General features: G+C 38.2%; 1 protein-coding gene across 8 annotated transcripts; it reads right to left on the reverse strand.

The window, feature by feature from the left end:
* Window positions 1–234: 234 nt before the first annotated feature.
* Window positions 235–117,126, reverse strand: ERBIN (erbb2 interacting protein). Of its 8 annotated transcripts, none has more exons than XM_057405486.1 (29): window positions 117,017–117,126; window positions 116,480–116,571; window positions 95,961–96,074; window positions 76,520–76,576; window positions 68,118–68,315; window positions 63,758–63,875; window positions 45,631–45,709; window positions 44,854–44,943; window positions 38,112–38,168; window positions 33,379–33,442; window positions 31,946–32,020; window positions 30,555–30,699; window positions 29,972–30,044; window positions 29,278–29,407; window positions 28,811–28,926; window positions 27,137–27,206; window positions 26,075–26,174; window positions 24,166–24,287; window positions 23,462–23,626; window positions 22,506–22,688; window positions 20,134–20,251; window positions 18,712–18,895; window positions 15,753–17,274; window positions 8,901–9,044; window positions 7,931–8,062; window positions 6,098–6,307; window positions 4,856–4,948; window positions 4,178–4,252; window positions 235–2,854 (listed from the first exon to the last, which is right to left on the reverse strand). In XM_057405486.1, the coding sequence occupies exons 5-29, from the start codon at window positions 68,304–68,306 to the stop codon at window positions 2,747–2,749; spliced, it is 4,362 nt and encodes a 1,453-aa protein (XP_057261469.1). In that variant the 5' UTR covers window positions 68,307–68,315; window positions 76,520–76,576; window positions 95,961–96,074; window positions 116,480–116,571; window positions 117,017–117,126; the 3' UTR covers window positions 235–2,746. The 8 variants fall into 8 exon arrangements, with proteins under 8 accessions (XP_057261469.1, XP_057261468.1, XP_057261464.1 ...); XM_057405485.1 differs by having other exon boundaries at window positions 20,134–20,248; window positions 23,456–23,626; XM_057405481.1 differs by having other exon boundaries at window positions 23,456–23,626.
* Window positions 117,127–144,179: the final 27,053 nt, after the last annotated feature.

Here is a 144,179-nt window from a genome sequence, read left to right on the forward strand (position 1 = left end):
ATGCTGAGTAACTTAGGCTGCTGATGGACTTTATTCTATTCAAAATGTAGTTTAAGATGTATTCAAAGTGAAAAGTGATGATATTGTCTCTCCTCCTGCTGAATCCTGGCTGGACTAGTTCAGGAGACACCTTTCTCCCACTCTCTGCAAAATCACCTAGTTTGACGTGTTCACACACAGACACTCAAGGAACAAACACATTTCAATCCACTGAAAACTCCAACATTTACTGAGTAAAATCATCATAATCCATGTTTTATTAGATGCTTAATTTGCTAATTTACTGAAGACAAGCTTTGGCCAAGTATTTCCACAAGAAGTACTAAACTTCCTGCTATAAATCTCTAACTTCTATAGTTCTACCACAGCCAAATAGTTTTTGGTGGAATTTTTCTGTGATACATAAATCTGAAAATTAAGTGACACAACAACATTTAAAACTTCTGTTACCATTAAAGCAAAATACAATACAGTATAATTCCTCAGTGATATATTTAAATGTACTGCAAAATGTATACAAAGTCAGTCCAAGATCAGTAAAGAATCAGTTCTGCTTTTTGGACTTTTCCCTTCTCAAAGATACAGGTTATGAAGAAGACCAAGGTAATTTAGGACTTGTCTGTATGCATTCCCTTTAAAAGGTAGTGTGTGATAAAAATAACATGATTAAAAGTAATGAAGATGTGATGGGAATATTTTGCATTTTCAATAAAAAAATAGAAACTAAACAACAAAACACATCTTAGAAGGGGAACACTGAGGCCTGCCATTATATAGCTATGTTTCTCATTCTTTTCTTTGAAGGTTAACAGCACACAGAAAATAAGTGAATTTTATCAAAATACAGCACATTTCTGCTAATATATCAAAAAAATCATTTTTCTATGTAAATATTACTGAAAATTAACTAAAAAGAATTAAAATATACAAAGAGTTGTTAAAGGGTTTCAATTAAAATTATTAGAACTATACACAGTATAATAAGCAATAGTTAACATCTTTGAAAGAAGTGCAATAATATTGAGTTCACTTATTTAAAAAGTACTGCCTGTTTATTACCACTAGCTATGTAAAATCCCCCTCTCTTCCAGCTCATTGTAGAGGCTGGTGTTTTTGCTAGCTGTATTAAAAGCATTTACTTTTGTACACATGGGCTGAAAAAAAATCAATTTATACTTGTCTCAAACTACCAACTTATCGGTAATTAAAAATCAACTGCAATCACTGAATATTGCTCCAATGGCAGGCTAATCATTAGCCCTGATTAAAAACAGTTATTGGTCTTCTATGGCACTTTTCCCTGGTCCATAACAACCGTGTATTAATTATCACTGCACATTATGCAGTCTTTATTCAATTAAAAAGGAGAAAGAGAAAAAGTTAATGTTTCTGGTAAACAAAATTAAGAAAAGCATAATTGAATATTTTATACAATAATAAGGAACAAAGGCAGCCTGTGGTAAATCACTATTACATTAATATAGTTAGAAACCCTTTAATGACTCTGAAGTGTCTAGTTCACATTTAATGTTACCTGTATGAACAGCCCTTTAAGAAACATCATTACAAACTGGTTGGTTGTAAGTACACCCTCCCCCTCTGCTCTCCATCTCACCACAGCAACTCTCCATCACTGTTCAAAGTTTCACAAACTTGCTTTGGTTACCTAGCTCCATGCGTATGGTTTCTTTTTTGATTAACAAGGCAATGCAAAGGCCAAACAAAACTGAGATGTCTTTCGTAACCTTTCCTGCACCATTTATTTTGTGTGTTTTTAAATTTATACTACAGGCAACAACCTTAAAAACTGGCCATTTCAGTTTCATTTTTAAAATTGGTAAATTTAAAATGGAGGACTTTTTACCAAGATAAAAATGTCGCCATTTGCACAAAATTGGGATTTCCACAGCAGAGAAAAACCGCTGGTCTCATTTCCACAGTACAGTTGAAAAAATTATATATGCAAGAAAACCCAACTAAACATGAATCACGTGGCAAATGAATATTCAGTGACTACATTAAGAACAAATCCTGTAAAATATCACAAGTTTGTAGTTACAGTCTTCCTAGAAAACACCTTAAGCTTTTATTGCATTTTCTATTGGTAGACGTACACTCCAGAGCTAAACACTTTGTCTTCTTTCCTGATGCCAGATTTAGATAGCAGATAGATAGTTGTTTCACCTGACCTTTATTCTGTCCAACCAGCACCACCTTCCATCTACCCATTCATCCATACAATGTGCACATAGCAAAGCCAACATTTTATATCCCCATTTCATATCTAAATAAGTGGTTTCAGCATAACACATTAATATCTAGTAAATAAAAATAAAGGCAATAAACAGCTACAGGACAGACAGCCCTGCCATCTGCCCATTGGCTACAACTGAGGCTTTGCAAAGCCTTGCACAAAGTTTAGTAATGTGTATGAATTATCCAAAAATAAACCTACCATCTGTACAAAAAAACAACACAGGTTTGTTCTTGGAGGTGTGATCCTTAGATTGCTGTAATGCTTAAAAACAAGTTTAATCACCATATGCATTTCCAAAATGATTTCCTGTATGTTCCATACAGTGGTATGCCCTCCCTTAACCACAAGTTCATATCTCCTGTACAAATTTTGATCATAAGTATTGTAATTCTTTTTGAGCTCCTTTCATGTATAAAAATAGGCAAAATACTCAGTTTCTCATAAGTCCTTCAAGGTATCCTGCTGGCTTTTCCCCCACATCCACAGTACTTATACAGAAACTTCTCGCACAATGATGAGTTCCACCGCATTCTGAAAAGTCTTTAGCAAAGATACTGCTTGTCCATGATCAATATTGATGAAGCTGTATCCATTAGCCTAAAAAGAAATATTTAAAGTTAAAAGTGACAGTCTCTTATGCCATGTTAGTGAAACATGTCGTATTTCATGTTTTTATTTAAGGTTTTAAATAACCCAATTGTACAGTAATGCAGACAACAAAACACTGCATCTTTGCAGATTATGTTGTCAACGTGAGTTGAACATGTACCTGTATGGTACAAGAAATTAAACTACCATGTTAGCTTTTGAAGAATTTTGCCTAAAAGGTATTTCAAATAACCAAAACAGAAAACAGACATCTAATTCATCAGTCTTAATACAGCCACACACACAAAAAAAAAAGGCAAATGCTGTACAAATTACACATCCTAGTTTAAATATCAGAATATTAGAAATGGCATTAGTGATAACTTAAAACTGTTGAAGCCTTTAACAAAAACCAGTAATTGCATTGGGAGCCATTTTAGGGTGTAAGACCTCCTGAGGTCACCCCCAGCTTGAATATTCCTATGACTCTAAACAACATTGTCATTCCTGGGACAGGTTTGTCTTGGCAAGCAAAGGCACACCTAGGTGGCCTACAAAAGAGAGGGAAAACATGGCTATGGTTCAACTTCTCAAGTTGTACTACTGCAAACTCATGTTCATTCTGGGTGGTAAAATCTTGCAGAATGACAGATTTGCACAGTTTAAACTTACTGCTTCCAGCTATGCATCCAACCTTTCTCCCTGAGCTACTGCCCCTCATGTAGTGACAGAGGGAACTGGTCGCATGCTCTGCACCTTAACTGGTACAGCTCCAGCTCCTTATCCTATCACTGAACAGTTGCTGTTGTTCAGCTACCAGCTGAATCGTTTGTTATAAAAAACACTGCATTTACATCTGTCTAGGGTTGCTGACAAAGATTTTTTCATACAGACTGTTCAGACAGCAAAAGTGGCAATAACCCTTCCAAATCATCATTGGTACAGAATGTCCTAACATGCTGGTGTTCAGACAACACATTATTCAAAGCACTGCATGTGAATGACCATGAGTTAAATAACTGAATGATAGTAAAGCCTAATGAAATGCCCACATTCCATCTTGAAAAGCAACATTAGGCCTGTTTTCTGTCTTTAAAAGGGTGAGAAATGTTCAGAGTTTGAAAAAAATGATCCAATTGATTAATGTTTCAGCCTGTATCACATTTCCTAATGTTAGGTGGAATAAAATTAAGAGCATCATCCCAGAATGTAAGAATGCTTCTGGAAAAGATACTGGTAATCTGAAAATTGAACATTCTCCTCTTAGAAAAGGTGTAAACAAAAAATCAATTGGCATATTACATAGGCTAGTTGATTAAATGACTACAGTACCTGAATTATTTTATCTCCAGGCTGCAACAACTTAGATGCTGGTCCTTCTGGTTGTACTCTGGTTACAAATATACCCTTGAAAAACAAACGTAGAAAACTTTTTTGACAACTTATTTCATTAATAGTAGGATAGCCTGAAACAGATGTAATTAGAAACATTTTTTTTCCATTTTCCATTCTAAGAGAATAAAATGCTATTCTACAGGTCGACTGGATTTTGACAGCCTTCCTTTTCTGATGTTAAATCCAGGAAAATTGCCTGTAAAGGAGTACAGAAGAGCAAATTCTGATCTGCCTTTGTTTAATTTAGCAGATGTATATGTCAAGATTATCAATCACGAGATATATGGCTGTAGGCTAAATCATGTTCTATTTTAAGACGCTTCCTAATTGTAAACTCCATAATTCAGTATGTCAAGTCTGTTGACTGATACCTGGAACTGTGTAAGAGCCACTCAGCTAAAATAAACCTCTGTATTGATATGTGACCATTTTAGTCACCTACCACCTTGATTTTCCGTATCATTTGTCCCCAGTTTTCTACCTTCCAGTCCTGGATTTTAGTGGTTTGGGGAATATATACCTTTACACACACACACACACACCCTTATTGCTAAACACTAGAAATATTATTATTAATCAGAATGATTTTGAGATGCATTAGTATAAAATACTCACATCATCTTCAGGTCTGAATGGATTCCCTCTTCCACCAACTCCTCCTGATATGCTAAATCCAAGTTCTGGATCCTTGTCAATTCTCACTCGAATCTAAGTAGTTACAACCAAAGTTAGATGCTAACTGGCTGAAAATCTGCATTCAAAGCTACTGTAACAAAATTATTACTAAGGAATTCAGGAGAACAAAAGTTTTTAAATGAAAAAAAATAGAAAAAAGCCTTTATCACAGCTCAAGAAAATATTGTATCTCATAATATTAATTCAGAGCAAGACTCCAATGCAACTGCATCATGTATTATTCTACATAAGCTTTACTCCAGTACCTCTATTATTATAATCATAGTTCATGTAGGCTTTAAATTCAGAGATATTTTTGATATTATTTAAATAATTTAATGCCCCCAGCAAATATACATTCTTATGAAAGAACCTGTTCCTTTTATTTCATTGCTGCCTCTAGCTGAACTTTAAAAATCAAGCCTTGCTCCTTCTTTCACTCTAAGTTCTATGTAGCCAATATTGTCTCTCCTTTCTGTTGCCAGAATGGTTGATGAGAAAACATTCTGCACAAGTAGTGCACATTCTCATTCTAGAACAGAACGAAAACATAGTTTTCAGTATTTTCCTCAAAAACCCAAACCAATACAATGTTCTTCTGTCCAAGAACAGAAAGTAGGTTGACCACAATGAAAGAGATGCTAAATTGTATAAGAATTTATTACCCATGTCTGCTTATGATAAATAAAACTGATAATTATCATGCATGCATCAGATGCTCACAGTTTTCTTATCCTGGCTTTTGCTTATAGAGGAGCATTTCTACATATGCAGGTTTTTGAACCTTTCTGGAGAGCAATGAACAGATGCAAAGTACTCTAAATTGTACTGCTATTTTGAATTTTCCCAGTTCCTGGATAAACAATGAGTTGGTGATCAATAAATGTAGTTGAGAAATTAATTTCTAGCACAGTAAAAAGATTCAAGTTTAAGTTTCTGGTACATTCTGTTAAAAAATCTATTACATTTCCCTCAAAACATTTACAGAAAAAGTAAAAAGAGCTCGAAACTAGAAGGAATGTATGATTTCAGTAGTAGAATTGCACTGACATAAAATGCTGTCTTCTGCTGAAGATAATTCCTGTATATCTGTCACCATCTACAGAGAAAACAAAACCAATCTAACAATTCACTGCCACTGACACAGAGATGCTATATCATCAAGTTAGATTTTATTCTTACCTCTTGCTTTGCCAACTCATGGCTTTGTCTGGGAGAACATTGGGACTGAGAATAGGGAGGTTGGTGGGCAACTTTCAACATCAGATAATCAATTAACTGCTCTCTAGATGGATGTCTTGCTACTGATGATTGAGGAGGGAGATGATGGACTTGGCTGTAGTTTGCCTGAGATCTCTGAGGTTGGCACATTTGTCCATTTGTCAAAGGTACCTGAATAAAACATGAATACTCAATGTCACATATTTTATAAGTAGAAATCCTCATTTCCTCCTTTATTACTTCAATACTTCTCATACTTGACCGCTTTTAATTTAAGGAACATGACTAAAACTACTGTTCTGGATCATGTACTATTATACTAAATTTTCTTTATAGTCATCGGCTCTGGCCTCCTGATAACAAACCTGAAAATCAAAAGCTTAGAGTGCTAATCTAAGTAGAACAGACTTGAGAGCCTTTGCCTTTTAGCACTTGTTTCACTGAGCTTACCCAGCCACTATTTTCTAGCAGTACAACTGATAGTATTGACACTTGGTTGATATCATTATAGTTTGCAGTTTTACTGCATTAAACTCAGATTTTGTAACAATTCCCTGCAGATCATACAGAAAATAAAAATCCCACACAGAAATTATATGCTTTCCAAACTTGTTTTGGTGACCACTTCACAAGAAACCCTTCTGAGCAAATTCACATACAAGTTCAAGATCGTAGTATCAAAAATGTAATGATATTTGTAATAAACATTATTCTTTTGTTAATACATCTGTCACTGATTTGATAGGTATAATGATGATGAACAGCAGTAAGGTACACAACTGCTGAGACATACAGTGCACTCAAAACATGTCACTAGGAATGATGCCGGAGATAACATTTCTTATCGAAGCCTCAGTTACTGTTCAGCTCTGCAGCTCTGTGCTGAGATGGACAGCCTTTTCCCTCCTTGCCCATATGCCTTGTGCTGTTACCTAGCCTAAGCAGTCACTCGTGTCTGTATGACTCCCACATTCCAAAAATGCTACAGGCTTGAGTTACAGGTATTTTGTGACTGCCACCATTATCCTATTCATTATAAGATACAAGGATATTAAAATATTATCCTTCCTCTCAATACATATTATAAAAACTGAAGTGTGCAAATGTCAACCCTTAACCATGTTATGTGAATGGACACATGTCAGAATCTTTACATGATTTTCTACTGCCTTTCCTGAAAAGGTAAAACATGACAGGAAAACTATTTTGTTGCACTGTATGCAGAGATTACATAGGCAACACCTATGCAAATTCCACGTATCCAGTGTCTGCAGAAATACAACTGAAATTACTGAAGTTATAAAAGGGGAATCAATTGCTGCATTGTAACAATTTACAAGCATTCATTTAGTTTCATGGTAATAAGTTCTGCCTCCATAGATGGTCCTCAGAGATCAGTATAGAATGTCTCCTAAAAAACTCTAGTTTATCATCATCATTTTATCACAACAGATTTCAGGTTTGTTCTTTAAAAGGTTTAATTGGCTTCAGATTGCTATCCTGAAATGATCTGCCATATTCCAACTTTTACTTGCAATTATGTCTTTTGCTGCAAATTTATTCTTTCAAAGCCCCTGCTGAAGGAAAATGAGAACTATCTCCCTTTGTATAGTTAACTATTTTGTCTTCCTAAAAGAGGATGCTATTTCATTTATGCTACCTTTTACATGGTATCACATTTTAAAGAAGCTCCGTTCTAACTGCTATCCCAGCATGTTTCTACTACCAACAAAAAAAAAATCCTTACAAATAATAATAAATATATCCCGTCCATGGTGTCACGTAGATTGTTACCTGCACAGCTATTTTCTTCATGCTGTCCGGAGGAACATCTTTGAGACTAAGTGTAGCAGATGAGTAATTCTGCTGTCCTGAAATGAACACTTCATCCTGGCATTGGTCTCCTGGAGTAGAAGCCTGGGGATGCTTTAAACAGAATGAAATAGTAAAGATGGTTGTCTTTATATGATTAAAACAAATAAACAAAGAATCTTGTAAGAAGCCCAGAATAAAATGCTTTTAGGCCTTTATTGTTATTTTTCTTAATTAGTACACTGCTTATGTAGAAAATCTTACTAGCCAAGACACCACACACACAAAATATTGATGGATATTTACAAAAACTAGCAACTGTAGAGGTGCCTTTGATCACCAATAAACTGATAAGAAAAATCAACAAATGCTAAGAAGTGCCTATTCAGGATTCATATCCTTAAAAGAAGCCTTCTGTTGACTTTATTCTGTTCACTACAGATACTGTAACATCACTAAGGATGCTTGGTGTTAGAGTAATTCCCTCTTATTTTCTTACAAACTAAAACATTAATTTTCTTGAATGCCTACACTATCTTACAGTACAGTTTACATCATCAGAATTTGAGGGAGTTTGAGGGAGGAAAAAGCGTAACAGGATTTTGTTCAAGCCTTTATCAATCTAGGTTAAATTCAGAATTATTATCTCTTGTTCACATATGTACAATGAAACCAGACAGTTTCATGTATGTTTATCCATCTATGAAAGCCAATTAGAAAACTCAACTTCATGGCATTGAATTGAAAAGCCTTGCAATAAGTTTAACGAATATGAAGTAAAGGCAAAGTATCTGATTTAATGCCTATAAAAAAAATCCAGCACATAACTTATATTCCCTTTACTGAAAGCACTGTCCATATGTAAAATGATAACTTTATAAATTTAAGGACACCTCTCATAGTTTATTTTTTCCCCATTTATATATTGCAATAGCCTCCTGAAGGTACTCACTCGAACAATGTGCACACCAGAACCTCTTCCGTCTGCAACACTCAAGGCAACACTACCCTGGCTGCCATGCAGATCCCTAGAGCTGCCATAGTGAAAGCTGCTAACTGCAGCATAATTGGAATTAAAGGACCTAGACAGCATGCTCTGAATAAAGAGGGGACAGATTTAACACAGTGATTAGTGCAGCATGCATAAACCACAAGACACGTTATACATAGACTAATACAAACATATTCCATTGTCATGCAAGATAAAAACCATGCAAGAACAGTACCACTGTGATGTATAAAAGATAACTCAGTGACCCCTATTTACCTTTATTTACTGTAAGTCAGCATGCAACCATCAGTTAACATGCAGAATTACATGTAAATAAAGTCATTCAAATGTTCATGTGTCTGGAAAAACAACAGATATGCACAGCTTATCAAAATTTCTAGGTTGCGGTTAAATTTGCAACATGTTGTAGGAAGAGAAGCTGGCAGTCAAGATAAACAACTGTGGAAAACCATTTAATTACCAGTTATTACCGTGTCTCATTTTTTTCTGGTACAGTACAAATGAGAATTTACACAGAGACAGAGATTTGACTGACTGGGTTTTCTTGTTATTGCAATGCTGTCAATGTCTGCAATGCATCCAGTAATACTTCATTCAAGAACGTGAATGAGCCTCATTTAAAGAAAAAGAGGCTTGAAGGAAACCTTGGAGTCCACCCCTGTGCCACTGTAGGCAATCAAACAGGTAACAAGAACTCAAGAACAGAAGTGACAGTGGTTTCTTCATTACCTTGCAAACCTGACCTCTGCAATATTGGCAAGGGTAATAGAAAGAAAGCAGTAGACATTACCATCTTTCTACCATGGACTTTTGTAGTTGTAAGAATAAAACAAAATAAAGAGACAGCACAAAAGAAGAAAAGGAAAATCCTGCATGTGCCACCTGACAAATGAAGCAAAGAATCAAAACACACCAAATTCAAAGGGATTTTTTTCCTAAGTTTCTGATTTTTCTTAGTTAAAAAAAGAAGTTCAAAATACATGTCATTTGACAGATACTGCAACAACTCTTATATTTTGGTGTTTGTCTGTTGACTACATATATCAATCTAATTTTGAGAATAATTACTAGTCCTCGGGCAGACATTTGCTCTTTCACACTAGATTTATCTTGTGAAACTAAAACCAGTTTAGTAACCAAAGTCATATGCCTCTGCATATTCATATTCCCCAGATGCTCTCATAGCAAAGTCATTGGAAACTCCCTTGGAAAAGAACAGTATTTACTGACAATAATAACCTTTTCTTTTCCAAGGCTCTTGGATAACCTCTCAAGGGCATAGTGAGCTTACTGGCATAGTTGAGCTTTCTTCATACTCCAGTCTTACACCTACCTACCCTGTTCCCTCATCAATGGATTTTTTTCAAGCTTCCAGACAAGTTTCCAGAGGCTTTCCCCTTCTTAGGAAAGCACTTAGCATTCAAGTGTCACTTTACTAATCATTCAGTCTAAGCTTAACTGCTCTGAGTTTCAGGCCAAACACTCAGATGAAACTACCCAAGCCTTAGCTCCTTAGCCCCTCAAAGCATTATCTAACAATTCTTATCAAACAGCCTCTAAAATTAGCCAGGTGGTCTTCTTCCCCCACTTGTATAGTCAACTCGCTGATACTTCCTTGCAGGAAGGCTCCTCCTCTCAAAGGCTCCTATATCTCTCCATCTTCTCTAAGTGGCATAAAGAGAGATAAAAATAGAAGGAATATATGATGAGACTAGAAAGTTATCTTCTCAAAGTGTCTGTAGCAGAAAATCTTGCTATAAAGATCCCCAGATCCACCAGGTTCATTGTTCTCTTAGAAGGACCCAAACGGATGGTCAATAAATGGCAACAACCTAAATCCAGACTGGTATTTACAATCCAAGATAGATAGATACGCAATAGGAGGTAGAACTTTCTTAAAAATTCTAGAGGCATGAACTTGTCCATCAGGAATTAAGATTTCAGTTACCTCAGTTTAGTGAGCTTCAAGGTGATTACATAGCCTGAGAGTAGTTTTATTCAAGGCATAATGAAGGCATAATGGCATAAAAAATTATAATTCAAATATCTGAGGCTGAAGAAAACTCATTTCAATTACTCTAAACTGATCCACACTGACTGATACACATGCCATGTTCCACTACATTTTTGTGAAAGCTAAGTTTTCTAGAAATCAGTTTTTCAAACATGAAAAATGCAATAAAAGCTACAATACATCAAGAAAAAATGTCTATGTACAAAGCCACATTAGCATGGAAATCAGGATTTGTAGTCAAAATCAGCCTCTAATGGAATCAGCTTAGATGCAGGAAGCTGGTAGCAGTTTTGGGGCTTGCTCACATTCTTTCTGAATGCTAAGGGTCAGAACATATTTTCCATTTTGCATCTTATATGAGAATTAACAATTTCAGATTTCAAAAGGGTGTTTTTTGTGAAGTGCCTTAATGCATTTATTTAGGTGCAAGAAAAATATCAATTGCCATCTAAAGGTGGATGTTAGTTGTCTTTTAAGACTATTTTAGATCTTTATAAATTCCTACACTTTCCATTTTCACTTTTTTTTTTTTACTTTTTTACTTCCATCTGACTTTTTATAAGATTCTTCAGAAAAAAACTGTTCAAACTATTCTGGAACACTTGAAATGCCTAAAATTAATGCTTTAAGCCTTTTAGAACAAAAGCTAAAAAAAAAAAAAAAACAACAACAAAAAACAACACCCCCCCCCAAAACCACCAAAACCCCACCAAATTTTGTTTGAAATAGGATAGAATTCTAGCAAGATACCAGTTTATCCTGAAGAACTTAAATGAAACTATTCTTCAGTCACAAGAGGAGAAAAAAGGGCATGAATTTAGGTCTCTGACCCTGCAAAAAATGCATCTTCAGTAAGTGACAGCATTCCTATTGAAGAGTTACAGATGGTAAATCACATATAATTTAAATTCTACTATCATAAAACATTTGCAGAGTTAAAACATTTATCGTTTGCATTTCAAATGCACAAGAATTTTATTCTTTCTAAATTGTGATGTATTGACTTCCAAACTCCACAAGACACCATTATAACACATTGATGGTTCAGTACTTATTTCAAAATGGAGCAAAAGAATAAAACAAAAATCAAAATTTTAAACTAACAGCTACAGAATGAATATCAGTGTAAAAATATTCTTCAGAATATGAACTTATTATCACTTAAGCACTTAATTTTATGTGTGCACAGACTCACTGAAGTTACTTTCTTTGACATGTAGAAGCAAGCTTAGCTTGGAGAAAATCTGAGGACATATCAATTAAAATATCTTTTCACGTTAGGTATGTACTGTAAAAAATGAATTAATTAAAAACTTTCAAACTTTGATTAAAACGGCAATTCTATATAAATACTGAAACACTTGGGACGTTTTTCTTTTAATAAGGCACTGTACACTAACATCTTTGAGAATAAAACCACCTACTCTGATTTCTGAATTGGAAAGGAGGAATCAAGCTTTATGACTTCTCCTGTGAAAGCTCTGTCATTTCAGATAAACAGTAGATAAAGCAAATAAACAGAAGATGGAATTCCAGATGAAATTAGAATTGAAAGCAAACACGCACCTGATGAACTCCCAAGAGATCCACAACAAAAAAAGAAAATATACATATGTAAGGAAAGGACAAAGTCAGACCCAGTAACTGTTTCTGCCTACTCAGCACACAGAAATAAAACAGATATTTGCAGATAACTGTTGCAGATGGTTATTTTTGCAATTTATTAATGAGCAATTCCTCTACCACACTTAAATGTGTGTGACATTAGTGTTCCTACATAGGCAGTATTTTAGTTTAAATTCCTAAATGAAAACTTTCAACAAAACCACTTTAAAAGATTATTGCAACATGTCTGGCAGTAAATTGGCAAGTCAAACTCAAAAAGAAAAAAATATACTGGAAATATTACTATTCTTAAAAACTCACTAGCACTAAATTTATGAGGTTGGGGGTGGGGCAGAATTAGCTGCATCCTCTCCAACAGCTCACAAGTATAACCACTAGAGAGCAGCTTGACATCAAATAAGCTCTTTTCTCTGTCCCACAATAAAATGTTTTGCATTAGGTAATCAAATTGCTTCCCCTGAATATATGCAAAATTCCTATTTACAAATGGTGTCATCAACTGTCTTCACCTTCCCTCAACCAAGTGGACAATTTTAGCTGGTTGGTGTGTGCCCTGTTATAGCTTGTCAAAGGGATTACAAATGCTGGCAATCCATTGTTAATAATTTTTGCTGGATTTAAAACTATCCTGTATCTCTCTTAATGTAAATTAAACTCTTGAAAGCTTTTTTTCCCAATACTTATATCAAATAAAAATGCCAAGAACTAGCTTCTCCAACAAGCTAGCACTTTATTTAAAGTAGGTTGATACCCCCCTCCGATTATGAAATTTTATAAAAACAAAACAAATGAGTACTTCAGGAACTTAGCAAAAAGAAAACAAACAAACCCAAAAATAAACCCACAACAAAACCCCACAAAACCTTCTTTCCTAATACGCACAAGATAGAAATAACAAACACGATTAAGTTCAGTAAGAGGGTCAGAAAAGTCCAGCAAAGGTAATAGTATTAACTCATATTGTTGTGTATGACCATAGGCAAGAAGATATGTATTAAATATTCATCAAAAGGCTTAATTTTGTATACCTTTTTTTTGTCAGTGTTGTGTCTTGTGCTTTAAAATAAGAAATACCATTTTAAATCCATGAAAGCTTTGTCAAAGCAATTTCCAGTAAATGTTCCTTAAATGAGGTCTGTAATTGAACTTAAATGCTTGTTCCTTAAATGAGTTCTGTAATTACTGAAATGTTTTTCAGACATGAAAACATTTCAGAAGCCTGTTTTATAGATTAAGGCCCCCTGCACAGCTAATTTTTAATTACAAACAGAAACAGTGAAACCATTATTTTACAAGAACAAAGAAATATCCAGTAAATTCCTAGATTTTCCATATTATCATATTTGCCAGCTGCCATATAGAATGATATCTACATTTTTCACAGTTTGGATTTTTCTTTTTAAGTCAGTCATATCCCAGATATTATATACACATTCACTTTTAAACCCATAAATGAGTCTCAGATTACTAAGTAAAAGCTACTTTAAAATGCTTCAAAGACAGAACAAAAGAAACACACCCCTACAAAAGAGACTAAGATCTGTTAAATCTTAGATGCACAGCTAAGATCTCAATAGCAGCTATTCCGTATCACTCTAGCAAGAAAAAAATATAAAGCATGATAGAAAGTATGGATAAATATAATGGAATCAAGTCAGGCAATCAATGTCATTTCAGTAAAGGCGAGTACGCTTCTATAGTAGCTGAATGGTCATCTTTAATGTATTGTTCCTACACATATCAAATGTAGATGACATAAGAACAAGATACAGACAAACTGCATTTGCAGTGCACTGAAGTTTCATGCTCCTCTGTATTCAGGGATGGATGGGATTTTTGCCTCTCTGTCATTTTATGTAAAGCTTGATATATGCATACAGGAGAATGGAAGGTCAGAGAATCCACCTTTTGTGAGGGTTGGAACATGATGAACTTTGTGACACCCTTGTGGGACAAAATGTCCACACACAACAGCACAATGCTGTGAAAGCCTTAAAATTTGTTGTACTGACTCAAACTGGATCAGGAGAACAGGTGCAGCTCCTTTAAAAAACAAACAAAACCCATACCTTTCTTTCACCAGAAGTTATGCAGCTTAATACAAAAGCAAACCTACCCCTCCAAATACTTGGATTTCTAAAGAAAAATTATAGTTGAAAGTAATTTTTCCAACCATCTCCAATTAAATTTCTTTAGTTAATCATGGAGAGTGAAGTATTTAGCATAATAATCACAAACCAAACTGTGTTATTTCAAAAGCGATTAAAAAAGAAAATCCATCTAGCTGGCATAATCAAAATGTATTTTGGTTGCTTTACTCACTTCCCCTCCAAGGAAACGGGATCAGGCTAATGACATGCTACCCTTTATTTAGTGATGGTATTTTAAAACACTTTAGAGCTGGACAGCATAGATTTCACTCTTCCAGACTCTACTCAAATTCTTTGATATATGATTGTTCAGCTTTATATATCAGCTCAAATTCTTGATAGCATTTACAGTACATAAATAATCCTGTTCATCATCAGTAGTTATATCAAAACCTCCTGTGATATCCTGCAACAAGCAAGATTTTTAAGTGTTCTCATCTCACAGTAATAAATATTCATTCAACAATCTGTCAGATACCCAGCTTCAAAAGACAACTGGCTTGGAGGCAAATACATGTTAATTATGGCTTTTGAATTCTTCAGCAATTGAAGCTGTAAACCTGTACTTCCAAATAAATTTTACTGATTTTTTTTCCCCGTTCTTAAAGAGAAGAAATAGGGGAGGAAAGGCAGAACAGAAAGATCAAGAAGTGTAAGGGAATAATCTAGTATAATATGAATATAATGCTACAATAAAAATTACCTGACCTAGAAGACCTGGCCTTGCAATCCAGGTGGTCAATGTGACATTATTTAATGTATACTAATGTAATTGGGCTAAGCTGGCAAGTATGAAGTAAAAGCAGAAGGGATTTTTTTTTCCTTTGGGGGAAAAGTTCATTTACAGCCTACCATTTGTTTAGTTTCATCACAAACACCTTTACCCATTTCAAGGCAGTAGCAGATGTATCTTTGCACTGGTAATTAAAAGCAGTTCAAAACACAAATTATTTTACTTATTCCACACGCAGAAAGGTAGAAAAATTTTAAAACTATTCTTACCTTTTCTAGCTTTTTAGCCTCAATATGTCGCAGCACCTGTTCCCTCCAGTCATGAGGGACTTTGCTTTTTCCTGGAGGGTCTAATAAAGAGTGCTCTGAGTTAACCCTTGGGTTTGATCTCTTTGATGGGCTAGTCCGTGAATAATTGAAGTCACTAACTGACATAGTTCTTTCTGGTATTTCATTCACTGATGGCCTAGCACTCTGTGGTCGGGGTACATTTGGACCATCAATGCTGTATGTCCTAGCAGAAAGAGGTCTCTGTTGCCCCGACATTAATGGTGGAGCTCTTCCCATTGAATGCAAATCTCTGTATGTTAAATAGTCCCCTTCAGGAACCTGTGGCCGCCTTGAAGGTACAATATCCCCAACATTTATAGAAGCTGTGGAAGACACACTGCTTTGCCTTTGAAGAGTGTGTCTGGTTGCTCCTGGGAGCAGTCTATCATTTAGTGGAATAGCCCACATATCTATGTGTCTCCCAGCCATCCGTTGATGAGTATTATACACAGTGCTGGCTCGGACATTGTTATGATTTGAGAAATTCATATTGGCAGAATGCTTAACATAGCTAGGGGTTTCTGCACTGTCAGACCTAAGGAGACATGAGGGAGGTAAGCTGCCTTGTTCTACTTGGGTGTTTTGTTTCTGGGGCCACAAGGTGTCTTTTGCTGTTGCACTGCTACTGTATTGAATATTATACTGGGGAGCACAGAACATCTGTGCACCACTTGCTGATGATCCTCTCACTACATTAGCACCTTCAGGATTGTGATTTGAGTCAAACTTGAACACAGTTTTTGTAGAAGATACTAAATCAGATGATGACGATGACCCAGGAAAAACCTGCAAAGGCTGATCATACAGAAGAGTAGCAGATTTACTTCTGACTATGTTTTTTCCATCTGCACTATCAGGTGCTGATTTTACCACCGAGTTTGGCTGTTGAGATCCATCCTCATTGACAATATTGTATATTTTCATACCACCAGTGTCCATACTGGTGATGCTATGAGATTTCATCACAGGACCACTTCTCTGTGGGGACAAATCTTCAGTGCTCCTCGAAACAGACAGCTCAGCAGAATCGCCATCAACTGTAGTGCTTCTTGTAAGTTTGTCTTTACTGGGAGACTGTACTGCTTCCTCAGGATGTCCATTTACTTTATTTATAGGATATTTATTTTCATTTTCCAAGTGCTCACTTTCTTCTTTTGTGTTGTTATTCAAAAAGCCCTTTACTGAAACAACTCCCTGTGTTTGCAACTTTTCTACAGGAACTGGCACTGCCTCTTCACTAACCAGTTTATTGATATTCATGTTTATTTGGTCTAATTTGTGAGACTCCTCTGTAGGAGTGCTCAAATCAACACCTTTTCCTATCAGACCTAATCTTTCTTCAATGCTTAATTCATATTCAGACAGATTTGTAACCTTCTCTTGCACATTTATTTTTTCTTCTACCGTAATCCTCAATTCACCTCCATTTTGTAAAAGATTATTCAAATTTTCATCTTCTCGCCTGGAAAAAAAGATGACTTTTAAAAGAAACTCCAAAAAGAACCAACATATTTCTTCAAGAACTGTTTTTGAAAAAATAACCAATAGCATGCAACACAGCCTTACTGTGCACACAAAAGAGCACGAGACCAATATACAACCAGATTTAAGATTTGCTATCTTACCACTACAGAAATACATTATACAGAGGGCTCACTTTGGAAATGCTTTTGTCATCTAATTTCAGAAGTTTATTTAAAAGTAACAGGAATTATTAAAGACAGTTTGAAATTGTCCAAAAGTACAAAGTAAAAACAATTTTTTTTAATCAAATACTTACGAGTTCCAAGACAATTTTAGAGAAATAGCTTATTTTTATTGGAATTTTTTTTTAAAGGGCACCTTCCATATAAAACTTCAAGAAGAGTACCAATCTGTAAGTCCATTCTTTATAGTTTTGAAAAGCATTTTACAGTTATGTTAGTAATTAAAGTGATCTTCGAATTTAAGCAAATAAAAACATACAGCTTTTAAAGTGGTGTAAAAAGCATTTTTCAGGGATAATAAATTACAAGTATGAAATGATTATACCTTATTAGTAAAATAGATAGGAACCATGCCTTGTATATTAAATTAGCCTCTGATTTTTACTGCTCTTTGTCCTTTTTTTCTTAAAAACAAACCAAAAACAAAACCACAAAAAAACCCAAATCAAAAATAAAAACCTCCAGAAAAAAACAAAAAAACCCACATCAAAAGAAAAAAAAAATCAATCCCAAGAACTATTCTTTAATTTAACCTTATTTTAAAACATTAAAATTTTGATTACTTAATGAATGATAAATAAATGAATTTAAAAAATGAACAAATGCCATTCAGAGGGACCTTGACACGCTTGTAAGGTAGGCTGATGCCAACCTTATGAAGTTTAACCATGCCAAGTGCAAGGTCCTACACCTGGGTCAGAGCATGATCAGGGGACTGGAGCACCTCCCGTGTGAAGACAGGCTGAGAAAGTTGGGGCTGTTCAGCCTGGAGAAGGCTGCGTGGAGACCTCATAGCAGCCTTCCAGTATCTGAAGGGGGCCTATAGGGATGCTGGGGAGGGACTCTTCATTGGGGACTGTAGTGATAGGACATGGGGTAATGGGTTAAAACTTAAACAGGGGAAGTTTAGATGGGCTATAAGGAGGAAGTTCTTTACTGGGAGGGTGGTGAGGCACTGGAATGGGTTGCCGAGGGAAGTAATGAATGCTCCATCCCTGGTGGTCTTCAAGGCCAGGTTGGACAAAGCCTTACGTGACATGGTTTAGTGTGAGGTGTCCCTGCCCATGGCTGGGGTGTTGGAACTAGATGATCCTTTCCAACCCTAACTACTTTATGATTCTACGAAATAGCATGGAAGATTAAGTAACATTTTTCTATTATATTTGCTCAGTGGTATACAATGTCTTACAAACCTGATCTTGGATAAAACAGCAGCATGTGTTTCTTTGTCTGGAGAACAGAGAGAAATATCTTGGCTACTATCAGTATTTAAGGAAACAGAATCGGACATTCGAGAAGGAGAAGAACAGTTGCTGTTATTCTGATTGCTATTGTGGGTCGCTTCATCTGATAAGGAATCAGCATCTTTTGCATCATCTGAAATGAAAATTTGCCAATTTAGGTACAGACACATACATCTTTTTAATAGCCATTTAATTTGTGCATATTACAGAATCTAGAAACTGTCTCTTCTTCTTCATTAATTCTTACTACTGGAAACTAAAATGTAAGCTAACTCCTTTGAAAACATCATTTAAACTTACAAAAGACTGTTGGTAATAGTTCCTGGTTTTTAAATATTTGGCTCAATGTAAACAGCCCTCATCTGTTAATTAAATTTAACTTGTTGCTTTATTCCAAGTTTCCTTGGCATAACCTAGTGCTACATTATGTAATATTTCCCCCAAATAATTTTAAAATCGTATTTCTGTTTTTGCAATGATTCTGAAGTTTTGAATTACGTGAGTCTATTAGCTTCTATGAAACTGACTGCTTAATTTGCAGGATTTTGAAAATATGCAGAGTTCCTAATTTTGACAAATCATTGTTAAACAGCAGTTTATTAGACCAAGAACTCTGAAAAGACCTAGATCACTGGATAAGCTCTGTATAACTTCATAAATTCAAAAAAACAGGAAAGAAAAACTTTGTTCTGCAGAACTGGAATTCAGTGCATCCTGAGCTTTGCAGATCACTTAGGATAACATTTTCAATTGTGTTTTATCTGACTCCTAGGTAATTCCTTACTCTTAAGGAAATGGTTACCTAGACTGGAATTATCTTTCAGAGGATATAGAACTTAAGTAATGAAAATAATGTTCTGAAGTTCCCTGTTAGATGAAAGAAGAGTGAAGTGACTCTGCAGTTGCCACAACAGAAGTTTCTTAAACCTTAGGAAGAGAGCACAGCTTCTCTGTGAAAGTTAAACAAGCGATATTGCTGCCTAAAGCAGCAATAATCCACAGTATCTGAGGGAGGGGGAAATATGGAATATTTCCAAGGTAAATACCACTTTCTGAAATCCTTAAGCATATAAAGACCATGTTCAAGTTAATAGTCCCCAAAACACACCATCTCCTTTTCCCCTCTGTTTTTAAACTGATGACGAGAAGCAAGAAAATTAGGATGTCAACACAGTGCCCCATGACATGTTCATGTATAAGATATTCCTGATTTTTTTCTGCTTTCATTACTTAACTAGAGAATTTACCATCTTTCTTTTAAAATATACAAATCAAATCTGATTTTACATAATTATTTAAAAAACTAGCCATTTTGAGTCAAGTAATTATCAGAATCACACACCACTTTTATTCCTTTTTATGGTATCTAACCTTTTTTGTTATTGCCAAGAGCTACTACTTTTGGTTGGTTTATGGAGGTTTCTATCAGTGGTGGTCGCATTTCTGCCATTTTCATCTCTTCATCAGAGGACAGTTCTTCTGACTCCTGCTAAAGGAAAAATAGCTTTATTCTGTGAATTTTAAAGAACTGCTTAAAGGTTAGGCAAATGCTATCTGAACTATCACTCACTGAACAATGAAGTGGAAAAAATAAACAAGCAACATAACACAGGCATAACATAACAACTGGGTAGTGTGTTTGTAGTGCCAGTCAACTGAATTTAGTCATATTTGCCACTGAATTATCTTTAAGAAGTAGCACATGCAGACTTGCATTGTTGCTGATGAAATCAGTGAGAATGATGCTCAAATTGGTAAATTCAGCTGCAAAAACCTATTTGGAGCCAGCAGATACAGCCTCTGTTCCACCACTGAAGAGAACCTCCAGTTGAGTTGAAGTCAGAAAGCTATCAAGGAACCAGCTGGGTATTGTTTTTTCAGAAAAGAGCTCAAACTGAAACAGCTATAGAGTAGCACGACCAAGACACTGTTAGGAATGGAAAGGTATGCTGTGAGAAAAGACTGAATAAGCTTGTCTTGCCAAGAGTAAGTGTAGCTTGGGTTTATATTTTGAAATTTACACTGGGGTGAATTCCAAAAGGAAGAGAAGTTATTAAACTTCAAGAACAAGGACAGAGGAGTAAAGCAATGCTGAATACACTTAAGCTAGAAATCACTAGTTCCTAACCATAAAATGGAGCTAAGGGCACTTAAGAAAGAGATTACCTAACAAAGCTACTACAAGAGCAGCCATATAACTAATTCAGTATCCTACTGCTGGTCCTGTATTCTTACCATCTTTTTATAAAAACAATTCTTTCCAGTAATATTTTGAAGGAAAAATACCCTTCCTTCTCTAAAGTGGAAATTTCTTTCTAGCAAACATGCTTCCCATTACAAATGTTTTACAACCCATATTGCAGATTGCAAAAACAGTCCATCAAGTTCTTAAAAGTTTCAGAACATTTAATGTGTGAAACCTATTGCAGCACCATCCTTCCCATGATATAAATATGTGGCCAGTTCTTTGAACTGCAGGAAGGAAAAACCTGACTAAGATGTAGCAAACAAGCTGTGATAGTCTTCATTAAAAATTAAATGAAAAAATCCACCCATTTTTCTCTGCAATTGGAACAGACAACCCCTTCACTGCCTCTACCACATCCTTTTTGATGTGACGTACAACAAGCGTAATCAGTGTTGAAATGAAAAACACGCATGCAAAATTTAAATATCCGGATTCAACAGCAACAGAGTTACCAGGTGGTTATTACACAGACATAAGGAATTCAGTATCCCTGATGGACTATACACACTGCTGCCTCATTTACTTACTGGCATACAGCCAGCTACAAAGAGTTGTTGTCACTAACGCTAGACAACTAATACGATTTTCTGAAATTATGCTTCAAAACTGAAGAAAAAAGTCCAAACCAGTATTTTCAGAATGTATGTAGAAGTAGAAACATGCTACTGATGAAATACTCAGCAACAACTGCTTGTCACGAAGTCTCTTCGGCACAAGTATGACATACGCATGTCCCACTGCTTACACAACACAGGCAAAAATAAATTGCTTGCGAAACTGAAAAAAGCCTTCTACAGGTTGTGACTGGCAACTGATTAAGTAACAAGTTCCAAGATCTGTCATAACCAAGACACTCTAAATAAATGAATACATGGTGTTTGTGAGAGAGATGCACAAATCCTCATTTTAAAGACTAAATAACTCTTCAGAGGTAAATAGGTTAATCTATCAATATTGATATATATTGACATGTATCAATATGTCATGAACATTTTCATAACAGTTGACTAATAAACACAGGAATATATATTTTTAAACTCACCTTTCACTTTTCATTTTAAATGAATATGCATATTCACTTGGTTTTGATTGCTCCCATTAATCAGATATTTTTTCATTTCAGTGACAATTAAAACAAATTATTTTAGAAGAACTGATAGTCAAGCAAACCCTGGAAAATCCTGTAAAATCTCAGCATGAGTCTTTTCACAGTTCGATACTTGGGTAAAATTTTAATAGAGTTTGCTTTATTCTTCTTTAAAGTCAGATGTCTTTCATTATGAACTTTTTATTAGCTCTTTCAACTTCTAATTAATACACTTAATAAAATATAATCTGAAGTGAGAAAAATATTGCACTGCAATCCACCTGTATCTACAGCACTTACAAGAGGGCAATTTTCTGCTATTGTCAACATAAATTTTCATCTCCCAGAGTATTCAATGCAACACCAGCACAATTCTTTGACTTCTATGATGTTATCACAATGCCATACCTCAAGCGTGTCTTCATGGTTGACAATTGTTTTTGTGTTCTGCAAGGTTTTAACAAGTGCAGTCATCTGTGAATTTGCGGTGCTGTGCTCAGCTTCTGGTTCAGTAAGCTTCTGCACAGAGTTTGCTGCTGAATATTGCTTTCTCTCGTCTGCTTTGTTCTTTATTGAAGCAGTTTCTGAAGTCTACAGGATTAAGAATATTAGAAGAAAAAACATCCTGAAAGCTGTTCAACAACATGTTAGAGTTAATGGTATATATTTTTGGAAATATGGAATGGAAAAATCTGAGCTTTGAAAATATACAGCATGAAATGCACCAGGTATAAAATGGTGAGGAATCTCTGCAGATCACTGAGGTTCAGTTCCTACCCTCTGTCAATCAGTTTGACTTTCTTCCTTTATTGGGGTCAATATGTCTCATTAAACTTCTTGTCAAATAAAAAGACCAAGAATATGTACAATGATAACACCAATGACAGAACCAAACAATAGTCCTATCACCTATCATGCTACATCAACCTGTTAGAAACTCCTGACTCCTGTGCCAACTTGCTATGGCTGCCTTCCCAACTTAAAATGCAAAACCTCCAGTTATAAAGGCAGCAGTAAGATCCTTATAGATTATCCTGAATTTCACTGTGAAGTCTGGTAGAGGACCAGAGAATCACAAAGATGTCATCCTCCAGAAAATGAGGAAGCCAGCTCCTTAACATACTCATAAGGGTTAAGGAAAATCAATTCTCTTTCCTTGCTCTCAGGGTCAGGAAAACTGCTACTGCAAACCAGACATTTATCACAGACATTGTTAGACAGTGAAGAGGCAAGTTCTGTTCTTTAATCTGACAATTTTTCTTGCTAAGTGTTAGGAGGGAGAGAGAATGAAAAGGAACCAATGATACTCTAGATCTTTGAAGTTCGTTGCAGAGACAGAGGAGAATATTATCCCTAACCTTTACCCCCACATCCTTTACAGAAACTGTCTGGCCTTCTCGTTTTGACTCCTTGGCAGTATCCTCAGAAGATTCTTCATCCTTTAGCCTATGCACAATTGTCTGGACTGTTTTGACCATGTTCTTCAGTTCATCAGGATATGGAGTTGGATATCTCTTCAGGTTGCCTTCCTGTATAGCAAAAATCAATAATGTTTTACATTTACTCAAATGCCATAATTAAAACATCAGCTTTAAACAGAAAATGAATTCAGACAAAACACTGAACAACCTAGGATCTCCACTTTGCTGTGTGAGTCTACCTGCATTGATGCAGATCTAAGTTTATTAAACTTAGCAAGACTAAAAATGACTTTGTTTTTTCCCCCCTCAAAAAAACATGTCAATCGATTGCAAGCAGGAATAATTATGACAACTGCATTTTATTTAAACCAGGTAGTCTCCTTGTTATGCCCTATCTTGCCTTAGATTACCTGAGAGTATTTCCCTTGTGCTCCACTTTAAGCGATGTGACCAAAAAACCCCAACAATCCAAACCAAAAAAACTCAAGCCAAACCCATGGTGTTTCACCCTGACAGATACTCTTAGCTGAAGACTTGATTTCTTCAGCAGAGCAAAGTCCACATGCAAAGTAAAGGATGGGATTCGTGGGTGGGAATAATAAGAGGGAGGGAAGCACCAAGTATTCAAAAATAAATGCAATACTAACCCGAGGTGGAGCCTCTCTCTCATCTTTGTCTTCATCACATTCAAATGCCACCTGAGCACGCTGTTTCCGCTGTTCCTCCCACAGAGATGGATTGAAACTTTCATTATCAGATATGAACATAACTAAAAGAAAAAAATAAGAATAGGATACATTATGCAAAATAAAAATCTTCTCTTTCTCTTGAATGGGATTGGTGTGCTTTTGTATGCATTCCTAAAAGATAAGAGACTAGCAGCATCACTAATTGAAGATTAGCTGCATGGCCACTGCTTTATGAACTTGGCTGTATTTTCATGATAGTAAAATCCCTCCTGTGAATTAAAAAACATAAACACAGCTGTTCACTAGTATCAACACTCACACTTGAAAATTTTGGGCAGAACTCTCCTGCAAAGTATTTTTATTCCTATGTATGTATAAATATGAAAATATTTATTTGCATATATAAGAATGTAAATTATATAAATTTATACAGCCTGGCTTCCGCAATGTGGTCTCATTAAGCACACAAGAATGTTCCCCCGATTTCATTTGATTTAAAAATTAAGAATGACTTAGTGAAAAATTTTACATTATTACTCATCATGAAAAAACCCTAAAGCATCTAAAACTTCAGTAAACACGTGATTTTGCAGACGTTATACAAATGACAGGAAATGTACAGAGCATTTCTTGCTTAATTTTACAAGAGATAAAAATTCTTTCGCATAACCACTGTCTCTTATTCTAGCATGTCTCCATGGCTTGTGTTACACCAGCTAGGTTCTATTTTAGCATGCCAAACAGTCTAGTAAATCTGCCACCACCACCCCAGTAAATGTATAACCTTCCCTAGTAACGCCAAGACTGCTCATATTAACTTCTATTCCTGAATTAAAAAAATACTTAATTACAGGGCTCAACAAGTGCATTAGAATATTTGTTACTCTGTGCTTACTGGGTAAACTTAAAATTTTAAACACATCTGAAAGTACTGTATTAGACTTCATTATCACAGAAATTGTTCCTGATCAAAACCAGAACTTGGTACTGAACTTAAAAAAATCTGAATTTAAAAAATGCTGCCTACTGAACTTTAAACCTTCTGCTTGGAATGACCACCGCAGAGGCTGTATTCTGTCAAAGTAAGACAAATAAGCAAACAATCCCTTGTCTATAGAAAGAAATCCTTGCACTTGGATTAAAAAAAAAAAAGGTCCAGATGGAGAGAATGCTTTCAGGAACAACTGTGAGCTTCACTGAATCTCCAAATGATTTTTTAATTCTCACATTCTAACACAGGTATTGCAGATGCATTACCTGCATTTTACTGCATAAGGCAGTGAAAGTGATGTGCCATTTACTGGTTTTATTAATATTTTTCTTTATTTCTTTTTCAGTGTACTAGACACTTGTGCCATAGAACAGCAAAAGTTGCCACTACTCAGTTTTTAATTATTCCTATGGATGTGTGCCTCCCCCCCAGACAAGTTCTGTTGAAGCAGCAAAGCTTTTTCCTTTTGCCTGTATAGCAAAGAAAGTGGAGAAATAAAGAGATTTGTCTTCCTCAGGAAATCTGGAGAGGGACTTTTTACAACAGCATGTAGTGGCAGGACCATTGGAATAGTTTAAAGCTGAAACTGGATAAATTTAGATTAAGTATTAGGAAAAAATTCTTCACTGTGAGGGTGCTGAAGCACTGGTTCAGGTTTCCCAGGGAAGCTGTGGCTGCCCCATCCCTGGCAGTGTTCAAAGCAAGGCTGGGTGGTGCTTTGGGCAGCCTATTGTAGCAGAAGTTGTCCCTGCCCATGGCAGTTTACTTCAAAATTGTATTTAAGTACTATCTAGTAAAAATCATATTAGCCAGACAGTCTTCCCATTATTATTTTCAAAAGTGAGCATTCTGACAGGTTACTTGAGAGATTCTTACCATCCTCAGTCCTTTGTTGCTGGGGGAACATGTAATTAGTAAGCACTGTTTTCTGTGTGTCAGGGTCAGCTTCTTTTTGAAGAGGGATAAGTGGCTTAGACTAGGAAGAAAATGAAAGAAGAATATCTTACGAGAATATATACAGAAAAGTAAATATGATTTACATATCACAGAGCATGCCTCCCTTATTACTTTGAAGATCTTGTATTAAACCATTTCTCCTCTGAGTAATTTTCACAATAAGAAGTTATTAACATGTCTGTCTTTGATGACTGGCTTTGAGAACTGAAACTCCATAACAGCTTTAAGAGGAAAGCAATCACTGTATTTTCAAAATTAACTGAGTTTCTTGCTAGGACATATTACTATCCTGAAGCAGGCACATCTGGAATAGAGAGATATATTTGGCCATTTAAAGCTGCAATCATACAAACAAAAAAAAATTTTATTCAGTTTTTCATATTAACACAAGGGCAGGGGATTCTTGAAGTTACTGTATTAGCAGAAGTACCTTCTACTACATCTAAGGCTAGTGGATTTCTGGCAGCCCTGTACACCTTAATACTGTTCCAGAAATCAACTTACAGAGAACTTCAACAGACAGCAAAAATACAAGCCACTAGTGCACGAATTGCTGTTTAACAGTTTACAACTGAGTCACAGAGTTCAAAGGTGTGGCAAGACACCTAGCTCAACAAAAGGCATGATGAATTTCCCCAGTGATATAACTGTGGAAGAAACAGCATGCTACACATCCAAGTACTAGCTTATCAAGCACAAACTCACCTATGCAAACAAGCCTTAGAAAAACAAAATTAAAAACACCTAGTATCTCTAAATTTTATCTTCTAACATCACAGAACTTTGCTGGAAGTATGTAAGTCTCCAAAGACAGGTAGGATGACTGTTTTTTGTTTTAGGAGAACGCACATAGCAATGTCAAGGAAGTATTGATGCAAAGACACAATATCATGTCTCATTATTTAACAGATGTCTCTGTACTTGTCAATTCCACTAGTAATAAAGTCAACAATCATCCATTTTTAACTTTAAAATAGTTACCTGATTGTCTGATAGCCACATAGCAGTGAGTTGCTGCAGTTTAGTAAAGGTAAATGGCAAATTCTTCAGTCTATAAATTGCAACAAGAATTTACGTAAGTACATCTATGAATACTGTTAAGACTGCTAAAAGTCAATCCTGCATTAGAATGTAGAAATGTTCAAAAAGGCCATTTACAGATGCAGGTAAATTAGTAACTATTGACAGCTGAAAAGCAACAGAATTTAATTTATCTTCAAAGCTATATCTGGAATTAATTATTTACTATAATTGCATCCCAATTAAGAAAGAAGTGCTACACCTGAAAACTGATTTTTTTTTTTCCTCAAGACATATGTGTGGGAAAGTGAACTGCACTGGGTAATGGCAGCTATGCCATTAATGTATAAATCAAGCTATAGATGGAATACATAGAAGCTGGATTGGCAGAACAGCAGGGAGAGCTCAGTTAGACTTATCTCTTCCAATATATTTCAATTCTAAACTGGTGATTCAAAAGCAAGGTTTTGTTCATTTTTAATGACCAGCTGTCATAATACACGTCTCTTCACAGAAAAATAGAATGGTTTGGGTTGGAAGGGACCTTAAGGATCACCCAGATCCAATCCCCCTGTCACGGACAGAGACACCTTCTATTACATCAGGTTGCACGAACTCCATTAAAACTGGCCTTGAACACTGTCAGGAATGGGGCAGCCACAGTTCCTCTGGGCAACCTGTGCCAGTGTCTCATCACGCTCATAGTGAAGAATTTCTTCCTAGTATCTCATCTAAATCTACCCTTTTTCAACTTCAAGCCACACCCGCTTGTTCTGTCACTACAATGAGCTCTCCAGCTTTCCGGTAGCCCCCCACCTTTAAGTACTGGAAGCTGCTCTAAGGCCTCCCTGGAGCCTTCTCCAGGCTGGACAACCAACCCCAGCTCTCTCAGCCTGTCTCCATAGGAGAGGTGTTCCAGCTTCAACAGGTCAAAATCTTGTGTTGTGGGCCCGAGAGCTGGAGGCAGGTGGGGGTCTCATGAGAGCAGAGTAGAGGGGCATGACTGCCTCCCTTAGCCTGCTGGTCAAGCTTCTTTTGATGCAGTCCAGGACATGGTTAGTTTCCTGTGCTGCAGGCGCATACTATTTGCTAATGTTGAGCTTCTCAGCAACCAGCAAACCCAGGTCCTTCTCCTCAGGGCTGCTCTCTATCCAGTCTCTGTCCAGCCTGCAGTTACCCCGACCCAGGTGCAGGACCGTGCATTTTGCCTTGTTGAGTTTCATGAGGTTTGCATGGGCCCACCTCTTGAACCTGTCAAGATCCCTCTGGATCCAACACATTCTCCCTTCCCCATCACACTCAAGTGTTTTACACTGTGCTCTAATACAGTTTTGTGTCCTACATGTGCAATACAGGAGGCTATTACTTTTTGAGCAAGAATCAAAGGTTTCATTAAAATAACCAAACTAATTCCCCACAAAAATAATGTATATATTGAACCTGCGTCCTTAAAGACAACGTAATAAAATGGAACTGTACAATCTAGAACAAAATGAAGTACATTAAATACACGCATTTCAGTCAGCTTTTAAATTGTGCATGAGATAAGGAAAGATAGCATAATTCATTCACAAAAATATCTCTGCATTATTGCTGCATTACACAATTTCTACTTGAATAAACCTATTCACAAACCTATTGTCACTTAGATTGATGACTTTTAATTTCTGCATATCACCCATTTCTTCAGGGAGGAATTCAAGCTTATTAGAATGCAGAAACAAAACTGTTACATGCTTCCAGTTTCCAATCTGAAAAAAAAACACCCAAAGAGTTAATTCATCTTCACAACTCCAAATTTGCAAATTTTTACTGTTTTAAAACAATTAGTATTAAAGCTATCTGTACATCTAAAGTATAATTAGATTTATTCTTACATATTAAAACCTTGTTTTAGTTCCAGTACACTAGCAATAAATGTCTAACTTGCATAAAAAAAATTCAGAATTTCATTATTTGAAAATTTGTGTATTAGTATACATCCTCCTTTAAAAACCTATACAATCTACTCAAGAATTATTAACTTATCTAAAAGTTGTACAGACTATGTAGTTAAAAAGATATCAAAAAAATCTTTTACAGTTTTGTAATTAAATATGTACCTCTGATGGCAGCTGTGTTAAAAAGTTATGATCTGCAGCAAATGTCCTTATATTACAGAGTTGCCCAACAGATGAAGGCAGTGTTTCAATTTCATTGAAACTACAGTCCAGCTCTTCTACTGATATTAACCTAAAAAAAAATTAAAAAAAAACTAATTTACTCTTCTATATATGCTGAAAAGAAATATGGTACAAATACCCTTCATTCATACAGCAGTTAATTCTGAACCAATTATTTTTGCTATGATTTGTGATTTTTAAACTGAACTCCCAAACACCAAATTACACATTTAAAAAAAATCAGCTGATAAATAGGTGAAAAATCTCCCTGTAATATATAAAAAAAGAAATGTATGTGTTCACACTGACTTCTTACAAGCATTTTGATAGTGGTTCAATCATTTGAAATATTTACCAGAGCTGTGTTACTAGCAAAAAACAGATGCAGGCAGCTGACTGCCTTTTTAAACATCTTGTTTTCTTTCACATTCATCTTTTGATGGTATATAATACATAAAGAACATACATGCTGCAAACTACAACTAAGATATTAAGATATGCTTTCAGTTTTACTGACATTAACATGTAGAAGAAATTAAATGAAGTAGGTGTAAAAGCATTCAGAAGAGGAGCCACTGTTACAGAAAAGAGTGGAGAAAGGCAATTTATCCCTTTATTAAGGTGAAATACCTACCCTCCTATGGAGTCTGGCAAATACATTAGCTGGTTTTCATCAATTTTAAGTGTTGTTACCTTCTTCAGGGAACCTGTAATAAAACGAACAAGTAAATCAGAAAGGACATTTGAGTTCATTAAGCTTGGGGGGGGGAAGAGCTACCTACCAACCAACTAAAAAAACAAAAACCGTAACAAAAACCAAAACAGACAACAAAACAAACAAACAAACAAACAACAAACTATGGGCAAGCAGTGACATCTTCTGTAGTCCTTGGCATGCCTATAGTGCTATATACCTAAGGAAATAAGCAGACAAGTTACACAACTTGTTTGCCAGCCTACCATGTGTCAGCCATGCAGGGGGAAATACATTTTTTACTCTGTTACAGTCAACGGTTTCTCATCCATTTCCAAAGTATCTATAGAAAGTCAAGAATGCTAAAAAGCAAATTTTATTATTCAGCTATGCACTACAGATTTATCCAAAACTGGCACTTGTAACCAACTGAAACAGATCTAAACCACCATTTATCTGTTCTCAAGTGTTCTGTGTCTGAAGTATAAGTTTTTAAGAACATAAAATAACTGAAAATACAAACCAATAGACTCTGGCAGTTGCTGAAGTGAATTACTGGATAACAGTAGGTCTTGCAGGCTTTCACAGCCTGAAATACCTTCTTCAACTACTTCAATGTTGTTTTTAGAAACATCCAAGTAGGTCAGTTGTTTCAAAGTGCCTATGAACTAAAACCAAGAGAAAATAATGTATTCTAGAAAGTGCAAGTTCAAAACAAAAAATCCAGCAGATCTGACAACAGCAGATCTCTCAGGTGTAATGCCAGAGGAAAAGAGAAAGCCTACTTATAATGCTGAAAAAATCAATTTCATGCAAGGTATCCAAGCTTTATAATTAAATATTTTATGCAGATACAAACAGTTGATGTTTTTCCACACACACACAAACATACCAACATAATTCTGCAAGTTTCTGAAGTCAGTCTACTGCAAATTCAGTGGTTTGATCAGTTACTGTGAATCAAGTAACTGAAGCAGTAGAACAGACTTAAATAGATAAGGCTATCACTAGGCTCCAGGAAAGTCTTTTAATGCTTATTTTCCCCTTTTGTGTAAAACTGCATGCTACCTAACCTCAAAACCAACAACAATGAATCCCTAATTGTAGTAAACTAAAGAAACTAGCTAAAACATATGCTTGTATTGCTTTCCCCTATGAACCAAGAGTAAGTTTGAAGATGCAGTCACTTTCACAAATAGTTTTACTGTACAGTAAAAATGTTCAATATATTGACTCAACTCTTCAAGGAAGAATTAGCTGAAGTGAGAAAAGACAGCAAAGAGGACTACTGATCAGGCAAGAAAAGCTTCATGTCAGAAGACTGCTAGTGATTTTAAGTCTGAAAACAGACCAGTTGCTTCTCAAAGTTAAAACACTCATTTACTAGTTTGCTGCAACCTAAGCACAGGTTCACAAGTACTGCAATAACACGTCAGCCTAAACTCCATGTAACTCTGAGAGATGTCAAGAACGCACAGTCAAAAGAACATTTTGTCAGGAGCTGGCTGTGCTCCCTGTATACAGATGGCACCTGAATAGGCACTTCATGCTTTACAGCTGTGACCAGCAAAATTTCACAGAACATACTTATCCTGTAAATTCATTCCTGCTGCTTCATGCAAAATAATCCCTTTTTGGAAGGACCCTAAATTTGATTGAGGATTTGATCTATGATTTTACCCCTGAATTAGACCATAATTTTTACATGAGAATTATGTAACTTTCACTGAAAGAAAAGCTGTGTATGCAGCTCTCATGACCAGTGACAATTTCTAAGTGAACTAGTTAAGCATTTAAGCGGCATTTAGACTTTTGGCTTTAAGCACAATTAAAACTACATTGCAACTTTAACATATACAATCACTGATAAAGGGAAAACCACTGTAAATTAAGATACTAAATATAAAAACTTACCCCTGGAATAAGTGTTAGTCTATTACCATCCAACCAAAATTCCTTTAACCCACTCAGTTGTTCAAGTACTTCAGGCTGTAAAAGGAAGTAAATTTTAAAAAAGTTTGTTGTTAAAAAAAAAGAAGTGAAAGACAAAACCAACTTCATTGATTAATCTATTGCAACTTCAAGTAATGCCTTATTATAGCTGCTAAACACACTTTTTTCACTGGCTCAAAGAAAACCCAGATAATTCACTTATTGAAATGTAAATACATATTAGATATAAAAAAATCTCTTAAGAACTTGACCACAGCACTATATTATCTTTATAGAAAGGGAGGGGGTTTTGGTTTGGCTTTAGGTGTGGGGTTTTAGTTTTTTTTGTGTTTTGTTTATGTGGGGGTTTGTTTTTTTTTGTTTGTTTTGGGTTTTTTTTCCACAGACAATATTATTTTCCGATGTGAAAAGACAATAAGTAAATGTTATGTGTAGAATTTCCTCCTTTGTGGACGAGCTCTAAAACCCCTTATATTTCATCAACTCAGAAGACTTGTTTCTCAAATACCACAATTTTGTTGTTTTGAGGAAAAGGAAAATGACTTCTAATTTTCTAGCAACAAAGGGTGCATCTGCATGACACCAGCAAACCAGTCCATCCGTAGAGTGAAGCTTAGATTGTGGTTCCATTAAAATTTAATGTTAGAAATATCTTATGTATCAGGGGTCTTCCTTCCTGACCTTTATGTAAGAAGAGGCATCACATTGGCCAACCTCCAATCCTCTGGGACCTGCCCACTAGACCAGGACTGCTGGTAGATGCTGAAGACTGGCTTAGCAAGCTCCCCTGCCAGCTCCTTCAGCACTCTTGGGTGCAACAAATCCAGCCCCATAGACTTGCATACATCTAAATGGAACAGGAGATCACTAATAATTTCTTCCTGAATAATGGGAACTTCAATCAGCTCCCCATCTCTGCCATCCAACTCAGGGAACTGAGTACCCTGGGGATGGCTGGTGTGACTATTAAAGACAGAGGCAAAGTCAGCATTAAGTACTTCAGCCTTTTCCTCATCCTCTGTCACTACGTTTCCCACAGTATCCAGCAGAGGGTGGAGGTTCTCCTTTGGCCCTCCTTTTATTGATAATATATTTGTAACAGAACTTTATATTACCTTCTATGGCAGTGGCCAGATTTAGTTCCATCTGTGCCTTTGCCTTTCTAAATTTCTCTCTACATGACCTAACAACATCCTTGTACTTTTCAGAGTGACAAGTCTCTTCTTCCACGGGTAATAAATTTTCTTCTTTTCTTCTGTGTTCAAGCAATATCCCTGTTCAGCCAGGCTAGCCTTCTTCCCCACCAGTTTGATTTTCAGCACATATATTTACACGAAAATAAGTTAAAGAGATTTATAAAAGATACAAAGCTCTGTTACAAACGCAAAACTCACCACTTCTGTGAATTCATTACTTCCTAAGTCCAGTCTCTCCAGCTGAGTTAGTCTGGACATGGTTCTGCACAGGAAGGGGATTGATAGGGAATTAGATTTAAGAAAATACCAGTTACATCCAATCTTCCTGTATTCATACATACATGTTATTTTCATTAGCATTAAGTAGCGATGCTGTTCTGTAACTGGACTGGTATCAAAATAAGGCCAAATTTTCAGTGTTCAACCAAGCAAATACTAATGACCATGCTGACCGTTGACAGAGCACACTACATCTCATCTACAGATTATTTTACAAAGACTAAAGACCACTAATGTAATATTTATGATATAGAGTAACTTGGTGAAGTTACTCTTTCTTGAGTCCTTCAGCTTTTCACCTAGAGTCACCGTAAGTCTTCTCAGCAGCCAAAAGCTGGTTAACTATGTGTTTTCCTCCCAAAGAAAGACCACTGACTAATCATCAGCTGAAACAGAAAAGGCCACTGTTGAATCCCAGTAACCTTCACCAACTTTCTCCCTGCAGACTGCTGAGGCTCCATATGTTCTATTTTCACTTTAATGGTTTGGTAAAGATGCACCATGTGTGTGTGTGTGTGTGTGTGTGTGAGAGAGACCAACAGACTCTAAGGTCCAACTTACCTTTTTTTCCATTCTCCTTCCTCCTGTACACAAATGAACTCTGAGGTCAAACTTTTTACACAGCTAACACAAGATTCACAGAATCTAAGCAATAACACTCCAGTCCACCCTGCTGCCAAATTCCACTAGATACACAAATTCCTGTCCAATACAACACAAGATCTAGGTGTCCCCCTTCCTTCTCATTCTGCTAGTGCTACATCCTTTATAGTTCTAAACCAATCCAAAGTTGCCACTCCTGCCATTGTAATCTTCATTGTCTTACTAAAAATAAAATAAAATTAAAATATCATTACAGTTTTTTATTAAGGCTCCTGGTCTTACCATTAGGAACCAGAGGATATATCTGCAAATCTCTCTCAAGTATCTGCAAAATTAATGTTATTTAAACCTGTCAGTATAATAAAGTAACTTAATTGTTTGGGGCTGTTTTTTAACTTGGCAAAATGTCTGTAATCTAGCAAACACATCCACTCAACTGTAAAATATACACAAATGTTTTTACAAGACAATGACCTCAGTTATTTTCCTCCCTTTCCCCACTGCCTGCCTGATCTATAGCACTTACAGCTATTCTGTAACTAATACTTCTTTGGCTTTTCTGCATTGTTTCTAGAGCAACTACACCTTCAGACAAAATACAAATAAAGCATCAATAATGTTAAGGTAACAGCAAAATTCCATGCTAAAGGAAGAGGAATACAGGACAGGAAACAAAGATCTACTGTATCACTGAGTTATACCTATTTCTATTTTTGCCACAGTGCTGTGTAATCCCTTCCATAAACTGAAAAATCTCTTTCATAATTCAAATTATTAAACTCATTGTCAAATCAGCCCAACACTAACGGATCAAGTAGTCTAAACTATGCCTTAGATTCTGATGTTGTATATTGTCAGCTTCAGTAAGGGTAACACTACAGCTTTCTTCAAGCAGCATACAGTTGAAAAGGAGTGTGTGATAGCAAGATTGGACCCTGAATCGTCGTTATTAAACTCTCAAATAACTTGCTTCTTTCTAAAAAGGTTACTCTTTTTATTGACAATTAGGCTATAGACGTAAGCTTAAAAAAAAAAAAAAAAAAAAAGAGGGGGGGGGACACACAACAAAACAAATACCACCTACAACCTTGTATTATATTTCTATTGAGCAATTTGCCCCCCAACTTACCTATCCGAGAAATACCTCTAAAATAGTCTCTGTAGGGTTTTTTGCTTTCTTTTTAATAGAAATATTTTCATTGAGCTAGTTTGCATTATAATACTGCCAGTTTTGCAGTCTCTGGCTGTGGTTAAGCCTCAAGCAAATTGCTGCATTTGGCACAAAGCAAGGTTGATTTAGTGCGTTGGCATTAATTACCCATTCTGATTAACAGTCTTTCAAGTCCTTCACACTTTAGTGTTAAAAATTATGTGCATGTTTAATTCAGCAACAGAGCTAGCTGATTTTGTAGGAATTTATCCAAATACATTTTTCATTACAAATATGGAAGAATTTGCTGTTAAGTATGAAAATATTAAAAAGGTGAAAGTAACAGGGAAACAAGGAAAGATACTTTTATTCGACAGCAAAAATAATAGCATATACTGCTGTACCTTACTAGCATCAAAATAACCCTCATCCTTTGGATTTTCTACACTGTTTAAAGCTGTATAGCATGCTCCTTTTAAAACATATACTCAGTTTGTAAAAATGCATCAGTAAAAATTTCGTGTCAGCTTCTGTTCTAACATAATAGTTAAGACCAAGCCATTGACCAATAGTTAGGATCAATAGTCGTTGAACAGGTCAACTGCTGCATATCTGTATTACCTCAAAAGGCACCTCTTTTGAGGTGCACTCTATGGACACCACAATGAATTTTTTCTCCCCAGTGTACATCATATATACACAACATGTGTTTCCAGTGTTTCAGTGTAGCAAAATGTGGTTAAATTAAAAAACAAGAAAAAAAAAAGTAGTCTCAATAGCTTTAATCTCTCTTAATTGAACCACAAGAGTATTAGAAGAGAATAATAAAGGTGGCAGCTCAGCATGTACTGTAGATCATTACAGAGGTGCTGCAGAGGACATCTTTATGACAGCTGACAATTAGCTGTCCAGCAAGGATGAAACTCTGAAAACACTGAAGTCAACAAAATATTCACAGCAATTTCAACAGAAGTTGTGTCTGGTTTAAATGGATTACAGCATTTGTTTAAATGTCTCTTATCACAACACGAAACCTCTGTAAACTACACTTTATAAAATAGTGTGTATTATTCATGCTATTAATGTTAATTATGGCAATTAAGGTCAGATCTGTATTAGCTATAAGTTTTAATTATAGCTACTGTTCCTCATTTGGGAGTAACCTAATTTACAGAGCTACTACCCCAAATTACATGTTCTCTAATTTTTTTTCTACTGCAAATCAGTAATAGCCAGAAAGAGAAAAGGAAGATAGAAAGTATTTCTATCACAGGAATGAGTAGAATGTTTCATACTTGCAATATTTAAATTCATACTTTCTGATGCTATACATTTCATTCCACATATGAGTTCTAGCATCTTTATACAGCAGACACCAATGTATCTAGGTACAGAAAAAGGGAATACCAATAGGACATACCCCTTTGTCATGTCTTGGGCATATAATTAGCTACAGTCACTAAGAAAACTGTTGTACTTGAAGGGCTGGCAATTCACACTTCAACCTACATGCAAGTCTCTGCTAGCATATGAGTTGGACAGAGTGAATATTCAATTGTTAGCTCCTCCTCTTCTCCATCAAAACATCTTACATTCACTGAAAGCAATACCTCTTTATACCAGTTTCTGTTGCCAGAAGAGGAAACCTTTTATAGAACACCACAACATGTTCAGGACTCTATAGCTAGTTATTCACATCCCATCTATGGGATCTCTGTTTCTCTTTTCATTGACCTTTTATACCTCTGTTCACCCACTCAGACCTCCAGGGTCCAAATTAGAAAATTCTGAGCACTGCTCTAGCTCATAGAAACAGCAGGAGCTGCATCATCAGCTTGTTTGATGAAATGAGTGAGAACTGCAAGCAGGCTTTAGAAAGATGCTAGATTTTAAGAGAGAAGTATAACTGAATTTACTTTTAAAACAAAAGCTGTAAGAATTTTGAGAACTATTTTACTATTACAGAAAACATGTCTGAGGAATATGCTGCCATTATGTTAAGCAAGCCTGCTGCATTGTAGAATAGGTACAGCATAACAAATTCCACGCAACACAATGAGTTGTTACTTTCTTCAGCCCTGGAGTATATTAAAGTATAAGAAGTGTACAAGTCATGTGAATCACATTCCCTCAGTCATTCTGAACAAGCATCTCAACCACCAGACTTTGTTTAGAAATAATGATCTTAATCACCAATGCCTAAGTCTCAGAACCATCAGAACCATACCCAGATAGACATCTGGGTAGCCATACAATACTGTATGCAAGAAGCATCATGACATCTCAGTGACCATCATGAGGTGCTGACTTAAAGGCTCAAAAGGTGGAAGAGATATCCATAAAGCTGGACAGAGACAGAAAAAAATCTGAATAGGCAGATTTCTTAATAGGCAGACTAATCAGTCTGAAGGGAGATACAATTTCAGGAATATGAAGGTTAAGTTCCTTGTGAGTACTTAGTCCACGTAATTCATAGAAACATAGAATAATAGAATAGTTAGGGTTGGAAAGGATCTTAAGATCATCTAGTTCCAACCCCCCTGCCATGGGCAGGGACACCTCCCACTAAACCGTCTCACCCAAGGCGCTGCCCAACCTGGCCTGGAACACTGCCAGGGATGGAGCATTCACTACTTCCTTGCGAAGCCCATTCCAGTGCCTCATGTCTTACAGTAAAGAACTTCTTCCTTATATCCAATCTAAACTTCCCCTGTTTAAGTTTTAACCCATTATCCTTTGTCCTATCACTACAGTCCCTAATGAAGAGTCCCTCCCCAGCATCTGGAAGGCTTAGCTACACATTTTAGCTGTGATATACTTTTCTAAACGCTCTACAATATTAGTGTAACTACAGAAAGAAAACTCTGAAGAAGTTTAAATAAATGTCACCTATACTTACTTTGGCAATATTTTTAATTGGTTTTCTCTAAGTTCCAATATCTGGAGTTTAGTTAATCTGTAACAGAAAAGCACAACACATTATCACAATATACTGTATTTTCTGACAAAAGCAATCTATGAACTTATTTATATTGCTGAGTTTAAAAAAAAAAAAAATCTATAACTTTCAAGTATTTTTTCTGTAAGAATACAAATAAGTTTTGTGCAAAAAATCTACATGTTAAATTAAATACATTTATTCTTTGGGGTTTAGTTTTGGTAAGCAGTGAGCAAATTAGCTCTTTTCTCTATTTCAACACCAGTTTGAACACATTTGTTTTTCTTCATCCCAAAGATTTTAAAACACTTCATGGGATTCATTATGGCTATGTTATCATCATTATACAGAAGTACACAGGAAGCAGAAGAAGAAAGGTAGGATCAGGCCAAGTTAAGATGCTGCATTTCTAATACTGGCAATGTACCAAACTATTTTGTATAAGAAACCTCATCAGAGGGATAACACAGTCTTCCACCTAATAAAAGCAACCTTTAAATTCATCTTTACCGGTTTCCTTCCATATTCTTTTTCCCATCATCTTCTTAATCCATTTTGGTATTTCTATTAGAAAGCAGTTTGACCTTTCTTTCAGTAAATTCATAGTTGTAAGTTAAATAACCTCTAAATCCCAAACTCAACTGCTTGGCCAAGATAAGTTCAAAACAGTCTTAACATTCAAGCAATGTACCATTCCCAGTGGATTTTTTGCATCAGGACAGCAGTGACAAGATTATCTCTTTGTTAAATGAAATGCAGAATCTGAGTTTAGTTTAAATACAGACAGGATTATAAAGACAAGAGTTCTACATGTGACCAACTGACAGCCCTCATACAACACAAAATAGAGCATTAATCTTCTGAATCAAAAAGGAGCTTAGCAAAGAGACTGGTCCTTCCTGAAGGTGCCTAAATAGGTACATTTTAAGGACAAAAACCTTACTTTTGATTAAGTAGTAAGAACTATACTTAAAGTAAAAATGGAAAGCTGAAAACAGTATTTTTTTTTTTCCTCCAGACATTTGCTCATTTTTGGATGAATTTGAAAGCAGCTATCTGCCGTGCCTAAGAATATAATAGTCACCTTGAAACAGAGCAGAGGTCAGCATAGCTCACCATTGCAAGCAGTACTTGCCATCTGGTAGCAACTGCTGGAGGGGAACCCTCCTCCCCCCCAGCTTCACAAAGAAAAAACAACACACTAACAGGGCTGACAGAATACCATAATAAAAATACACTTCATAGTAATATCATTGCTGTCAGTCTAGGACATAACTGGAAAGGATTTCCAAACCTTCTTACCCTACCTGCATCCTAAGGTACCAACCGCTGACAAAACAGAACTAGTTTGTTTAAGCACTCTCAGATGAATGGTCATTTTGCACTTGGAATTCTGAACCCTAAAATAACCAAATGCTGCATTAAGCTTCAGTTGGTGTTTTGCTTTGATGACACGTGAAATAGCTGCGCAGTTTGCAGTTTTCCTTCATAACGTGTATGCAGTCAAATGGCTCAGCTTGCAGTGGAAGCAGTCCTCCGCTCATACGCTGAGCTATATATATATATATATATATATATATGCATACTCACACTTCGCTCACTTTAGACAGAACTCACTGTACTACACTTCTAACAAGCAGTTCTGTGAACTTTAAGACTGCCTTTGCTGATAGAAGGGTTCATAGCTGTGTGACCTTGTTTCATGTTCCACTCTTTCTTCAGCTAACCCTAAGAAACTGAAGATACAGTAATGAATTCCCTACCTGTAGAGCTACTAGGGAAACATTTTTAATCTCTCCTGGCTGTGATATACAAGCTGTGTCTAAACTAGTAATTTTCTTGCAGTAATTGATGAGAAATATTGGACTGAAGCAGTTGTCACTTCTTTCATTATGACTGTAAGGGTTAATTCAATTTAATGTAACTATACACATCAATTATTCAGCCTAGCCGGTTTAAATTGCTGGTGTAAATATCCATGCGAAGTATCTGAACAGCTGTAATGGAACTGAAAAACTGGGGCTTACTTTGAAAAGAAATACAGAGGGAGAACTAGTTCACCTACACTAAAGAAAAGGGAGAAGTCATAGTGGCAGAATATATATTTCCTGTGCCATTCTATCATAAAGATTTGTCATACTCATACCGAAATATTTCATTCTCAACTTGAAAAACCCATTACCACAGAAATATTTACACATCACCTAAACACAAAGCTGTAACAGAGTATTCAATTTTAAGTATACCTGGTGTAACAGTCTCAAAATTATTACTGCAGTATGGTTATTTAATGTAACCAACTTAGCCTGCTTTTAAAATATAGCTCAACTTTTAAATAAAATAAAAATCTCTACATAAATGTCTTGCCAGGATAGGATCAATATTCTTGCTAAAATTGGATATTTTAATTATATGATCTGTAAAATATGTGAAAGAAATATATAGCAGGTGTACTTGGAAACTTGCTGTTCAACAGCAGTCATGCCTTGGAAAGTAAAAAATATTTCAGAAATGTTCTTTATTTTTTATTTCATTTGCAGTTTTGATAAAGCAGAACTCTAATTTTTTTTTTTTAAGTAAAGGCAAGAGGACTCATGCATGTATCCTATAGCAGGCTGCACTTGCAAAGGTTTCAGCAAAATTGCACACATCTAAATCAAATCCCCAATTTAATTATTACTGTACATTTATGTAAAAAATTATCCCAGAGTAAACATATCTGCTACTGCAAATACCTCTGGGAAATTATTAAGAAATACGATTAAAAGGAAATTCATTGCAATACCATAGTAAAAAGACTCTGGAAGTAACACCCCCTTACAGACAACACTCTCAAGAGTTTTTAGAATGGCACTGAAGATAAAATCCTTGCTTATCTTAAACATCCAACAGTAAATGTTTCAATTCCAAAGCCCTGTCTTAAAATTAGCATGCAGTGAGCTTCAAGTTTAGAATACTCTGCTTATATATTTGTATAGTTAAATTTAAATATACACGAAGCATTTAGATACAACAGATTTGGTTTTCTTAGGTAAGCATAAGCAATTCTCATTCCTGTGCACTGCTGGCATAAAGGCTAACTCTGGGATCTGTGCCAATATTAATGCATTCAAATTAGAATTTGGGAGTGGAAGAAAAAAACCCCACTTTATCAGAATTCCAAAGGAACTGGCACATTTAATCAAAAGCCTGGTGATTTTTAATAAGTTTAACAAGCTGGACTGGTACAACATAACTGAGGGACAGCAAGTATGCAGTGCTCATAAAGAAGGGGAAAAAAGATTGGATAATCTTGACCTCAATAGTATGCAAAGCTTTAGCACAAATTTTGGAGGCCAGAATAAAGCACAGAGGCAAATACAATAAAATGCTGCATGGATACTCTAAAAGCAGTTTGCATTACGCAAAGCTTTTCCAAAGCACCAGCCTGAATACCCGTGACAGAGACCCATTCTGGTACTATTCCGTTCAATGTATTTTAGCAGCAGTCCTAAAGGATAGGAAAAACATTTAAGTTGGCTGATGCCATACAAGGCAGTCACAGACAGTACAATTAATTATTAGAACACCGTAGGAGAAAAAAAAAAACAAAACAAAACCAAAACAGTACAACTTTAAGGACTGAAAAAAAATAGAAAAGGGACAAGATGCCATAGCATCAAGTCAAGTACTCATGATTTCCTTGCAGAGACATAAGCCATTTCTAACTGAGCTGTCCAAGGCATTAGTCAATCATGTGAGAAATGATACTAGGCAGCTACAAAAAGGGCTAGCAGAACACTGCAGCATAACCACAGACATTTCCAAGAGAAACAAGAAGATAATCATGACACTGTACAAGCCATGAAGAGAACTCAGTTCGAATTCTAAATATAGCTATATATATCATCATCCTCTATCAAAAAGAAGATGATGGATTCAAACTGAAACTCATTCCAAGATGTATTAATAAAACCAGGCACAAAGGAAAACTTAACATACTAGAGAGAAACAATTCTGTTTAGCCTAACAAACTAAAAGCGGGATACGAGAACACTGTAAAACAGCAGGTGAGAGAATGGGCAACAACACTCATGAGAGATGACAGCAATTAAACTATGGAACAAATTAATATCAGCAGTCAGAGAGAAACTGATCTGGGAAACCAGGTTCTAACCTGAACTGCTGGCAGAGACACCCTGACACATGGTGCATAATAACCTTTCTAGCTTTAATATGACATTGGCTGAGTTTTTAAGATGCATTTCGCCAGTAAGAGCAGGCAACAGTACTCAGTTGATCATGTGTTCCCATGTAATGAAAAGTAATAGCTGCAAGGCCATACAAAAACCACTAATGCACCAAACTGGAAGAAAAGCTGAAGGCTTGTCCTTTATGGAAATAACCAACAATACTCTTATATATACCAAAAGCTTCTACCAGAGCTGTTTGGTTTGTTTTTTAAAAATGTATTCCCACATTTTGAAGTACAAGTTAAAAGACCATTTGCACTAGGAAGTGTTTATGCCTACTTGTAAGGTTGTGCGGCATCAGAGCAGTCTGATCGCTTACAGAAGTATTCAATGTCAAAGGGGTCTGAACCTTACTTTGAAATTACATTTTACCAATTCATGGTTTTCTAATTTATTTGATGTAAATAGTATCTTGCTATAGAATAGTATTTATTCTGTGTTACACCATTAATAGCAGGTAAACGTCTATAAATACTTTGAATTCATTCAAAAACAGCTGATGAGAAAGTTTTTATTTCAGTTTCAAGCTAGGATGCTGCAAGTCACTATTTCTTTTTTAAAAAAAAACAACAACTGAATTCTTCATAGTTACTAGGAGAAGCACTACACTGGAGAACTGGCATTCAAGTTGCCTTCAGTAGCTGATTTATTCTTAAGCTGTTAGTAATTAATGACCTCACCATTTCCCTAACCAGGGACAGAGAAAAAACTCTAATGAGACTCCTTAAAATTATGTGAAATATTTACTACTGATAAGACCAACTGTGTCAACCTGAACTCTTCAATTGCATCTGTAGTACCTGTTTTTTACCAAGTAAATCTTGTCATTTGGTTAGACTGAAAAACAGAATGGAAAAATGTATAGGCAATCATTAAAATGCCAACAAGTAAGAACTATGCATCTCCCAGATATTTCTTCTTCAACCTTAATGAAGGCTTGTGAAATGCAAACTTTGTGTACTAGAAACAAGCACAGTAATTAATTCTCCTGCATCATAAGCAGCTTTTTTGTTAGCTGAACATGTACTCAACCTGGTGCTTTTAATAGTTCATCAGGGAAAGACCAGGAACTGGGCAGAAAAGAACAGGCCAGCAATTCCATCACAACTGACTAATAAACTAATGGTCACTAATGGACTGGACCTGTGTTCATCCTTCATTGTACATCTGATCTGCCAAATTTCTGCAGCACTACATTTGGGGCCATTTCTAATTTCTTGTAAACTGTGTTGACCCAACTATATGGAGAAGATATGGACCTGTTGGAGAGGGTCCAGAGGAGGCCACAAAATTTATAAGAGGAATGGAACATCTTTTCTATGTGGAAAGGCTGAGAGAGTTGGGGTTGTTCAGCCTGGAAAAGAGAAGGCTCAAGGGAGACCATATTGTGGCTTTTCAGTACTTAAAAGGAGCCTATAAGACAGGAAGAGACATTTTAGCACGGCCTGTTGCAATAGGATGACAGGTGATGGTTTTAAACTAAAAGAGGGGAGATTCAGGCTAGACATGAGAAAGAAATTTTTACAATGAGGGTGGTAAATTAGTGGCACAGGTTGCCCAGAGAGGTGGTAGATGCACCATCCCTGGAGACATTCAGGGCCAGACTGGATGTAGTTCTGGGCAACCTGATCTAGTTGAAGACATGCCTACTCATTGCAGGAGTGTTGGACTACATGACCTTTGAAGGTCCCTTCCAAAACAAATTATTCCATTATTCTATGAACTATAACACTACAGATTAAGGCAACTGCTTTCATGCAGCTATGCCTGGTTATCTAATAGGCATTTTTCTGAAGAATGAATTTAGGAAAAGAGAGTATAAAGTAAGAGCGAAGAGAGTGAGGGGGGGAAAGCAGAAATAGCTAAATCAGTATGACAAGAACTGGATTAATTATGCATATCTAGGAGTCTTCCTTTTAACAGTATTACGCTTCCACTTCAGCTCCCAAGATTTATTCCATTTTAAAGATGTAGGGGTTTGGTATTTGTCTTGTGTTTAAGCTATTACACATAATAATTTTGCTTAGTCATCACACCATAAACATGCTAAGTCTTTCAGGAAGCTTCCTGACAACAAGGCACCTGAGAATTATAGATGTGTATAAAGAATCTGGGCAGCTAGGAGGGGACAAGTGGAATCACAGATGTCATTATTTGCTTCACTATGATTACTAAATGATAAACAAACCATACTTCAGAAATACTAGTCTCCCGTACATACCAGACTTGTGCTGTAAAAGAAGGAAGTGTGTAAATGAGTTTTATTTCTTGCTTCTTCATAAGCTTTCTGACTGTTCTTTAAAAGACCAATTAAAAAATGGTAATAAAATTTTTTTCTGTAACTAAAAAAATGGATTGGTAACGTACACTTCTTCCCCTCCTCCAGTTTACACTTTGCTGGAGAAGCAGCAGAAACTGCTCTGTATAAATTTAAAACTAAATATAGATTCTAAGTTTTAAATTCAACTTACCTGCCAAAATTGGCTGGCAAAAACTCAAGAAAAGCATCATTCAGATACAGCTGTGTTAGGTTTAGCAGTTGGGAAAATCCGTCTGGAAGTCTATATAGAAATAATGTAGTGGGTTTGTTTCAATTATGTTTAGGGCATTAAATCATATTTTCTCAAACAATAATACAGTATTAAGTCCTGCATGCTGATAACATCAAAATTTAGGTAATACCAGAATTTCTACAAAATTGCACTAGACAATACTTGCTTTCTGCCAGATTAGTCTCAAAATTCTTCATAAGTACTAAGTATCCACAGGTAATAAATTCTACAGACAACAAACGTAGCCTTCCTATTTGTGGTCTCCTGATACCTAATGTGGTGGAGGCACTCAAAGACAGTAACATAATTAAAACCTACACAATGTATATTTTCCCCAGAAGAGTTACACTGAACAAATCTACCCATATAAGCTAAGTTTGAAACACAGTTGTACAGGCTTTAGAGGAAAATTATTGCTATTAAGAAAGAAAACTCTTCATATTTCTCTACGTTCACAGAAAATTGATAGACTTAAAAAAGCTGAGAAAGAAACATGGTATTGCCCACATAGCCTATTAACTTGGGCAAAATACTTCAATGACATAGCTATACTGTATCTCAGTGCAATAAGCTTAATGAACCTCATTGCACTGTGACTCTCCTGCTTGCATCCAAGGGTGGGTGCATGTCTGGGGCAAGTCTGAGACTCAGCAGTGTTTGCACAAAATATAAAACATAAAAGAATTACAAACTTACTTCGAAATTGGATTTACACTGGCCTCAACAACTGTCAAAACTTTACAGTTCTTTATATTTTCTGGAAACTCCTGTATGCCTGCAAAACACAGAAAGAAGTAGGGAAACAGTCTTAAATTATTAAACTCCATCACAGGCACAAAAATTATGCACATAAAAACACTAACCATAAAAACTTTGTTTTAGCAAACAGTGAACTGGTCCTTTGGTATTTCACTTCAGACACAATTTTCATTAAAGAAGTACTCTTATGCAGTATCAATTCTTTCACTATTCTATTCCTAAAGCATTTCATAGTGCAGCTTAGCAGACAACATATAAAGCAACATTATAGAGACACTGTACACTTAACAATTTCCACTGCTCGTTACCAAATATTAAAGTCTTTGTAATGTACCTAAGATCAGGCCCTCAGTACTAATAGTATTTAAGAGGCGAGGGAGGGAGAGAGGCAGTTGAGGGGTAAAGGCATTAATTTATTGTCATGGGTTCAGCAGTAGCAGTCATTTTTCCCCTTCTTGGTAGCTGGTGCAGTGCAGTGTTTTGACTTTCGGCCTGGGAGCAGAACTGATAGCGATGTTTTGGTTTGGCCAAGGACTTTGTGAGCCTCATGCTCTGCCAGGGAGGAGGGGAAGCTGGGAGGAAGCAGAGACAGGACCTGACCCAAACTGACCAAAGAGGTATTCCATACCACAGCACGTCATGCCCAGGATGTAACTGGGAGTTAGCCGGAAGGGCTGGGAGACTGCAGGGTTGGAGGAGGTATCGGTTGGAGCTTGGTCGGGCTTGGGGGGGCGAGTTATCGGTCAGCTGGTGCTGAGGTGTTGTATTCTCTTCCCTTGTTATTTCCTTTATCATTATTATCATTGGTGGTAGCAGTAGTGATTTGTGTTATACCTTAGTTACTAAACTGTTCTTATCTCAACCAGTGGGAGTTGCATTCTTTTTGATTCTCCTCTCCGTCCCTCCGGGAGCAGGGGGAGGGCAAGAAGGGGGGGGGGGGGGGGGGGGTGTGAGTTAACGAGTTGCCTGACTGGGTTTAAACCACGACAGTTCTTTTTGGCGCCCAACGTGGGGCACGAAGGGTTGAGATAACGACAGATCTGACCAGATTAATAGTCACTCATCACAATGACGATTTATTGGCTCTCAGAGTTGTTCTTGTTGATCTCACAGCTTCAGAATGTTGTAACTTACGTAGAGCCGGTATTTGCTGTGTTAGTGTTTATCAAGTGTGGGGCTTGGGCTAAGGTTCTTGTCTTACTGCGCTTTATGGCAATGGCTTGTAATACGGGCGGGCTCCAGCAGCAGGGCGGGACGGACGTGGCCGTGGACTTGTACCTGGCCGTCCGGCTGCTCTTCACCGGCCTGGCCCTCACCCTACTCTCCATCTTCGTGAGGCTGCGGGGAGCCGAGGGGGAGCGGCCCCGGGAGCCGGCGGCAGCCGAAGCGGCTCAGGAGAGCGGCCCCGGGGACCAAGCGGCGGCGGGAGCGGGGCCGGAGGCCGCGAGGGGCCGGCTGCCGGTGGAGGAGGTCGGGGCGGTCGAGGAGCAGAAGGAGGCGGCTGCCGAGCAGCGGGAGAAGGCGGCGGAGGAGCCGAGCCCCGCGGAGGAGCTGAGCCCCGCGACGGCCGAGAGCATTCCCCGGAAGCCGCCCGCCGAGCCCTAGGAGGATGCAGGAGACCACGCAGCATTTCCCAGCAAGGCAGAGGAGGAAGAGCTGGACTCAGGAAAAGAGAAGCTGGTGGTGGGAGAGCCGGCAAGCACAGCAGCTACACCAGCCCCAGTGACAAGTACAGCAGCATCCTCTGAGACTTCTGAAGGTTTTGAATGGCCTTTGGGTACCCTTGGGACCTGCCTGCTGATTGTGATGGGGATCAGCATGTTGGCACACACACAGACTGTGTGCTACCCATCACCATTTTGTCTGATCTCAAAAGTTAAGCAGAGTCAGGTTTGGGTCTTGTCTGGGGTTAGACGACAATATAGGGGGACCAGGAGATTTTCCCTAAGGCTGGACAGTCATGAGTGGCAGGGTGTGTGGGACAGTATGGGCAAGTATCTAGTCCACTGGGCCCCTCCAGTGCTTTGGAAGCATCGGAGATGGAAGGCAGCTGTATGGAGTCCCCAGCAAGAAGCTGCAGAAACTGCTGAAGGGGACAGTGAATTATTTTAAGCCTGGTGGGCCCATGGCACTTCAGGCCATCAGAGCAGAGATGCAGCACAAAGATGGACTCATGATCGAGGGGTGGACTTAGCAATGGACACTATTGCCCAGGTTATTCATGAGTGTGAACACTGCACACAGTCTCTCCTATTCTGGAAGACTGTTACAAGAGATGGAGCCTGACATCATGGACCAGACGGACACAGCAGCTTTATAGGGACTGGTCTGTGCACTAAGATAAGAGTGATGGTATATTGAAAATGTGGGATCTGAGCATGACGTGAATGGTATGGAATAAGGGGTGGATAATGTCATGGGTTCAGCAGTAGCAGTCATTTTTTCCCCTTCTTGGTAGCTGGTGCAGTGCAGTGTTTTGACTTTCGGCCTGGGAGCAGAACTGATAGCGATGTTTTGGTTTGGCCAAGGACTTTGTGAGCCTCATGCTCTGCCAGGGAGGAGGGGAAGCCGGGAGGAAGCAGAGACAGGACACCTGACCCAAACTGACCAAAGAGGTATTCCATACCACAGCACGTCATGCTCAGGATGTAACTGGGAGTTAGCCGGAAGGGCTGGGAGACTGCAGGGTTGGAGGAGGTATCGGTTGGAGCTTGGTCGGGCTTGGGGGGGCGAGTTATCGGTCAGCTGGTGCTGAGGTGTTGTATTCTCTTCCCTTGTTATTTCCTTTATCATTATTATCATTGGTGGTAGCAGTAGTGATTTGTGTTATACCTTAGTTACTAAACTGTTCTTATCTCAACCCGTGGGAGTTGCATTCTTTTTGATTCTCCTCTCCGTCCCTCCGGGAGCAGGGGGAGGGCAAGAAGGGGGGGGGGGTGTGAGTTAACGAGTTGCCTGACTGGGTTTAAACCATGACATTTATATGGTAAAACAAAGTTTCCAACAGGACCAATGCATGGCTTGTATGATACCCAGGTGAAATGGTAAGGCTTCAAAACTTGAAGTATGTTTACAGCATTCACAGTTCTGAAGAGATATCCCAAAATGTGAAATATGCTTGCTGTTAGCTTCAGATTATTTGTAGAAAAGGACAAAGATGCTGCAGAAACACTTATGTTTGAAAATCAAAAAAATAAGTAACCACGTCTTTTTCCAAGTTTATCTCCAGAAACACCAGAGTGAATTTGCAGTCCATGTATCTGCCAAAGTTGTGTTTGTCAGAACTGACAAAACAGCCCTTGAAAACAGGAAAGAGGTATCCACCATGTCAGTAGGGTATCAGTACTGAATCACTCTACTGCCCAAGACTTTCACCTCAATCTTTACTATACCATAAGAATAACTAAAACAACAGTTATCACACCTGAAGTTGCTTTTGCAGTGTGTCACTACATTGTTCTTACACTCTGGGACAGGTGTGTTTATTTTATATAAACTTGTCCTAAGTACAGCAACAATTCATACAGCAGTATTTCCATTTGGATTAAGAATACACTATTTTTTTTCAAGAAAAAAACTGCTATGCCAGTAAAATACAGTTTAAAAAAACTTGGGTTTGCCTTTCAAAGAGTGCATTTAACTGTGTCCACTTCTAGGGTGCTTCATTAAGTGTGTAGAGAGGCCAGCCTGAACTCGGGGAATGAAACTACTAAGAAGGAACTGTACTCTGTGGATGTTTGCTTTTATGCAAGTGACAGTGAGACATTTCGTGCTGCTCCAAGTGATATTAACTTTCTTACAGTTCAGCTGCAGAGAGAAAGATAATAGCAGTGTGTCTTCTCATTCAGAATAGCAGGTGGGACTTGGTTTTATCTCTCCATGTATACGTTCTGAGAATACCGAAGCAGAGAAAATGTGGCAAAACATCAACTGCTAAATAGTATTTTTACTTACATAAGAAATGACACGATTTCTGCTACTAGTCTTGAGTCTGCTTCTTTCTATGTGCAGTAACAAGACTGACTTGGAACATTAGGACTTAAGATTTGGCAATACCGCCTAACAAGAAAAGTAGTCATAAAACACATACTTTCAAACTATGTCAATTGGTGATGTCGAGTAGCAGAGTCACCATGCTAACATTTCCATAAATCCAATGCACGTAGAAACATCATTTCTGTCAAAGCAGATTTTAAGGTCTTTCTTGACAAGAACTTTTGTTCCATACTAAATGGTTGAAACTATTGTTTTTGACTCATATCAGGTATTGTACTGAGAAGTGAGTCTGTGGGTGAGAATTAAGGGGTGGGCTGGCAGGGGTGATACTGTTGTGGGTGTCTGTTACAGGCCACCAGATCAAGGTGAGGAAGTTGACTAGGACTTCTACAGGCAGCTGAGAGTGGCCTCACAGTCACAGGCTGTGGTTGTTGTGGGGGATTTTAACTTCCCTGATGTAGAAGGACTACTCAGCAACCCAGCCACAGTCCAGGAGGTTCCTCCAGTGTATGGATGATAACTTCCTCATGCAAATGGTGGATGAGCCAACCAGAAGAGGAGCGCTGCTGGATCTCATCCTCACTAACAAGGAGGGTCTGGTCGAAGCAGTAAAGGTTGAGGGCTGCCTTGGGTACAGCGACCACGAGATGGTGGACTTCAGGATCTTGTGTGGTAGGACCAGTAGAATAGCAAGTAGAATTGCAACCCTGGACTTTAGCAGGGCAAACTTTGGCCTTTTCAAGCAATTGCTAGGGGAAATCCCATGGGCAAGGCTGCTTGAAGGTAAAGGGTCCCAAGATAGTTGGTTGGCATTCAAGGATTGCTTTTTCCGAGCTCAAGATCGGAGCATCCCGACACGTAGGAAGTCAAGGAAGAGGGCCAGGAGACCTGCGTGGCTAAATAGGGAATTGCTGGGTATGCTCAAGTGGAAGAGGAGACTTTACAGATCATGGAAGGAGGGGCTGGCCACTTGGGAGGAATATAAGGCTGCTGCTAGAGGATGTAGGAAGGCAGCTATGATGACTAAGGCCTCCTTAGAATTAAATCTGGTGAGAGGGGTCAAGGACAGCAGAAAGAGCTTTCTCAAATACATGGCAGACAAAACTAACACCAGAGGCAATGTAGGCCCACTGATGAACGGGATGGGTGCCCTGGTGACAGAAGATACAGAGATGGCAGTTACTGAATGCCTTCTTTGTCTCTGTCTACTCTGCTGCAGGCAGTCCTGAAGAGTCCTGTACCCCTGAGACCTCAGATGAAGTCAGGTCAATGGAGCGGTTTGCCTTAGTCGATGAGGAATGGGTTAGAGACCGGTTGAGCAATCTGGACATCCATAAATCCATGGGTCCAGATGGGATGCACCCGCGGGTGCTGAGGGAACTGGCGGAAGTCATTGCTAGACCACTCTCCATCATCTTTACCAAGTCTTGGGAAACAGGAGAGGTGCCTGGGGACTGGAGGAAAGCAAATGTCACTCCAGTCTTCAAAAAGGGCAAGAAGGAGGACCCGGGTAACTATAGACCGGTCAGCCTCACCTCCATCCCTGGGAAAGTGATGGAGCACCTTATCCTTGGTGCCATCTTAAGGCATATCAAGGATAAGAGGGTTATGAGGGGCAGTCAACATGGCTTCACCAAGGGGAAATCATGCTTGACCAATCTCTTAGCCTTTTATGAGGAAATAACACGGTGGATGGATGATGGCAGAGCGGTGGATGTGGTCTACCTTGACTTCAGCAAAGCATTTGACACAGTCTCCCACAGCATCCTCACAGCTAAATTGAGGAAGTGTGATCTGGATGATCAGGTAGTGAGGTGGACTGTGAATTGGCTAAAGGAGAGAAGCCAGAGAGTTGTAGTCTATGGGGTGGAGTCTAGTTGGAGGCCTGTAACTAGTGGAGTGCCTCAAGGGTCAGTACTGGGACCAGTATTATTTAATATATTCATCAATGATTTAGATGAGGGAATTGAGTGTACTATCAGCAAGTTTGCTGATGACACTAAGCTGGGAGGAGTGGCTGACACGCCAGAAGGCTGTGCTGCCATCCAGCGAGACATGGACAGGCTGGAGAGTTGGGCAGGGAATAACTTGATGAAATATAACAAGGGAAAGTGTAGAGTCCTGCATCTGGGCAGGAACAACCCCAGGTTCCAGTATAGGTTGGGGAACGACCTGTTAGAGAGCAGTGTAGGGGAGAGGGTCCTGGGGGTCCTAGTGGACGACAGGATGACCATGAGCCAACACTGTGCCCTTGTGGCTAAGAAGGCCAATGGCATCCTGGGGTGTATTAGAAGGGGGGTGGTTAGTAGGCCAAGAGAAGTTCTCCTTCCCCTCTACTCTGCCCTGGTGAGACCGCATCTGGAATATTGTGTCCAGTTCTGGGCCCCTCAGTTCAAGAAGGACAGGGAGCTGCTGGAGAGAGTCCAGCGCAGGGCAACAAAGATGATTAAGGGAGTGAAGCATCTCCCTTATGAGGAAAGACTGAGGGAGCTGGGTCTCTATAGTTTGGAGAAGAGGAGACTGAGGGGTGACCTTATTAGTGTATATAAATATATAAAGGGGGAGTGTCACGAGGATGGAGCCAGGCTCTACTCAGATAGGACAAGGGGTAATGGGTACCAACTGGAACACAAGAGGTTCCACTTAAACTTGAGAAGAAACTTCTTCTCAGTGAGGGTGACGGAGCACTGGAACAGGCTGCCCAGGGAGGTTGTGGAGTCTCCTTCCCTGGAGACATTCAAAACCCGCCTGGACACATTCTTGTGTAACCTTATCTAGGTGTTCCTGCTCTGGCAGGAGGATTGGACTAGATGATCTTTTGAGGTCCCTTCCAATCTCTAGCATACTGTGATACTGTGAAAAGCAAGAAAAGCACAGTAAGCCACACAGTTAATCCAGGTGTTTAAATACCTCTAAGTATCAGGGAGCCTTTTGGGAAACAGATTGTTGAACTTGAGAACAATAAAATATAGAAGCAGGGGGGACCAGCAGGAATTGAATCATCGACTATAATATAGGTGAAGATTTCTGACACTTCTGGTTTACTCCCACACCTGTTCATGTAAATACACATGTGTTACTAAATATGGTTGCCCATCCCTGGCCACGTTCAAGGCCAGGCTGGATGAGGCTTGGTGTAACCTGGTCTAGTGGAAGGTGTCCCTGCCCATGGCAGGGGGGCTGGGAATAGATGATCTTTGAGGTGCCTTCCAACCCAAACCATTCTATGATTCTATGATGTATGCAGCTTCAGCCATGTGAGGTTTACTGGCGCTGTAAGTGGAGTTGAAGCAGAAAATGACAATAGGGAATCCTGATTTAACTCACTACATCATAATACTTTGATGTAATGAAGCTTCATTTCTAGAAAGCAGCAATGATATTTTCAACTCCAAGGACAGGTTTAAAAAAAGATTAGAAAATCACCACAAAAAGACTAGAAACATACATTACCAATTGTTGTCATATAATCTTTGCATTTAGAGAAACATTTCCAATACATTTAAATATTGGAAGCAAAGTTGTGTTTCAGACTCACCCTGCGCCATTAGTTTCACTGTTTGAATTACACTGAGAGATTCTCTAAGCTTAGTTTTTAAGGTGAAACTGCTGGCGCTGGCTTGGTCCTTGGATGAAAGATTTCATGGTGAGACACTGGCACAGGTTGCCCAGAGAAGTTGCGGCTGCCCCATCCCTTCAAATGTCAAAGGCCAGGCTGGGTGAGGTTTGGAGCAACCTGGTCTAGTGGAAGATGTCCCTGCCCGTGGCATGGGGGGGGGGTCGAACTAGATAGTTTTTAAGGTCCCTTCCAACCCATTTTATGATTTTATGATTATATGTTAAACCTCATGTTTTTATTATTAGTTTCCACTGCCTGTGTCAAGAATTCATTGAAACACAGAAGACTAAAATCTGCCTTAACTACCTAGAAAACAAAACACAGAACATCTGATAGAGAGGAAAATGTCAACGTAAACTTACTCTCAAAGGAACAGCCAAGTAAAATATTAGCTATCCAAATACAGACATGTTAAATCAATATGCTTTTGTACATAATCAGAGGACTCTACAGTAGTCTCCTGTTTGACTATGCCTTGGGCAAGAGGCAGCAACAGTTTTAACAACAAATTAACAACAGAAATTCAACTGATATGTCAAAGCTAACAGTGAAGGAGCCTCTGAATTTAATTTTGCTGCTGCTTAGAGACAGGATTGTTATGGTATACACCATCTTTACAAACCTCACTCAGTACTTCAGTATGGGTAAATGTCAGCCATCATTCAAAAGAGCGGTAAATTGGGAATGACAGTACGAAATAAACCTAATGTTTGTAGCACACATTGAGAAGATAGGAAAAAAAACACAACAGGGGACTGCTGCTCTCTATCACATGATAGGAAGCTGCATTTATTGCCTGACTACCCCAGACATTCACTTTCCCCCAGCCATTTTCTTCCTGCTTGCTAAAAACATGCAGTTACTGTTGGATTAGAATTCTTTCAGTTCTCCCACTAAGAAATCAAATTTTAAAAGCAAGTACGAAGGAAGAGCATGTAAGAAGGCTGAGAGACACTGGAAAAAGATCTGAGAGGACAAATGGCTGTAACAAGCACTTTGTAAGAGAACCTGTTCCTTGTTTCTCTGCTTTCCACCTATCCTTAAGTGTCCTGAATCTTCTTGCCCATTAAGGAAGGTCAGCATATCTCAAGGGTCTCTGTGACCACATCTTTCTGCTCTCCTTTTCTAACACTGTGAGAATTCATCAATTTGATAGTCACTCCCACCCTCCATGTGCATCTGATCAAAGGAGCACTGCAAATTGAGATCCACATTACTTTCTAAATCTCATTTTTCTTTCTTTATATACTGATACTTAAGGATTGTAGAAGGCAGTGCAACAGATTACTTAGGAGTTATCTAGTCTGTTGCAGCCTTACCCACTTTACTTGAAAAGCCTCATATGGACGATTCCTCATCCTGCTGTTGTTTCTTGCTCTACATGATAACAGCCATCACTCCCAACTGACTTCAGTGCTGTAACTTATTTACAGATCACACTTACCATTTTCAAAAAAAAACCAAACAAACAAAACCCAACAAACCCAAACAACAAAACAACCAAACCATCCCACTTATGGACTATGACCATTTACAGAGCACAGGAGAGAACACAATTTGCTGGTAATCTTTAATTATAACTATCAGATTCAAACTGAATTGAAAGCAAAGCTCTTTCTGTAGTACAGCTTCCCACCAAAGTGTGCTTTACATAACAGCTTTTAGTATTTACTCCCCTGTTCCTTCCTCCCTGTTTTTGCAAATTTCAGGCATTTTTAAATTCACTGGCTGGTTTCTACCAAAAACAACACTTGGAAAAAAAAAAAAGAGGGGCACAGTGGGGAAGAGAGAGATGGGACTGTAATACTTAACAGTATTATAGAATTTAGCAGTAAGGTAAGGAAGAAGAACCTGAAATTCCTGTTGGACTAAGCCGAAAGCAGAAGGCATTCATCATTCAGAACTCTACTTGGCAAAAGATTGCCAGCTAATGAGCCTAACCAGGAAAGTGGTGTCTAATCATGACCCCAGACCAGCTGTGGACGTGCCCAAATGGCACAAGGAAAAGGTCATATATAAAAGGTCATATCGGGATTTCTGGTCAATGGCCACAGATCTGAAGGTAATCAACCTCAGTTCTGGATCACATAACATGGCTGAAATATGGAATTTCCCCTGATCTTTAACTCCCTGGAGAGCAATGACTGTTTTGGCACAGCTCATCAGAGCAGATGTGCACAAATGCCTCTCTGTTTAGACTGGATTAAGGCAATTGTAACGATAATCGAGGTCCCACTCACCATCTGGAGTTACACTCATCTCCTCCCCTGCATAGCACAACCTTTCCTATTACCTGGGTCAGCATAACTTGCAGACCAGGATGACACTTTATCTCCATCAGATATGTTTTTTTAATTCAGAAATGCTGGCAATTCTGGATTTACAGAAAACTGTGCAAGTTACATCAACTTTTGGCAGAATCCTTCATTGCAATGGACCTCCAGAGCTGACACTCCTATATGCTACTGTTTCAGCCCTACTCCATATGAGGGTTTGCTCTGCTGTTCATAATCAAGTTCCACCTCTTCTTATACATAATCACAAAATGTTTTAGAGAGGCTTGCAAAAGAAAAAAAAAAAAACCAGGGAAAAAAAAGTTTAAAAAAATCAAAAAAAAAGGTTACGGTTTAATTCCTAAAAAGCACAGAGAAGGAAAATTATTAATGAATACAAGACCTACAGAAGCCATATGGGTGATGTTGCCAAGTAAGAGTTTACAGCTAGATCTCTCAGTTTATGGGGAATGTGCCAAAAGAAAAAAAGTTCTCACCAGACACATCAAAAAGCCTTCTTGATGCAAAATAAATGAAACTACAGCCCACTGTGTACCAGTCCCACTCTGCACCATTACAAATACAGAGGACAGAGGCAAACATGTAGGCTTGGTTTGCATGAGCCTGAAAGTGACCTCAATTACATATATCCTTCCCTCAGCTAATCTGTTAATTCTGATCTCAACTTCTGGGCAAGCAGCTATTAGGACCTGCCGAAAAGCAGCTTAACTGTTAAAAGAGCAGCTTTTGTTTGTTCTTCCACTCAGGCCTCTACTACAACTGTCCTTCCAACCAATACTATTGCCAACATGGCAATCAAAATATTTTCAGAATTCAAAAATATAGGCCACAACAGTCCGAAATATTATGTAAAATGTTTGCACAATGCAAATTTTTAAACTGAAAGCTTAAAGTATCAGTCGCAGTTTGTATTCTTATACATTCATATAATTTGCTTCAATCTGGGATTTATGCATACCTTGTGAATTAAGAGCAGCCCTTTTCATTATTCAAAGTAAGCAGTGTGCTAGAACCCAATCAATATAAGTCAGCACAGTGCTGACCCATCCACCCTTCCTTTTGACCGTTCATTTCTCTTTCCAAAATTCTTAGAGGGTCCCTTGCTGTAGCTGATTTCAGATCAACCAAGAGCTCAGGTTTCTATGAGGTGCCTGTCTAGGCTGTAGGGCAGCAGTAACACCTTCCTGCTCAGATCTGGAGTTGCAAGGTTGACCTCCATGGCCACAACGCGGTACTCAGTACTCTAGTTGCTGCCAAGCAGCTTAGGAGTCTCTGACTTATTTAGTGAAAGCCTTGCCTAGAAAAAAAAAAATCTATTATTTCAAAAGAAAGGAGCAACTGTTGCAAATAAACTCTGTTCTGCAAATAGATATCCCAAAGCTTTTTGAAAGCTGCTATATGTCAGTTGTTCCCCTTCAACTCTCAGTGTCAGAATTGTAAAATTCCTTGCAACTTTGTTTTCCTTGTACAGAAGCCTGGCTTTCTGACTGTCTCTTACTAAAGGCAAAAATGTATAAGCTTAGATACCTACGGAAGAAACCTACCTTTCTCAAGAAGTAAAACTGAAAAAAATAAATGTCATCAATTTAACCTACCACCATTAAACTTGTTACCAATTTAATAAAACACTGATTTGAAAATTCATTATAACTTTTCATTCTCTACTCTTTCCTCTTTGTTTATGCACAGAAGTTTCCTTCCTAGAAAAACTTCTACTTTTTTCAAAATTCTGAAAATAATCTCCACTGGGTTTCTTGATTTTTTTCCTTGAAGTGATTTTGCTTGACAAGTACCTACTTACAGCTTAGTAAGAAGATTCACCTCTCCATCTCCACTTTACAAGTCCTTTTCTCCAATTCTACATGCTCTTAAAAGTTTTGAGCTTCCCCTTCCCATTTGTCTTTCCTTTAATGAGGGACACTTGCAGGATTGTAAGCTATGATGAGTACTCTGGGAGTGCTCCTTTCTTAGGTTTATACAATGAAAAATGGAGGACTGCTTGGAAGGGTTTTGGAAAGCAATACAGATAACTTTTGTAGAGCCTATGCAATGATTAATGCCAAATGTCAGCCAAGCTACAAACCTGACCAGAACAAGTTAAACAGTGTTTTCATTTAAAAAAAAAAAACAAAAAACAAACAAACACAAACATCACTCAAAAAAAAACCAAAACAACCCAACAAAACCCACACCCCCAAACCCAATAACGAACCAAAAAACCCCACAAAACCCCAGGGAACACTTCCATAGGGAGATTTTTAAGCTTTTCTAGAGTTTCAAAGAAAAATGTAATCTTTGTTGTTGTGAAAACTCTAATAATGTAATGAGATTTACAATAAAACACCATATTGACAGTATATTTGATGCTTATTTTGTTAACGAGGTGAGTACTTAATGACATACCTCTATGTATAGTAAAATATATATTCACAATTAAGACAAAAGGATCTTCTGCATAAATGTCCACATGTGGAAAAAGCAGCAGTATTAACATGCAAACTGCCTTTTTATAGTTTTGACCCCATTACATGTCTGCAGCAAGTTTAGTATTTCTAAATTTTTTGGTTTGAGACCAATTCTGAAATTCAAAATTTTAAGTTTTTAATCTGAAAGCTAAAAAAATCATTCCAACTCTGTGAGATTCAAGCTGTAACGAATCCTGGTTTATACTGTATGTTAGCCTCCTAATCCTCCTAATGGATAATGCCTCCTCATCACTTCCACCAAAAACAGTAACTTGCACTGCTAAATAATCAGAGCTGATTCAGAGAGAGAAAACAAGATGACAGGGGTGGGGGGAGGGGGTGGATTTTGGTTTATATTCCTTTTAAACACATGGACTGGCACAGCTAGGATACATTTGGAAACCCACATGAGTCTTCCAAGCATTCATCCTCAAACCATTTTTAAGACCTTCCACTTTTTAGAACAAGGTATCTCTAGGCCTGCTCTAATTACATTCCTGACACAATGTAGAAGAAGGAGTGTGAGTAGCAAGACAGGTTCCTAAATGCTTTTTCCCTGGAAACAAACAAACAAAAACCCAAAAAGATATCCAGTAATGCTGTGCTTGTTGAAGACATACCTAACACACTAATTTACCTAAACAGGGCAGGGTAAAATTGCAAAATGTGGAACACTAGGAAGGTTGTGGGCAGCAGTTTTGTCTTAATGCTGTCTTGGAGAATTTCCAAGGTTCATGTGGTTTTCAGCTATGGCTAATTCATGGCTCGAGTACGTAACTGCGCTGGGGTATGTGTAAGTCTGCAGAGTAACCTGAAACTAAAGGGTAACATAATCATATAATGATGCTTTGCTTCTCTCCTCTGCCCCACATCCGCTACCACACTGGGCTGCAAATTCAGTGTCGCCTGTCCAGTCACTTTTGGTTGATACACGATGACTGCCACTCAAAGCACATCCCCTTTACAAAATTAAAGGTACATTCTGCCTTTACATGCAAATCCACATCTAAACCTCACATAATTACTCCTATAATGCCTTTTCTGTGGTATAAAAATTTGGGTCCATGAAGATATTTGTAATGAACTTATTTCACAAATGAACACTCAAATTCCACATTCAAGCCCTTAACTGCACTGAAATTCCATTCTGTTCGCGTCCTCTCTTGTACACAGAGACCATTTCATTTCGCAGAGACAGATCCTATTCAGTATTTTTAATAAGACAGACAATATATTTAAGAAAAAATACTATGAATACTTGAATAGAGAACTTCAAATAAAATAGCAGCCTATGGTTGGGATGAATTTATGACTTCTATATGACGACACAATATAGTAAAACTACAGATGCAGGAGTGGGTCTTTTTTTTTTTTTTTTTTTTTGCTTCACTATCACAGATGATATAAACCCCTGCTCCCATCTGTTCTCCTGCCCCTCCATCCCCCTCCAGTATAAGCAGAGAAATAGAACATTTACGTCAGGTTATTTTTGTATTCAGGGTCTTTCTCTCTTACTTCTCCCTGCAGAAAATAGAACTTGGATCTGTCTCCCTCTATTAACTATGAATAATTCTCAATTTCTTGAAAAAACATATTCCTAAAGTGCATCAGATGGGCAACATAAGACTAGATACTCTCCTAAATTCTTATTCACCAGTTCCCTAACTTCTGGCACACAGCATACTACAGCTAGTTTGCCAAATCAGCAGATGATTTTAAAACACTGAAGAAAACATGTTTTTTCTAAATTTGCATCTGTTAACAAAATTATTTAAATTACTTAAAGTAATTTTATAGGCAGATATGCCTGGAGGTGTGGAGTAGGGGGTGAAGGGAGGATTTTCTTTTCTTAGGTTTAGTTTGTGTATGTTACCATGAACATTCCCTGCAATACAAACCGACAAACTGACATGTTTAAATTCTCTGCAACATCACAGTGCAAGAGAACCACTCCTTAGTATCTAAGAGACTACTGAAGATACCCTGATTTCCAAAACACCATGTTTCTTTTGATCCTGCTAGTTATTTTCTAATCTTGCTGCTTAATCCTTCAAAGGCCTATATAATAGAGAACTTAAAAATTCAATCTCTCAGCATTTTCTAAAATACAGGATGTAATTTCTGGCATGGGAATGCAATTTATTTATTTATTGTACCATATGTTCAAGTATTTCTTCATCTTTGTGACTAGGATAGAATCAAGCTTCAGCTAAAAGCTTTAATGCTGAAACACACCTGAAAAGAAGCTATGGAATACCTCTGATATTGAGGGTTTATAATAGCCTTGGGAATCAGGTTAAAGTGCCATGAAAGGAAACCAATATTCTCACTACAAAAAAAAAAACCCAAACAAACAAAAAAAAGCCAATCCAAAAAACAGAATTTATTGCCCACTGTCAAGACTAAAGGCAGTTAAACTAACTCCATTTCATGCTTCCTGCACATACAGCAGCAGTTCAGTATTTTAGGTTACATCTATGCCATGACCACTTCAGCAGCCATGAATAATATATTACAAACCACATGCTCGTACAAAGACTGTGTGCTCCAGAAGACACAGCCACTAGAGACTTTTACTTCATAACCCACGACATGCCTTGAAATGCACATCACTTCATGCAAGGATTAGATACATTGACAGAGGAGTCAAATGGAGACTACAGATTAAAACTCCCACTCTGCCTGGCTCAAGAAGGCCAGAATAACAGGTCTTCTTGAATAAGGTGCTGGACACTGGGTGCATACAGGGAAAAACACGTCTCCTGGCTTTCTGTACTTTATTAAATCTTCCCTAGGCTTCTGCTTTTGGTCACTCTTGGAGATAGGACACTAAACTAGAAGAATCCTTGTTCTGTTTCAGTATTATTAAATATTCTTAAGTATCCATATTTGCACATCTGCCATGTCTCTCTTATGCAATTTTATATATTGCATATATGAAATTAAGACATTTAAATCTGAAATAAAAAAGGCAAGACCTATTATCATAAAGATTGCTTCCCTGGACTAATAACTTTTATATAACAAATCTGCTATCTTTAAGAATTTCTGCAATTTTGATCTTTCATTTAAATGTCAAATATTATACACACACATATAAATGTATGCAGCTCCATTGGAAAGCCGTATGCTTCCCTGTGCAAGAGGTCTCCCCCTTTGAGCCAGACTCCACAATTTACCAGGTAACTTGCGCAGGCTTTAAACCTGAAGCTTCATTCTTCATTTTTGTATCAGCTCTTTTGAAAATTAAATACTTCTCTTTGGCCAGTACATTAGATTATGCCTACGCCACAAGCAGCCTAACTATCTTACGTGAAAATCTTATCACATTTCATGTATACTTGTATTTGAAAACTGAAGTCTAAGCAACTACCTTTTTAAAATACAACATTCAAAACTAAATGCATATTTGATCTAAGGGCATCTGCACACCACAATTTAGCTCCATTCCCATGAGAAGAAAACACAGTATATCAATACTACAAGAAAACCACAGGAACTATCACAGCTACAGGAATCTATAACATACTCAGTTATTTCAGAATTGGCATATCTGATCATCATGCACCAAGACTGATGATTAATCTCCAGTATTTTATTTATTTATTTATTTAATAGAAGAGAAAGCAATCCCTGTGTTTCCAACAAAGCCCACTGCTTCCACACTGTATTCTTTCAATTTCTAACAAAGACAATGGAAGAATCAGATATTTTTATCAGTTTTGCTAGGCTTGGAAAGCTAGTAAACCCTCTCCTATTTGGCTCTATTATAGGCATACATCAGAACAGTCATGGACAGTGGGAAACTGAGCAATAAATTCTTATCAAGAGGAAAGCAGACTCCAGAAAAGAGAACAGGCTTGCAGTTGTCAAGAGAAAAATGCTCTGTGATTGCAACAGTAGATAGGGAAACAGAAAGAGAAAGGCACTTCATCTAACAAACTGAAGTCTCAAATAATACCAAATTTATTACAGAATAAATAGCAGTTTTCTTAGTTTGCCCAACAGGGACAAACAGGGACCCTGATGTGGGTTTTTTTCAGTTTTACAGATCTTTCAGCAATAGTGGGAGACAAGACACCCCAAGTAAACAAGCATGTGAACTCAGGACTATTTTTGATGTGCAATACTAGGCAGAGAAGCTGTGATAAGACTGAGAACAGGCAGATAAGAATAGTTCACATAAGTAAGCTTGTGTCCTGGCATTTCTCAAAAAAGGTGTTAGGAACAAAACAAATCCTAGAAAACAGAGCTGCACAATTTACTGCAATTAATATAGCATATAATTCAGCTATTGCCTCCTTACATTCTTTATATGCCTCGATGAGTAACTTCTCTTTCAACAGCTCTCTGAAGGCTTACCTAAAGGTTATTACGTCTTTTTGGATGGACAGGGAACTCTCAGGCTGGTCAGGGACCAGCTGCCTATTTTGGTACATGAGCTACGGAATTTGCCAGCACTAGAACTCCAACGCCCTTTTGCTGCTTGTAAGTTTTCTGCATTGACAACTTGTGTTAGAAACAGTTAATTCTTTCAACAGCTCAGTCTAGGACAAAAGATGATTATTTTTCTGTTGTGTGTCACTATGAAAGTTTTAAGGCTAGTGTTCTTTGAGAAAGACTATTAATCCACTTGTACCAGGAACACAGCAGTAACAATCGGGTCAATTTATCACACTAAACACTGTGTTCATTAGGTAGAAATAATAAAGTAACAGTTTAAGTAGAGACTGGGCTACAATCAAGAATGCCAACACTGCAACAACTGGAATACTTTCTTAACAAAGCAGAGCTCACTTAACTTTCTGGAGTCATAATTACCTAGCTGTCCAAATAAAGCAATGAATTTAATATAATAAAATCTTTGGCATATTTATGTAATTCTTATTTTCAAATATAATCTCAAGGGGAGGTCCTCTTACTTCACTTTGAATTAGGAAGACAAGACTATTATATCCTCATCAATTAGCATGATTGAACTTTTTCTTTTCTCTCAAATAAGCCACACAACTAAGTCTGATGACAACGTAAGTTATTTCAGTTTCCTCAGTTTCAATCTGCCAGCTTGCCAAAGAATCATTAACAAAACCCCATGTATAAAATACTTGTCTGACAATGTTTCATAAATTACAAAACAGTGACTCACACAGAGTGACAGATTTTAACAAGTCAGACAAGTGAAGCAGTCACTGTCCATAGCCACTTCTCCCCATGCAGCAGAGGTTACTATCCCCAGAGCAGGACACCAAAGCAGCCAAATACTTATTGGCTGCTCATTCCAGACAGCTCATTAAAATAAACTGAAAACCTTTTCATGTGAAACAAGTATAAAAACAGAATCCAGAAAAGTTTTACAAATTCTTGTGCAAACTATCTTCAGCATAGTGAACAATGAGAAAAGCCATTAAAAATACAAATATGAGCATATGCATATTGAGAGAATATAAAATACTTTATCAAGTTTTCAGTAATGAATCTCAAAGTACAAACCAATCAGTTTGAGAGATACAATTAAAAAATCACAACCAGACCACAAAAGAGAATCTTTTCTATTAAGAAGTTATTTACAGTAGCAGTTTAAAATTTACTAGTTGTACTGCTTCTAAAAATTACATTTTCAGTCGTGCCATTGTACAGTCAGTGGCAATTTGCCTTTTAGTTACCCCAACATAAAAAGTGAAGTGACTTACCATTCTTGCTGACATCCAGTTCCCTGAGATTAATGAGATTTGCAATGGATGCTGGCAATGTAGTTAGGTCATTGTCTGGCAAACTCAGCTTGTACAAAGACTGACAGTTAAAAAGTTGCTATTGAAACAAAGAAAAAAAAAGTGAATGTGACTTTCTCTTAGTTTCCTCTATATAACTTTTGCTTTTAATCCCTTTAAATTTCTGACCTCACAGCTTGAAGGCCAGATTATTTACAGGTTTTGACTACAAAAACTTCATTTAACTGGTTTTATTAAAAATTGATTAAGTTTACAATGCCTTGGAAAGAAAAAAATGGCAGTCACAACAAACCAGCAGCTATGCTTCACTCTTCTTACAAATTCCTTTGAGTATTACAGAAACTGTGACCTGTAGTTACGTGGAGTCCTGCAAACATTGCAAAATGTTTTCCATAATAGGACATTTTTTTAAAACATCAAATAGCTCTGGAACAGAGGATTTGATTCAAATCCTGTTCCTACTCTTCTCTAGAAGTTAAATTTCATTCTATCTTACAAGATCTAAAAAGATTCCCCTCCATGCTTCCCACCTCAAGCACACAAAAATCCAACTAATTAGGATGAAAACTAGTGAAAGTTTGATCTAAGAATATAGAATATTGTATAATGCAGATACAGAGATTATAATTTGTACCAAAATATATCTCTTACTATACGCAAAGTACCTTGAGATTTTTATTCAGAAGCTTTACAAATTGACAAAATAGGGCAAGTAATATTAGTGTAATGGAAGAAAAATCTTTTTTTCCATATCCAAAATATGTAGGAAACTTATAGATAGTACAAAATAAGTATCTCCAAGAAAATGGTTGAAAAGATTCATCTGAACAATTTATGTTGAATATTCCTTTCCTGACAATTTTGGGCAATGCATGAGTACCTGGACTTAGTGTTCTTTTCTTTTGGAATTCTGAGAAAAGATTAAGTGTTCTATGACTGAAAATATTTATCCCAATCAACATCATAACAATGGGCTTACTTCAAGCAAAATTTCTTGGATATCTCTCAATTACAAGGCCATTATGTCAACCACAGACTGTCTAACAAGACCCATTCACATAACATTTGCATATCCCACACCAGAACAAAAGCAGACATAAATTAGCAATTGGACAATTCAAGGAATGAGCTTTAACTTGCCTACTAAGGTTTCCAATTCCTCAGAAATGTGCTTCTGTTAGAACTAGTTGATATCATTAAGGCTTTGAAGAGTTACAAGTTGGTTAGGGTATTATACTAGGAGAATTTTGATGAGGTCATGTGTTCTGGAGCCACTCCTGTATTTCAGTACTTCAAGCAAGAATATGTGCTTAAAACTTATCCCTGAAAACAACAAGCTGGACTCTTGGAATCAATAGAAATTTCCCCTATCAGGCAGGTGGAGCAAATACAGCACAGAGAATTGCAAGATCCCTAAAGGAAAATGGGGGGAGGGGAGTTTTGTATGGTGTTGATTTTGTAGTTGTTCCTTTTGCTTTTGATGTTCTTTTTAAATGTTGATATATTCAGTGATTAAGTAGATTATCCTTACTGTTAATAAGTACCAGAAGTCATATAATTAAAGACTGTCTTATTGCAGAATTACAGTTTCTTCCAAACAGCAAAGTGAAAGGGAAAACTAAAACAGTTTGAGCTTTTCAGCTCAAATGCACACTGTGGCACTTGGGATAAACAGGATACTTTTTCAGAAGTGCTTTAGCACACAAGATGAATGCATTTCAAATGTCTGGTCGCTTTTGAGAGTGAGACTACACTCCAGTGTTTTATGTAAAGCAGATTCCTTCTCTACCACTATCTTTCTCTCCACCAGTTTGTTCATGCTGTGCCTCTTGGTCAGTCAACTGAATTAAGGACTATACTGTAAAAACAGATTTCTTTAAGTATCCTGGAGTGGAGGCAATTAAAAACAAAACAAAACAAACAAAGATAAAAACACAAAACCAAAACCAAAACAACACGCAAACAAAAAAACACACAAAAAAAAAAACCCAAAACAAACCCAAAACAAACCCACACACTGACAGACCATTTCGGTAATCAGCTTGACAAGACAGCCCCAAACTAGTTGTGCTGTGGCATACAAAGGGCAGCAGATTGCACAACAGGGATAAGAACACACCACCAGGGGCAAAGAGGAAAGGGGAAGAGTGGGAATGTCTTAACCAGGCTTCAGAAAGCTGGAGACAGCCTAATAAGTACCACACCCTTGTCTGAGATGACTTAATTAGAAGTCTTTTCAGAGTTAAAAGACTGAATAAAAGCTTGGGTTAGAAAAAAGGCATACCCAGCTTGAAACTCTGGCTCCAAATCAACTAGGATAACTTCAAACATTGCAGGCCTTCCCTTACAGATCTTCAATGCATAGTTTTGAGATCACAATTTATGTCAAATGATTAAATAAAGCACTTCTATTATGTATTCACTACTCCTTAATCTCTGCTTGTTTCCTTTAGCGAATTTGAGTTTATATGTGGGTTTTTTCTTTTGAAAATTGAAAAGGTAGTAAAAACTCACAAAGCATTTTTACTTTTAAGTAAAAAAATTACTTAAAAGCTGGAAACAAAATGCTAGCTTCTCAAAAATAAGCCTATAAGGATGACTTATATAATGCACAAACACATTAACATGAAGCAAGCTAAACTACTACAAGTCTCCGCAAAGCAAAAAAGGAACAAAACATGTTCAAGCTGACTTTCTAATCACGTGGATAATTTAAACAGATTAGATCAAGGCAAGCAGTAGACTGCCCACCTCTCAGCTTACTCATTTATCAAAATTCAATTTCATACAGAAACTGACTAATGAAATCAAATGCCAATTAATAAAAAAGGAAGGTAAAGCAGGCAAACGGCTTTAGTTTAAAATAATGCATCCATTTAATCATTACAATGTATCTTTCTTCCTCTTAAGATTATGTAATGGATTTTTTTAGCGAATTATGAGCTTGGAAGATATTTGCTTAGTTCTTAATGATTTAATGCAAGAGTAAGTCAGATATTATATTTTTTTTTCCCCTAAGAAAGGTATTTTATTCTGGTTTTCTAAGCACTCAATTTTGTTCTTCTCAAATAAAGAATAAGAAACAGGAATTAAGTTCTGAAATCTTCTGAAAAATCCTCAAAGGCTGATACAAAGTCTTACAATGTATGCTACTAAAACCTAAAATTACCAACTCTAAAGAAATATCTACTTGGGAAAAGACTAGAGTAAAACAGTGGAAGTTCTAAACTATAATAGACTGGCAAAATGCCTAGTTTTAGCTTTATGTTACTAGCTCTATTCAGCGTACAAATACAGGTTTTCTGTATTCTTCTCAGGAATATTTCTTCTTCTCAGGAGCATTTTAGATTGGATTTTCAAAAGCACTTAGGTGGTATAAGTCAGCTTTACTGGTATCCAAGGCTTCTGATAACTGTCAAGTTACTACCCTGAAATTACTGTATTTCCTTACTAGTTTCATTTATCTTTAAAAAAAAATGTAAACCACCATAACCTGAAGTACTTATAGCAAATTTTCCAAAAATCTAACATGGCATTGTACGGTTGTCCCATCTGACAATGAAGATTTGCACACAATTCTGACAAAAAGTCTGTCATCTTATGATTAAGTTTTTAATTCCACCAAAACAGGACCTCCTAACAGCAATTAAGTCTATTGCAATGATCACTTTGTGCTTCTCAAAAGTCTCACTGGCAAAGACTTTCATTCTTTTCTCTAGTATACTAGACTATGCAATTTGTCTTCAGACTTTAGAACAAACAATAAATATTGATTTTTCTAATAAAGCTATAACCAAAGTGGCATTCCAGCTCCCCTAGATTTTTAACTTAAGTAATTTGAGATACTTCTGAAATTCTCGTCACATACTGAAGAAAGCAGGACTTAAGTGAACACATACTTCAGATTTCAGCTGTGTTTTGTGAGCACAGATCTGAACAAGATATTAATCTTACTACTTCACATTTCCATGTGTTATCAGAGATTCAAAATAATGCTGCAATTTGTTGAATACACTTAGTCAGTTGAAGCAGACACTGCCACAGAAATAAAATAGCCAGCTGCTTCCGGTACGTACATCTCTTCAACTAGGTCAGTTGCTTAAGCAGCGTCACCCCAATTCAGGCAGCAACCTAGTCAAGCTGGAACACATAAACATTCCTTCTACTAGGGCTGCTTTTTCTGGGATCAACGTTTACTTAAAAATATTTGGCGAACTGCAGCCTAAAAGCTAAAGATGGAAGCTAGACACTATCAGCTTCTACAACGCTAATGAAGTAACAGAGTCAACAAATGGAACTAAAGGAAAACCACCCAACCTACCTTTGGAAGCTCTTCAATCTGATTAGCATCTAAATAGAGCTCTTCCAAGGTCTTTTCAAAAGTAAAAATCTCCTTAGGCACCTGTTCCAGGCTGCAGTGAGAATAATCAAGTGTAGTAACTGTTTCCTCCTCTCCACGAAGGCAGCGGCATGGCACAAGCCGCACAAACAAATTCCGCTTTGTTGTCATTTTCAGGCACTGTAAAACAGAAATTGGTCTGGTTAAAAACCAAGACAACTTCAGAAATACTCACTTGGGCAGCTGCTCAAACTTCTACTGGCTGCTAAATACTTAAAAAGGAAAGAAGTGTATACATATATGCGTATGTGTGTGCATATGTGCATACATGAGGGTGTGGAGAGAGAGTATTTATTTTCTTTTAGATGTAACAGATCTGTAGTAGCATTAAATAGGGTTAAAGCACATACAGACACCAAAAGACAAACTCAAAATTTAGCCTGTAACTTTGTCACTTGCTAACACAGCCCTACATCACAGAGAATTCTGAAGCAGCAGTTCTGAAGTGTCAATTTTTACAACACAGTTTAGCCCTACTTTCACAAAGCTTACTGGGATGATGCTTTTGCTTAATTTGATAAAATCCACCCTTTATGGAGTATTTAAATATAGCTGTAGGAAAGCTATTCTTTTTTTTGTGTGTGTGATTAAATCCATGTACCTTAATTTCAAATCCCTCATTTAAAGACAGCATATAACAGAAAGAACCCGTGCAGTTTCTACCAACTGTTCAATCTACAGTTTAAAATGAAAGATAAAGTGCACAGATAAAGAAGTCATTTCTTTTTGCAATTTCATTCAGCTTGGAAAACTTCAACACATTTTACATGCACACTAGAACTAAAGAAATTTCACCTTGCTATGGAGGTGTATCCTTCTTCATTTTCATTCATTGCTACTACAGTCCCCTCTACTCTCCATGGCTTTTACAATATTCCTACTCAGCAGGAAATGGCAAACCTAAATGGTGCTAACTGCCTGATTACTGACAGCATACACCAGGCATGTTCTGCCTCTTTCCTCCTCAGCAAGAACACAAGTTTAGGTCTTTTGTCTAATTAGCAATGAATTTTCACAAAATTCAGAAAAAAAAATGTTCTTCAAAATGTCACCTCAAGTTTTGCTGAAATCAGATGACAGACTCAACAATTTTTCAGGAAGGACTAACATGTGCAGACAGACAACACGATCATGTAGCTTCACTTCCTCAGGAAACTGGTCTAAAAATACATACTTTTCCAAAAGAGCACCGAATATTTATTTTCTCAATCAAACTCCCAGCACTGCAAATTAAAATGCACTTTAAAAAAAAAATAAAAAACCACTTCTTTTTGGAATTGCAGAAATTATATTTCAATTTCTGGATTGGTGACAGAAAACTTTCTTCTCCAATTGCCAAAAAAAATCAGACACATTTAGCAGACTGCACTTAAGCTTTCAGACAGTACGCTAGTAACACAAGGAGAAAACAAAATACCATGGCTGCTACACTATATGAAGTCACAGAAGGCAAGACCCCTCCTCTTACTGAGACAAGAAAAAAAGTCATGCACTTGGATTATCCTCTATGAGCAGCTAGTTTGCAAAGTACTTCACAGTATGTTTAATTTATATGACAACAGGTCAACGTACTGCTGTACTTCAGTGTTTTCACTATAGAGAAGTGCCACTTATCACTCAGGCTGGGTGCAGTCAGATTCTATATCCATCCAATAAAAAGACAGAAGAAACTCTTCATTAAGATAGTGGGATGTCAAGACTTCCTTTTTAACAATGCTCAGATGTTGCTAAGATTTTGTTACAATGTTGATTATCCATTAGAACACTTAGCACTTACTGTAAAATTCCAGCCATCTTAGTTAAATAAAAAGTGATCTAAAAATAAAGATATTTAACTGTGCTGCAATGCAGACTTTAGAGAATACGAATTCTATGCTGGGGTTTCCCAAGGAATGGGAAAGTGAGCAAAAGACACAGTGTAACCTCCTTCTGCTTCTTCCACAGGAACAGGTTCCAAGCATGATATCCTCCAGCCACCCACAGCCAGATGCCAAAGATGCCACAGAAGCTGATGTGCTTTCTCTGTTAGAGCTACCCACGCCGTCTCCATGCCTCAGAGGCCACATGTGAAGACACAAGAGGAATTCCACAGCAAACATTTACAAATAAAAAAGCCTTTAACAAAAAGAAGCATTGTCTCATTTTGAAATACTTCAGAGACCAGAGGAGGTCTTTCCAACCGCTCCAGAAAGAAGCACACAGCAATCTCTTTCTCTTCCAACAGGAGTGTAAACAGAAGAACATACAGCTTGGAAACAACCAGGATTGGAAAAGCAGAGACTACATGTGAGTTGATTACCAGAAGACTGGCAGTGGAAGACACACCTATATCTTACTAGCTGCAGCCATCAATAAATTCACTTCACACAGTCATTTCAGCTTGTGAGAATTACGTTTTGGTTTCCAGAATATAAAAAAGTTCACTACATGGTTCATATAAATGATGAAATAAGATACTCTTTCATTCAAATCACTCAAAAGCAGCACACATTACAGTGTTTGTCTCCACCTTTTCCATAGCTGTTCTCTTCGCACCAGGTCTTACTTACTCAAGTCTCAAAAGTTTCTAAAGCAACAAAAAACTTGTAAATCCTAACAATGCAAAACACACTTATCTAATTTTCCTAACATCCCTTTATTTTGTAAAAAAGATCTTGAGCTTGGCGTAAGGGGGAGGAGCGTGGATGCATCCACAGCTCTATAAAATACAGATCAGTTAACAAATGCCTGTGCAACAGTGTTGGGTCATATCTTCAGTCAGTTATCGTGTCAGTTAAAGTACCTAAACTCACAAGCCAAAACAGTCAAATTCATATTTAAGTATCAAATAAATAACTTTCTCTCCATTGTTTTTACCAAGTTGAGTGTATATTTAATTCTAACATTTCAAAGATCAGAATTAATCAAGAGATTTGCATTTAAGTAAATGTATGAAACTATGCAATGTGATGTAGTTCAATTTGTCTTATATATGTTCAAATTTTACTTCTACACATATATGAATAGCTGTTCAGTGCTGGTGTTCTGCAACAGAGATGGCTGCTAATACTAGCAAATGGGTGTGGCAGGATAGTTGGAGGAAATATTCCACACCACTCTTCTGCAATGTAAATTTAGAGAGACAGTCAGAAACACACAACCCTCACTCCCTGTCTCTCTGTCCACTGATCTTGTCATCAGTTGCCCAAGCAGAAAAACTATAATGGAGGAAAAGATGTACTACAGAGAGAGTCCACTGTTACATCTGCCAAAGACAGGAACTTGCGATGTCACACAGAACATGTACTTTTCTTCTACTGTTCAAAATAATAACTTCTCCATGGATAGTTTGGGTAAATACACAGAAGGCAGAAAGAGACACAAAGTATAGTATCGTTTTCCTTCCCAAAAATCAGGGGAGTCTGGCAAGCAGACTTCAAGTTTCATAGTAACATGAAATCATAGAATAGTCTGGGTTGGGAAAGACCTTGAGATCATCTAGTTCCAACCCTCCTGCCACTCCCCTGGCTCAATGCCCTGTCCAGCCTGGCCTTGAACACTGGAAGGATGGGGCAGCCACAGCTTCCCTGGGCAACTTATTCCAGTGCCTCACCACCGTCACAGTAAAGAATTTCTTCCTAATATCTAATCTAAATCTCTCCTCTTTCAGTTTAAAAAGATTACCCCCTGTCCTGCACTATGGGCTGCAGGGGAATCTCTGCTCTGGTGCCTGGAGCATGTCCTCCCCTCCTTCTTCACTGGCCTTGATGTCTGTAGAGTTGATGCTCTCACATATTCTCACTCTTGTCTCCTGCATGCTGCTCTGCAGTAGGTTTTTACACTTTCTTAAATATTTTACTACAGAGGCACTACCAATATCACTGATTGACTCAGATTTGGCCAGAGCACGCCTATCTTGGAGTCAGCTGGAACCGGCTCCAGGGGCAGCCTGCAGCATCTTCTCACAGAAGCCACTCCTGAAGCCCCCTCACTACCAACACCTTGCCACCTGCACCCAGTACAATCTATAAAAAGTGAAACATTTTTACTGAATACAATCAAGTTACTGGAAGCAGAAAAGCAAAGTATCAGTTTGAAAGACCATACTAGTGAAAGAAAGCAAGATCGACAGCAAGGCTGGATACACACTAAATATTTAATCCCAAAAAGACATCATCATCCAGTGAAATCACTCTTTCATAGAACTCCGATTATACCCTGCACACCCCTGCCATCGAAAATATGCCAGAAACATATGGAACATTTTTGTCCTCCCATGCATCTTGCTAAGCACTCAATACAAACCAGCCAACTCAAACCTACAAGAAACTCTACACCACCAGAAAGCAAAACACAGCCCCCAAATATCACATCTTTGAAAATTCTGAACTCAGGCTTGCTACAGTACAATTTAGATTCACACTAATTTTGTTTGTATTATTTGCTAACTTGGTCTAAAAGCATGGGTTTCAAGGTACCATTAGCCCTTTAGATTTTCTGTCTGATGCTAACAGGATGTGATTGCTCATGCTCCAAGCTGGTGAAAGCACTTCCCCCCACCCCCAAAGCCTTTCAAAAGAATGTTTACCAGTTACATCTGCAGCAGAGCTGAAAACGAAACCACCTATCAGATGTCTATAGAGGAAGGCATGAACAACTAGGCACAAAAATACCTGGTCAAGTTCACTTTACTCCACTATCTACAACTAAGTTCAGAACTAGGGAGCTGAGGATTTGTAAAAGCAGGAAAGGGAAAGACTGTGTTGCACTGCATGTGACATAGCATGCAACCTGACAAATACAAGAAGGCTAATTTGGCCATCTGGCAGAAGACCTAACATATTCCTGCTGAAAAAAAAAAACCCAACCCAAAACAACCTTATTTATTAAGAATCATATTCAAACTACTAAAAAAAAGTCACCAAAGGAATTTATTACTTCCTGTACATTGAAAACTCAGTAGGAAATGAATCTTCTTATACTGGACATAAAAACATGAAGCATAGAGATATTAAAGATCACAGAAGATATCATGAAACAGGCTATTTGGCTTGTTGATGAAAGATCCTATATTGTGAAAATACAGATGTTGAGATGTGGAAGACTCCTTTGGTCATAGTGGTAAGTTAAGGTATTTTCACCTCCTCACCTTCTGTCATCCAAGCTATTTCTTGCTGTCTCTTCTAGCAAATAAAGTATTTTGCAAAACTGGATTGGTTACGCTATTCATTTCACTGAATCAGACCGGCAAACACTCAGGTCAGTACAAACTAATGAACCACAGTGCTGCACTCTGGGAGAGAGAACAAGTGGTAAAAAATGAGGGATTTTGGAACCATTTCACCGTTTTAATGTCAAGCTATAGTCTCAGACTCCCAGCTTCTGATACGAAAACAATGCTCCACTGCATCCATTGCTGCATGCCTTCTACACACACAAGAGCACCAAAAAACACACTGTACTTGCTCACATACAGCATTCACAGCAAAAGGAATAAAAAGCACTACTCATGAAACAACAATGGTGAATGGTAGCAGGAGGAACACCATGTTAGTAAATACAGTAAATAATAACCAATTGTTAAGTGCAAACATATGAAGGACACTTGCTACAGTTTCTGAGAAAATAAAGGGATCACAGATGGCAGAAATCAGTTTTGCTTTTAGTGATGCAACAGCTGCTAGGATATAAGCAAAACCAGCAATATTCTACTTCTAGCTTGTTGAAATACACAACTCAAAGCTGGTAATAAAACTCAAAGCTTCTCTTACGGTAACTCCAAAAAAAAGACAAGTGCCAGGTGTAAATTCTAAAGACATTTGCTTAAATTATCTGTTTCTTATATTTATGAATTAAATCCTAACCAGATTTCAATTTACTATTTCCATTTTGTTTTGCTTTAAAATATTCAGACATCCTTTATACAATTAATATCTGAAGTTCTTTATCAAACCATTTTATAAAACCTCTTCACTTAGTTCTAATGGAATCAGTAACATTTTCTTGGCTCAATAACAGTGTACTCACATGTTACAAAAATGTCCTCAAAAAAAAAAAAAAATTATAGATTAATTTTCCTGTTAAAAAAAATGTTCGTATACCCAAACAATTGAAACTTTGGTATTTTTATGTATATCTATATTAACTTTTCATACTAACACTGTATAATAGCTACCCAGTAACACACACACACTCTCTGTGACTACACAACTGTAGCCAAGTTAGTTACAGCTCAGTTCCCACACATTTCCATTTGCTCTTTTTCAGAGGCAGCCCTTGAAACTAACTTCCATCTGGACAGCCAATCTATCCAAATAAGTGCTACTATAATATTTCATCTGAAGAATAGTCTCTAATTGTATATCATTAACAATGCTGCTGAGATTAGCATTAGATCTGAGCTTCATTTCTGATTTTCAACTTGATTGCATATTCTTTGGGTACATATTTGTAGTGTTACTAAGAAAACATTATGAGGAATAAATTTTTAAAGCCACTGTGCTTGAAAGTCACTCATTTCCCCTCCCCTCCCACCCTAAAAAAAACCAAAAAACACTTAATAAAAATCACAGATAATTATTACGACAAACTGCTTTTTTGTTTGCAGGAAACTGCAGGAGTCCCTCAAACCTTCACAGAATATTCAAAAAACTGAGCTTTTTTAAAAAAGCCATGACATTGATATTTCAGTATTTTAACAATGATATTTTTAAATGGCTAAAGGATACTTCTACATTATGGAACATGTTTGGGTTTTGATGTTTGAGTTTTTTACGCTATTCCATAGCCAGAAACATGAAATATTTACCCCAACAGAATACTAAAATGAAAACCATCCTGCAGCCAGCTGTACCAAGCTATTTCATAACTGCTTTGCTTTCAGAATCCACTAATTTCTACTTTAAATTACTCGATTTTCTTTCATTGTTGCTGTGAAAAAGATCCATGGAAACAAACAGGACAAGTTCCTGACTTCCTATACAAAGAAAACAATGACAATTAAATACACAGAGCAACCAGACTAAGAGATAGTAAGCTTCTGAAAGAGGTATAAAACCATATTAAACTGCTTATGTTTTGACTTTAGTCCTTTGAGGGATTATGTCTGGATCTACTGTTTGAGTAAATGCTGTGCATCATGTACTGTCATCATCTATTCAAGCAGAAAGGAAGAGATACTGTCTTAATTCCTCCAGTTATAACAATATAGTCAAAAGAGATGAACCAGCATAGAGGATGTGAAGGGAAGAGGCATTGCTAGTCATTTGCCATAGGAAGCAACAAACCTTACAAAGCAGTAAGCACAGCTGAGGCAGTAAAATGACAGCAGTTTCTTATCTCAGCAGAGAATGCCAAAGCACACAAAGGCAGGAAAAAGCAAGCATGTGCAAATGCTTCTATAATCTTCAGTATGAGCTGTTTGTAGCAATGCCAGATAAAATAGGCAGAAGATTTTGTATCTTTTAAACTGGTATTTTTTTGGTGTCTCAAAATTACAGTCACTGAAATGTCAATATTTATTAGCATTTCCCCAATCTGAGCAGCACTATTAATAAAATCAAAGCAGATGGAAGCTACTATCATAAATTGTTGGGTTTAGGATTTTTTTCAGAGTGGTGGGGCATAATAATGGCTCCTCCACAGAAATTCATAGAGAAGTTCTGAAGACAAAATATTCTATTGGGCATTCTTTTTATTCATGAGAAATATTCGCCTCTAGAAATCCTTACAATATGAGGGAAAAGCCATCTGCACTGGCATCTTTTAAAAGAGAAAAAAGCTGATTCTGAACATGTGTTGCTTTTCCATAGACCTTTAATCAGAAAACTGAACTTTATTTGGCTTTTTAATACTTTTCATGTTATGTATGCTCTCTAGCTAAAAGTAAGACACCCATAAGAGAGAAACTATGACACGATGTTCACCTACACTTTAGATCAACAAAGAAGTAAGGACAGTAAGAGGCAAAAGAGGCATTCAAAACATTTTTATTCAAGTTTTTAAAAAATACACTTATCTTTATACGTATATGGACATTGAGCTTTAAAACAGAACTCTTTTTCTGCAACACAATTTCCCATATATTTCCCATTCTACATATGCACACAACTACATTCGCTTGTAGTTGGCCATTGTATGCACACGAGTATCATTCACTTAGCTCTTCAGCATGTATTTTTTGTTAAAAAAACCTAATAACATGAGAGATGATGCAGAATAAAATTCAAGTGCTTTGGAGGTAATTATTACAACATGAAGAATGGATTATTACAAAATGAAGAACAGGATTTCTATTTTAATACATCGTGCAGTTGATCCAGAGGAAAGAAAAATAATGTACTTACCACTGTGTTACTTTTCTCTCCCTGCTGCTTCTTCCCTGAGCTTTCAAAGCCAACATTCTATTTAAGACAAAGATACAAAAATTTTAGTCAACCCTATCCCTACTAGATAAGAACAAATTGACATTTTATTGTATTGGATATCTATCTTTCTTTCAGATATTTATTTTTGATGGTGTGGGTGGTTTTAAAATTAAAAAAAAAAACAAAAAAAAAGAAAAAAGAAAAGCTGTACATGTGTGAGAACTTGAAAGACACTTTCAAGACAGTAGAAATTGCAAATACGCTTTTGGAGGAGATTATTTTGTGTGTGTAATGTAGTACAAAACATTGCCTTTTATCCTACTTTAGTTTTTATTTTATAGCATTCTGTCTACAAAATTGTTTCATTTCTACTCCATTTTTAATTGCTGTATTAAATTATTAAATCTTTTATATTAGGCAACTCATATAATTCTGAAAAAGAAATAAATCAGAAATTAACAGAATGTGCAAAGAGCAGACTTCTATATCAACTTAGTGAATATTTTAGAAAGTTGCAATACGTTTAATAAGGCATATCAGATCATTGACACTATGTTCACTGAAGTAAAGCAATTATAAAAAGCAAAAACATTCAACATATTTGACTGAACACATTCAAAATTAGTGGCTGGACCTATAGAAAGGATAAATTCTGCCTTCAACAAAGACAGAAGTAGAACATATCTTCAGAGAGATTAAATGCCACTATGGTCAGACAGATCATCTAAGATGAGCATGAAGTCATGTAGAACAGGTAAGAAGCTGAATCAGGCAGGGTATAATCTGTCAGATTTGTAGTAACTAGGAAAAAAAAAAGAAATTAAACTGTAGAAAGCACAGGTAGTAGCTTCATTCAATGGATTTACCTATAAAGGGAACTGTATTTTTTTCCTATTAAAAGCAGAATCAGACCATCATATAAACATAAATGCTTCCCCAAGAATCAGAATTGTTTAAGGATGACTGAAAGTTCCTTGGCTTGGGATAAGAAACAAGTAGTAGTACAATCACAGAACAATGAACTCCATCCAAAGTCAGGACTGCTGCAGCAGGACTGTGCCATAACAAACTTTCACATTACATGTCATATTCCTAATTCAGGAGTCGCTGCTGCCAGCTTCTGCATTTATTCCAAATGGATTCCAATGCACTATACTACACATAAATCTATTCGTTTATTGTCAACAGAAGGACAATCAGAACATGCAAATAGCAAGGAGAAAAAATAATAATACAGGTAAAAGTAACATTAAAGCTTCAAGCCTTTCAAGTTTCCTCCTGAAAAAAAAAACCAACCCTCTGTAAATCTAGCTAGCCTCAGAAATACAGAACAGCAGCACTCAAGACATTTAAAAAGATCAAGAAAGATAGCAAGGATCAAACCAGGTTCTGAAACCTGGGTTATCAGGAGAGTCTGTCAAACTGGCTGCACGCTGCTTCTTTCCTTTTCCACAGTGCTTTGCTCCTAATAAAAAATTATTTAATCTTTACAAAAGGTATTCAGAGGCACTGTTCACAAACAGAAGAAATGCAAGCTTGCAATAGCTCAGCTAGCATAAACAGAATTAATCCAGAGAGTACGATAGCGCAGGGCTGGATCTGACAGTGGGACACGAAGGTGATTGTGCCTCTGAAAGAAAAAGGCATAAGGTCAATAATTTGAAGGCAGAGCATTCAGACTAGAAAAAAGATCTAAGAAATAGTTAGCCCCATAATAATAATAATGAAATCAATAAACAAAAAGGGATTACTCTTGCATCATTTCCTGACACCTGTTAGGCTGCCTCTGTTGAAATGCCCAGAAGAATAAAATACATTGGTAGCAAGCCATTACCAAATCATGAACTGTTTGCAGACTTCCAAACCTAGCACAAGGAACTCATCTGTTCCCAACCATCCAGAAGAAATAATATACAGGATTAAAAAAAACACAGTAAGTTGGATGTGTGTGCATAAAGGGAGGAATACACACTACCACATAGATATTTCGGGTCATTGTGCTTTGGAAATTCAGCAGCTGTACACTGAACAAAAGACAACAGTTACAGAATCAGACAAGAATAATGAGCACTCTGCAACCAACGTTACCTTAATGCCACTTGCAACTGTGACACTGAGCCAGAAAAATCTTAAATCTGTACCAGAAGAGAAGACGTAAGTGTGTGGTCTAACTACATTCTTGTGAGACTTCACTTGGAGTATTGTGTGCAGTTCTGGTGTCCTCAACATAAAAAGGACATGGAATTGTTGGAACAAGTCCAGAGGAGGGCCACGAGCGTTATTAGGGGACTGGAGAATGTTTCCCTATGAAGATAGGCTGAGAAAGTTGGGGCTGTTCAGCCTGGAGAAGAGAAGGCTGCGTGGAGACCTCATAGCAGCCTTCCAGTATCTGAAGGGGGCCCATAAAGATGCTGGGGAGGGACTCTTCATTAGGGACTGCAGTGGTAGGACAAGGGGTAACGGGTTAAAACTTAAACAGGGGAAGTTTAGATTGGATATAAGGAAGAAGTTCTTTACTGTAAGGGTGGTGAGGCACTGGAATGGGTTGCCCAAGGAAGCTGTGAATGCTCCATCCCTGGCAGTGTTCAAGGCCAGGTTGGACAGAGCCTTGGGTGACATGGTTTACTGTGAGGTGTCCCTGCCCATGGCAGGGGGGTTGGAACTAGATGATCTTAAGGTCCTTTCCAACTGGACTTGTTCCAACAGTTCCATGTCCTTTTTATATTGAGGACACCACAACTGTACACAATACTCCAAGTGAGGCCTCACAAGAGTAGAGGGGCAGGATCACCTCCTTTGACCTGCTGGTCGCGCTCCTTTTGATGCAGCCCAGGATACGGTTGGCTTTCTGGGCTGCGAGCACACACTGAATCCAGCTCATGTTCATTTTCTCGTTAACCAACACCCCCAAGTCCTTCTCCGCAGGGCTGCTCTGAATCTCTTCTCTGCCCAACCTGTAGCTGTGCCTGGGATTGCTCTGACCCAGGTGTAGGACCTTGCACTTGGCATGGTTAAGCTTCATAAGGTTGGCATCAGCCCACCTCACAAGCGTGTCAAGGTCCCTCTGGATGGCATTCCTTCCCTCCAGCGTATCAACTGAACCACACAGCTTGGTGTCATCAGCAAACTTGCTGAGGGCGCACTCAATCCCACTGTCCATGTCAGCGACAAAGATGTTGAACAAGACCGGTCCCAGCACCAATCCCTGAGGGACACCACTCGTTACTGGTCTCCAGTTGGACATTGAGGCATTTACCACAACTTTTTGTGTGCGGCCATCCAGCCAGTTCTATATCCACTGAGTGGTCCATCCATCAAATTGATGTCTCTACAATTTAGAGACAAGGATGTCATGCAGGACTGTGTCAAACGTTTTGCACAAGTCCAGGTAGATGACATCAACTGCTCTACCCCTGTCCATCAGTTCCATAGCATCATCACAGTACGTAATCAAATTGGTCAGGCAGGATTACCCCTTAGTGGAAGCCATGCTGGCTGTCACCAAGCACCTTGCTGTTTTTCATATGCCTTAGCATGCCTTCCAGGAGAACGTGCTCCAAGATTTTGCCAGGCACAGAGATGAGACTGACTGGTCTATTCCCTATGAAATCCTTGCCTCAAAACTGGAGAGGCATGGATTTGACCGATGGACCACTCAGTGGATAAGGATGTGATGTGGATGGCCACATACAGAGAGGTAGGGTCAATGGCTTGACCAAGGGGAGACAGCAACTGGTGTTCCTCAGTTGGTGCTGTTTTAACATCTTTGTCACTGACATGGGCAGTGGGATTGATGCACCTGCAGCACATCTGCCAATGACACCAAGCTGTGTAGTTCGGTTGACACACTGGAGGGAAGTAATGGCATCCAGAGGGACCTTGTCAGGTCTGAAGCCTCTCACAGGCTCGAGAGGTGGGCCTGTGAGAACAAGCACAGCTATAGGCTGGGCATAGAATAGCTTGAGAGCAGCCCTGAGGAGAAGGATTTGGGGGTGTTGATTGATGAGAAGTGCAACATGAGCCAGCAGTGTGCACTCACAGCCCAGGAAGCCAACTGTGTGCTGGGCTACACCAAAAGGAGCGTGTCCAGCAGGTCAAAGAAGGTGATTCTCCCCTCTACTTCACTCTCATGAGACCTCACCTGTAGTACCACGTCCAGCTCTGGGGCCTCCAACACAAGGAGGATATAGAGCTGCAGGAAGAGGTACAGAGGAGGCTATGAAGATGCTCAGAGGGCTGGAGCACCTCTCTGTGAAGACCTGCTGAGAGAGGTGGGGTTGTTCAGCCTGGACAAGGCTCTGGGGAGACATTAGAGCAGCCTTCCAGTACCTAAAAGGAGCCTACAAGAAATCTGGAGAGGGACATCATCCAAGCACATGTAGGGATAGGACCAAAAGGAATAGCTTTAAGCTGACTGAGATTTAGATTAGATATTTGGGAAAAATTCTTCCCTGTGAGGGTGGTGCGACATTGGAACCTGTTGCCCAGAGAAGCTGTGGCTGCCCCATCCCTGGCAGTGTTCAAGGCCAGGTCAGCTGGGGCTTTGAGCAACTTGGTGTAGTGGAAGGTGTCCCTGCCAATGGCAGGGAGGTTGGAACTAGATTTTTAATGTCCCTTCCAACCCAAACCATTCTATGATGAACCTATGACTTTAGATGGGGCCTACAACTGACCCAATAAACTTCTTTCTTACTATAATTTTCACATAAATATATTTTACCTTATATCCTTGTCATACTTTCAATTGCTTATTGGAAGACTTTCAACAGGTACTGAAATACTAGTAGCAAACTTTCGCATGAGAGATCAGGAAATAGGGTTATACTTCAGTACACTGAATGACAGTGAATAACCCACAAGATATTCTTACTTTCTTCAGGCTGTTTTACCAAAAAAAAAAAAAAAAAGAAAAAAAAACACCAAAAACAGCAGTGAAACCACAACACTTAAGCTCTTAATTTCTTCATTTAAGGAAAGGTTGGAAATAAATATCTTAAAAATTGCTTACTTCAGAGATATTTCAGGCAGCCTTTGGCCTGTGGCAACCATCCTCCATTTTATATACTGAAAACAGTGTAAACAGTGAGTTATTTCCTTAAAATAATTCCAGAAGAGTATTGCAGGGGCCAGATTACCTATGCTTGCCTTTAAACATACACTACATTCAGTCAGAAAGCATGTTTAGCTAAAAAGACTTTAGACTGATTAAGATTATCCACACCAGAGACACATATGATGCAGAAACAGATCCCATCCTGCAGTACTAAAATCTATCCTGTAAACCATGAACAATTTAGGGGCAATAAGATTAGTTGTATTTTTTCCCTTTTGGAACAGGGACCAGGAAGATGAGGGACTCTGAAGCAGACCAAGGAAGTACAACTGCATGGATAATCAGTATCACTGTCCTGAGTGAAACAGGTTTTGCCTGAAGGAGGATATGCAGAATATTGTTATTAAGCACTGGGGAGCATATAGAGATGCACATAATTATTTATAACACAACAATAATAAAGACATTTTACTATCAGTGGTGACTGGCAAGATTCTTATTCAAACACAGTCTACTACATAGGTGAGAAATTTATGCCCTGCAGTGTGCTAGATTTGAAAAGAGTAACATATGATCTTGACTGAGGAAATAAAAGATCAACAAAGATAAATACAGATGGCAAAATATATATCTCTAGGTAGCATACCTTTTGAAATCAAATAGACATTTCACACAAAGTAGGAAGGTCTGCAGATCACAAGCAGTTTAGTTAATCTTGGACTCCCCCAGTGAGGAACACGGAGGGACAAGAGCAGAGGACCAAGAAGACACAAACGATTCAGAGACCATTCTCAAGAAAGAGAGCATCCTGTTTTTCCTGGAAGCAGATGCTGTCACCATGCCTCCCAGTTTCTCATTACTTTGGTGTCTGAACAAAAGCCAGATGTTTAGAGCAAAGAAACAACCTCTGCTGCATGTATTGTCTCACTGACAAAAACCTGACAAGCTCTGGGAGCTGCACTGGTCTTGGGTGGACAAGTCTAAGATGTTAACTATGACACGTAAGACTGACCTACTTGAGGATTTGTTACCTCTTTACTACTAAAGCTGTCACAGCTGCTGGCAACCAGAATTCTTCAGAGCAGGAAGAGGACAGTTTACAACACATTTTCCGTGAGCACACAAGATTCACGTTTGCTTTCAGCACGCCCCAGAATAACCTGTATTTGGTGTACTTGCAGTTGTGCAAGTGTTCTGCCAAGGGATACGGGTACACTTTAAAAACAATGAAATGGAAAAGGCACTTTCATAAACCCCTGACTGGCTGACTTGCTATATGAATCATATTTTAATACTGAGACTTTCATTGTTTTGCCAGAGTATCTGCAGTTCTATTAAAGATATTTTTAATGATCTTAAAACTGAAATAAATCCCCAGAGGCTAGCAAAATTAAATTTTGTTCATTACTTACAGTACCATAACAGAACTTTTGGACAAGACTGTTAAAGAAACACATTCATACCTGCACAGATGCAGATAAATCAGATCTCCTGAATTTTGTTGTTGATTGCTGTCCCTTGGGGAAGCTGGTCAAAGAAGGTTCTCTCCAAGGTATAATTGAAGATTGCAAATTAGGCTTCAGTTTAAATAAACTATTTCAAAATTATTTCTCTCACTTGTGTGGGTACAGCTGCAAAAACTCTCACCCTATATGTGTTCTGAGTGCAAAGTACGGTTTTGCAACAAAATAAACATAGCTAAATTTAGAAAAACTGCCTGGGATTCAAAAATCCCTCTTTACAGTAGTGCAGCTAGTGCAGAAAAGACAAGTGGGGCCAAGTTTGATCTCATCAGTCAAAAACTGCCATAATGCACTTGTGTCAGAAGGGGGTTGCTTCTCAATTCTTCTAACTGCAAGGAGTCACAAGACATCAAGATGCCTGTTTGTCAAAACATAAGCCTTAGCATGTAAGTGCTGAAGTTTTTCTTCAACAGGAATTAAATGTAATATTGTCATTAAGCAAAGACAATTACATCTACAGCACCATCAGAAGGCCTAGCTGTTCCAGGTCAGTAATCATATTGCGATTTTTAATTACCTTTACACCCAATATTCCTCCTAAAAGTAGCAAGACATAGCACCACTGTCCAGTGTTTGTCCCAAGTAATTAGAATTGCACAGTGATGGACGCTAGAAGTACACCTCACCAGGTCATGTGGTCCAACCTACCAACAACACTACCACATTAGGGCCAACTTCAACATTAGATCAAAGTCAAAAGGTACAAGTTGAGATTTAGTGCTTTTCATGAACCATGGAGATGCATGTGTCTGAGCCTTCACTCTAGAAAAATTTCCTAGTCAATGTAATTGCTGTTTGAGATACTCTTTTTCCAAATTTTACTAAAGCAGCTGAATAATCACACATTGATTCAATCATTCATGAATTCATGGTATACAATGCTTCATCTTACAGTAATTCCAGTATCTTTTACTGCCCTGAAAATAAAAGTACCAGGAAGATCCCCTTTTAGAATCAAGATGGCTTATATGAATGGATGGAAATGAAATTAGAGAAATCACTATTTAATTGGAAATTATTTCTCTATTATTTCTATTTTACAGGAGGTAACAAATACATTCACCCAAGTAGATCCAGTGCTCACAGTCTTGCAAATTATTGATTTCCATAAAACAAGATTGCTTTGCAGAACAGTAAAGGTTAGGAGGATTGAATTGTTACTACACTGTTGCTAGTAATTCTACTAGCAAAACCATGCACAGCAGAAAAGTACTACGGGCTTTGATCAATCAGACACAGCTTCCTGGACCACTTACCTTGACCTCACAAACCACACTTAGGGACCCACCAGCATGTCTCAGAACAGCAACAGTCTGTATCACATGCACTGTCACAATTCTTTACCAAGCTACTTTTCTCTAAGTGACATTTCTGCTAACTTACTGAGTGGAAGTGAGTAGCTGAGTCAAGCTACACATGGAGGTCTAGTTAACCCTGAGGAAGCTGTTGTTAGTGGTAACACAAGGAACACGACTCAATGTAGGAATTAAAAAAAAAAATAAAAAAAAAAACCAACACAAAAAACCCACACCACAAAAACTCAAGCTTCATCCATTTCAAAGATTTCCACTGCGACTACAGAATTGACAACTTTAGAGAAGACTGGACATACCTACCTCACAATTAACACCACAAACAATGTGACTTGAGCACTCAAGATAAAAAGAGAGGCTGCAAATCCATTATAAAAACTATTTAGATCTGGTGCCCTCACCCTTTGCTTCTACGCAACACCCTTCCTTTTCACCCTTTCCCCTCATCCTCTCTGTTCTTAAAAGAGTTCCCAATCAGCACACAAATCCTAGACAGTGACAGCTCCAAATGGTGAGAGCTTTTCCAGGCTTATTATTTTTAGCCACAACAAATGTGCTAAGACCTCAGGTTGCACAAAAGAGACTGTTGATGGGAAAGAGGAATATGAAAAAATTGGTAAACAAATGACTAAGATAATAAGAATACTTAAGTGACGGAATACACCAGTTTAATCAGTAATCAGATTTGTAATTAAAAACATGAAACCCAGTCACAAACACACTGAACTACACCAGAGTGTATACCACCATTTCTAGAAAGGCCAAATTTGAATTAAATTAAATTAAATATGTCATTAACTTGTATTAAATATGTCATTAACCCTTACCTCTTTTTCCCTACTGCCTACATGTAAACCCTTTTCCCTTCCCTACTTCACCACACCCACATTCTTTATTTGATATTTAAATACTTTAGGGAGGGACATATCTCATTTTATTTGCACTGTACTTAAGAAATATGGCACTATATCTTACAGGGACCATGGGTGTGTATAAAATGCTGGTGTCACCCAACACCCACACTTCTATGAGCAAGAAGTGATTGGCTAAATATTGCACTAAGTAGATGCTGACTCACACAGATAACCTGTTAACTGTTTAGTATGAGGAAGACAGTAGTGATATAGATACTGAAGTGAGTATGGCTACCAAGCATGACAGAAAGCAAAGATGTTTGGCACAATATCTAATTGTATACCAACTTGTGAAACTTAATCAAACAAGTCCCAGGATGAGTCACCCACCTGAATGGCTCCAAGATTGTCAGAGTGTGCACTCCTGTCCTAATACACAAATTACCTGAGATTCAAGTCCTCTTGGACAACATTTAAGTATAGCTTTTCAACATCCCAGATGAACAAGCTATTACTTACATCTCATTAATAAGAACAATAAAGGTGGTATATTTGTCTCCATTTAAAGCTTAGGTAGACAGAGACACCCTCAACATACCTCCTGTATCAGGCACTTTTTTGTCGGTTATGTCACAGTTTGTGCATAAAATCGGATCATAGAGCTGTTTCAGAATATTAAAGTACAGAAGGCTGTAGATATATGCTGCATCAGAAACGCAGGCACAGACAGAATTCAGACTGCAAATTTAACAGAGTCTGTGAATGTTTGTGGCACTCTAAATTCATGAATTTGTCTTGTGCCTGTGGCCTTTTATTGCTGCTGGCTACTCCAGGGCATTCTGGAACACAGTTTGAGCTGCTAACCAGCTGAGGGTTTATCAAAGTATCACAGAATGGTTAAGGTTGGAAGGGACCTTAAAGAACATCTTGTTTCAACCCTGCTGCTATGGGCAGGGACACTAGATCAGGTTGCTCAAAGCCTCATCCCGCCTAGCCTTAAAACTGCCAGGGATGAGGCAGCCACAACTTCTCTGGGCAACCTGTTCCAGTGTCTCATCACCCTCATACTAAAGAATTTCTTTCGAATATCTAATCTAAATCTACCCTCTTCCAGTTTAGAGCCATTCCCCCTTGCCCTATCCCTATATGTCCTTGTAAAAAGTCCCCTTCCAGACTTCTTTTCAGACCCGTTTAGGTATTGGAAGACTGCTATAAAGTCTCCCCAGAGGCTGTTTGAATTTATCGAATTATGCATAAAATACTAATTGTTAGAAGAAATAACCACTTAGTAGTCTGAAATAGGTTAGAAAGTAGCTAGTAGGAGGTAGATGAATCTTTTACATTTTCCATTTTTCAGAAACACAATTTTATAGCATAATGGAGACTTCAAATTAATTTTTTTTCCCAAAAATAGTAGAAACTAACAGCAAATAGTTCCTATGATTGCATACAGATCTTACTCCACCAGCCAAGTCATTGTTAGGGTATGCAAATTCCCGAGTTCCCTTTCCTTCCAGGGCAGAGTTGAGAAGCGCAAGTTAAGCAACACTTAAATCTATTATCAAATGCCATTTTTACACACACACGTGTACAGACATAAATTTCCAGCTAACAATTGCTATTATGAACCTTTGACTTCCTTCTGCATTTTGTTCCTCACTGCTTTACAAAGTTGAATTAGGAAGTATCACTGACCACTTTAATTTCAGATACAATCAGCAATCTGAGAACTTGCTTGCAAAACTGCTAAACATTCATAGCTACGAATGAAATTAACCTCAGCTGTGCTCTCATATACAAAGTGATACGAAAATACTAGGGTGTTGTTGCTTGTTTTGAGTGGGTTTAGAGTGAAAGCTGTCAGATACTTTTTATAGCTTCAACTGTCAATTACTGTGTACATCAATTCACTGTCATAACAGCGTATCATTAACTCACTCCATATGCGCATTGTGAAGATCAATTCTTCAATGTCAATGTTTTCTTTAAACAATAACAAAGGAGAACACCAGGATGAATAATACACTTCTACATTCAAAACAGGAATTAGATAGGGGAATTAGCACTGATTTCAAGTAGGGATACACTCTCAAGGCAAGCATCCAGTATTAAAACTTTTTAGTTTAGTTTTGCACAATTGAACAGGTGTCTTACTGGAAGTCTCCTGCTTGAATCAACATTAAATTCATAACCAACCACGACAGCTACTATAACTAAACATATACAACATCAAACCAAAATGTATTTTTACTCTATTACACTTCACACAGGCATGCACCATCTGCCACTGAGGTGTGATCCGCTTCTCCATAACATTATCACATTACACTTGAAAAAACTAATGCTGCTGCTTAATCACATGGTTTGAACCAATTTCTAAACATTAAACCTTGGCTTGCTGTCAGACCTCCTCACTACCAGCCTGAGAATCAAATAGGAAGGAGCCACTAGATTGTCACTTTTCACCATATAATTTAAAGATACCCAAAACCCTGTTGCAAGCCAGTTCACATTCTGCAAATACTGGTCTAGAAGTGATTTATTTCACGGACAGAATGGAACTATAAAATCCCCCTGGACATTCACTATGTAACAGGATAACAATCCTCTTCTAACACACATAAACAATCCAGGACCGAGGCACCACAAGCCACAAGCCACCTGAACTAAAAAAAAAAGGCAAACAGTCCATTAAGGTAATAAAGGTTTCTATCATTTGAAGTCACAGAGCTGCACAGTAATTAATCCCCAGCTCTCAAGAAAATTTAAGGATATTAATACACTGAATGCAGCTGATTTGAAAATAAGTCCTATCTTTTCCTGCCTAACAAAAAGTCCTCTGCAGACTTAATTTGAAATAACCAATGCAGAGATACCTTCTGAGTCTGGAAAAACAAGAACACAATTGTTATTTAAAACCCTGGGTAGAAGACGGCAGTGTCTCCTGGATATAAATTTATTGTGTTCCCTCTGATAAGTTATAATGAGGGTTGTATTGCCTCAATTCTGAATGGCTTTTATTATACTTAATCTAAACTAACAAAGTATAAATGAAACAACTGCTTGTGTGTAGTCTGCAAATCACCTGTAGGTTTCTCTGCATTCACAATTTCTCCTTCTTTGAAGGGCTGTCTAGAAGAAATATACTGCCTGGAGGAATGTGCCCTTCACATATTAACACAAGTGCTACTAAATTGCATGCCCAAATGTGTTTCGAAAATTATATTTATGCATCTCCCAAAATCCTTTTACTGCAGTTTCCCAGCCCAATCCAGCTCACAGTATCTTCCAGTAACATGTGAAATGCACTATTAGCTCTGACAGCCAAACAATGCAGGTTTGGGGTTTCTTTGGTTTTTAGATACAGCTCCTTATGAGTTTGGGTGTGAGCCCTAACAAACTGACATCTGTTTCATCTAACAAATTCTTGTCTCCAACAAACCAATATAAGATCTGGACAAAATAAGTCTGTATTTAAAGTTTTCATAGCAATAAAGTAAATAACCTGTTTGCCTGAAGATTATGGAATTCTAAATTCTTAGAAGAAAACAGACATTCATTTAACAGCATTAGATGAGGTCTCTATGCAATATTGTGTCTAGACATAAGAAACCAGAAAAAAAAAAAAGTCTTATTTTTAACATGTCAGTCATCTTTGTTAACAGCTAAAAAAGCATTAATTTTTTTTCTCTAATATGGAAAAATCTCAGTAATGAAGATCAGTAGTGAGATTAATAGACTAATTCCATTCTAGATAGCAGCTTTCATTTTAATTCCATTAAGGGATCAGAACTGAAACAGGCTGCTAATGTCACGTATAAAATCATTCAACGCAGTTTTAATGCATGCATTCTGTGACAATGTACATAGTCCAGTCTTCACATAAAACTATATGAATCTAGAAAATATGCATTTTAAGTTAACAATTATGCCGTGTTCACACCAGTAAGAGGCTGGGCTGAGAATTAATGCAAACAGCATGATCTATAGATAGAGACCAGAATGAATGCTAGCAGTAAGATAACAGTAGTGCTATTAGCACTCCTGTTCAAAAGAAACATTCCCAACAGCTTAAATGAGACCCTGTAGGCCAGTATCTAAACACAAAATAGCAGACACTGAGACAGAGCTTAACCTATTTATCTAACACCCACTAGTTTAAGACTAATGAGTCTTAAATTTAAATCTTGCTAGATGTAAAAATGCCTGGGTAATTGCTGTTTACAGTAACACTTCTCTCTCTAATCTGTTACTGTTTGCTTTAAATGCACACCTAAAGAAAACTACAACTGACATGCCTTAAAAGGAGGGAAATTTAAAACAGAAGCCTTTACCCTCAGTCAAAATTTTCTCTCTTAAAGAGGTAGGGGAATAAAAAGAAAAATAAGAAAAAACATAAAAAAAGGAGAAACAAAAAAATTGGTTGGTTTGTTAAAGTCTCCTATCAGCCCAAGGTTTCTTAGAGACCTGATACAGCTCTACAGGTGATCCTTCCAATTAAAGAATCCTCAATAAAGATGAGAGCCCCTAAAGGCTGATCTCTTTTGTTTCCTCATCCATTCCATTGATTTCTTGTCCTGCTGGTTAGTCCACTCCTCACCATTCTTCTGCTTCTTCTTCTTGTCCAATATTACAATTCTTGCTGGCCCCAAATTGCTTTCTCTGCCTTTCTAACACTACAGTGTCCCTGACCCTCTTCCATCTCATAGGAAAGCTCCTGATGACGAGCACTTCTGGGGCTTGCAAACTTGAATTCAGTGTGTATAAAACCATAACTTAATTTCAAATACCAGCAACAACTGTTCTTATCACCTGCTTTGATGACTTCTGTGGAAATCACTAGTATCACAGAATAGTTGGGGTTGGAAAGGACCTTACAATCATCTAGTTCCAACCCACCTGCCATGGTCAAGGACACTTTGCACTGAACCATGTGTGTTCAATCTGGCCTTGAACAATGCCAGGGATGGAGCATTTACCACTGCTTTGGGCAACGTGTTCCAGTGCCTCAACACCCTCACAGTAAAGAACTTCTTCTTTATATGGGTGTCATCGGCAAACTTGCTAAGGGTACACTCAATCCCACTGTCCATGTCACCAACAGAGATGTTGACCAGGATCGGTCCCTACACCAACCCCTGAGGGACACCACTTGTTACTGGTCTTCAGCTGGACATTGAGAAAACATGAATCCTTTAACCTAAAACCAGACTGAACTAAATTAATTACACAATTGTAATCCATAATTTCCTGAGTGACCAAGAAGCAGAGTGAGCCACTTTTGTTTAATTTTCTTGCCACTTCTCTACTCTGCTCTCGTAAGACCCCACCTGCAGTACTGCATTCAGCTCTGGGCCCCCCACACAAGAAGGATGTGGAGCAGCTGTTGGAGCAAGTCCAGAGAAGGGCCACAAAGACCATCAGGGTGCTGGAGCACCTCTCCTAGGAACACAGGCTGAGAGAGTTGGGTGTGTCCGGCCTCCTCCAGGCTTTGGGGAGACCTTAGAGCAGCCTTCCAGTATATGGACACGGCTCACTACTATGACATTACCCTGGTTTAGATTTGTTGTTTCCTAAGCATCTAGAAAGACATCCTTTAACTGATTTCCATTTAAAACTGAAGTAGAAAAGGAATTTTTATTCAGATGATTTGGCTGAATAGTTTCCAAGTGCTCTTTTTAAAAAGGAACAAATAAACGCTGCTGATTAAACTTTATACTTACTACATACAATCAAAATCAATTCATAGTCATTTATACTTTATCAAACACAAAGAGGTTTTAAATACGCAATTGGTTATTTGGCACCTTTCACTGTCAGGTGCAACTCCAAATCCTTCTACACTGACTCCTAAGAATATTGCATCCATCATCTTTTTTTAATGAATATTTTAGTATTAGCTGTACAAGACCACCTGCACATAAAAGCTATGTTTCCTGTACTTACGGAGTTAGTCATCCTGCACATGACTGCAAGCTGATGGTCCAGAGCAAGCTATTTATGCTGCAGCTTACCAGAAAGAATACCAATTAACAAGTTTGGGGTTTTTTTGAGTTTTCAAAAATAGCTTTAAATATTTACCTAACTTCATCAAAAGAGTACTATTCTTTTCCCTCACTCTGCCTTTCCTAAATTACAGGAAGCTATTTTAACCATTGTACTCATCATTCTTCCTACCAAGGATCAGTGATACTAAGCAGACCACCCATAAGCCTTTTATTTTTTCCTCCAAAGTGAATAACTAACAATTCCTTCTTTACAAAGATCCTTAGAATTACTGCTCAGTCCTTGGTGAGCAGTATTTCCAATAACTTGGTTTTATATCAGAATAAGGTTTTTTTTTTCTTTCTGCATGTGTTTTATTAGCTATTCCATTTGCCTCTCCTCTGAAACTGATGTTCACTTTGAGTTACTCACTTCAAAGAAAAATCTGTCATCTCTTTTTGTCCTAAAATCAAGCTACTGATGATCTTTCAGATGCCTTCCAACCCAAACCATTCTATGATTCAGTGAATCTGTGAAATACACAGCACTCTTCCTATAGTACCCCTTCCTTACAAATTTAAAGCAACTCATTCTTTCTGCTTTTGTGTACAAGGCTTCTTTGGCCTGAACTTATTGCAGACTGGCTAGCTGCAAATTAGCCTGCTCCATTTTCTGCTCTTCGTGACAGCCAGTGTTTCTCATACTGATGTAGAGTTCTGTAATACATCAGGCTGTGAAGCTCTCAGCACCATTGTTGTACGATCTTCCAGACATAATAACAGTACTGGAAATCTGTACATCATATAAACTTGTACAATTAAACTTGTAATTTTTTTACAATTTAAATTCATATAAAAGAAAGTATTTAGGCAGAAAAGTACTATGGCACATGCATTACAGCTCCCCACAGCTGCTTAAGACATCATTGGAAATAAACCATTTTACTAGGTATTTCTTTCTTGTCATCATTTATTCCCATTAACTGGAAAATATACTTTCCTATTATAACAGATACAGTGACACCATTAAGAAAAAATTGAGGTGAGCGGAAGAGGGGATAACAACAAAAAAAAGGACGAAACAGTCAATGAGGTCTGTGAGTGACAAAGAACCCATATCTGAAGGGTTCTGAAGTGAAGGTATAAGCACAGACATTCTTGAACCAGCAAATTGCACTGCGCAAGACCTTCCAATACAACTGTCAAAGATAGTTTGCTTGCATACACTAGTTAGTACTCTTATCTCCACTGAAGAATGTAGCTGGAAAAGATGAAAGCAGAAGAGGAAGCCAGAATGCGTATGCTATTTAAATAAGATAGAAATATTTTGTGCATACTTTTCTTCTGAAATCACCACTCATGTTAATGGCACCACATAAAAAAATTTTTATTTGCTAGCTGCTGAGTCGACAAATGTGATTCAAGAACTGCTTATGCAATGCAAGAGGGAGTTTCCAAATACCTAGCCTTTGCATAGAAGTAAACAAATTTGCCTAGATGCAGTCAGGATTAACACTGTTTTCCTCAGAATATCCAGTTTTGGCCATATGACAACGAGGAAGCTTATCATGCAAGCTCACCCTCTGATAACCTAATCTTGTTTTAGACTGACTCTTAGCAGTGCACACATTTTAAGTTATAAACTAACTACCACCCTTCATAAGTCCTTAAACTAAAATACTGTTCAACAAAGCAGTCTAACAGATTTCAATACTGAAATGCCCATAGGTATGAGAGTCATTTTCACCTATCGAAACAGCTTGTCCATACTTCTTCTGCACTACAGTGAACACCAGCCTGACAGAATGACGAGTTCCCAAAGTGTATTGCCAAGATAAAACATATCTTGTGCTGACTGGATTAACCTATGAAGGTTAATCCACCTTAGATACATTTGAGCATGTACTGCATGTCAGAACTTGGTAAGGGGGAGATTTAGGCCAGCATTTATTGCTACAAGGAGAAATGAATCAGCCAAGAGGGCTCACAGAGTAAATATGCAAACCAAAGCTTATATAAGAAGTTTGGAATATGTCCAAAACCCATTGAAATAAACGAAACAAGAGAATACTGAAGGGAGGAGATATAGGGAGTCCTCTTCAGCAGATACTGTTGTCTTTATTCAGATGGAAGTCTTGATGGCAAGACAATGAAATAGGATTTTCCTTAACTGACTCTAATTACAGACAGCTTCAAAGCAGCATCCTTTAAGCATGGTCAGAAGATCAAACATGCTCCATTGCAAAAAGAGCTGCAAACACCCTGTACAAGTGAAGATTTCAGGGACTTGTAAAATTCGCCTATTAGAGTATGGATTACAAAAAAAAAAAAAGCACCTGGCAAATTATTAATTTTAGTTTTTTACATTTGTCCTATATTTCAGCTATACACAAGTAAGAATTCATTTATGGTCTGTATCTTCACCATGTATTCCAGTAACTGTAAATACACATCAGTACACTACCTTCATGGTTAATCTATGCATTCAGCAGTGTACTTATTGCCAATTTAGCAGCTTGACAAATTATAGCACCTTTTCCAGAAACTTTGTGAAGGTGAAAACACACTCAACTGGCATTAAGAAGCCTCTATCCAAGAGGATCGCAAAACATGAAGAGCACTTACTAGGTCTCTTGTGATACCTACAGTAAATACTTCATCATAACATGATTTACAACTGAACTATTCAAGTTGCAGGCACAAACCTATCACAAAGCCAGCATTTGCTTCCTCATCCTGTTCTTTTTAGCTAGTAGAGATTTTCTTCACCCAATAAAGACTCATTATTCAAGTCTGATAATGAACCAACAGTTAGGACTGAAGAAAGGACTAGACATAAGAACAAACTACTGCAAAGCAACAAAAACCCCTTTAGATTAACCATTCCATTTGAATTCTCTTAGTAAGACTTAATATGCATTTCAATATGAAAATAAGCAGATCAAAAATAAAACTACAATTATAAAACAAGATTCTAATACAACATAAAATTACTCTCAACATTCAAACATGTTTATCAGCCTATTTTCTACATAATAGGGAATGTTATTGAACAATATGAATAGCATAACAAAGAAAAGGAACTTTTCTAAATCCTAGCTGTGCACTGTTGCCTGAACTCCCTACTCTGTTATTGTTAGCTTGGCAGTAAATAAGGCAGTAGTAGTTTATTAAAAGTCTCAGCCTATCCACATCATAAAATTGTGACAACTTCTTCAGTCAGAAGAACTGTGCAAGAAATCTCAAAAGTCTGGAAGAAAATGGTTCAATTCTCTCTAGCCAAGGATCTACAGAAACTATAATGCTGAATCTGTCACACAGAATATAAAATAATTTTAATAAATATAATGAGGATTTTCCCCTATCTCAAAAAAATAATCTGCTTCTCAAATAGCTTGCCTTTCCTCTGTACTTACCTTTTTTATTAAAACCCACTCTTTCCCCACAAACCCATTTTCAAGCATAAATTCCAACACTTGTACTCTCTTTTCATAATGGTTCCTAATTTAAACCTCATAAGACACCTGCATTTCTAAGTACAACATTTCTACAATACTATTAAGCATTTAAAATATTATTTTTACTATCATTTCCGTCTCAAAAGTCAAACATCTTCTGTGGACACTTAAAAATATTTGTGAGTGTATTCTACCTACATGCCTGAAGCAAGAGACAGAGAGAGCCGAGTGAAAAATGCATTTGCTCAACAGTTCTAATTAGGATTAAGACGGTATATTAAGATGAGGCTTATCCTACTGCAGATCCTACTCTAGCATATCAAGATCAAAACATACCATGATTTACTTAAGATTTTTGTGGTGCTGCAATGAGGCATACCAAGAAAAAAGCCACATAATTCTTGTTATATTGTCCCTATAATTCTTATTGAGGAGCTACGGGCATCTGCTGTTGAATTATGGGATTAAAAATAAACTTAAAACAAAAAAGACCCTTCAGTTTCAACACCAAAACATACCACTAACAATGACAGAAACATGAAGAACCAAACCAGACATGCTTGCAACTTAAAAGGAAAAAAAAAACCAACAAAAAAACAACAAAAAAAAACACAAACCAAAGCCAACCTCCCTAGCAAAGCAAAAACAACAAAGCCCACCAAATATTAACCTTTGCCTAGATAGGATTATATATGATACATATAAGTAACTACTTCAATAGCATTAAAGTTAGCTTACCCAGGGTATAAGTATTTATTTGAAACTGGTTCTATTTTTTGCATAGAAATTACTAAAATGAACATGAATTAACTTGAAATGAATGAAATTAATTAACCTGGATATATTATGATACAATGGGTTACTACCTTTTATACATTATGCAGCGTTTAAAGTAAACAAGTTATGCAGAAAATTACAGCAGAAGCAATGAAAGCCAGGTTGCCTATATCTAAGTGGTCACACAGAGCCATATCAATATGACAAAAATGCAGACAAAGACTATGTCAGCGTAGCAAAAATCCCCACTGCTTCTTGAGAGAAAGCAACCACAACTCACAGTTTTTACACATCTTCTCTACAAGCTACTGGAATACAAATTCAGCAGCTAAAATAAAAGTCTGTCATGCTTACACGAGGGTGAGAGAAGATATTATTAAAACACTGTAGGGTAACTGAAACAGTAAAAGCACCTAAATATTTCTTTTCCCTGATCTTCAATACATCTGGTCACCTACCCGAACTGTTCCACCACTGCAAATTCACACCATAGGAGTCTGGATCAGTTTCTCAACTTGGACCACAGTTTCACCAGCATGCAGAACAGAGTTTATTAAACCATCCAGATGGATCTGTGAAAAACAATTCAGAAGTGTTTTCAAGATGACAGGTATAAGGGGCCTTGAACAAAACCTAAGACAGTTTCAAATCCACATATTAACTTTTTTTTAGACTAGAATTAAACACAGAAGACACAGAAATGGTAATATGTAACTTACCACCATTCTACAATTCTACAACCACCATTCTACAATTACTCATTTTTGCCCTCTGCCAAATCTCAAAGGCAAACAGAGAAAGCAGTGTGCCAAAACACAAAAAAGCTAGAACCAATTATCATCTCCTCCTTCTACCGCAGTCAAACCAAAACATATGCATTGCTAGCAAGCTTGAGTTCAAAACAGCTCCCTTTCTGTTACTTGCATGAATGGAGTTTTAATGCAATTATCAGGTTAACAAAATGTAACCAAACCCAACAAGAATTTGCATGTGGGACCTCAACTGGATGACTTCCTCTTAAAGTACTGCTGTCCTAGTGAGCCTCAAGCCCTTCTCTGAAAGAGAATCTATACCACTCACACTCTCACCAATACTCCCCACAGCCCTCATGGGGAAATACAACTCCTTGCAACAGATGAGGCTTTAAAGAAGCTGCAATTATTTTAGTTGGACCTGCCAGTTGCCTCTGATTTAGCTTAACACAAGGTTTTACCGAAAGTCTGCAGCCACAGCTATTGGCAAGAGTGGAGAGAGCTGCTTACAACTAGTTGGATCTGTTTCTGAGAAGATTACTCTGCCTGGTGTGCTTTTGTGAAGTACCACCATATACTCTATATGTTGAGGATAGAATGTTTTATTACATGGTCATGGCTAGCAGCTGAGAATAATGTAGTAAGTCTAAGATGTACACAGAAGACACCCATCTTGTGCCTAATCTTGACAGCATTTGTTAAAGCCAGTTTAAATAACGTGCCCAAATCATGGGAGAGGAATATAAATTGCAGACGAATGGTTTTATCATCTGCTTTTAAAACAACAAATACATCCCAAAAAAAAAAAAAAAAAAAAAAAGAAAAAATCTAATACATTAAGGTTTCTAACTGGTAACTACAATCTTTCCTGAAATAAAGATTCTCAGGACATCAGATACTCATTAGCATACTCTTTTCATAAAGCATTCAATATACAGATACAAAACTGATTTTTATGATTCCTAACGTTTCTAAGACAAAGAGCAGCAGCAGAATTGTCATTAAAATAGCTGTTTCCGCCACTTCCAGAACACTCTGTGAGATTTAACAAACTCTAAAGCCTCCAACTGTTTAACACATCTCAGCTACCTTTTCCAAAACACTGTTGATATCAGGCTGATGGTGCCACCACCAGCACAGTGAAACCTCTGAAGGATGCCAGGGTTGATGACTGCGCTGCTACTTTCCTGGCTTGCTTGGGAATAAAAAATGTGGATTGCAGTCCCTTACAGTGAGGGCTCTGGAACTTTCCTCTTGAAATTTTCCTATTGCTTTCCCAACTACAGCCAAAATTTTTGCATAACTGAAAATACTAATATCATTATATTCAATCAGGATTATATCTGGCCAGCAGCTCTCTTCAAACACACCCCATTTAGGAACTGCTGCTCAATGATGTGAAGACTGAAATGGCTTAGCTCTTATGAAGAGCTGAATGACTTCCCTCACCGCTCTCTTGCAATTTTCCACAGGTTAACTTTCAGTTCAGTTTAAAATAGCATCCTTATAGACAGTGGACTGTTGAACATGCTGACTCCTCCAGACAACATGTTCAAGTTTGTGACTACGTCTGTCAAGCCTTGAATTCCACAGTAGCCTCCATTATCACCAGCACTTCCCCTGCACCCCAGGTAGCAAGAAAAATACTGCAGTAACTGTAGGGCTATCTAAACAGTGGACAATTGCACAGATCATTACACAAAAGGTTATTATCTAAGGACTGGAAGACTGAAACGCTTCTTCACCCAGTGTTCTTTCTCCCTGAAGACAAATAAGATGCTGTTACAGAAGTTCAAAAGATAGGCATCAGTTTAACTCCTGGCAACTGCAATATATTTCTCGTGACCATTAACCACCTTCTTGTGGTCAAGAACTCAAGATTTCTTCTCTTTTTTTCTTTAATTAAAAAAATTACTATCCTGGCATACATGCTACAAGTGCTCAGTATTAAGTTAGACCCTGAAAGTTAAGGGTTTGAGAGAAACAGGAAAATAACCATTTTAAACGTGTTTATAAGAGCTTTCACTCTGGCACTTATTCCCCTAATGTAAGTTTTCCCCACCACATGATAACTTAGAAATTAAGAAGAACTAAGGCTACGGTCTACTTCTAGCTTTTTCATTATCACATACTCCTAATTTTTAATTAAAACATATGCTGCCTAATTAACACCAAGAATCCATTCCAACTCAAACCCCTCATGGGCAGATCACTATATAAAAAAGCACTCAAGTTATGTGCAAGTTAAAAACTCATTTCCAGAAGAGTTATGAGCAATCAGGACTTTTCAGAATGAGATAGATTTATGCTGTTGAATGCACAAAATCATCCCTTACAGACAACATCTGACAGAGGACAAGTATTATTTGGGCTGTAAAGACCATTACAAGAACAACTCCACTACTACACTTGTGAAAATCATGCTGCATTTCAAAAAAATTTGCAAATTAAAAAACAGAAGAAATTTTTATCCTTTTACTCCATTTCTAGTCTTCTGTTACTGATGTTCCTTTTTTTTGCAATAGCTCTACAGCATGAAAGATCAGGGTCTGCTTAACTATATGAAATTTCATTTAACTATTGCAAAAAAATAAGGTGGTGTTAGTAGCGCTATCAATTACTTCAGCCTTTGAAAGAACATATCATAGAGCCCACGCCCACCACTACTAATATTATATTACAATCCAAGGCTATCTTCTGCTTTGACTAGACTTACTGGAGGAGGATGCTAGATGGAACGTTTTAGGGAGCACTATTCTCATTTCATTACACATTTCACAAAAAGCCAAGAAGCATCATCACACCACCATCTTAGCAATATAGGTCCTCTTACTGATAGCAATGAGCAATGGAAATGATCACTTAAAGAAGCAAAATTCATTAGAAATATTCCATTAAGTGAGCTTTAATAGGGTCAAAAAGGCTATTTGAGATACTTGTAAGTCAGTTGTGCGTATAATATCTGTGCATAAGATCTACTTACCTAGCATTTACCTTCTCAAGGAACAGAAAAAAAAAGATACTACATGATTATACCTTTTCCATTTCCTTCCTCTACCACAGCAAAGTAAAAAAGGTTATTTAGATTCCTTTCATGCACAGTTTAGCTGAAACCATAATTCCAAACAAGGCAAGAAGATGAATTTATGAATGTCATGATTTAGCAAATTGCAACTGCTAAGTGCACATACAAAATTGATAATTTAGCAGCTAAAATAACGCAATAAAACAATAAACAAATGTTCTCCAAAATTACCTTCTAAAAACAACTAACTACTTTGTGTAACTGACTTTTTTTCATTAAATGGGACAAATAGGATACATATAATTACAAATAACACATGCATTAGTTTGCCTATATTGCAAGAAGTTGTTTTGACATGTATTTATTACAATTCTAAAAAGTCAGGAAGAAGTGCTTAAACATACTCGACTACTGTCCTCCAAAGTGTTCATAGAGAATTTGGTTATATAGAAAGTCAGACTGCTGGAAGCTAGGTGATTGACAGCAGAGGGCATCAATGCGCAGGTACTTTGTGAGATTAAGCATTTGCTGTTGAGTAGCTGGACTTATTTTTACACAACATAAACACCTAAATTTTACACAGGATTCTAAATTCTGCTCCAGATTAACAACTCGATGGGAGGGGAGGAAAGGACCCTCTTCATTATTGTATGTTAATCTCACTAACCTTAGCTTAACTACTCACTATCGTTTCAGCAAGCAGAACTCATGGTTTATATCCAAGTAACAATAACAATACCAAAAACTTTATGACGTTAGCAGAGAGAGTAATTCTTATTTTGATCTTAAAAGGATTTTAAAACATCCATTTTCCCCTCTTATTTCAGGATGTTGATATATACATATATATAATGTAAACACATATACCTAAAAAGCAGTGTGTAGCTTGTATTCTAGTCATACACCAGAATAAATATAAAAATACCTACAGTTATCATGACCCTTTGTTGCCCAGAATTTAAAGACATGACAGATGCACTAAAACTAGACTCCAGTCCCTCAGAAGTCTCTCAATCTTCTCCAAAAGAGACAATACTACAGCATTTCAAAAAAACGGGGGGGGGGGGGGGGGGGAAAAAAACCAAACAAAACACAGAAAACAACAAACAAAACAAAACAAAACAAAATCCCAACCAAAACCACAACAAAGTAGGAAAAAAAAAATCAGAAGAAACATAACTTTAAAAACAGAAAATGTGAATGCAAATCACAGTTTTTCAATCGCATATTCCCTTGGAGAGGGAGGGATGAATTCAAACATGAAGTTATGCCAAAAAGGGATACACATGCCCTTAGGTTCCGAGTAGATTGCAATTTACCACACTCTAGATTCTTATTACAGATAGACTCTCACAAATGAAGTACACATGAAGGAAACATGAAAAAATGTGCAATTCTTTCATGCCTATTTGCAAGGCCAACAGACATTTCATTTTTTAATTCCTAACTCGACTGAATGCATTTTTAAAGAAAAAATCATAGTATATTTTTTAATCTGGGGAATGGGAGAAGAAAAAGAAACCAAAAACACCACCACAACTCTGGAACACATTTAATCTTAGGAAACCAAACCTTGGTTTCATAAGATGAAATTTCAGTCCCAGAAAATTTACCATCATTACACTAGCTCCTGCCAAATATGAATATCATCACCATTCAGAAACTACTTTAAGAATATGATATCTCCAAATCCTTCTTTATCTTTGTAATTCATAATTTGGAAGAAAAACTAACACATAAATTATCTTATAAAATATAACATTCAAAATAATTTGGGGCTTAATATATTCTGCTGAGCTTTATTTCCACGGAAAAGCTTTTATTCTGCTGAGCTTTATTTCCATATGGAAAAGAAATTGTCTTCCAGCATTCACTATTTTCTCTGATGTGCTACATGAAGTACTTCTCAATCAACCAGAAGATACACAGTTATTCTGTGGATTAGAGAGCAGGGCACACAAATAGACAACTACTGGAATAAGAAATAGCTTATCCACTTAAGGGTGTTTCCAAATCTATTTGACACATTACCATTCCAGTAAGCAGGCAATGTCCAACAAAGCTCTCTTGCAGAAGTAATTGTTGCTAATTACTTCTAACACTAATCGTTAGAGTTCTGAAGAAGAAAAAAGTCCATACAACTCAAATATTTTTCATGTAATGGCTCTAAGAAATCCACTGCAAGGAACAACAATTTAAATTCTTATATTAGGAAATTACCTCAATCTGGGATAATAGGAACTGCGATACTTCTCCCCCCTTCTGTTAGATAGGGGGCAAAAACTCACTAGTGCTTTTCCACATTGTTCCAGCCTAGGCTCTTCAGTAAAGCAGAGATTAGCAGAGAATCAGAGTCTTAAAAAGCTAGTGCCAACACAGAAAAAATGTGTTTCTGTTTACCTCAATTACCCATCAATCCACCTCCTCCTCATTGTATGGGCTGGGCCCTTCTGGGAGAGAGGAAAGATCAGATGCTCTGTCTCCTGTACTTCATGAGTGCAGGACAGCCAATTGAGACTATTATATGTAGCCGACACAGCAACTTCACACCCAGGTGGTAAATTTCCAAGATTTTAGAACAATTAAACTAAATGCCTCCTGTTCTTGTATCTGCTTCCCCCTATATTACGTTGCACTTTTAATCCCTCCATAAATTAAGGTGGTTTTACATTGCCCATCTGAAATGAGAAAGAAAACTTCAGTAATGGCTTCTCACAGTATCAGTGACAGACGTTTCCAAGTCCATCATTCTACCAATAATACATAATATACAAACCTGTTTACAAATCATGCTGACTGCCCATCACCTGTCAGTTCTCCATTCACACTAGCCTTGGGATCTAATTTGAAAGCAGAACATCCCACATTCAAATACTGTTGATCTACATATTTCAATCAAGAGATCCCTCCAGACTATGGAAAACATAAAGCTACCAGAAATCCCTAGGAGCTAAAGACGCTAGCTATAGAAGTCTCAAGAGCAAGTGCTCTGCAAGGTAGCCTTCAGGAGAAAAGGACTTCATTACTTCTTCTCCTTTTCCAATTTCAGTTCTTAGCACAGTTAGTTATTTCTCTCCCCTGCAACAATTAAAAACCATTTTATAGACAGGCATAAAATTCCCAGCCTACTGTTCAAAGTTTAGAAGTCAACCTGCATATGGCAAAAAAGCAGGAAAGGTAGGAGGTGGTACCCTTTAAATTTGCAAAGAGAGAGACAACTGGGTTAGTATCCCAGGTTTTAATTGCCTTTCTGACTATTTATAGAAGAATAATTCACGATCTAATCAATCACATATGAGGAGCAACATTTTCATTTACTGTGACCAAGTGAAAGACTTTTCAAAACCAGCAACTGTGACTTAAAAGGCAAGTCAGTTCTCACTGTGCTTAATTCAAACTAGAGACTACCAAAGAAAGAGTAAGCCCTGCTTTTCCATCAAACCTGCCTTTTATTAAATCTAGGGTTCACACAACCACACCATTAGTGTCCAATAGTAACTGACCTGCAAGATATCAGGAAGAATATTTCTCCAATTAGATCAGCTTGCTCATCAACTCACTGACTTTCAGTTTCAAGTCTTCAAACATGACAAAAAGGATCCAGACACAGCAAGGAAAAGGAAACATATTGCCTATGTCAGAGGAGATGCAGCAGAATGTAAAACTTCACATTCAGTCACTGGCTTTCTTAATCCTTTAAAGTAAAGGTGATAACTTCATTATTACTGGCACATATTTTAATGCTCAAAACAGCACATGCTGGTAGCAAAATTCATTCCTGCAGGTCACATTCAATAATTTGCACTGCCTGGGTTTCATAGTTTTGGTGTTTTTTTTTTCTGAAAAGAGTCAACCAGTGAAGACAAGAAATTTAGGGAGTAGGGATGGGGAGAATAATTCAAAAAGGAAAAATTAACCACGCTAAATATCTCCAGGCAACCAAGAAGCAGTTAAGACAGTCATGTCACTGAATAGTGATGGTCTAGACACTGACTATATCAGCAGTTCCTGTTCCACACTCCGAATTAAGAAGTGAAATAACTATTTACAAGATGTGGTCTTCATAACTGCAAGGCACCCTTGCTCAGCAAATGCTGTGCCTGTTTTTGCAACAAAAAAAGGCAATTATTTCCCCACAAAGCAATGCTTTACATTTATAAAAGTCTTGAGGGAATGAGACTAAAGTATACAAAACAGACCATCTCCCCAACATCGTAAGTTAAAATTTATCTACACTTACTTTCTTTTAACAAAAAAAAAACCAAAACCCTCTTAAATTCCAAAGTGACCAAGACAAGAAGCTACCTTGTCAAGAAGTGCTCATGACAAAGCAAGTAAGTCCTGATAGGAAGAAACGGAAATAGCTTTCTTTTAATAAAAAAAATAAAAAATATTCCATGATGCTGTCTTCCGGTCTGCTCCCAGGTCAATATTATCGATGTCTTGGAAGTCTAAGGAGAACGAATACGAACCACACAAGACTATTAAATAAAGCATAACAGCCAATATGCTTTTAAAAGTCACAACAATTTCATGTCATGGTTAATTAAATCACACAAAGTAGAATCAAGTTGAAAGGTACCTAAAAAAAAAAAAAAAAAAAAAAAAAAAAATCAAGACAATTCTAACAAAAGAGATACTGGGTGAATCCATGCACTTGGTTCTACAATGCTATGAACAGCACATGTTAGCAAGAAATTTGGAGTGAACTCCAAAGAAGAAAAAAAAAAAAAATTAAAAAAATTAGTATACTCCATAGACTTGCTTGTCTGTTAAAGTCAGAATGGCAAGAGCTTTGATGAGAGTTTAAGGTGGTCAAACAGTTAAAAAGGACAATATACTGTAACTGCAATTTGCCACCACTTCTAGGTTCTGAACAGCAAAAAACAGCCTTTAGGTTTTGTGGAAATGCAGTAACATTATGATAGTCCAACCACATCATCAAGTCCAACCACAACAAAGATGTTTCCAAGTTCATTTGAAAATTAATTCCACTTACCAGTGATGGTGAGGACTGAACTGGGAATAAGTTTTTAACTTGATATTTCACACTAAAAATGACAACAAATCAGACTCTAGAGAAATAACAAATACCTCTAAGGTGGCAAGGCAGAGGGGAACACCTACAGATACTTGCTATGGTGCACTGGAAGTACACTTCAGAAACACAGAAGGAAAACACAGACCTGATAGAACATTTCTCTGCACTATTTCTGGTACTTCCTACAGTTCAATAGCTACAGAACAGTGCTATAGCTACTGATACCTGGGAAGGGAGTAGAAACACTGGAATGAATTGTGCTTGAGCAGCTCAGGTCTCCCATCAACTAGCAGGACCATTGCCCTTCATGAAACAGAATTTGATGACTAGAATGAAGACGAACATCACACTTCACAGAAGAACAAATGCTGAAAAGAAAGAAAGCTCTTGTACACCTGAACATGTTTTCCGTAGATTTTCTCTTAATTATCCCAGCAAAGGCTGAGACAAAATAAGACACATCACAACCAGGGAAGACAGATGGACTGCCAGAACAAACAGGGAAGTGCACAAGAATGCAGCTCATGTGAAGCTAGACACAAACAAGCAACTCCAGGACTTGCTTTGGACGGTATGCCTCACCTCTCAGCACATGAGCACATTCTTAGTTGGTGGTATCATTATTGTTGGAGAGCTAAAAATTTCAGGGAGCAGGAAGGGTAGAATTTAGAACAGGAAAAGAAACACTAGCGTCTCCTCTTTCAATCCAGGAGGCAGGAATGTAATCAAGCTTCACAACTAAGCACTTAATATCACAAAAAAAAAAAAAAAAAAAGGCATAGAAATTATGATAATTATGCTCTCTGCTACGAAAAGAAAACACTTGCCTTCACTCTCCTTTTTTTCAGGGACCCATCACTTCTTGCACAAGACAGAACAACAAGAAGCAGCTTACATAAGATAATTCACATAGGTTAATTTTTAGCTGTAGGTCTAATCATAGAGATGGAAGAGAAAAAACAAACAAGAGGAAAAATAACATTCAGAAAGGACAAGCAAAATTACTTTAAATATACTTCACTCTTCTGTGCTTAAGAGCTATAAAATCAAGGCTTTCGGGTTATTTTAGATAAGAAGAATCTATGCAAAATATATATGGAACTACATCTTCTAGAGAGTCATGTATTTTCAATTAAGTTTTTAACATATTTCCCTTCCAGGTAGGAAGAATCAAAGTGACTAGCACCTCCCTTGCAAACAAGGAATAATATGCAACAAAATGCACTCTGCCCTGGGCTTGTTTCTTAATAAAATAGCAAAATCCTGCAATACTTGGAGCTATTAGTTGTAAAGGTTCCCACTTCCTGTCTTGAGAACTTGCCGGAATTAGAGCTTGGGGAGAAGGAAGATCCTTCACTGCTGATTTTTATTTTCATCAACCCTGGTTTGCTATCAAGCAATTACATGCAACTCTCACAAGAATGTGAACAAATACATAAGCTACCACCTTTTACAAAAAAAAAAAAAAAAAAAAAAAAAAGAAAATTTAAAAAAAAAAACACATCCCACACCAAAAACAAGCAACCAACCTCCAAAACCACACTGAATACCTGTATCCTGTGCACAGGCCTAGATATCCAAGAAGAAAAACACAATACCCTTTTTCGTACACAGCACACCTATTGATAACCTTATTGTTCCACGTTCCATCCATGGCATATGTTAATCAGGAGGAAAATAGGGTATGGAGAAACAAACGGTAATGAAAAAGCTGAATGTGTAAGTCAGCAATTCATATTTAATAATACCCTCAATATAAGAGGTTCTTTTTAACCCCTTACTTCAGGAAAGAAACCAGATTTCAGAAAAAAAAAACCAAACAAACCAAACAAACCAAAACCATAACAATCACATTCTGTTTGGCATTATATTTTTATTCATTTGACATATGTTGCTTCCTGAATGGATTCAATGTATTTTGGCATTCCAGAACAAAACTGCTCTAATCATGTTTGGCACTTCATGTACAATGCAGCCAGGAAGCCACTCCTTAGACTAAGCAGCCATCTGCAGCAGATACCAAAGGTTTTTAAACAAGCAAGCTGCACTGCTGTAAATATGCGGTATTTCAATATACAAGAAAAGTTCTCATCTATTAACTAGACTATCCATCTAATTGCCTGCAGATAAATTCAGGCAATCTGCAACACATAGGAGATCAGCACAAATGAAAACAGATGGGGCAGGAGGGAAGAAACTATTTCTTATCAGAAGATTCCTGGTTAATTATTTTGCTTTCTAAATCATATGGTGCATATATTAAAATAAAACAGCCCCTGATTACCTGCTTTACATACACTCCCCCCAAAAAAGTAACTGCCAGAATTCCTAGCTAAAACTAGGATGGAACAAACAACAGATGTCAGAAGAACATAGCAGGCCCAAAGCAGTATGAGACTTTGAGATACAAAGCAAGCAGAGGCTGGATGTATGGGAAGAATAACCATACTTAAAACTCTCTAGCTAATAAAATGGATAAACTGCCCGGAAAGACTGCTGCATCAACTCTAGACAGGTTTCACAGTTCAGTCTGTGTACCAGGAACACAAATGGAAATACATTCACAGATCAAAGTTCAAAATACACAAGTGCATTCCTTCCTATTTGGGGGTTGTTAGACTTGGGAAAAAAAACAAAACAACAACAGCAAAAAAAAAAAAACACCAAAAAAACACAAAAAAAAAACCCACAAAAAAAAAACAACAAACAAACCATAACCCTGTACTCTGTATTTTCCAGATTCTAAGCATCTTCTCCCTCTAATTTATACAAAAATTATGACACATTTAGCTCGATGTTATTCTCAGCAGTTTTAAGAGTTACCACCTTGGGCAAATAAAGGAAACCCTGACCTGTACTTCTGTCCACTATTTTCTTCCACATTCATTTTACAACTGATACACAGATCCTGATTTATTCCAATCAGCTGCTCACATCTGTGATTTGCTCTTCTCTGCATTATCTGTGGCTCTAACTACAAGCCTTTTCACACCTCCCATGTGGCCAGCACTGTTATTCTTGCCTTCTGTTTACTCAGCTTTACTCTCACAATGAACATTTGATTTTGGCAACTTACAATCTCTTTCCACTCCCACCACAGTAATAAAACTTTGAAGCTGATATTTTTTGAACAAAATTATTTTTGTCTCTACTTAGTCTTGTGCTCCTCAAAGCCAATAGATGATGATTAAAGAAAAAAGAAGAGCTGTTATGTTATTTTTATTTTACTACATCAGACATTTTGAAGATCAGACAAGCAACTGTTAAAACAAAATTAACAGAAGGTTACTCTTGAATGGCTTCCAAAGTATATTTGCCTCTTTAAATAGGGAAAAATGATGCCTTATTGCTTACAATACAAATTTCATTAATTATTTGGAATCTAGGCAATTATACTGAAAGTGCTGTTATCTTTATTATGTAAGATAATAATTCACTATGTAAAGCCAAAAACAATTTTTCACCTGACAGGAGGTTTAAGTAGAGCTAAGATTCTTCCTTCCCATCACGGTGCAAATTATAGCCTCAAAACTGAATTCAGAGTTGATTTAATAATAACTCAGCTTAAAGCATTACTTAACTTCTGACATCCTGTGCTTTCTAGCGTGAGAAAAAAAAAGAGTTATAATGTTACTTTAACACTACTGAAGTAAAAAGTGGAACAGTGCCATGCTGATTTGCTATTAACCTGTCATCCTACTTTTCTCAGAATAAGAAAACCAAGCAAAATTGCACAAAGTAGGAATTTCAGAAAATTTCATAACTTTGATTTCAAATAATTTGAATTGTCCAGTGCATACTTCCCTTCAGGCTCTTCAAAGATTAAAAAAAAAGTTAATACAAGTTTGGAAAAAATGGATAACATTCGGATCTTGAGTAAAGGTTATTACCCTGTACATTATTTCATACTCTGAAGCTGAAACTTAAAAGCTTCATCAAGATTTAACACAAATGGAATGATGGGTGATCTGTGGAGCTAAAATGAGCAAATATATATATTTTAATTCAGTGGAAATAGGTAGGGACTTGCACCATCTTGGACAGACAAAGCACAGAGAGCACCAGAACGAAAAATTTATCAGTTCTTGATCAGCTGGTTTATGTATAGAGAGAAGTAAGAAACAGAACAAGAAACACGTACTGATTAAAGACGTGTTTCTCTCCCATTCCATAATGGTTTTTTTTAACCTGATCCACTGACAGGGCCATAATCCTTCCCTTGAGACACCACAGGCTGCTACTGCAAAACCAGTTCAGTAACACTAATGTAATGAAAAACTACAGGACATTTGAAATCTTGACCTCCTCCATAGATTTCCCACAATGAAACCCCATAGAAATGTTTCCCTGCTCCACTGCCGTTCTCTAGTAAGAGCAACGTTGCAAAAAGCACAGAGGAACGCCATGATTCACACCACTTCTGCTTTGCTTTAGTAAAGCAAGACAAAGCGAAGTGCTCCTTGAAAATCAGAGGAGCTCATCCAGATAAATACAAGCAGAAAAGTAAATTATTTTCATCTAAGTCTATTAAAATCTATTTTAAGTCTACCCTGCTTTTCTAGTACTTGTACTGCTTATATTTTCATTTATTTAGATGAAATCTCTGGTACTGGACCCAAAGCATTAACATCTAGATTAAGACTACTGCACTGGCAGAACAGGATTTTCTAATAGCCACAGAAAGCTCACTCTCTCACAAAACAGTGTTCAGAGAAGAAAAAAAAAAAAGTTTCCTAAAAGACACAAGTAAGATGTCCCGTAACTACACTATAGTAAAATATTAAAGTTCTGCTAGTTTATCCCTCCCCCATATCATTTCTGATTGTATGCATCAGAATCAGAGCCAGATGGCTTGCCAAATTCAGAGTTCCAGTTGATTTTCCCTTCCTTCACACTCCCAGAAAAGGCGGAAACACCCAGGTTGAACCATCTTCTTCTTTTCTTCCGGCTTGGAGTTCAATTCTTCACTTAATTGTTACCTTGTTTTTAACAGTTTCCCAACACCTACACGTGAACCAACAAAAGTGACCTTTAAGTAAAATTCTAGGTTTGTTCCGAATACTGTTTTCTAGAATTCTGCACTTACTTCCCCCTGCCTGTAATTCCTCCCAGATGATCTACTGAAGAATTCAGTAATTACTCAGAATAAATCACCCTGTATAAATTTAGTAAAGTACAAACTAAAGTAAATGGTATAAAGACTGGATAGCTATGTATCAGAAAAATGTGAGTTTCTTAACTTTCTCCCTCAGTGATGAACTTTATTGCCAACCCCAAAAAATATGGAGTACCTCAGAAATTAAATGACTCGCAGCTCCAAGGTTAACATCACAGATGATTATGTGACCAGAAGTAACCAAAATGAATATGTTCTAAAAGCACCTAATTACCAAGCTAACAATCCAAATCACTACAGACAGATTTGCCACAGCAAGCAAACATACCAACAGCAGACTATCAATGCATATCAACAGCTATCTGCACATTCAACTCTTCCTTGGGATACACCTACCTTGTAGGCCAAAGTGGAAACTAAGTAAATTCAACACCTGGACGTTATACTCTGTAGCATGAGCACGGAAAGAGTATATACAGAGTGTTTTAAGTCGGGAAAGATTTAGACTGCTACACTGCCACACTTGAAGTTTACTTCTACTGAAAACACAGCCTCACCCTTGTAAATACTTTGCAGCCAAGGGGTTTTTTTGAGAAGTTGTTTCGTTTGTTTTGTTTTTGTTTTAACCACAAGCATGCATGAGCATGTACAATTTATTAAACATAACATTTCTACAGAGGAAAAAACCCTATAATTTACATTAGCATCATTATTCATTACAAGTTCTCCAATATTCAGTTTCAAGCATAAACCTCCATCCTATCCTCAGGGTTACCAGTAAGTAAATATAGAAGACATGCAGTCATTTAATCAAACTAGTGAGAATGTGCTGATCTTCTAAACTGTCATTTCTCCCCTTGGGTAGAATAATGCCAGGACAACTACAGACACGTGTCGGGGGGAAAAAAGCATTGCTCAAAGTTTATTAGCAGCCAAGAGTTTTTTTAGTAGAAGTCTTCCAGACAAGCCTGGAAACACTTTCCACCATCCAAACACTTTAAATGGCATCCACAGTCATTTTGGATGACTGAACCTGTAACTGACATTGACAGGCATCTGGCATTGCATTTCAGACATTTGTTCGGATGTACTGATGTAGCTCACAGCATCTATGCTTTGCCTTAGGAGACTTGTAAGTTTTGGAAGATATGTACTGAAAAACTCCAAGGACAAGGAGGGCAAGGAAGAAGAAGAAATAATGTCTGCAACTAAACTTAGACTCCACATTATGGGACGGAGGACTAAGTTAAAATATGTCACTTTTCTTCCAGAACTCTCTGTGAAGACAGAGCCCCCAGTGAAGCTGCCACAGGAACTTCTTTGGCCAACTAGAGTTGAAAATTGATGAGCACGCTGCAAACTCAAGGTACAGTACTTCAGGCATTAAAACCATCCTTCTTCAGCTACTTTTAACATACTAACAGAACTTCAAATATTTTTAATTTAGTTATTAAGACTGAAACTTTCCTCACCAAGGAGAATAAGGCCCTGACCACTTCACAAGGAGATATAATTTAACTCTTCATGTGGAATGGGCTGTGTTTCATTTCAAGTATTTGTAACTTTTAGTAATGCTTCAAACCACTTCAGATCACCTTCTATTCCTAAAGCTGTCCTCGGACAACTGACACAAAAAGTAGTCACTGAACACAGGAGGAGAACTATAGCCCCACAATCTACTTCAGAAGTGCAATTTTAAATTTAAGAGAAACAAAACTCAAGACTCCTAAAACAAGTATTTCCTTCCTACCTGCTTATTCCTAGAAAGGAAATTCTACTCAAACAGCTGCAGTCTCTCCCACTGGAAGCATGTGATAGCCCAGACAGTCAGAACATTCACTTCTTGGACTACGTCTGTGTATCTCTGTTCATTCCATCTCAGCCAACTTCATGACAGGGCCTACAAGACATGAAGCAAAGCACTGTACATACTGAACTATACAAACTTGAAAAATTCAGAGTGCTTAGAAGACTTTTTTTCTTGGAAAAGAAGCTCGTGCACTCAGTGAAATCAAAACTGATCACCCTGAAGATAACTGATCTACAGCTTCTTCCAGTTATTATTCTCACAGCGTAGATCTAAATAAGGGAATCTTAAAGAATATTTGCTTTCAGCAGTTCATTTTACTTTGCATATATAATACAGCTTTATGCTTGCAGAATTAAATTATACAAAAGAGTGAAACAAAAGTTGGAGAAACCACAGATCTTACAGAAGATGTGAGAGCGTATAATACTGGGTATTTAACAATTGCGGAACTATAAAAAAAATCATGCATTTTGGAATCACTTTCCTTCTTTGTCATGGCTTTGATCTTAAGGGTACAACAGTTGCCCTTGCTATTGTAAGCAATCTTTAGTGTTTAGCCTGTGCCTAATCATTGGATGGAACAGTGGAAGGCACAAAGCATTCCCTCCCCACCCGCCCGCCTTCCCTAATAAAAGTTGTGTACACCACTTGTTACCTAATATTTTCTTGGCAATGCCAGAAAACAGGATAAAAAATTATGGCCATCCCATTCATTGTCTAATTAAGCAGATAAAGAGGGAGGAGAGTACATACTATGTTATCTAACTAGATAGAGCCTTCAAACACAAGAAGCTCCAAAGGCTCAGTTACCTTCTGACCTTATTACAACTTCCAGAATAGCCAAAGCAGCCAAGACAGCTCACATTGTCCTCAGACTCTGATTAATCATCACTTTTTGTTCCTATGTAAAATGATCACTTAGTATCAAGTACCTACAAATCAGTTCCAGATACAGAAAGAACTAATCTACTTTTCAACATAAACTACCCTAGGGGAGTCACAACACTGAAGTTTTCCAATATAAGTACAAGTCAGTTTGGTTTCATTTTGACCAAATGAAGAGGTTTGTTTAGTTTTATTTCTCAATTATGCAAAGTCACAATGTCTTTTTAAAGGTGGAAGGTGCAAATTGGTGTTGAAACATTATGCTTCTGTATTACCTTCAGAGGAAGCATGGGTGAAATTAAAAAGAGTAATAAGCCAAACACCCATATGGAAATTTAAACACCAGAAAAAGAAGTATCTTAAAGAAACTTGCTAAGTAAAGAAGGGAAGCAGTAGAAAAAGCACAATTATCCCAAGTTGTCTATATAATAAAAATACCACCAATTCTAGCATAGCAATATTCATGTTTCATTTTTGTTTGCAGAAGATTTATAAATCTCTCATAAAACAGCATCTTTACCTTCAATTCTTAACATTTAAAACATTTTACTCACAATACATGAACATTATTCTTAATTAGAAGTAAAAGCTGTATTTCAATGAATACAGGCAAAAAACCCATCATACTTATCTTGTCATAAGACCAGTCAAGTTCCTCTACATATCACCTGTCCCTATATAATCTTAAAGTCAATAGTATTGCTTAACAATTAATTATTACCAAAGTACATTAGGCAGTGTTATCTATGCCTACTAACTTTTACTGATACTTACTCAGTGGCAGACAAGTGTGCCACCTGTGCTGATACAGTGGGCTCTGCATGCCACCTTCACATTTGGAAACTGCAGTGGCTCTCCAAGAGGCGAAGAAAACTAGGACTGCAGGAAATTCACATTTGAAGCTTTCCTCAAAAAAAAGTACTTGCTATCCAGAACTTGATCAGAGTCTGTTACACCATGCTCACAACTTACCCACAACACTAACAAAAAGATACACCTTACGCATCCAAAACATTAAGCAAAACTTTCAATCAGTTAAACTTTCAAAGTTGTAAAAGACATAATCTATACCTCACAAGTGTGCACTGGTCTTCACAGATGCTCCAAAGACACTAAGCTAGTATGTAATAGGTTGCCACAAACAGTGCACTTTCTAAATTGGGGCTGGGGTGAGGGTAGTGTTGTATCTACAGCCTATTTACAACACAAACTGATTAACTTTTTACCTTCAGTGTTTCCACTCTGACATGAGAACTGTGGTCTAACATATTGCTTTACTGACTCCAAAGCTGACAAGTTAAAACAGTGGTGTTTCTGAATCTTCATATTCCAAATAAACCACTTTTAACCTCCTGTATCAACTGCCACCACCAACATTGGTATGCTCACATAGGAATACAGTCTACTATTTTCATATAAGTATGAAAATATCTGCAAGAGCAGCTTTTCCACCAACTCAACCGGTTACCCATTCAGAAAAGGTTAGAATTGTAATTCCTCTATGTGGAGTAAATGGCAGACCCTCCCCTAGCAGATCAGGTTATTCCATAGGGAGAATCTGCTGAAAATATCAACCATTTGATCTTTACGTAACATTTTCCCTAGAAGATTTTCCTTTTTGCCTGGGAGCAGGAAGGACAAAAACAAAACAAGAAAACAAAGCAGACAGCCAGTGATTCATTACACCCCAACAGGAAAGCTGAGTTGAGGAATTTGCTCCCATCGCCTTCTATTTCTAGAACCTACTGCTAACATGCTACATTATATGTAGCATGTTAGCAGTAGGTTCTAGAAATACTTAGCTTTAATGTTCCAAGCATGGCTCTTTATGCCTGGTACTACAGGCTCTGAACAAACTCTAATGAGGACAAAACATAATACTGTTTTCTTACACCACCAGCTTACTAATACACTATGCAACTTTCAATCAATAAAACTTTCTCCATGGAGCCCCTTCATCAATTCTGTATGAATGTGACGAGCAAATGAATACCCTATAGAGCACTGCATTTATACCAACCATTATCTGGTAGGCATCTTATTCATAAGACAAATCTATTCATATTTGTACTAATATGATAATCATCCTAATGATAATAATATTCCATGGCATGCCATATGCTGTAACTTTCAGCTATTTGATTGCAAGCATAGCTACTTAAAATTACCAATGTTTACTTCAGCTTAATTTAACTCATGAGCAAGGAACAGCCAGGTCAAAAGAATGTTTCCTCAAGCCATCAACACATACCTATGAAAGTGCTGTTTCAAGCAACACGATCTACCATATGTATAGTTAAATTAATTCATTCGTGATGAATATTATTTTAACATTATTTTACTCAATATGAATATCACCGTCAGACTGATTTTCAGTTGATATGGTTGATCTTGAGAAAGAATACACTCCTTCATAACTCCTAAACTATGTTAATGACACGAATGGCATTCTATGATATAACCATCAGCTGTAAGCAGTACTGAATTACACTTTCATCATTAAAAGGGGCTTTATCCATAGCTACCATGGTGACAAAACACTAGCGTAAAAAGTTGTGGCTCTACTACAAGGACCTATTCTTCTATATGGCATTGAAAAATATCAAAACCATCATGAGAAACACAAAAGGTCTGAAAAGAAACAAAATTGCATCCATTACGAACACAGTGGTTTACAACTAAATTTGTCATGCATTGCTACAATTCCCCATCCCCCACACCACCCCACCCTCCCAAGAATCTCGAGTCATTACTGGGACTAAAACACTGCTTTGGAAAGTGATCGTTCTTTGTAAAAGGATTACTCTGTTTAGCCTTCATTGCTTTTCTGCCAAGTACAAGCCATATAAGGAAACTGAAGTTCACTGCCATTTATTTTGTTCAGCCCTTTCTGATGCCTAAGAATAACTCTTACTGCTGCCTGGAAAGGTAGGTCTATAAATTGCAAGCCAATCATTTACTTGTTATCAGCCACAGAAGCCACTTTAGGTCAGTTAAATGTTAACATTTTTCTTCACAGTAGATCAAACAGATGGAGTTGGCTTAGTAACTTTTTCCTCAAGTACTACATTACTTGATGCTGTTACAGAACTACACAAGTAGGATTGCTAGAAATTTTGCATAGAAGTTATTTTGCCCAGGCCTCACCAATACCAGCATATCTCAGACACCTGAGAGACTGAAGCACACAAATCTCATCTGACCAACACACTGCTTTTGAGTCTGACAAACAGGAACAAACAAACAAAAAAATATCAGCACAGACCTATGTCTACCAGATCACTTCGAACATTCACAATATGATAAATACTTTGCCTTCACAGAAGAACCAGTAATTGCCTCTTTGAGGCACACAGAATGAGTCTGTGGTGAACACTTCTACCACTACATGCAACTAGTTAGCATAACTTAACAAGCACCAGCAATACAAAACCTTACACCCAAACTTCACAGTTGGTTTTCCACCTCAAACAGGATGCCTTTCAAAAGTAATAAAGGTCAAAGTAGTCATCAAAAGCAAACAAGGCTACATTAATTTGGAAGTTCAACTGAACATAATTCTAAGAAATCAGACCACTAGCTAGCACATACTTTTTTTCTCTAATGTTGGTTCTTAAGGCACACTTCGAAAGGATCAAAATGCAATACAGACCTCTCCTGTACAAGCTGAAAAATATGCAGTGCGACTCGTCATCCTGAGGACAGAGAGGGGGCGGAGGGGAGGAAGAGAGGTGGCGGCAGCAGGCAAGGGGGAAAACTGCGACAGCATTTACAGAAGACTACGAGGGCACGTTTTTATAAATAAATTTAACATGTACCTTGAAGAAGACCAGCCAGACGCTAACCGATATTCCAGAAAACAAGGCAAACACAGGGAGGGCCAACCCTCAAGATCTTTCCATTAATTAAAAAATATTACCTTCTTTAGGACTCCCTTATTTCCCGATAAGTTAATTATACTCGCGGGGTTAGCAATCTTTTTGGAAGGGAAGGAGGTGAAGCAGCAGAGTCAGGGAGTGGAGCAGTTTCAGTTCAATACCTTCCCCGACCGAACAAAGAAACTTCTGTGTCTGAGGAGCTTAAAAACTTTCAGTCTCCCCAGACTCTTTCCTCAGCCTCCATGAAACCAGCGACTACATTCATACAAACACCACCTAGGCGAGAGGGAGGAAAACACAAAGCACAGCTAACTACGCGAGGCGGAAAACAGAGGAAAAAAAAGGGCCAAAAACAGGATACCAAAATGAAGCGTGAACTCCTTCCTTCTTCCCCACCCCCTTCAGCAGAGGAAGGATTTTTCTGTTGTTACTGCTGTTGCTGCTCCCCAAGCCTTCTCCATTTAATTTACCTTGTCTGTCGAGCGTCTAAACCAGATCCAGCAGGCAGGAGTTTCTTCCGACCCCAAGGAAATGTGTTAAATCCGATCGAGTTTTCTTCTCGCTAGGAGGAAAAGGGCAGCGAACAGAGAAGGGAGAAAGGGAGACGGGGGGAAGGATCAAAAAAAAGAGATGAGACAGTTTACATGGAGGAAGGGGCGTTCGCCGACCCGAGCGGTCGACGCGCGTACGTCGTGGGGAGAGTAGCAGCAGACCCCGGCTCCTCCCAGACCCCGCCGGCCACGGTGTCTGGCCCACGAGCGGGCCGATCCGCGCGGGCCCCGCCCGGCGCCGCGACAGCCCGGCAATAAACGACGCCCGGCAGTAGGACCGCAGCGCCCCACACACACAGCAGGCCCCGGCAGCACAGCACAGCACGGCACGGCCCGGCCATTCGCCCCTCGCTCGCCCGCCGCTAGCCTGCCTGCCTGCTTGCTTGCCCGCTTGCCCACCCGCCTTGCTACCGCCCAGGAGCGCTGGGCGCTGCTGCCCCACCTCCAGCTCCTCACCCAGGGACGCGCTGCCCGAGCGCGGCCGATGCCCCACACCTCCTACACCTCTCAGACCCCGCCGCCGCCAAGGGCAGGAGGGGAGCGGGAAGGCCGCCTGCTCACCTGCCCGCCCGCCGCCACCGCCCTCTCTCCCCGCCTCCTTTCGCACACTTCCCCTTCGGTTCAGCCTCCCGCCCCCCTCCCCGGCCTCGGCAGCGGGGTGCCCGGGGAGGCGGCGGAGTTGTGGGGAAGCGGAATGCCCAGGAGCAGGAACACGACGGGGAGCGGGGTGCTGTAACCGAGGAGGGAGTAGAGGGCCGCCGCGCCCCTGCGGCTGCCGGAGCCGAGCACTGCCGCCCAGGCCGGCGGAGGCACTGCAGCGGCGGGAGCGGGCAGGCGCGGTGGGAGCGCCCCCACTGGCCGTGACGGGAGCAGGGAGAGAGACGGCGGGCGGGCCGGCTACGCCACCGGCGGGTCCCACGAGCCGAGCCGAGCCTCCCCTCCCCCGCCGCCCGCCCACCGGTGTGGGGCTGAGTGCAGGAGGCCTCAGTGAGGCCAATCCCGGGCCAGGGGAGTCGTGAGGGACGGGCAGCCGCAGCCAATGGGGCTCTGCGGGGGGCGGAAGCGGACTGTGGAGGAATGGGGCGCGGTGGGGGCTGAATGCCTTGGCGCCGAGCCGGGCCTGGCCGGGGCCGGGGCGGGGTATAGCGGGGAAGACGCGTCTCGGGGCAGCGGAGCAAGCCCTCTCTGCCTCCGTCCGATGTGCAGCCGGCACCGGGGTCGGGTGTGGAGCCTGATCACTGAGGTCCAAGTGCCTGTCTGGGCCCCCCCTGGCCCGGCAATAGCTCAGGGCTGAGGACCCCGCGGCGGGATGCGGATAACGCTGGCTTTCCCCCACCGCAGTGGGCACATCAGTTGCGCGCTTAAGTGCAATCCCCAGTGATAAAGGTGTCCCCGGGCATAAACATCTCGGGTTCCTCGTTCAGTAATCGCACATGCTGTACGCAAACCACTGATCTATCACATGTGAGGAACCCGCCATCTTGGGTTGGTGGCCGTCCCACAGCTGCCACTGCATTGCACCTTATACTCCATCAGTTATAAGGAGCTGAGGGAGCAAACACATCTGGTGGAAAACTAACAGCCTCCACTCAGATATGATGTTTGGATATGTTACATTAAACTACAATAATGCCACATATATAGAATCATAGAATGATTTGGGTTGGAAGGGACATTAAAGCTCACCCAGTTGCAGCCCACCTGCCATGGGCAGGGTCACCTTCCACTACACCAGCTTGCTCAAAGCCCTGGCCTTGAACACTGCCAGGGATGGGGCAGCCACAGCTACTCTGGGCAGTCTGTGCCAGGGCCTCACCACCCTCACAGTGAAGAGTTGCTTCCTAATGTCTGATCTAAACCTATCTTCTTTCAGTTTAAAGCCATTCCTGCTTGTCTTGTCCCTACATGCTCTTGTAAAATTTCCCTCTCCAGGTTTCTTGTAGGCCCCCTTTAGGCACTGGAAGCTGCTTTAAGGTCTCACCTGAGCCTTTTCTTCTCCAGGCTGAACAGCCCCACCTCTCTCAGCCTGTCTTCATGGGAGAGGTGCTCCAGCCCGCTGAGCATCTTTGTGGCCTCCTCTGGACTCACTCCAACAGGTCCATGTCCTTATGTCGGGAGCCCTAGGGCTGTGTTTCACATAAACCTCCAAATACAGATGTATTTCCAAGTATTGCAACACCCTCAGTACAATGTGATCGTACTGAAAATGCTGTTAACTGCAACAAGTCATGCGCAAATACATTTCAAAAGCTGCCAGTGGGTTAGCTGTAGGTCACACCACTTCAGTATTGGTGTTCATTGGATCGCAACGGTACATTGATGGAAATGTTTTTCTGTTTAATTTCCTTGATTGCTTGAAATGGGTGTTCAACAGTACCTGTTGTGTACACAATATGCCATTTTAACCGTCCTGGAGCACAGAGTTCTGCTCAGCCACAAAACAGCACATACAGCTGACAGCGGGGTGGATTTGTACATGCTGTTCACCTTATGCTCCTTAACTGTGTTCTGCAGAGACCACATCTAAGGTGGTAATTTTGTTCTCAGGCCCATTTAATCCCCGGCTGCTCTGCTGAGACTGCCACCAACTAAGCTGGAATAGTGTTTTATTATAATAATCTGTTTGCTGAGAAATGGACAAAATGCTGAAACATGCCATTTTACATGAGGCATTGAACAACAAAGTAAAATGGTGTGTCAGGTTAGTATTGACCTGCCCCTGATTTTACCATGCAACTAGATGTGAAAAGCCCTTTAAATCCTCACCACTCACTGAAATTAACTCTAATTGATATTTCCTGTTCAGGATCATTAGTTGCTTCATCCAGTTTCTTGCAGTACTTTGGATGAAGAAAGTTTGATCTTTAGCAACAATACATTCAGTTAATCACATTTATGAAAGTCCACTGGTTTTTTGAGACTGTTAGTTGTTTAAAGCTTCTTGCCTGTGTATGGGAATTGTATGCTTGAGTTGCCAGTTTGTATCCAGATACAGATAATTAGCATCCATTTTTACTAGGGTAATAATATTCACTTACTGTGTTTCTTTATTTTTCTACAAATAGTCTCTCTGTCTTTACAGAGCATATGCCCTCTTTGGGGTGTACTTATATGCCTAAAATAAATAATTAAAATAAAGACAATCATTAGAGTCTGTAAAAAATAAAATTACATACTTTCATATATTTCCCAGAACATTAAATCACTTCAATTTCTTCTTGTTCAGATAAGCCATTTTCTTCAAATGAGTCAGCTTTGGTCTAAGGCCAAGTATGAGAACTTCACCCTCACAAGAGATTTAGAATTTCTCTCTATAGTTCACTACACTGGTGTTATAATAAAATTCCTTTTTTTTTTTTTTTGTCATGCAAACTATTGATTATTGTTGCCTAATACCCAAAAATATATCGCTATCATAATTAACATTAAGGGCTTTCTGTAAATGATGTCCTCCATCATGAACTTTTCAAGACACTTATGTGTAAAGTAACATAACTCTTTTAATGAGAAAATGTTCTTCGGCAATGTTTGCTACACATTGAGAGCAGCCCTGTGGAGAAGAACTTGGGAGTGTTGGTTGACGAGAAGCTCAACATGAGTCGCCAGTGTGCCCTAGCAACCCAGAAAGCCATCTGTGTGCTGGGCTGCATCAAAAGAAGCATGACCAGCAGGTCAAGGGAGGTCATTCTCCCCCTCTACTCTGCTCTTGTGAGACCCCACCTGCAATACTGCATCCAGCTCTGGAGCCCCCCAAAACAAGAGGGACGTGGACCTCCATAAGCAAGTCTAGAGGAGGCCACAAAGATGGGCAGAGGACTGGGGCACCTGTGCTATGAAGACAGGCTGAGAGAGGTGGGGTTGTTCAGCCTGGAGAAGAAAAGGCTCAGGGGAGACCTTAGAACAGCTTCCAGTCCGTAAAGGGGTCCCACAAGAAATCTGGAGAGGGACATTTTAGAAGAGCATGTAGGGACAAGACAAGGGGGAACAGCTTTAAGCTGACAGGGGAGATTTAGATCAGATATTAGGAAGAAATTTTTCACTATGAGGGTGTGAGACACTGGAACAAGTTGCCCAGAGTAGCTGTGGCTGCCCCATCCCTGGCAGTGTTCAAGGCCAGGTTGGACGGGGCTTTGAGTAAGCTGGTGTAGTGGAAGGTGTCCCTGCCTGTAGTAGGTGGGTCAGAACTAGATGATTTTTAAGGTCCCTTCCCAAATAATTCTAAGACGCTAGAAATTGCCCAATGTATTTATTAATGCAGCAGGACAGCTGGTGGGTGTGGGAAATTCACAGCAACTGTTGCTCCCATGTTGAATTTTCAGTAGTAACTTTAGTTTCAATGTATGATACTATTTCACCTAGGTGTTCAGCCATCAAAATAAAAGCCTAGCCAAAGTCTGCTGAAACTATAGCTCGCTAGACCACAACTCTTGAAGACATTTTACACAGACTACATACAACTACCTATACAAATTGAGAAAATACCAGGAGTTATCCCAGGGATTTAAAAGTGCTATAAATATCAAGACAGTTTTTAGATTACAGCTTTAACAGAGTCCCCAGCAACATTAATTCCCAGACTTGGTATCCCAGTTACCAAATAATTACAGATGAAGTGCACAATGTACAAAATACATTAGTTACATAACGAGTCGTTCAAGTGAGACTATGTGACTGATCCCACTCAAAGTTTAAACAAATTCTCCATGCACAATTTAACAGCAGACACCAAGCCCAAACTCCTCTCATTCAAACTTCAATTTTTATATTTGAACAGTTACACTAGTAAATGCTGCAACAACATGTAGCTGAACTGAAAGTACAGTTGGTGAAACAGCCACCTCTGTGTTTGTCCCTTTCAAGAGTTCAATCGTCTGATCAATATGTATACAGTTTTTCAGAGTAACAGGGTTTAATTATATCTTTTTGTGCTAGTGTTGGTTGTGCTCATGCATTTTCACTTGTCCAAGAGCTAGATTGAAAGGCCTGCAGGGTAAGTGCTTCTGCTTATTAAATGATCAGGTAGTGACTTGAATGGTCAGTTTTAACTTGATTTGAATTGGCACTTCTGGACATCATGGCAATATAAATAATAAAAAATAATTACTGGAATTAATAATTGCCTGAAAGACCTAAGGAGACAATAATTAATATTTTCTTTAACAAATATATATGTTTATTTTAGATACTCTAATTTAAATTTGCCTGTGGTCCATAAAAATGTCTTCCTGTAACATTTTCTGATTTGATTTGATTCACAACTGGATTGCACCACATTTATGCTGGTGAAATTCACTCCAAAGTGGTATAATTCAGTGGCTATTAAGTCTTAGAAATTTATTGCTATGACTCGCTAAATGCATATTGCCTATCTACTATAATTAAAAGAAAGCTAAGTAAACAACCTCTGTTCAGTCTAACTTTGAAATAATCCCAGATTTACACTGCATTAAATATTGTGCTATACAATATAAAATTTTCTCTGTAATTTGGTTGCATTATTTTTCAAACAGTAAAATCAAACTGTGATAATTTTAAGTGTATTTTGTGACTAAGTTTTGGAGTATTATGCAAGTACCAGTAGAAAACTTTTGTAACACTACAGCCTATTTTGTATATGCTATGTTCTAGAAATGGTTAGGAATGTTTTAGAGTTATTTTTAAACATTTTATTGTGTCTTTTTGTTTGTATTTCTCTTCCTTGGTTACCATGGGTGAGCTCCTGAATCCTGACTGAGGAGCACTTGGCACAGTGTTTCACAGGGAGGAGAAAAGACAAAAAGGTGCTGTTAAGGCAACTCTGCTTTTGCCTGATTTGGACTGCTTTGCTCCCGGACAGTCTCCTTAACACTGACTTTAAGCTATGCTACAGCCGTTTAGCCTAAGAGTCTGTTTTGACAGCTGATCCCCTCACATAAATCTTGTGCTGGTCAAAACAAATAGAAAGGAATGAAAATGCAGCCATGCTCTATGAGGACATGGACATCTAAGGATTTTAACCACCAATCCTTTGCTCACAAGGTCCTTCAGGGCTCCTTCTGGCCACACTGCAGAAGAAGAGTTAAACACGAAGTTGGCAGAAAGAGCCAACTGTGCAGTTGCCAAGAATAAGTCATGCTCACTATTACATCTCTGCACAGATGACCGGTTTGGACTGTCCTTGATAGGTTCTTGGGTCTAAAAGGAGTACCAATGAATGCTGCTGAGGATATTCGTGCGCAAATAGGAATCCTAAAAGAACACTGTAGCAACTTCTAATCAGATTGGGGATCTGGAATATTTTTTTCTGTAGGAAATCCATTATGCTAGCTCTGTAATAGCTCTATGATAGCTTTATACTGGTTACATTGTTCTTCCAAGGTCAGCAATTAGTGCTGCATCTTGTAGGAAAACTATCTCACTCCTCTATCTTTCCACTGGTGAGAAAGAATTTATGTGGCAAGTTTGCTTAAATCCCCCCCCCCCTTTTGTTTTGTTGGGTTTTTGTTTGTTGTTTTTTTTTTTCTCCCTGATGAATACCCATCAGAATGTGTTCTGGAGTAACAAGTTGGTGAATAGGTGATGTATAGACACTTTAAATATTACCACGAGTATCATTCCAGAATTTTTCTCTATAAGAACTTTTATGATTATACCTATCATGCTAACAGCTAAATAAACCTGGATTTCTCTAACTGTAGGATGAATTGCATTTATAACATTCTCATCTCTATTCTGACCATTTATTTGTCTTAGAAATGGCTAACATTGACAATACAAATCTCTTAGCAACATTGTTATATATGTGCACACTTAACAAATCCATTACTTTTTTCCTGTTATCTTATTTTCTGTGAATATTGTCAGTCATGTAAAAATAAAGACAAGATGAATTTCTGGCTTTGTTGTTGGCTCAATGATATCTAGAGTTGAATTTCTTGTAACATACTACCTTTGGAGCCACAGGTTAAACCCTTTTGAAGCAAGGAGATCTCAACAGTCCAGTGAGATGAGGTCTTTAGGTCTGTTACACTCATAGATTGTACCTTAAGTAAAGAGGGTTTGATTTGTAGAAAAGCTACCACAAAACATTTTTATGAGAGTCCAAAAACCAATTCTTTCAATTGTCCTCCATTTGCAAAATAGGGTTCATGGGAAAATATGATTGGGGAAAATTGTTATTTTTTCAGAACCTGTTAAAATAGTTCTAGATTTTTTTTCATCATGTAAGAAATTAAATTTTAAGTGCAATTAAACAAGAATCAGTTTGTCTTCCTCATTTCTTTATGAAGTCTTCAGTTCTTTTTCTAATTTTTTTTCATTTCTTTTCCCCACCTACAAATACAAATGACAGTTTTAAATGCTAAGAAACATTCTCAAATTTTAAGGATTCTATCCCTTCTCCTATGAAGAAACAAAATATAAAAGATTGCACTTGTATGACTAGCAAATCTGAAAATCATTATTGACATTTTTAGTTTTCTTTTGGCAAGAATGGTTTCAGAGTGGCTTTTTAAAATCTAAAATAAATGTGTTTTCAGTTGCGTCTGCCCTAAGTTCTAAGGCATATTTGTTGAAAACAATAAAATGAAAGTAGTGTTTCCAATGTCTTAGTTCACAAGGTTAATCTATTGGTTTTCTCCATCAAAATGATATTTTACTGCAAGTGTTACATGGCAGGTATAAGTATTACGCTACATCAGTAAGGAAATAGTTACTTTTCAGGCAACAAAGGTGAAAAAGTTGTTTATTAACTCATTTCCATGCCTGTAAACCAGCAAAAGCTAGTAACAGAGAAAGTGGCCTTACCAGATGCTCTGAGAAGTGCACTTTAGTCCAGAGGTGTAATTACTCCTAAGATTTCTATAAATAATTCAAATATTTTGATTTGTTAAACTAAGGTTGCTTAAATGCATAGATTCTGATTAACCGTGCTATTAGCAACATAGCAGAGTTTAAAACTAAGTATCATGACAGCATAAATGCAACACATTTTCATGAACATATTTCAAAGTGTTGTGATTAGACAGCATATATTTAGCTTAAACAGACACACAACTCTGGTGATAATGCCCTGCCTTCAAATTTGCACAGAAAAGATTTCATCAAGAAAAAAAAACATAGCCTTGTTGTTTACTGTTGGTGAAACAAACCCACTTAAACCTAAATGCAGGTGGCACAAAAACCTATTAATGCACAAAAAACATTTAGTGTAAAATACAGTTGCTGTTATGAGGCCTACCTTCATATAGTGATCTTTAGCTGAAGTTGAAATGTATTATGCAATTTCCATGTCCCTCCCATACCCGTTACGTTTACTGTAAAAGTAATAGAGAAGTGTTTCAATTAAAGGCTTGTCTTACTTCTGTACATTTCAAGAGCACAGTTATGATGCCATGGCTATTAGACTGATAAAAATCAGACAGGGTTTGTAGAAGAGGTGGTATCTTTAATTAGATGAACTGACAGAACTGGAGAAAACAAACAAAATTTTGTATTTGACTGACATCCATTAATGAGATCTGACAAGTACTGAGACCCAAACTAAATACAAAGTGGGATTTGATTGTTTGTATTATAATAAAATTATTTTAATCAGGTAAACCACTAGAGAGAAAGCAGTTGCTAACATGAATGTGCAGGGGTGAATAAGCAAGAAAACTGTGAGCTTTAAAAAACAATGTCACTACTCACCCCACAATTTTTTTATCCACTGTTGAGAATTCAATTCCCAGGATTATTTTTTAAACATGACTTATAGGTCTCATGTGAGTACCTGGACCGAGCAAGAGATGGAGCATTTTCTTTGTGCAAAACCAGTTATTCTTCTATCCTTTGGTGTGTTTTGTCCTTGATCAGTTACTCTGTAAATTCATTGTAGTGAGTAATGGTTGGTTAGTTTCATGCACATAATTCTCATGAAGGTATGTGATGTGTTTAGTGTAATATATCACACTTTCAAAAGTCTGTGAAGAAGGCCTATGGAAATTAATAATTCTTTTGGGCTCTGACATCAATTATGTTAAATACATCAGTATTCATGAATTTTGCATTTGCTGTGCCAGCAAGGTTTGGTTATAATGAGTGTTTGTATAGGCGAAATCTGCTTTGGATTATGAGTTTAATGTTGGAACTGCTGTTTGAAAAGAGGTAGAAAAGGGCTCCAGGTAGAACTGCACAGACATTTTCTTATGCTGGCTCTGAAGAAACAGGAAGAAACCAGGGTATGGCTGCACTCTTTTTCATCACATATCTATTTTTCTGTATGAGCTGTTTTGCCTGCAGTTCATCCATGTATTTATGTTTCAATACAACCATTAATATGTAGAGTACTGGACGTATATGTATTTATATACACACAAATCTGGTAAAGCCTAAATCTGAAATATGACATATATGTAAATAAGTCATACGTAGCATATATATACAAAAATACATAAATGATAAGCTTTCACCCTTATAGTGTAAATTAACTCAGGCATAAGTTTAATTACTGTTCAATTTTAAGGCAAATAAACATCAATAAAAATATATGGACATGAAAGCTATGTGAATTGCACTTGAGTTTGAAAAAAAAAAAAGAGTGCTGTCCCAGAAAGTTAGGTAATTTAACAGGCATACTTCTGTCACAGAGATTTAAAATATAAAGATATTCTTTTTCAAATGCAGAGATATTTTTTGTATGAGTAAGCTCATTACCATCACTGAGATTGCTAATAGATACAGAATTGTACACCTGACTCTAGATCTGTGACCTAAGGGCTTGTTTACACTGAATCAGAAAAGTACTCTACTTACATTGAAATTTATGTATCTTAATTTCATGTGATACATTTTTAGTATGTACTAGCTGTTGAGATAACATAAAGCCTTTACACCCATTTGAAGCTTATAAAATGAGACATGCATAATGTTTTACTGAGCTACTGCCTTCCTGCCCTTCCCAAGTTGAGTATATGCTGGAAGCGTTAGGAAGGTCAGAAAGCCCCTATTTGCCCTTCAGTTACAGTGTTGAGGATTCACGACACAGCACTGCAAGCTCTTTTCATCTCCTTGCTCTGCTGAAATCATATACAGAGCCCCAGAGAACACTTACGGACCCCTGTGACAAATGCTCCCCTCATATACTGCAGTGTAGAAGGAGCTTAGACCTTGCTGAAATGAGGACCACATCTATCTCTGGCTGCCATAGACAACTCACCATATTTGTCCCTGTTGCTATGCCAAAAAAGTACCATAATCCACTGCAGGAGAAGAAAAGGTAGGTAATCAACAATCCTCCTTTCATACGCGTATCCTAGAAAAAGCCTGGCTGAATTTCGGTGTGGAAAGACATATCCCAGTCATTTGCTGTAGGCAGTGTTGGCACTAGTGTACACTGTGAGAACTTTGAGGCTGACACACGCTGCTGTTGAGAAGGCTCACATAAAAGCCAGGACCACTTTGCCTGAGCGTCTTACTGAGAGTCTCAGTGTCTGCTGGATACATTCAGGGGTGACAGAATAGGTGTTCAATTTGCCCATCTTTTGGACTGCTCAGGTTGGCAACCCTGAGAATGGAACATCAGCCAGTAAACTCCTTGTTTTCAGTGGTTAATAGGCAATTCATGTGAAAAGTAGCCCAAGAGGTAGTAGTCTTTTAGTTTTCAGGTGAGGCAGTATGACTTGCAGTGTTGCTGTAGGCATTTTAAATTGCTCCTAACAACCAGATGTACCTCTGCAGACCTCTTCTTTCCCTAACTGCTCACTTCAGTTGCCTTCATTTTTATGTTCCAGGAAGTGACCATGCCAGAAGTTTCAAGATCTAGTTAAAAATAATGTCTCAGCAAAAACAATGCTTTATTGACACTCAGCTGTTCAGCAGAAAACATTCCTTTCTTTCCCTTGCTCTCCTGCCACACCACACACATTTTTCTTTCCTTACCTCTGATGCAGCAGCTTGGGCTTAGCAGGGTGTCCTTAAAGTCTTAGTATTGCAGCAAACAAGTCAAAGTTTTCTGCTATCACCCCTCACCAATAAAAAAGGCCACTGTTAGCTACTGCATTTTTTAATAACTAAGCTTCACTGGAAACTTGACACATTCTTAGGAGAATAAAACTTGAATTTAAATGTCAACATTATTATTTTACAGCTGTCTTGTCTTTCATTCCAACATTTAAAGTGACCCCTTCCCAGTCATATGTGACTATGCTTCCAGAGGAAATCAGACTGCTTCAAATCCACCACATATAGGAAACATTCTATGAATTCTTTCTCCCTATGTTGATTGCATGAAGATGGATATCACCTGGAGTTCATTACTGCATTCTGTCTCCTATTTAAGGGCCTGCAATAAAAAGGGGAGTGTTTAGCCACTACTAAATACTGAAGACCTTACTCTATTCCTGGAGCTGAATGAAATCATTCAGCTGACCTTCAGAGAAGAGCCAGCCTCTGAAAGGTGAAAATCTGAGTGATAAACAGAGGTATTTTGATCCCAGGTAAAGAAGAGTGCTGCCTTGGGAAAAGGAAAGTAAGTCCAGGCAGACCATGGTGGAGTGAATTGGAGAAGAGGCCAATTTTACCACATTCAGATATCACGTAAGTGCCCCAAGTGTTGCTTTACTTTCTTATGTGTGAAGTACTGGCAAATTCCAGTCATGCTGCCCATGTATACAGGCTTCTGGATATGAAGAAGAAAAAGCAGATATGAGTGCTCTTTTCAAGGAAGGATCAGCACACTGAAAACTGTGGAAACTATTCTTCAGGAAAGAAATGAAAGTAAAGATTTGATTAAGAAGGAGTTGCTGACACTGAGAAACATGACGAATAATACTTAGGAAGCAATACCTGTTGGTGACTACAGAGGAAATACATGTGAGCAGTTATTATGTGCTCTCAAATTTATGTACAACTGTGAAGAGATGAAAGAGATAAGTTAAAATAAATATTATCAAATAGAGCAGAAGTATATCCAGTGGTCCCGTCAATGCCTTGGGAGAAGCAGTTGAAAAAGGAAATGAAAGGAGGTGACCTTTTCAAAGTTAGCATAGTCACATATGGCTGGGAAAATACAGAAACTCTGCAAAATCATTCAGCAGAAGAAGCAGGGACATGCAATTAAGGTGGACATCATGCTAGGCAGAAAGCTGCCATGTCCAGGTTTTGCCACTGTGGCAAGTCATACCACCCTTTAATTTCTTCCGTCCCTCTTCCAGGTAGTTTGCTTTATTCTCTTACAACTTTACTGAAGAGCAGAAGTGATGGTCTGATGGAAAATGAGGTAAAGACAAACAAAAGTCTGGGGGAAGGGAGAAGTCATTGAGTCTGTGGGTGTAGAAGACTACAAAGGAGGGTGAGATCAGTAAATGAAGGGGTAGAGAAGAAGGAAGGGTGAAGAGAGGACAGAAGAGATGAAGAGGTAATAAAAACCCCAGACTTATTCAAATATAATGCTTCACTTAATTAATATGTAAAATTAAAGTCTCTGGAACTTCTGACAAAATATTTAAATGGGATTTCAGTACTTACTGATTTTCAGCCTTAAACTGCCCTGCTAGAGCCTTGTGGTCGTTTACAGCCACTTGAGGGTTGAAGACTGAATATGTACTACAGACCTTTGAATAAAAGGCTAGAACTTGGATCCAATAACATATTTTGGCATTTAATTCCATTTGTTTTAGAGGAACTAGCATTCATAAATACTTCCTCTGATGTGGGCTGGATTTCTTGCTCAAAAAAAAAAGGACAGTTACACTGGAGATCCTAGGGCTCTGCTGATTTATCCCACGTGATAATTCTCATCACAGATGCAGGAAAAATCAACTATGTCAGTGCTGTATTTCATCAAACACAGCCCACCTGAATTAATGATATTTTGCTTGTATTTAGTAAAATACACACAGAATATACTTTGTTAATCCAGTGCCAAGTTTAAAGAATTAAACTTTTTTAGTTTAAAGAATTAAACTACTTTTTCTGTAGTGCTTGAAGTTAATTAGGTGTTAAGGGCTGGAAGTATAAAGCTGAGGCTTCCAAATGAATCATTTTGCACACAATCAGTGTTTTATGTTACTTGTGGACTTTTAGGTGTCTGGAGTACTAAATATTTTGCAAGTGTATATATATTCTTAGAGTTGATATTTTTGTTTTGCATACTTTTTTATTTCTCCTTCCTTAACTACTGAATAATAAGAAATGTAGTTTCTGTTCATGTGACCTTTGCTGTCTGATTACTTAAATTTTAAACAGCAAATATTTTTTTATGTATTCAGTGGTTGTTTTTTAAACAGAAAATTGTGTAAGTATTCCTTTTTGTTTGTTTTTCTGTCAGATTGGGTTTTTAAGGAATATTTTCATATATATTGAAGCTGACTTTCAAAGAACAGTATTTTTTTGAAGAAGGCTGCTAATGCTATGTAGCTGACACCATTGTAAAAACCATCTTTTACGCATAGTGCGCTTTGACATACTACCACTACTTGTTAAACTTTGTAGATAAAATTATTGAAAGAGTGGACAAGTCACACTGCAGTTAAAAAAGTACTTGGAACACTACTTTTGTCTTGTAAGTTTCCCACTGCCATTGATGGCAATTTACATAACACAAACCTAAGTGAAAATTAATTTCTTGTGCTGCTTTGCAAGTGATATCATACAGAAATTCTTTCCTATTTCTCTCTCCCACTCCCACACTCAGATATTTCTGCTTAGATTTCAGATTTCAGTTACAAAAGGACAATGTAAAGGCAGCAATGAAAAAATGAGCTTGATTTAATCATGCTTAAATATAGCCTGTCCCCTTCTTTTTTTTTTTTTTTTTTCCCCCTACAATACACAACCGTTATTTTTTAGGTTGGATGTTCCAAGGCAAATCTCCTGTCTGTATGTTTATGGATGTATAGCTTGAGTAAAGAGATAGTATTTCCAACGATTTTGTGGTGGGAGGTTGATCTTCTGTTTACCTACAGCACAGACTGCTGTTTTACAAAAAGCGAAAGAGAAAGCTTTACATGTGTCAAGTGAGGATAGAAAACTGTTACTGCCCTGCAGCAGCTTCACAGCACAGGGGAAGAGAGGCAAAAGTGAGTTTTAAAAGCTACCAGTTCTGCTAAACACACCAGAACAAAGGTCAAAGATAGACTTTTACTGTAGGTCTGCATTTGCTTCTGGTAAAAATAGTCTGAAAAACCATTCTAAAAATGGCAACCAGATCTCATTAAGAAACAACACACAGTGGGAGATTGGTCAGAGAGTAGGCCACTAACAAAATCTTCACAAGATTGTCATATTTTCTAAAATCCCAGTTAAAAATGTTCTGAGTTCCAAATAAATTCACTGTCAATATTATACATCAGTCTTCAGGCAGAAAAGACAAAGCCAATATGCCTTAAAATATCATTAGCTTAGCTTTTTATATCAAACATGCAATATATAATCTCACATTTTCCAGCAGTTAAGATTCTGGTTTGAAAAGGGTATTCTGGGTTTTCTCATTTAAACCATGATCCTGAGATTCTGAGCAGCACCTGTTAGTGCTGGGAATTTCCTGCTGACTTAAACCTCAAATTAAGAACTAAAATAATAAGAATCTATGGAATAATAAGAATCTCTAAACCCTATTACTAGTTGAAAAAAGACTCATTTAGATCTCTTACTGAAAATGGGTACTTAGATTGTAAAGAACTGATTTTCTTTAGTCTAGGATGGAAATGGAATGTTCTTTTTTAGTGTAATAAAGATAAGCATGATACAGTAAGAGTATAATTACCTTCGTTTAGAGTTCTTGTCTGTGATGCATTTTGATTCTAAAATACAGGCTAATAATTTAGAAGTTACAGGTGCTAAATGGTATGCTAGAAGAAGTGGAGGGGATCAATTAATTCCATTCCATTTCTTGGTTTTGTTACCCAAGATCCAGTACTATTTTCTCCAGTATTTTTCTGGATGGATGCACCGTTTAAACAATGTTTTATCTGAAGAAATTCAAAGATAATTAAGATAATTCTTTCACTTTGGCTAAAGTACAGGTTCATGGCATGTAAGCTAATGCAAATTAGGTAATATGGTAAGAGCGGGAATTCCTTTTTTGATCAGCTTAAAAAAAAAAGCAGAACAAGAGAACAAGGTTGGGTTTCTTTCTTTTTTTTTTTTTTTGTTTTGCTTTGTTTTCCTGATTATCAGTAATCTGATTTCACAGGTTATTTAGAAAGAACTGTTTAGGACAGAGGAAAGCAGGTTTTAAGAATACAATAAACAGATACAGCTCTGTTCCAAACCTGAAGCCTGTCCAGTAGTGATTCCATGTATCACTTGTGGAAAATTCTTTAAGGAATGAAATTATTATACTGTGGCATTTTCACAGATTTAAAAGAGAGTCAAGAATTTTTTTTTTCTCAGTCACTCAGCTCCATTAAAATACTGAAAGCTCACAATTAATTTCTAATATTTATTGGCATGAAAAACATGTATCAATGGTTTATTAATTCTCTTAGCCTTCAGTCCAGGAGGGACTGCAGCACTAAGGGAGACAGGTCACTATTACTTTCATTACTCCTCTGTCTTTGTGCACTGAGAATTGTTTTTTTTCTAAATAATTTTCTTGCTTGATTAACTGCTAAGTGGGATTGTATCGTTTCCACCATTACTTCCAACAATGATGCAGCACTTAGCCTCCAAGGAACAATAGCACACATTTGCAGAGGCCATAGAAATTAAGCAGAAAGCAGTGATAAACACACAGGATTATTGACCATGTTCTAAGCATATTACACATATCACTAGTACTTTGTTGCTTTGGAGGAGAAAAAGACCTTGTGGAAGAGGTAGACTAAAAATGAGCGTTCGATAAGCAAATAGCTTATCAGATAAGCAGAACAGTCTGAATATATAATTAAAATGGGCTGAACTGAAGCAGCTGTAAGATTTCATTGAGTTCATGGAATTCTTACCCTCGTTGATGTTTTGTTTTTTTAGGATACTCAAGAGGATGTGAATTCTCGAAAGTTGAACTGGTAAATACATACTTCTAGTTCTCTGCCTATTTATTTGCAGTACTCCTATCCCCTTCCTTCTTAACCTCAGTTATTAGACATTCTTGCTGGAGGAATTTATTGTAAATCTTGACTGTATATCCATGTGCTGGATAATTTCAGAAATATGTTTTAACATTTTAATTTGATAGCTAAGAGTAATATCTAACAAAATTCCTACTGAACTTTGTTCCTGGCATGTTTGTTCAGCTCTAAAAATCTTCCATTTTAAATCACTTTCATCTTTAAAATAATTAAGGATTTTCTCCCCAGTGTTCATGTGCCATTTTCCAGGCTGAGAGAATTTAACTAGTGAACTGAAAGCAGAAAGACTGACATTAAGACAAGTTTAGACCGAAACACAATACAGAATTGTCACACAAATATGTAGGGTAATTTAAGATTCACTGTTAATACCATGTGTAACAATGGTTTGGAAAAGAAGAAAAGAAATTTCATGTCAATGGTTTATCCAGTCATGCAGAATCAAAGTCTCTCCATGCAAACAGTTCCATAATGAGCATAATGAGGCAAGACTTTAAAGGTATATATGCTATATCACACAATCTGGTGCAAAGACTTGGCTACAGTAGCTGAATCTGCATACTTCTTTCTCTGTAGATTCACAGTTTTCAAAGCTAATACACTGTGAAAGAAAACAAACCAAAACCAAAAGGAAACGTTCCCAGTCCTCCAGAGCAGGCAGGCTCATGCACAGACCACTACAACAGCAAGAGGAACCTCTCAATGAAGACAGCTGTCACCATGATTTATACATGGGGAAACTGTTCCTGGGATGAAGCAGGCAGTGGGGTCCTGGCTGCTGGTAGAGGGACTGACTCAGTGCAACTGCACTGTTGAATCCTCTGGTGTCACTGGGTAAAGAAAGCAACAGGCACTTTCTCCCCACTCCCAACCCGGCTGTGAGGGTTGCACTTTGGCCCTGGCTAAGGCGTGGGCTCGAGCATAGCACATGAGTGACACTTGTTCTTGTTGTTGACCAACAGGCAGTGACAGAGGCATGAAGCAGCCCAAGAGGAGTGCTGGTGTTTGACATCTACTCTGCTGGAGCTCAGTCCTGTGACCTGTGCAGTGTTGTGCTAAGGGCAGGAGGTTGATTTGGAGATCTATAAAACCCCTTTCTGGAGTAAGGACATTCCTAAGGCAGTCTAGATATTGTATATTTCTGATTTTAACCTACAGTGGATTTCACACAGGCAAATTGCAAACATCAGGAAAAAATATCGGAATAATACAATATTAACATTAAACAGCTAAAAATGGATTTCAATGGGGAAATGGGAATTCCTTTCTCTGGGAATATGGTGACACTTGGAAATGGCCATTAACCATCAGTACAGCTCTGCTTTCGCTCATTCTCATTGTCTGCCTGAGTTTTGCAATGAATGCGAGTCATGCTAATAAGCTAAACAATCCAGCAATGCAGTACCACAGAACTGGGCTAGGATGGATTGTTATTGTGATTTAATTTTACTGGAGAGCATGGATATTCTTTCTCAAAGTGACATATAATAATAGGAGTGCACATCCAGTCCTTCAAACCTGTTAATGACAGTCTTTTCCATTGCTCATATTCTTAACACACAAGTTTCAAGCAAACACATCTACAATTAGGTCACCTTTTCTTCCCTCCGTGCTGAAGGCTGTGCTAAGCAGTACTGGCAGCTCCTGGGCACAGCCAGCACTGTACCCAGAAACTGGTGCCTAGAGCTGAGATGAGGCACTCTGAGACCAGGTGAGGCCAACAGAGACTCTTAAGGAGACACTGGAGGGACACATGGACAAAGCTCCTTCCATGGCATATACAGAATTTAAATCTGACATGACCAAACCCCTCACTGTCTCCACCACATGCTGAGTGCACATCCAGCCCTACAACAGCAGACCCCACAAAGGGTACATAAGTAGTCCCATGGCAGGATACATTGTGTGTCCTCTCCAGGCCATGCAACCAGGAGGGTATGCTGCTGCATGATTTGTATGATGCTAACAGAACCCCATCCACGATGTTCTGGGGCAAAGAGAGAAGTGAGCTGGGCACCTGCTTGCCTTGAGAGCTCTATCATCGCACTGAAGTGCTGCTGTGCTTTGAGCAAGGTGTGTGGGGAGGAGCCGGATGGAGGCCAGACCCTGTGGGCATCCCCACACCACTGAGACATACACGTGCTGCAACTTCATCACCCCAGCCCTCAGAGAGGCCACTCTTGTTCAATCCTCAGCAGACCCTAAAGAATGCAAAGGAAGGAATAGGGCAGGACCACCTCAGCTGCAAGAGAAGCTAGGGAGAATGTGTGGCTGGATTTTTGTGAGAGACCAGCTGAAGTCTCCTTCGTCTTATGGAATTCTTTGCTGAAGATGTATTTTAAACATTAGGTTTGTCTGTGACTTATTCTTTCCCTGGGACAAGTCATTATTTTGGCCTGGCTTCATCTACTATGGCTTGCGCGTAAAGCAATCCTTCATACAGACAGGTTATAAACGTCAGGAAAATGTTTATAATAGGAATTCAGAGACCAGTGTAAGTGCCCTTCACTGCCAGGAGCTGCACTGCATGCACCCAGCCCTTCATAAGAAACTTGGCCCATTAAAACTCTTGTTTACGGATGATCCACCTGTTCTGGCTTTCAGTGGCATCTAGGATGTCAGCAGAGCTGTTGATCAGGACAAACTACTGCTTCTAATGCCATTAAGCAGAAGACTTCATCGTGGCAGCACTGTGTATTTAAGTACCAGGACATCTGCTCTTTCATGGAACAAGTTATTTTAATTATGGAAGTACTCATAATGTCATGGGAGCTATTAAAAATAAAGGACATGTCAGCAGCATAACTTTCAAACAGCCTCACAACTGACATGTGACTGTATCTGTATGATAAAGGTGGCACTTCTACAGTTTACCATCAGAGTTGTGTTTTTTTTTTCTTAAGTATCCATGCAGTATAAAATCTAAATGTTTTACAGTTCCAGGCTGTTCAACATAACTTAGTTTTCGGTGGCGTGCTGTTACTGAAAGCTCTCTTAATCTTGTTTTCAGAGTGAAAGGATAATCTTGTTAATTCGCTGATCTAGGATTTAGAAGCTCTGAACTCTGCATCCCAGTTTGCCACAGATCACACATAGCAGGAGCGCTGTAATCCCTCCAGCTATGCCTGGTACACATCCCGGGAGAGGGTACCTCCCTTATTTACTGTTTGCAGCACTTGGTACGCCATTGTAATACAAACTCTGCTGCTGCAGTGTGAGAGGAACATATTGAAGTCGCTGAACTCTTGGCTACGTCAGTATCTGCAGAACCGCTGCAGGAAGTGCGGCTGACAGAGGCAGCGAGGTTTACCCAGCACGGATGAGGCTGCAGCGGCACGCCAGGGTCCAGCACCGCTTCTGTCAGCAGGGCTGTGTGGCGGCCGCTGCGCTGTGACCGGGATAGAAATAGCTGTGCCTTCAGCTCAGGACCTGATGAGTAAGTCCTGCAGAGCTGCTGACCGACCGCGGAGCAGCCGAGCTGCCCCCTCCTTGCCGCTGAGGGCCCCAGGCAAACCACAAACTGCTCACACCTAGCAAGGAGACAAGAAGAGATAAATCAGACCAACAGGCAGTTCAGCTTGATAAACCGGATGAGTTTCTACACTTGCAGGCTCGTGACATTTAAACATGATGGTAATAGCGTACTGGCAGAACAGCAAAAAGAACAATCATACATGTTTTCTTCAGCCAGTTAAAACCCTTGGGGCTGGCACAGCCCTCTTGGACTTTTGACATGCCACCTGCCTTACAAGAGCCTGCGATGCTGCGCTTTGTTTCTCAGGGGTGATGAAGGGCACGATATGTTTGTGTTTTGCTGTTTTCTTTCCTTAAGCCAGTCTCAGGCCTAGAAGAAACAAGTATTTCACCAATTTATCCTGCCAGTAAGAACAGATGGTTGCACAGCTTGCTCTAAAAGGCTCAAAAAGCCATGCAGAAGGATGCACAAAGGGAATAAATAAAATTACATGGGGACAAACTCAAGGGCAGGAGCAGCCTAGGTGAATGGTTTTGTTGTCAGCACAACACAGTGTTATGTAAAACTATTAAATATCCTGCACATAAATTTTAATTGTTGGGCAAACCAGATCAACCATCCATTTATCTGACCCATCAGCCTGCAGGCTTGCTCTGTTAGTTATCCCATCTCCAGATGCCAGTTGTCCACTCTGCAGAATTCAACTGAAGATGAGCAGGGTATGTTGTTGTACATACAGGACAGGTTTTCTTTCATTTCTGATCATTGTCGTTTCCTATTGTGTAACCCAGTTAGGGGAAACATCCTTAATTCTGCTATTTCTTTATGTAGACATCTGTAAGTTATGCTATCCCCAGTTTACCCTAGATGCTAGCCCAAAAGTTCTTCAAAATTTCTCCGTGAGGGAAATTTGGATGACAGCTGTCTCTCTGCCAGGGTGCAAAACAACATCATACACTCTCATTTAGCCTGCTTGTTCTCCAACTGCAGAGAACTGTCTTAAGTTCTCGCGACATCGGCTCCATAGCTAGTCTCCTCAGATGCAGAGGAGATTCTTTGTCTTTGCAGCTGTGAAGATTTATGACAAATCAGTTTTCTCACATTTCTCTTCCCACAAGATTTCTTCAAAGCATTATGATAGAGGCCAGCAAGTGAGGTACCTCCTCTGCTTTAGTCCAGCTCCTACAGGGCGGGAGAGTTTGTCAGACAGACATGTCCCACATAGCAAAGCATTCTGTAGCTCATGTGTAAGTAACCACACAGGAAACACAGGACTGACACCCTTTAACCCCGAGTGTGAGGACATCAGTAAAACATAAAGAAAAGCCAAATGAGGACAAGAGGATGGCATAAGATGTCTTAGCTCTCTTGTCGCTGTGTAAACACAGAATCAAACTTTGATACTCAAAAAACACGGTTTATTTCAGTAAGTGGAAGGATCCAAGGAAAGCAGGCAGGCTTTATAACAAACATCCTGGGAAGAGAGTATGTTTTTCCTGTTTCAAATACAGGGATGAATTGTAGTTAACTTACCATGTCACTTGTTAGTGAATTAATAGCAGGATTGTATGAATGTTATTACCAAAAACTGTTTCTCCTTCCCCTGAGATTGGTAGCCACCAAAACCACCTTTTTATTTCCTTTCCTAGAAAATGTAAACCCAGAACTTTGAGGTTTATCCCTTACTAATACATTATGTGTTTTCATTATGTGTTTTCTCGAGAAGAGGGCAGCGCAGCTTATAAACATGTGAGATATCTCTTAGCATGTAAAAGCCCTCTGAAATTTAATCAGTCTTTCTTTACTTGAAATTAGGGAAGATAAAATGTGCCCAAATGTTAACTGTCACTTATTTTAGATAGGTAGAATTAGGAAACTAATCCTGTATCATAAAAGCAACACCAAGAATAAAAGGAAATAAATAAAATATTACAAATATTTAAGGTCCTACACTCTGACATGAGTAATCAAAATGCCCAGTCTTCAAAGCTGGTGATCATCCAGTTCCTCTTTAAATTCTAAGACACTGTAGATTGTTTATCTATGATTTATCTATTGTTCTTAATTATTTCTTTTAAATAAACAGGATAGGCATGATATCACTCAGACAGCAGACCTGTTCAACAGTGAAATTTAGTCTCAATTACAGAATTTAATAAACTTTATTTATATTCAATAAAAACAAGTCCATTATCTATCAAAGAATTTTCTTTTAAAATATATCTGTGCTAATCACAGAAAAAAAAAAAATCAGTGTTTCTAGATGTAAGATTGCCAGAAACATGAGAAACATGAGAATTGACACTACAGAATCCTCATGATCCTTATTGCATTATGATGTCATTTTTACAACACCCAATGGAGGCACTTGTCTGTAAAGCCAAACATTTTGCTCTCCCTCTTGAAGTGATCATTGGAGCTTGTTTTGAGCTCTGAAGCTCACCCAGGCAGAAAGCAAGATACCTGATAATTTTCTCTGGCTCACCATTCCACTCAGATCACTTCAGAACTTGCACCCCAGAGTACGTTAATACCACGTTTGGCTTTGCAGAGTTTGTGAATAACCAGCCACAACAGCCTGGAATCACTGCTGCTTCATAACGAAATGTGAACTTGTGGGTAAATACCACAGTTACATGCTGAAAGCCTAAATATCTAGGAAGTTGCAGTAGCTAATGGCAGTCTAAGCAAGTGTAATGCTTACTGCAAGTCAGTGACATAAACCACTCCAAATGCAGTCTGTTTACAATTTCAGACACACTTGAAGAGCTGGTGGGAATTCTGTGTTTGAGATTTGCCTAGCAGACAAGGCCCGAAAGTCAGGAAGTGGAAAAGATGTTGTTCTCAGCCCAGGAGGCTGCATGAAAAAAATAGTTGCTGAGTCAGACAGAGCTTTCCCCCCAGGACTCTGGCTGCAGCCCAGCCTTTAAGAAGACCAGCCAGCTCACCTACAGGTGAAATCAAAGCTTTAACACAGCCTGTACAGCTTACAGAGAGCAGCTCTCATTTTTAGGACAGCTTTTTCGTATTTTAAGTGAGTTCTGTGGCAAGGAAATCTCTGGAGCCTTGGAAAATCTGTATGCGTGGTTTGTGCAGTATCTCCCCAACCTCAGACACCTCTGACATAGCCAAGAGCTCTGAGCTGCTGGCTGAATGCTGCTGTACCTGCTCGGGTTACCATGGAAATGGACACTGGAAAAAGTAGGATAAGAGCTTTAAAGGAATTACCAACATAATTAGCACTTTCATCTTTTTGGAGATTGGCTCCCCCAGACCTCCTCAGATAGTGAAGCCATCCAATTCAGAGACATTGAGTGTCTCAGTACTGCAGTTAGTGTCTGAAGAAGCATCAGTTAACATGGTCTGGGTCAGAATGACACAAAAAAGGAAGGCATTGCTGGAGCTGAGAAGCAATAGGTTCCTGTGGCCTTCTTTGCTTATTACTAATAGAAGCTCTCCTCCTTTGCTATGAGTCAGCGTTCCAGTTTCACCCCTAATTAATTCAGAGTCAAGAGAAAGGGCACTAACATGAAGAGAAGCTCTCAGTGATGGCTCAATAAAGTTTGCAGAAGAGGGGGAGGTGAAATAAGTCATTATAGTAACAAATCTCAAGATAATAGAGGAGGAGCAGCCTCAACAGACATGCTGTACAGCAGTCATGCTGGGAAATATAAATACCGGTGTCTTTCTTATTACACTGCAGCTGTCTGAGCAAAAGGCATCAGACAATGAAATTCTCATCCGAGCAGCACAACCTAACCAGTACACACACCAGGAACCTGTCATCCAGGCAGCAAGTGCATCAGCTAGTACACTGTGACGAACATCAGCTTCCACACTTTGCAAAAGCCATCCTGTTCCCAGGAACGTCTCCTTTACCTACAGGGGAGTCAGAAGGGAGTTTTGGCTTCTGATATATAATTTCAGAGTTCTTTGCTGAAAGCACAACAACCTGCTTGTATTCAGTTGAGTACAGAACTCACCTTCAGTGACCAGTGAAGTGACTGCTTGCATAATTATTACTGCTTCTAACAACATTAACATCTGGCTGGTTGCAGTCTGAAAGATTTTGGCTATGGTTACTTTGCAGAAAGAGATGTGCTTTCAGAAGAAACTGATGAATGCTAGGAAGAAAATTAGGGCAAGATAGTAGGTAGAATTCTGTAGATTTCCTGGTTCACTGGTGGGTTTTAACAATCCAAACACATATTGTAATTAAAAAAAAAAAATTAATGCTAATTACCTCTGTTTATCTCATACTATTCTGTCAGGTTGCCTATGGGCAGGGCTGGGCTGCAGAGCCAGGTTCCAGGCAGAGCCATCTGAAATGAAGCTGTGTCCCTGGGGATGTCTTTTGTGCAAGTCCTACTCACTAGCACATGCATTTGTACACAACCTGTTCGCTTTGGAGAGTCTTGTTACTCAAGTGCTGTCACACAGGCTAGTCACTGCACAGCCCAGGACTGTGCTTCCCGCCCCCATTGAAAGACTCAATAGCACTAGGTGAAACTTCTTAGCTTAATACTGGGGATTTTTGCTTTGATATGTGTTGTTGTACAGCTGTTTCTCATGCAACCAGGTTTTCAGGACCCTTTAAGATGGCAAGTAATTTTCTCTTACTTATACAGTGCAGGAATTTTTCTTAGACACTGAAATCCAAAATTGCTGTTATTCACCAAAACACAGTTGAGACGAAAGATTATATCATCCAGATGCATTTGTCATAGTCTGTCTCCCTGCCTACCACTCTTAAGTGTTTTTAAATGAGTGTGAGGGTTAGGCTAAGTTCTTCCACTAAGGGCAAAACATGGCCGTGGGTGGAACACTTCTCTGCTTTCACCATGACGACACAGACCTAACTGGCTGGACAGCTTCCTTCCAACAGAGAGCCCATGAGACATCTGCGCACGTGAAAGACACACATGTTGTCATGGCTCACTGCAGAGAAAACTGGGGGGGGGGGGGGGGGCAGATCCTGCACAGGAAGGTAGGCAGGGGTAAGAGTGGTGAAGATGACCCAGGCTGGAGGGCACTGGAGGGAACTGCTGTGCCGTGGCTCCAGCAGGAGGTACCGTGCCTGCTGGGAGCTGTGTTTTGCTCCGACACTCAGTCTGGACAACTTCCAAAGTGACGCTGTCTGCTCCAGATGCTCTGAGAAGCTTCCAAGATTCCCGGGCTCCCTCACTGCTACCCTTAGACCTCCCGAACAGCTCTAATTCCCCAGAAAAAACAGGGAGCCAAAGCCCTCAGTAACAGCCCTACTTTTCTGCAAAGACTACTGCCAAATTTCTAACTGGCTTAAACAAGTTAAACACACACAGAAAACCCACTCAGGCTTGCATTAACCAAGTAACTGTCTTTAGCAATCAGGTCACGGCTAATACAACCATGGTGTGTTTTGCAGACCAGCAGAGCTACACCAGACACAGTTCCAAGGCAAGCACTCAAAGAGTTAGGAGGTGCTATAATTAAGGTACATAAGGTTAAGAGGTGCATAATTACGTTCAACCATAATTACACCCACTGGTGACTGTGCTTTATGATATAGTCTTCAATTACATGACCACCTCTTTTCTTCTTTTCCCTATGGGATCTTTGCCTGTTTCAGGACAGACTCCATGGCACAGTGCTGCAGGATTGCCCAAATTGCCATCAGACATGCCATTGAGGACACTGGGGAGTGCAGCAGCAATTGCATCGTGCTCTCTCCAGTCAGCCTTTGTGACAAGCTGTGCTTGCGATAGAGATGTCTGAAGGGCAAGAAGTCTGAGCTCAAAACTTAAAATGTTCTCATGCAGATTTGCAAAATTTACAGATTTGCATGTCTGCTTTGCATATTATTAAAGCTTGGATTATAAATCTCTGCTGATGTGCAGCATCTTTGTGAGCAGCTTTCTTAACTGTAGCAGAAGCAATTACTTACCTGGACCAAAATTTTGCACATATAAAGGCCTTATCCAGCCTCTATTTCCATGGTAAAATTACTATTGACTAATATGGAAGTGGGAACATGCCTCTGGTACATGCTGACCCACCCCACCCCTGCCAAAGCATTGTTCAGTTCAGCCAAATGAACAGGAAGAACTCCACAAGAGCCATTTCTCAATTCATAGCACAAATGTATGCACACAGCATGACAGACTGAAAGGCTGTTACTATTGCTTGCAGGAAAAACTTTTGTTTTTTGTCAGATATACCTGGCAGATCTTTGTGTGTATGCTGGAAAGCAGTATAGAGCACTCGTCTTTTACAGGCACTCACATGTCAGCATCATGAAGAAATATTTACATTGTGAGAAGCTAACAGCAATCTTTCATAATTGCTGCTTATTAACATCTCCATGCTTTTGAAGCATGGTAGAATCATAGTTTCAGTGATACTTCTGAAATAACAAGTGCAATGACAATACAGAAATTTAACTGTTCATAATCTTAGGCTCTCTGTCTGAAATGAGTGTAAATGATCTATATAGCAATTACACTGGTGTTACTAAAACACAGTCCCAAATGACAGGCTAACCTAAATCTGATTTTTAAAAAGATACTATTAAACCATGTATTTCCTTATATCATAAAACTAGCTAACCAAACCATGGAGCTTGGTTTACAATACAAGTGTACTTGAAAATCCAAGATTACATGCACCAGATAAACCATATGAAGGCCTTATTTTGGTTTAATTAGAAATATAATTATCTAACCTTTGAAACAGGAAGAACTGAAAAAAGAAATTTGAAATATGCATCTATCAAACGCAAAAGAGGCACAAACTTACTAAGGGAATCCAAACAAGAAGAAACCACAGATTTCAGAATTAATTTATTTTTAATTTGCTGTGACCAACTTGGGAAACCATTCTATGAAGTAACTCAGTGAGGCGACATGCCCTCATGCAGCAGACCACTTGGCATGGCAATCTTGTCCAGCACCACAGGTTCCATCAATAAAATGTCAGCTAGATTTTTGGCAGTAGGAACAGAACAATTTCTACCTTCCTTTAATCACAATGGACAATCCAGAGCTGTTATGGTTCAGTGTCCCTGGAACAACCGGTGAAAGTGTTCTGATATATTGCATTACACCTGGGTAAATAAGATTAAAGATCTTACTATATACCTAGAAACAAAACATGTGTTTTAATAAGACTGAATTCCCTTCCTCCATCCTCTCACAGCAATAAATATTTTTTAACCTCAATCTCTCTATTTCTATCCTTTTTTTTTAGTTATACAGTTTTACCAATATCTCATTGATGTGAGATTCATACTCATACAGGAGGTTCATACTCCTGGTGATAGTGTGCTTCCACTTTTAAAAGTTAAAACATCATGATACCACGTTTCACTGTCAAGGAAGGATTAACTCTGAAGATTACAGTCACCTGCCTGTTTACTCCTATAATTACTAACCATTCAAGTGTCATCCTGCTTTCAGTTTCAACATATCTTTCAATGAAGCACACACTGTTGTCATTTGGCAAGTTGCTTTCCTGTCCTTGGCTCCTTTCTTAGTCCGTGACATCTACATTTGTACCTGTCAGCCTGCCATCCTTTTATACACATCTCCAAGCATTAGACAAAGAGGAGATGCCACATGGGTATCTAGCCAATTTTACTTGCAGCGGCAGTACCCTCGTCAATAGTTCTTCTCACCAGTAACTGTCAATGCTGGCTTTGATGTCTTGTGCTGTGGGTTCACTTCTAGGAGATAGATCTAACTTCTCCATCCAATCACTGAGCATCCCATTGTTTGAAGTAACTGCCTCAACAGGTTCCTCAGCAGAGCATCTCTATGTCTTTCAAGCTTTTGCTTTACAGCTTTTCCACAGTATGAGATTTCAGGTCTAATAACAGTTGAATAATATGACTGCTGAAGTAAATGTATCCCTTACACAAAACGTTTTAATGTATCCCTTGCACAAAACATATTTTCTCATTTTAAAGTTAACAAGAAGTCTACCTTAGTAGACATGTAAATATTTGATAATCCTCACAGTTCATTTAACCTGTTAATGCAAGATGACTAGACAGCTCACTTAACTCCACCCACATTTAGCAGACCTGTATCAGTGAATCCCTGCTGAAGATTCATTTCCATACATCAGCCACCTGAAA

The sequence above is a fragment of the Pezoporus wallicus genome, unplaced genomic scaffold, assembly GCF_028554395.1.
Source record: "Pezoporus wallicus isolate ANWC-B61680 ecotype Strahan unplaced genomic scaffold, APGP_CSIRO_Pwel_v1 scaffold_2696, whole genome shotgun sequence".
In the NCBI taxonomy this organism is placed as follows: Eukaryota; Metazoa; Chordata; class Aves; order Psittaciformes; family Psittacidae; genus Pezoporus; species Pezoporus wallicus.

Bases quoted from the DNA above. Each gene is read 5' to 3' on its own strand.
- ERBIN (XM_057405484.1), bottom strand. From the start codon at position 68,306: ATGACAACAAAGCGGAATTTGTTTGTGCGGCTTGTGCCATGCCGCTGC. The intron at 44,944-45,630 runs GTAAGTTTGTAA...ATTTCTATATAG, and splicing joins AGTGTAAATCCAATTTCGAA to ACTTCCAGACGGATTTTCCC. The intron at 9,045-15,752 runs GTAAGAATAGTT...CTCTTTATTCAG, and splicing joins AGGCTAAAAAGCTAGAAAAG to AGCATGCTGTCTAGGTCCTT.